General features: G+C 36.7%; 13 protein-coding genes and 2 pseudogenes across 18 annotated transcripts; 11 read left to right on the top strand and 4 right to left on the bottom strand.

Annotated features, from left to right (window-relative positions):
• Positions 1–1515: 1515 nt before the first annotated feature.
• Positions 1516–4537, top strand: LOC143612298 (TOM1-like protein 1; annotated as a pseudogene). Its single transcript, XR_013149919.1, has 3 exons — positions 1516–2029; positions 2983–3234; positions 3970–4537. The product of XR_013149919.1 is annotated as a TOM1-like protein 1 (transcript).
• Positions 4538–13837: 9300 nt separating this feature from the next.
• Positions 13838–18725, top strand: LOC143612283 (uncharacterized). The gene is made up of 8 exons (XM_077086308.1): positions 13838–14196; positions 14297–14392; positions 14969–15096; positions 15551–15843; positions 16559–16649; positions 16734–17067; positions 17143–17291; positions 17894–18725. Exons 1-8 carry the CDS (start codon positions 13954–13956, stop codon positions 18417–18419), a joined length of 1860 nt encoding a protein of 619 aa, XP_076942423.1. The 5' UTR covers positions 13838–13953; the 3' UTR covers positions 18420–18725.
• Positions 18726–20982: 2257 nt separating this feature from the next.
• On the bottom strand, positions 20983–31214 carry LOC143612294 (protein PARALOG OF AIPP2-like). The gene is made up of 10 exons (XM_077086319.1): positions 31058–31214; positions 30181–30637; positions 26416–26501; positions 26039–26313; positions 25013–25453; positions 23030–23780; positions 22717–22947; positions 22295–22419; positions 22052–22215; positions 20983–21324 (listed from the first exon to the last, which is right to left on the bottom strand). The coding sequence occupies exons 2-10, from the start codon at positions 30238–30240 to the stop codon at positions 20983–20985; spliced, it is 2475 nt and encodes an 824-aa protein (XP_076942434.1). The 5' UTR covers positions 30241–30637; positions 31058–31214.
• Positions 31215–40145: 8931 nt separating this feature from the next.
• Positions 40146–42942, top strand: LOC143612303 (putative calcium-binding protein At1g02270). The gene is made up of 9 exons (XM_077086326.1): positions 40146–40269; positions 40347–40495; positions 40577–40681; positions 40785–41114; positions 41197–41273; positions 41351–41459; positions 41533–41658; positions 41999–42109; positions 42269–42942. Exons 1-9 carry the CDS (start codon positions 40197–40199, stop codon positions 42605–42607), a joined length of 1419 nt encoding a protein of 472 aa, XP_076942441.1. The 5' UTR covers positions 40146–40196; the 3' UTR covers positions 42608–42942.
• Positions 42943–43410: 468 nt separating this feature from the next.
• Positions 43411–47077, bottom strand: LOC143612293 (protein HIGH CHLOROPHYLL FLUORESCENCE PHENOTYPE 173, chloroplastic-like). The gene is made up of 13 exons (XM_077086318.1): positions 46574–47077; positions 46268–46480; positions 45885–46089; positions 45727–45802; positions 45519–45654; positions 45326–45430; positions 44977–45057; positions 44424–44513; positions 44293–44358; positions 44122–44178; positions 43957–44034; positions 43833–43880; positions 43411–43759 (listed from the first exon to the last, which is right to left on the bottom strand). The coding sequence occupies exons 1-13, from the start codon at positions 47075–47077 to the stop codon at positions 43688–43690; spliced, it is 1731 nt and encodes a 576-aa protein (XP_076942433.1). The 3' UTR covers positions 43411–43687.
• Positions 47078–49167: 2090 nt separating this feature from the next.
• Positions 49168–50741, top strand: LOC143612299 (uncharacterized). Its single transcript, XM_077086323.1, has 4 exons — positions 49168–49245; positions 49342–49515; positions 49839–49995; positions 50085–50741. Exons 1-4 carry the CDS (start codon positions 49204–49206, stop codon positions 50567–50569), a joined length of 858 nt encoding a protein of 285 aa, XP_076942438.1. The 5' UTR covers positions 49168–49203; the 3' UTR covers positions 50570–50741.
• Positions 50742–56660: 5919 nt separating this feature from the next.
• LOC143612296 (uncharacterized) lies at positions 56661–60457 on the top strand. The gene is made up of 7 exons (XM_077086320.1): positions 56661–57193; positions 57721–57858; positions 57927–58172; positions 58463–58576; positions 59353–59535; positions 59613–59830; positions 59900–60457. Exons 1-7 carry the CDS (start codon positions 56684–56686, stop codon positions 60198–60200), a joined length of 1710 nt encoding a protein of 569 aa, XP_076942435.1. The 5' UTR covers positions 56661–56683; the 3' UTR covers positions 60201–60457.
• Positions 60458–61434: 977 nt separating this feature from the next.
• On the bottom strand, positions 61435–61842 carry LOC143612292 (uncharacterized). The gene has a single exon (XM_077086317.1). It carries the CDS (start codon positions 61840–61842, stop codon positions 61435–61437), a length of 408 nt encoding a protein of 135 aa, XP_076942432.1.
• A 5935-nt stretch (positions 61843–67777) lies between these two features.
• On the bottom strand, positions 67778–68395 carry LOC143612291 (uncharacterized). The gene has a single exon (XM_077086316.1). The coding sequence runs from the start codon at positions 68393–68395 to the stop codon at positions 67778–67780; it is 618 nt and encodes a 205-aa protein (XP_076942431.1).
• A 2658-nt stretch (positions 68396–71053) lies between these two features.
• LOC143612284 (uncharacterized) lies at positions 71054–77635 on the top strand. 2 transcript variants are annotated; one of them, XM_077086310.1, is made up of 2 exons: positions 71054–71406; positions 77510–77635. In XM_077086310.1, exon 1 carries the CDS (start codon positions 71116–71118, stop codon positions 71386–71388), a length of 273 nt encoding a protein of 90 aa, XP_076942425.1. In that variant the 5' UTR covers positions 71054–71115; the 3' UTR covers positions 71389–71406; positions 77510–77635. The 2 variants fall into 2 exon arrangements, with proteins under 2 accessions (XP_076942425.1, XP_076942424.1); XM_077086309.1 differs by lacking the exon at positions 77510–77635 and adding an exon at positions 73368–73509 and having other exon boundaries at positions 71055–71406.
• LOC143612286 (uncharacterized) lies at positions 75527–77590 on the top strand. Its single transcript, XM_077086311.1, has 2 exons — positions 75527–75876; positions 77510–77590. The coding sequence occupies exon 1, from the start codon at positions 75587–75589 to the stop codon at positions 75857–75859; it is 273 nt and encodes a 90-aa protein (XP_076942426.1). The 5' UTR covers positions 75527–75586; the 3' UTR covers positions 75860–75876; positions 77510–77590.
• An 11800-nt stretch (positions 77636–89435) lies between the features above and the next one.
• Positions 89436–91265, top strand: LOC143612287 (putative membrane protein At1g16860). The gene is made up of 4 exons (XM_077086312.1): positions 89436–90286; positions 90376–90522; positions 90593–90804; positions 90876–91265. Exons 1-4 carry the CDS (start codon positions 89477–89479, stop codon positions 91066–91068), a joined length of 1362 nt encoding a protein of 453 aa, XP_076942427.1. The 5' UTR covers positions 89436–89476; the 3' UTR covers positions 91069–91265.
• A 4483-nt stretch (positions 91266–95748) lies between these two features.
• On the top strand, positions 95749–98324 carry LOC143612280 (GATA transcription factor 28-like). 3 transcript variants are annotated; one of them, XM_077086303.1, is made up of 7 exons: positions 95749–96250; positions 96330–96425; positions 96495–96610; positions 96742–96864; positions 97296–97401; positions 97608–97659; positions 97736–98324. In XM_077086303.1, exons 1-6 carry the CDS (start codon positions 96005–96007, stop codon positions 97653–97655), a joined length of 735 nt encoding a protein of 244 aa, XP_076942418.1. In that variant the 5' UTR covers positions 95749–96004; the 3' UTR covers positions 97656–97659; positions 97736–98324. The 3 variants fall into 3 exon arrangements, with proteins under 3 accessions (XP_076942418.1, XP_076942419.1, XP_076942416.1); XM_077086304.1 differs by having other exon boundaries at positions 97603–97735; positions 97777–98324; XM_077086301.1 differs by having other exon boundaries at positions 96330–96610; positions 97603–97659.
• Positions 98325–101608: 3284 nt separating this feature from the next.
• On the top strand, positions 101609–105023 carry LOC143612290 (calcium-transporting ATPase 9, plasma membrane-type-like; annotated as a pseudogene). Its single transcript, XR_013149918.1, has 12 exons — positions 101609–101688; positions 101765–101873; positions 101946–102001; positions 102076–102118; positions 102190–102273; positions 102360–102497; positions 102586–102651; positions 103010–103120; positions 103359–103541; positions 103820–103879; positions 104152–104316; positions 104376–105023. The product of XR_013149918.1 is annotated as a calcium-transporting ATPase 9, plasma membrane-type-like (transcript).
• LOC143612289 (calcium-transporting ATPase 9, plasma membrane-type-like) lies at positions 104610–106176 on the top strand. The gene is made up of 8 exons (XM_077086315.1): positions 104610–104690; positions 104880–105017; positions 105172–105272; positions 105345–105390; positions 105465–105593; positions 105700–105807; positions 105871–105962; positions 106071–106176. The coding sequence occupies exons 1-8, from the start codon at positions 104610–104612 to the stop codon at positions 106174–106176; spliced, it is 801 nt and encodes a 266-aa protein (XP_076942430.1).
• Positions 106177–118640: the final 12464 nt, after the last annotated feature.

Genomic DNA, 118640 nt, shown 5'->3' with positions numbered 1-118640 from the left:
TGGTTTGCCCAATCTTGAGGCATTTTTTTCTTTTTTTTTAAATAGTGTTTCAAACTCCCACTAGTTTGCTAATGGGAGTAGTCAAGGGTTAAGAAAAGATGCTTTACTATTCAAGGCCCCCCCCCCCAACAACAACAACACACACACACTCTTTATTTGCCTTCTCACACTGTCTGACCATTCATAGCGAACTTGTTCGCCGTCCACAATCGATGTATGATCTAAAACGTGTATTGACCTACTGGATTATGTCAATCTTTCACATCGTCTTCCATCTAAGGTATTTAACCAGGGATAACCTCTTGCACATTAATCATCATAAGCACGCTTCGTATTCCTTTGGTGGTTATATCAAACTTATCACACCCTTAAGATAATTGAAAAAAAAAGTGGCTGGTAAACTAATTATATTATCATACATATCCACTCATAGCAAAATAAACATGAATCATATATTACAAAAATGTTGAAGTGTACAAACAAAATTCTACTTTCGTAAGGAATGGTATGTAACGAAGATCACTACCCATTTTATGAGAAGTTTAAAGAGCTGATTATTACTCGATTAGTGAAACGAGTGTGTATTTAGAAATAAGTAAGAAGTTATGGTGGTCCCGTAAATGTGGCCCTATTGAGAAGTTTAGTATCGAAGTAACCTCTTAACGGATGCCGATAAGTGAAGGTATAAAGAAAAGATTTTCCGGAGGACCATTGTTGTAAGTATTGAAGAGTATAAAATGACTTTGCTTGCTGCAACTTCAAGTTATCATGATAATCTGCAAGCAAGTCTTCGGTGCGACTGAGTCTTCAACGCGCTTCATCATCATCATCGTTCCATATTCTAACTCAAAAGGTGCAATCTAACCTAATTGATGCTTATTCTATACATTATTTACGTATCTTGTGTGATCATCCGTAGCTACCTCAAATTTGAGTTTCTAATTAGCTTCGCGATCCTAAATCACTCGATCGCCTGATCAAAATATGTTAATCGGAGAAATATGATCCTGTGTTACGCATGTTACTCTAATTTCAGTACTATTCTAGAGCTAATTTGTTATTAGGTTATGATATTTAATAGTTCCCAAATTTGATAGTTGAAAACTAGGGTTTGAAATAATTGGTTAAATCAGAAACGTGACTGATAATCTGATCCTTTATTTTAGTGTTATTTTAGAGCTACTTTGTTATTAAGTTATTATGGTATTTAATTGTTCAGGAATTTGACAGCTGAAAACTAGGACTTGAATAGTTTGAATAAATCAGAAACATGAGTGATAATCTGACCCTTTAGTTTAGTATTATTTTAGAGCTACTAGACTATTATATTTAATCGTTTCCAAATTTAACCGTTGAAAACTAGGGTTTGAGTGTTTTGATTAGATTAGAAACATGAGTGATAACTGACCCTTCATTTTACTATTTTTTTAAAGCTACTATACTAAAAAGTTTTTAATCATTCTCAAATTTGACAGTTGAAAACTAGTGTTTTGAAGATCTGATTAAACCAGAAACATGAGCGATAATCTGATGGACAAGTTAACGCTCTTGGTGAGCGCCTCAAGATTGGTGGATCTGAGGTGGGCCAGAAGATTTCTGCAGGGATGAGCTCGATGAGTTTCAAGATGAAAGAGTTCTTTCAGGGTCCAATCAAGCTGATAATCTTGTGGAGAAGCAACTGCAGAAACCCTAGATGAGCCTGACTGGGCCACAAACCTTGAACTGTGTGACATGATTAACAATGAAAGGGTGAGTAGCATTGACATGATTCGTGCCATCAAGAACGAATAATGCTGAAGAACGCAAGGGTTCAGTACTTGACTCTTGTGTTGCTTGAGACTGTAGTCAAGAACTGTGAGAAGGCTTTTTCTGAAGTGGCTGCAGAGAGAGTGCTTGATGAGATGGTTAAAATTATTGATGATCCACAAACCGTTGTTAATAACTGTAATAAGGCCTAATTTTGATTGAAGCTTGGGGTGAGTCTACTGAGGAGCTTCGATATTTGCCTGTTTATGAGGAGACATACAAGGTATTCATAGGACCTATGTTTGTATCTTGTTTTGGTCATTATATTCATTGAAAATTAATGATGAAACAACAACTGACAGTTATTAAGTGATTATAGTTATAATTCCAAGGGCAAATTTCATAAAAAATCAACATACTTTCTGTTTATTTCTCACAAAAGTCGCTCAACTAGTTTTTTTTTTGCACATTAAATTACCCTTACAATGTTAACTTTGAACAAAATCGTGAATTCCTTTTTAGAACAATTTTAAACCGGTACATCCAAATGTTTTTAATAAACAGCTAGGAATAAAAATATAAGTCGCGTAAGAAAAAAACGCTAAACACGTAAGGAAGACAGCCGGATGTATCGGTTTCAAGGAGAAAGTTTACCATTTTGGTCATGTTTAATTGCATTGGACTTTAATGTGCAAAAGGTTGTTAAGGGACTTTTGTGAGAAAAAAAACAGAAAATATGTTGGGTTTTTATGATATTTACCCTAATTTTAGAAACGAAATAATCAATTAGTTTAATATAAATGCTCCTTTGTTATTTGTATATGTTATATAAATACACGTTAACAATTATGAAATGATAAATGTAATAAAGTGGAAATTTACCTCTTAAAGTTGAAAATATTGTATTAATTATACTTGTTTTGTGATTGGGTGATTATGGAAGTGAGAAATACAAAATAGATTGTATAACAGTTTTATACGGTTTCTTAATATACTTCGTTACTTAAAAAAACTTATGATAAGATATCAAAAAGTTCAGTCTTTGTTTCATGTTGAACACCTTGAATATATCTTTTTAATGATGCAATTGTTTAAATGAAACACTATATTTTGTTGTTTATTTAAAAAACCATAAAACATAAAAAAAACATTATTTTAGGATATGTTGTTGTCATAATTATTTATATGTAAAGATTTGATAAGATTTAAGTTTTCTAATATAATCGTGTAATACAGAGTTTGAAATCAAGAGGTGTACGATTTCCGGGTCGTGATTCTGAAAGTCTGGCTCCTATATTCACCCCGCCTCGTTCAATTCCAGCTCCAGAAGTATATCCTGTTCCTCCACAGAATGTTCATCAAGAGATTCCGGTTCCTGTGCAACAATTGTCAGCTGAACAAACAAAAGAAGCCTTTGATGTTGCAAGGAACAGTCTTGAGCTTTTGTCAACTGTTTTATCATCTTCACCTCAACAGGATGCTTTACAGGTATTATGCTAGTTTGTTATATTCAAAGATTCATCATAAATTAATTACTTATAACGTGCTAGTTTTTTAACTTTAAGCAAACAAACGATCAAATACGAACAATTAAACAAATGGGGTTTTCTTATTCATGTTTGTTCGTTAGAAATGAACATCTCCGTGTACGTTTATGTTTGTGACTTTGTTCCTTAACAATAAAAAAGAATGGTTCACGTAAGTAAAGGAACGTCCATGATTAAACATAGATGAGCGATTTGTAGCTAAGTAATGTGAAGAACAATGTGTTGTGCATGACAAGTTATTAAAACTGTAATGCGCCAAAAAAAAATTAAATGAATATATTAAGGAACGTAAACAAATGTAAATAAATGAACATAAAATATTTTAAAGGAACAAACATAAAAAATTTAATGAACATAAAGAACGAAAGAGACGCGTATCGTTTAACTAAATGAACAAAGTTTTTTGTTCATAAACGAACTTCCCGCTCACGAGCTGTCTAGTGTTATTAATGCATTTCTACATTATTGAACTATCTTAGATTATGATTTTAATAAGATTGTTTCTCACAATTAGTGCATTATATCGCTGCAACATACTTATCAGCATATTTGGTGAACATGGCATCATTGTTGCCATGTCAGCTGATCTGGTCTGTCACTTGCTGATGTTGAAATTAAGTAAAAATTATTTTTTACTAAGTTTTGATCTAACTTTTTATATGTCTTAAATTTACAGGATGACTTGACCTCGACACTCGTGCAGCAATGTCGGCAGTCCCAGCTAACGGTTCAGAGAATAGTGGAGACAAGCGGAGATGATGAAGCCCTGCTGTTTGAGGCGTTGAGTGTTAATGATGAGCTCCAGAAGGTTCTATCCAAGTATGAAGAAATGAATAAACCGAGTCAGGTGCACCGTGAGCCAGAACCAGCTATGATAGCTGTGGCTGCTGAGCCAGATGAAACCGCCACACGTCGGAAAGAAGAGTCGTTGATCAGAAAGCCGGCTGGGTCACGAGGCAACAGCCAAAATGATGATATGATGGATGATCTTGATGAGATGATATTTGGGAAGAAAAGTGGGAGCCCATCTGAATCCAAAAAGGATAAGTCTTCCAAAGATGATCTTATTAGTTTTTAGGGTTTCATAGTTTATCAAGTTGCTACTCAGATTGTGATAAACATGAATTTATACTCTTTGTGGTCTTGCTTTATTTTTATTTTTAACTTTTGTGGTGTGGGGAGATTATATTTGGAGCTTTACCATTGTTTTCTACATGCATCTGTGACTCTGTGTTAACGGTTAATTTGGTTATGGGTCTGTTAATTTGATTTTCTGACACGTTATGACATTGACAATGAGATGCATTTAAAAAGGGCAATAATTAGAAAAATAACTCCAACGAAATCTGTTGAGCCTTTTTAACAAAGTCGGATTTTTTTGTGTGAACTTGTGGTGTGCAAATTCCATTAGGAATTCGGTAAATGATCATCTTGTATTCTTGATTAACTTGTTTAGTGAAATTGTTCGTTATTCTATTTCTATATTGTAATCAAAAATACATGTGTGAATGATATACAATATCTTGATGTTGATTAACTTCAGTTCTTAAATATTTATTGTTCAAATACGATGTCTTGATGATGAAGCAGTATATATATCCAATCAATTTAATAGATAATTATGCTGCATAACAAGTACACTGCCTACATTCAATTCGCTTAATTAAGAGAAATGCAGAAGATTTTAGGCTCTTTTTGTTTTTTATTACATGTGGGTCCCACATGTAATCAAGTTTTTAAGTTTTTTTTAATGTTATTTAAACTTTAAATACAACGATACACTAGGTATTTTAAAATGATCAAATCATTTTAGTTGAGTTTGTACATTTTAGAAGTAATGTAGTGAGTTCATTCTCATCAACATATTTTTGTTATTTCCACTTTGATGGATGGTAAGATGGCGAGAGTATTAAATAAGATGTCAGTGCCCCCCCCCCCCCCCCCAAAAAAAAAAAACAATGTGTAAATATTTAATCATTCAATAAAAATGTATTTTAAAATGAGAAAATTACATACCAATTTTTTTTAAAATAAACACTTAAATTTAGCCTCCAACCCCAATAGGCATTCCTTAGCCGCCACTCTTTGGACTCTGAAGATCATGAAAAGTGACTTCAGACCAATCAGAAACAGCCATATGTCTAAAGCCGGTTAAAGTTAGCCTGCAAGTCTTAGCCGCCTCGATGTAGCCATTTTCAGAGTCCAAAGAGTGGCAGCTAAGACTTCCATATTTTAGCCGTCTTGAGGTACGTAGCAAAACCCGATTGGCTAAATTTGAATGTATACTGAGGTTACATACTAAATTTTGGTGTCTGTGTTAGTCAAACTTGATTATTTATGTAAATTTTCCTTTTAAAATACTGTAAAATCCATTCCAAGAACCGTTGATGATGCTATTGACGAGTAAACAATAAGGAGAATTCGTGTAATTTGTGATAGCTATGGATTAAAAATGCAATACTATAACTTTTACACTATGGAGACCACTTGTGTTAAACCGCCGTCAACAAATTCCGAAACCCTACTGAAGAAACACTAACCGAACCCCGGGCAGGTTACTGGTAACCTGGGGGTTGGAGAGATGTTTCCCACGAGGGGTTAGACCCTTGGAAGATGGTTCTTCTGATAACCTGCAAAACAGACACCGTGAGCTCGTCACTGAAAAGGGGGGGTTCCTCCTTGTGACCACCCTCCGGCGTGAGAATCAGACTAGATTGCTCTTTAAATATAAAAGTATATTAAGAGATTGCTAGAGCAGATATCAGGTATAATATGATGATAATGTAGTAAGATATGATAAGATAAGATGATCATACCATTTGTGGTATTTATAGCCGAAGGTAGGTTTCCAAGGGGTTTAGCCGGCCCAACACGCTACCAACTGTAACCTATGCACGTGCCCTGCCTGTGAGTGGTGGATAGGTAGCGGCTGACACAGAGCAGGCGTGTCGTGCACTCTTCCTCTTCCACCAACTACAGGCTAGGCACGTGGTATGGCAGGAGTTGGTGGGTAGGCGGCGGCTATTGGTCACAGTGCTGTGGCGTGCTGTCTGCCATGCTGCTGTCAGTGAGCTGTCGCATCTCTGATCAGATCTTTTGTCCATACCTCGTCAGGTACAGTAAAAGATCCTTCAGTATACGGACTGGCTTATTTGGGCGGGAGTATTCCCCCTCCCGCCTCTGTGCGGGATTGCTCCCGGCTTGGCTCATTCCTTCAGGTGACACTGAACGATTGAGAGCTAAGTGCCTTGTGCGTGTAGCCATGCTGCGCGGGTGGCCTTCCCTCATGGCTTGTATCCGAGGCTGCGGGAACAGGCGGAGTCCTTCACCATGGGAGGCATTTCCTGCGGGACCAGCTTGCATACTGCGCGTAAGGACGTCACTTCTCTGAGCATGGTTGGTCCTGCGGATCCAGTTGGTCTCTGCGCAGACGTCCCTGTTTAAGGTGAGTCCTGCGGGTCCAACTGGGCTCTGCTGGGACCTACCTCTTCAAGTCCCCCCAGTCCAATGTTCTTCTCATGAGTGTTTAATGAAGTGAGGTGAACTTTTGGACTTGAGCAAAGGGTTTTGAAAAGGGGTTTTGTAAGGTTTTCCATGGGGATTCTTTCCGCGGAAGTCCTTGTCACTTGCAGAAATGCCCGAGTTTCCTGCTTGGTCTTTGGGTATGATGCGGGTAGGTCTGTAACCTCCTCGTAAGTCAGGAGCATTGAGTCCCAGTTGTATGTATTTTCCATGAGGTTTTGGTAGTTTTGAACATAGTGATCAATTATGTTAAGACCACCAATTCCATCCTGGAGCTTCAAACAACGTAGTTCTCGATGTTCCCGCTATGCGGGGATGCTATTTCCGTTTCCGCAAGCATTGCCCAGAAGATCTTTCTTGGTTTCAATTCCCAGCGGAGCGCTAGGTATGTGAAGGGTTTCGCCTTAACACTGTACCTGCGCTCGTCTTACGGTTACTTTACTTTCAAGGTATTCCTGGCGTCAATTCCCTGCGGGTGCTAGGTATGTGAAGGGTTTTGCCTTAACACTGTACCCGCATCCGTCTTACGGTTACTTGTTCACCAAGGTTCTTGGCTTCAATTCCCTGCAGGTGCTAGGTATGTGAAGGGTTTTGCCTTAACACTGTACCCGCAGCCGGCTTACGGTTACTTGTTTGCCAAGGTTTATTTGGCTTCAATTCCCTGCGGGTGCTAGGTATGTGAAGGGTTTTGCCTTTACACTGTACCCGCATCCGTCTTACGGTTACTTGCTTGCCAAGGTTTATTTGGCTTCAATTCCCTGCGGGTGCTAGGTATGTGAAGGGTTTTGCCTTTACACTGTACCCGCATCCGTCTTACGGTTACTTGCTTGCCAAGGGGTAAGGGGTATTTTCCCGCTTACTTTTTAATACTTTCGAAGTTTGAATTTTGAAATTCGAAGAGTTGGTGAAAAGATAAACCTCTGAAACGTCGTGCGACGGTTTCTTCTGACTGTGTCAGGACGTGCAGGAAGTTATGGTGACGTGACAGAACATGGTCATTCCAGTCGCTTTTTCAGGCGCGTGGGAGCGATTTTTCGGGCGCGTGGCCGCGAAATTACTGGCACACGTCCTTTCAACAGCTGTTGCCAGCTTGCTTTTTGCCACGTGTCATAGTTTCATTGCACATTTGATTTCTCTCTCCTCCGCATTAAATTCACCGCATTAATTGCGATTACTATATAAAGGGGGAGAGGGTTATTTGCAATTCACACTTTCCACTTTCATCTCTTCTTCTCAAGTAATTTCCGGCGAATTTTTCTGTTCAGTAAAGCTTTACCCTGAAATCTCTTTTCATCTTTCTTTCACCATGTCTTCTCATGATGCTGATGACCAGAAGACTGCTGGCGAATGCCAGTGCTCTCTTCCTGTCGATCTGTACCAGTATATCGTCAGGAAGTTCATGCTCGAGTCTCTCGAGCCTGAGTTTCCTGAACCCCACCATACTGTGTACGATGCCCCTAGTGGCAAGATCGGGGTTTATGCTGCATTCTTTGTCTACGGGAACCTTAGGTTTCCGTTGACAAAGTTTGTGTACCGTGTCCTAGAGAGGCACGGTGTGCACCTGACAGAGGTGCACCCCATGGCCATTGCCAAGGTCCGGCACTTTGAGTGGGTGTGCCGGATACTGGGCCTTGAGCCCCTCGTTGATCGCCTGATGACCTTCTATACATGGAGGTGCATCCAAGGGTGGTACACTCTTACAACCCGTATCAAGGGTTTAAAGATTTGTACCACCGAGCGGAGTCTTCGCTCATGGAGAAGAGAGTTCTTCTTCATATCCGCTCGCGCCATCCCCATCGCCATGAAGTTCAAGAATGGCCAGGCGCTTCCGAACCTTCCCGCCCTCAACTACGAGGAGGCGGAATGGTTCTCGAAGATTTCCCGGGTCCAGTCCCCGGTTTTCCGTTTTCCGGAGTCGGCGATGGTGATGTTGGGGATGAGCCGGGTGTGGAAGGCGGCGAATGCGGATAAGGTTCCGATCGTCCTTGAATATGGTTCGAACTCTGTCCCTTATGGTACGTCTTGTTTCATTTTGCTGACTTCGATTTTTACTAACTTTCTTGTTGATTTCAGAGGGGAACGATCTTCAGTCGCTCCTGAACCCGCGGGAGGAAGATGGTCCCGCGCGGATGGGTACTCGTGCTCTGGACGAGAACGAGTTGCCCATCTTAGAGCAGACCGCGGGTCGGTTCGTGGAGGTTTACCCGCCAGGCCAAGAGATCCTGAGCCACCGACGGCCAGGTAAGCCTATCTTCTACCCTGAACCTCTCAATGCTGTGCCTGCTGCTGGAGTTCATGACATTTCTTCTTCTGAGGAATCCGCAGAAGGTCCTCCACTGGTGCGGAAGAAAAAGGCTGCCGTCGGGAAGGGCAAGGAGAAGGTGGCCTCTACGGCCGACCCGGTAATCCTATCTGACTCGGAGTCAGATAATGCAGAGGTGGCGGGGAAGCCCGGTGGTGAGGAGACCACCGCTCCGGAGGCTGCAGGTGTTACCTCCGGGGAGGCAGCGACGACGACGGTTACCGGTGTCAAGAGGCCGGCTCCATCGGGTTCGCCCCCGCTCGTCCGTGCGTTCAAGCTCAAGAAACCCCGTGAGTACCCCCATAATTCTTGTCTAGATTTGTTGTTTCAAATAAATTTTTCTAACACTTTTGCTTGTGCAGGTGTGGATGTTGACGCATTCCAGGGTGGAGTTGGAGCAAGTATTCCCCCGCCAATGACGGTAGGCTCGGTCAGCCTTCCCGAGGCGTCGACCCAGGCGTCTACGCCTGCTTCCGCTGGTTCCAGCCTTCCTAAGGCTGTTCCAGCTGAGAAGGTGTCTCCGCCGGCCGTGAGTGCAATTTTTACAGCATCTTTCACGGAGCCGGCGGTTACTGTTGCTGAGAAGGTGGCGCCAAACATGGCTACCACAGCGGCTGCCACTATACCTGCGCCACCGCCACCGACGGCCGGACCATCAGGTATGCGCCAGGCTTCCCGCCGATCTATGCCACCTTCCCGTCTGCTTGACCTGTTGGATGGATTTCCTTTAGGTTCAGGTGATGGGTTTGGCGGCTATCGGCCTGTTATTGACCCTACAGGTACGTAGGGTTATTTTTTTCCCTTATATATTTTTATCATCTTTTCCTAACTGCCTTTGTTTCTTTTGCAGTGTCGGATTCCAATGAAGTGTATGTTCCAAGATGGAACATACGCCGAGGAACAACCCTTCGCACCCCTGTGGAGTGCGTGGACTGGGCTCGCCACGCTGCTCCTCCTGGTGCGTTGGGGGAAGCCATGGCTAGCTACCAAGAGGGTAGGCTAACCAATGAGCTTCGGGTTCTCCAGGCCCGGACGCAGCCCCGCGTCGAGCTGCTTTGTCGTGAAAACGACAAGTTAAAAGCAGCTCGCGCCAAAGATGTATCTGAAGCGCGGGCTCTTCGGGAGGAGAACCGGCAGTTGGCCGCTGCCGCAGCCGAGAAGGAGAAGGCATTCAAGGCCCTCGAGGTTGAAGTCCAGGCGCGACTCGAGGCCCGCTCCAAGGCTGCCCAAGCTGTGAATGAACAGCTTCGGCTGGCCAAGGAGACTGCGCGAAACTCAACTGAGAGGGCTGCCAAGGCTGAAGCTGTTGCTGAGCCACTTCGCGAAGAGAATGAGCAGCTTAAATGCAAATTAAAGGCTCTTCAGCATGCTCATGATGCCTTGGCAATGGAAGACGCCAAGAAGCTGCAAGAGATTCTTGACCAGAGGGGGGTGCTTGACCAAACCGAGCGGAAGCTTAAGGGCGTCGAAGAGGCTGCCGCAAAGGAAGTATTACTTGCCAATCTGAACCAAAGCGAAGCCGAACGCGCCCGTGACGAAGTGCAAGCTACCCTCCAATGGCTACTTCGAGAAGCGTTGCCTCAGGTATCCTCTTTTTTTTCTCTCTTTTCTACTTGTAATTAGAAAATGTTCTAACTTGTAATTTTCTTTTGTAGGTTGTGCGTCGGGTCCTTTCAGAGACCTCTTACGACGATGCAATGAGCGCGGCCCTCAACGCTTCTCATGAGGATGGGGAGAAGACTGGTTTCCTGCTTGGTCTAGGGTTTGCTGAGAGAGGCTTTCCGCCCTCCAACTTCCCTTTATTCAATGTTAATACTGAAGTTGCTTATGACCAAGCTGTGAACCAGTATGCTGCCTTCCCGCATCCAGTGGTGGAGAAGGTGAATGAAGCTGCTGCTGCTGATGATGGGCTAAACATCCTTAAGGCTTTCCTTGGGCAGCCACGCTCAGACGGTGCTGGTCCAAGCGGAGGTGGCCCTGAAGCCTGATCCTGAAGATCTCTTCCCACCGTTAGGATAGACAGCTTTGTATAGATTTCTTTTAGGCGGGTAGTTACCCGGCTACTGTTGTAATACATCATTGAAATATTAATCTTTTTGCGTATAAGACTGTTATTTCCTTCTTTGGGTTCCTTGCTTTATAAACTTTATGACTTGCATACTTAGTTTAAATTAGCAATTTTCCAAGTGTTCAGAATAAGAACCTTTGAACGTGGTTGATAGTGGGTTAAAGTTTCGCTTCCTCCTTCGTGATTGTGCGGGTAGAACCGTCACTTGCACTTAGTAGGATGGCAGAACTTTACCCTTATCTGACCTGCGTGTAGGTTTCTCATCTTTTGAGGATAAGTTAACCTTTGAACGTGGTTGATAATAGGTGTGAAGTTTTGCTTCCTCTTTCGTGATTGTGCGGGTAGAACCGTCACTTGCACTTAGTAGGATGGCAGAACTTTACCCTTATCTGACCTGCGTGTAGGTTTTTCTCATCTTTTGAGGATAAGTTAACCTTTGAACGTGGTTGATAATAGGTGAAGTTTTGCTTCCTCTTTCGTGATTGTGCGGGTAGAACCGTCACTTGCACTTAGTAGGATGGCAGAACTTTACCCTTATCTGACCTGCGTGTAGGTTTTTCTCATCTTTTTAAGAATTTTGTTTTGAACCGTTCGTCGCGCGGTTGTCGATAGGTTAGTGTTCATTTTCGTTTCATGATTCATGCGGATAGACCGGCACTTTCATTTAATGGGATGAACTCTTTCAACTGACCTGCGTGAAGGTTTGCCACGTTATTGGGTTCGTGCGGGTAAGACCGCCTTCCCACGCGACGACTTCACGTAATGTGAATGTCGTCACCAGTGTTGGATAGTTTTAACCGTTCGACGCGCGGTTGTTGACAGGTTATTATTCAGTTTCCTTAATGATTCATGCGGATAGACCGGCACTTTCATTTTTGGGTGCTGAACTTTTTCCCCTTCAACTGAGCTGCGTGAAGGTTTGTCACGTTATTGGGTTCGTGCGGGTAGGACCGCCTTCCCATGCAATGACTTCACGTAATTATGCGGTGAAAACCGGCATATTAGTGTTCAGAAAAGTATAAATGTAAAATCATCAGCTTCGATATTCTTAAAGAGAATCATTTCCATTAGAAGTGGCTCTTGGCCTTCTCTTTACAAATTGGAATTGATTACATGCAAACTGTGTAATTGAACTCCCTTCCATGTTGGGATGGGAGTGCCATCGAGCCGATACGCACCTGGTTCGGGATCTCGTTCTTTACGCAGCATCGAGCCGATACGCACCTGCTAGGGCTTGGTTCTATACGCACTCGCCTGCCTAGCTTTTATTTCGCCACGAGGTGCGCGAGCGTCCCATCTCTGACGAATGTTTCGACCATGTCTTTTACGTCTATGCATTCTTCGGTGTTGTGGCCTTTTGTTCTGTGATAGTCACAGTACTTGCTCCGATCAGCATCGTGACGATGCCGGATTACTGGAGGCTTTGGCCATGGGAGCTCCTCAGTAGCAAATATGTCAGTGACGCTTTTGGTAAGTGGCGTCCACCTGGAGTTCCGGTGCGGCTTTACATTATCCCTTTCACCCAATCGGTGCTGTAAGCCGGATGAGGTGTCAAAGTTTACCCTTGACTGCCAAATGCCTTGCTTCCGTTTTTTGTTCAATCGGGCGGTGAGGACGTTGTCCTCTCTCGTCCTCTGGGTGTAAAGGTTTGTGTTCTGCGGAAGGTCTCTACCCAGTTGCTTCTCCGTTTCCGCATAGCGTTTGGCTGCTGTCATGATGCCATCCCATGTGGATGGCATTCCATCTTTACCCGTTAGGGTGCGGATAAGCTCTGGGTCTTGCGCGCCCTGGATGAAGGCTGCGCGAACAAGATCCTCGCTGATATTGCCCAAACTTAACTTCTTTGAGTTGAAGCGAGTGATGAAGTTTAGCAGAGATTCATCTTCTTCCCGTGTGCATTTGAGGATTGTCCATTGCTCCTCGGTATACTTTCGCTGCTGGCTGAAGTGTTGGCTAAACTTCTGCTGGAAGTCTGCCCAGTCGTAAATGTGGTTAACCGGTAAACGATCGAACCAAGCCCTAGCAGCCCCCACCAGCGTCATTTGGAACATGTAACACCACGTGGGTTCCGTCCAATTGCTAACGGTTGCCCCCGCTATGAACCTGTTCAAATGATCGTCTGGATCAGATATGCCGTCATATGTGCCTATGTTAGGCATTTGTTTAGCACTTTTCGGGGCGATTGCTTCAGCAATGTCCCTTGCAAATTTGGACGTTCCTGCATTTGTAACGTTTGGTCTGAACGTTTTAGAGAAGTCTCGTGGACCTCCATCTATGCTTTTTGGTTTGAAGGCTTGTCCAAAATGCCTTTTCGGTTGGGTTTCCGTTTCTTTACGCTTCCCTTTTGCCTTATGACGAGGGTTCGCGTCGGAGTCGGATTCCTCCGAGTCATCCTCCCAGTATTCGAATTCGTCGGCCTGTTGCACGGAACGCAAGCGTTCGTTCAACTCAGCCTGGAATTCCTTTTGTCGTGCCTCCGCCCATGCCTTGACTTCGTCGAGAGTCTGGCGGGGGAGTCTTCGTTTTTCAAACTGGGTATCGGTGGATCCCAGTAGGCGGTCATTTACTGCACTTGCCCCTGCTTTAGTAAGTGGGGTAGTGTTCGTAAAATTTACTTCACTTGCTCCGGCTTCGGTAGCCGAAACCCTACATAAACCCTGAAACCACCATTGGTGCCTTCTAGAAACACTACACAACCAACCGAAATGAACTCAATTCACCTATAGATTCATTTTAGGGTTTCAATTGAAGTCAATTAACACTCAGCAATGGCAAATACTTCCGGTTCCGGCTTCTTTAACTTTCCTCCATTCTCTTCTTCACCTTCACCCTCACCCTCACCGTCTCCGGCTGCTGATCCTAAATCATCTCCGGCGCAAAATGATACGAAGGCGTCTCCACGTGTCCGTAACGATAATCCGAGAACGACGTCAGCTGGATTCGATCCCGAGGCGTTGGAAAGAGGCGCTGAAGCTGTTAAGAAGATTGCCGCGTCTAAGGAACCTAAAAAGGTTTCTTACTTACTTGACTTAATATTTAAAACTAATATTTGAAATGATGATTTAATTTTAGGTTTATATGTTTTGAGTTTCATAATTTGTGTTTTTTTAGGTGTTTGAGTTGATGAAGAAGCAGGAAGAAACTCGGCAGGCGGATTTAGCTGCGAAAACGGCCGAGTTTAAGGCCATGCAGGCTCAGGCTGAAACTGTAAGCTTTGCCTCTGGTTTCAACTTGATTTATCATGCATGTTTTCAACAATTGTGTTTTACCTGTCACTTTAAGTGTATATGTTTTTAATTCGAAGTGTTTTATTTGCGAAACATAAGAATATCCTTTTGATATTAGTGTTTGGTGCTTCTTCTACAATGTGAAAATAGTCAAATGCAAGATAATAGTGTAGTTTTGTGAAATTACAGCTTCACTTATAAACGAAGATTGGCATTTTATCATTATTAATAATCATCAAACTAGGTCTTCAGTCTGTGCTATACACAGGTTAAATAAAGAACACGTTAAATAGTTAGTACTTAGTAATGAAGATTTAGGAATTATAAACCGGTGTTTTGTGATAACATATGATTGAAATAACGTATAAGTACTTAAAAGTATTAACACTTTTTTCTTATAATTAGTGTTAAACTACAGTTGTTTATAGTTATAATTAGTGTTACGAGTTATAATTGGATAATAGAAATGTGCCATGTAAACGGGCGAGCGGAAAAACACGCGTGTTCATGTAAACACTTTGTTTTGCATTATTTGAATGTTTTTGTTCATTTATAGGAGAGGCAAAGAGTGATATACGAGGAACAGAAAAAGCTAGCTCAACAACAAGCACAAAATAAATCTCAAATGGCTCGTTATGAGGATGAGTTAGCAAGGAAAAGAATGCAGGCAGAAAACGAGTATCAATCAATCAATCAATCATGCCCAGTGAAATCCCACCGACAGCAAAGCTATAAGTAGGGTCTGGGGAGGGTGGGATGTAGGCACACTGTACCTCTATCCAAAGGAATAAAGAGGTGGCTTCCAGAGAGACCCTCGGCTCTAAGTACATGTGTATGAAGCAAAATAAAGGAAATCAAAGTTTAACAGTTATATAAAAACTACTACTAATTATAATAATATTAATAATAAGTTCACAGTTTAACAGCTATATAAAAGCTAATAATAATTATAATAATAATAATAATATATGTAAGGGAAATACCATTATGGTATGTGACCTAAATAAGTAAAGTCTAAGCCCTAAGGTATTCAATTCTCTCTAAAAATCCTTAACTTTAATTCTACTTCTCCACGAATTCCTATCCTCAACCATGTCCTCGGAGAGGTTTAGGTCTATCAAATCATGCCTAATCCTCTCATCCCAAGAAATCAAGAGCTTGTAAAAATGCAAGAGGAGTCATCAATTAGGCAAGAGCAAGCCAGAAGAGCGACAGAAGAGCAAATTCAGGCACAAAAGAGACAAACAGATAGAGAGAGAGCTGATATTGACAGAGAAACATATAGGATTAAAGCCATGGCTAAAGCAGAAGCAAAAGCCCATGAAGCTAAATTGGCAGAAGATGTCAATAAACGTATGCTCATTGAACGTGCAAATGCAGAAAGAGAGAAATGGGTGTCTGCAATTAACACTACTTTTGAACACATCGGAGGTATGCACTTGTTTTATATTAAAGCATATGTATAGATGTGTGATATGAACCTAGAACTACTCAACGAATCGGGTCAGCCCATCTGACTCAGTTAGGGCAGTTCCAGATACCCATTTACCTTAATCAGTTACCTAAACTTGGAGCGGTTTTACTTTCTTTATTTTTATAGTACCTTGGATGTAGATTAGGGTGCAGGTTTGAAATATTTTAGTTTATCTTTGTAATCTGAAATCTTTCCTTCTCAATTTGGGACTTTTATTCCGGTTCTAATCAATCATTTGAGTCTAATCGCTTTTGTAGTTATATTTGACTCATGCAAGTTCTTATAAAAACCAGTTATTTTTCTCAACTCGAAACTTTGCATTAATTTTTTAGATGATAAAGATATTCCATGAGAACTATACATATGCATATTATTCCAAAAATGAGAGAGAATGTTATAACGGTAATTGGCGGGTTCGTTTTACACGAGCGGCTCCAGCTTCCAAGTTCCAGACCGTCGGCTGGACCATCATACTCGTATTTCAAACCGCAAACCGCGAATCGAAACATACAAATCTCAAACCGGCTGAACTAACTGTCTTCGTGCGGGTGGCTTGGTTGGTTTTGACGGTTTATGGACACTGTACCAACCTGCTAATTTTGCCACCACTAGTTAGAATGTTATGTTTATTGATTATGAATAAAGAGGCAAGTACTGAATTTGTTCTTTTAGGGGGATTGCGGGCAATATTAACTGATCAAAACAAGTTGGTAGTAGCTGTTGGTGGTGTCACAGCTCTTGCTGCAGGGATCTACACAACAAGGTATTTTTTGGTGCTTTCATTAATACTTATTTATGTTATATAATTTAATTACAAACTATTTATTGCCTGTTACAACACACACAGAGAAGGTGCTAGGGTGGTGTGGAGCTATGTGGACAGAATATTAGGACAGCCATCACTAATCAGAGAATCTTCTAGAGGAAAATATCCATGGTCAGGCTTTTTTTCACGCGGTCTAAGTACCCTATCACGTGGCAATCAAAACGGGTCAACTTCTCAGAACGGGAACGCGTTTGGTGAAGTTATTCTTAATCCATCTCTTCAAAAGAGAATTCAGCAGTTAGCCAATGCAACTGCTAATACAAAATCTCATCAAGCACCGTTTAGGAATATGCTCTTTTATGGCCCACCAGGAACCGGGAAAACAATGGCAGCTCGAGAGTTAGCAAAAAAATCGGTATCGATTTTAACTTTTTTATTTACAATATTTCTGTATATTAACTCATCTTATATGTGGTTTAAAATGTTTCAGGGACTTGATTATGCATTAATGACTGGTGGAGATGTTGCACCGTTAGGATCCCAAGCTGTTACAAAAATACATCAGTTATTTGATTGGGCCAAAAAATCCAAGAGAGGCCTTTTGCTTTTTATTGATGAAGCAGATGCGTTTTTATGCGAGTAAGTAATTCTTTTAATTGTCGTTCGGAAAAAAAAAGTCATTCTTTTTATTAATTTGTTGGCATAAGCTAATAAGTTAAAGAACCTCAATGTATGCACCAACGATTATGGTATAAGAACACTTTTTTGGAATATGCTTACACCAAAGTCTTTTGTACTTGATAGCTTGATTTACATTAAATATGTGAAGGGTATAAAACAAATCGACATTATTCGAAAGGGTTAAAATGAAAAATATGGATCTTGGTGTTTTGGTGCGTACATTGGAAATGAGCTAATTGATACAACTAACACAGATTTATGTGTTTTATTTATTTAAATTGAACACAAATAAGTTAATGTAAATGATTTTATATTAATTATAAAGTTCATCGATGATGATAAAACTTAATTCTATGTGTGTGTGTCATGTATTTGTAATTATTCTTATTTGAATTAATTAAAATAAGTGAAAGGTATAGAATAAATTGACATTATTCAAAAAGGTTTGAAATGAAAACATGGATACTTTGTATGTTGTTTTGGTGCATACATTGGAAATGAGTCATATTACTTGATGGATATAACTAACACAAATTGTTGTGTTTTTATTTGTTTAAAAGGCGGAACAAAACTTATATGAGTGAAGCTCAAAGAAGTGCCCTAAACGCACTCCTGTTTCGAACTGGTGACCAGTCGAAGGACATAGTCCTGGCACTAGCTACAAACCGTCCCGGTGATCTTGACTCAGCCGTTGCAGACCACATTGATGAAGTTCTAGAATTCCCATTGCCTGGTGAAGAAGAAAGATTCAAACTATTAAAACTTTATTTAGACAAATACATCGCTAAAGCTGGTGCAAGAAAACCGGGGTTGTTTTCAAAGTTTTTTCAAAAGCAACAACAGCAGATTGAGATCAAGGGTTTAACTGATGACATAATTAAAGAAGCTGCTGCAAAAACTGATGGGTTTTCAGGAAGAGAGATTGCTAAACTTATGGCAAGTGTACAAGCTGCTGTTTATGGAAGCGAAAATTGTGTTCTTGATCCGGCTTTGTTTCATGAAGTGGTTGATTATAAGGTTGCAGAACATCAGCAGAGGCAAAAGCTGGCGGCTACCGACAGTGCTGGTGGCGGCGGCGGTAATTAGTTGTTTTGAGTTATCTGCTTTTGTGTCAACATTTTGGGTGCTTCTGATGAAGAGTTTTATTGATATACAAACATGAATCGGTTTTTCAATTTAGGAAGATGTATGTTTTGTTGTTAGGCAAGGTTCATTGCGCAATAATATGAGGCAAATTGTTTTGGTTAAGGTCAGACAGTCTTATGATTGTCTGATAGACTGACAAACACTCCTGACATATTATGTTTTTGACCCTTTTTGGTAAATTTTGAACCGGATCTGGTTATTAATGTTTGTTCTGTAGTTACCAAAATGGGTCGAACAGTGTTATAAACAGATGCCACCTGGTACTAATTGATGTATCCATGGCACCTAAACGTAACAAACTGTCACTATATGATTCAATGATTCATGTAACAAAGTTTAGTTTTGTTGTCGTTTAATATGACTGGTGATGGGTTAGCGAAAGCTGTCAACATAGACCCTTGTTTTGCTCCATTCATGGCTACTGAGAAATGAAGATTGGCCTACATGATGTAGGCGGGTTACTTACTTATCCGCATTGTTGATTATACTTAAAAGTAAAAGATACAGGTGTTCGTGGTTATCGAGGTTCTCTATTAAAACTGAAGCTGGTTATTAACTTAAGTGTATTTGAGATTTTTAAGGTTCCAATTCATACATGTTTTTCATAGAGGAGCGAATTTTTTGTTCTTGGTTCACTTTCATCTAAATTTCTGTTGACCATCCTTATGAATTAAAGAACTTATGTGGTGTTTGGTATAAAGGAACGTGAGGCCGGAATAAAATGGATCATTCCAAAGAAACGAAGAAAATCATGTTTGGTTGTCATGTGGTTATGGAATGAACCATTCAATAATAAATAAAGTTCCTTTTAAATATAGGATTTTCATTTTTTAAGGAATAGATGTTTTTTTTATTCATTCAAGTAATTGAATTAACAATTATAATAATATTAGTAATAAAATATATTATGATTATTATTATATTATTATTATTAATTTTATTTTATTATCATTATTTTTGTATATTGTAATAAATCAATTACTATGAGTTATCAATTATTATCAGTAGTATTATTATTATTTGACGAGTCAACGCTTCACAACACGCATGCGTGATTCAAGATTTTTTCGATGATTTTTATTTGGTTTAATGATATCGTTAAAGCGTGCAAGTTTTAAAAAATGAGTTAATATGAATATTCATATTATTAATATTTATTATTATTATTGTTGTTGCTAATAATAATAATAATAATAATAAGGGATGATCATTCTATTTCTACGTGGTAACTAAAGTACCAAACACAACAATGAAATAGTAATGATCTATTTCATTCCTTTGTCCATTCTATTTCCACGTCCATTTCTATGCCACCTTAGCCAAAATCCATGCTCCAAACCATAACACACCCCCAGTCACCACTCTCCTACCCACCTTCTCGCTAAGCGGGTAATGCCCAAGAGAGCTCAAAAAGTGGGATCCACCTTTATTTCAGCCAATCATTTATTTTTTTTTATTAATATCTTGGTTAACTAAACTCCCTCCATTACACTTGTTTATTGAGTTTCGTTAGTTAAAGTTCACTGCCTACATGACCATGACGTGGGATTTTAACTAACCAAACCATAACACATAGTCTTATGATTTTTCCACCGTTCAAAAAATCTAATACTTAAGAAAAATGTAAGAAAAGTTATATTATATGATTTAAATAAGTTATTAGCTTCAAACATAAGATTATTACTTTGTTGAAAGGTTGTGTTGGGTTGATGTAGAGCTAAATTTGCAAAAGCAGTATGATTTCTCTCAAAATTTGGGGATGGGGACATGTTTGAGCTAAATTATGCCACTGTTATTGATTACTGTCTAGACCATTCAGATCTCATTTTTCATATTTAAAGTTAAAGAGATAAAATTTAGAGTCTTCACTAAATTGAACTTCACATCCCTTATATTTAAAAACTAACTATACATTTCCTATATTTTGTCCATGTTTGTGAAGCAAGAGAGAGATGGCATGAGTTTCTATTTTTAATAGATGGAGAAGAGAAATAAATTTATGAGCTTTATTATAACAAAAAACCAGCCTTCTTATGTAGGATATGACCATATGTACATATTTTAGACGTTATTATCGGCTAAATTATAGGGGTGGCATTAAAAACGCGACCTGACTTGCTAATCATCACTTAAGGGGCATTCGGAATTACTAAGTAAACTGTTAAAGAGTGTTTCGTGTTGCTTGTTTATCTATTCAAATAAGTAACCCGAAACACCCTATGGAAAAAAGAAACACCCCTACCCAACAAGTTCCAACCTTTTTTTTCATGAGTAACAGAAATCACAAAAACTTCCAAAGGGGCTGGCATGAAACCATTATTCACAAACCCATGTATTATGTATCATCATCTATATGTCCTCACTGCTTGTCTATCATGTCTCTAAAACATGCATCTCACCCTTCCGCCTATGATCCTCGTCATTGTCCCTGTCTGTAGGTGAAAACGCAAGAGTAAGCGATAAAGTAGATGCCACGTCATCATCCTGTCCTTTTTTGTCATTACTAACTATCCATTTCTCCAACCGCACACGAGATATCCTCGTTTAAGTCCAAAGGAAACACCAGTTTTTTGTTAGGTCTTTCACCATTATCACTCTTTTTCTTGCTAAAATTACCCTCTTGTTGACCACTCGCATCATGCCAAGTGTCGGTTTGACTTGTAGCATTAACGTCAAGGTCAATAAATGGACGCTTTATGGGCTCGCTTTCTGAGATTCTCTCGTCGCTGTTAACTGGAACTACATTAACATTATCCACTGGTCTTGATACGCTATCGACTCCCTTTTCATGTGAAGAGTTTTGCAAATTTGGGTTGACCTTTGATTCCAAGTCAACATGTTTATCCTGTAGCGAAAGAAAAAACAATTTCCTTTAATGACTTAAATCTTAAAATAGAAGCCACCTTAAAAAACATGTTTTCCAGTTATAAGTGAACCTTATGATGTCAAAACAAGGGTGATTAATCAATAATCATTAACCCATATTTTAACATATAAAAACAGCAATATCAATAACATAACATTAGATTCTAGGTATCACTCCCTAAATGTTGCAACCATGTATAACTTTTTAAAAAAAACTAACTTGAAATAGGAGGTAAATCAGTAATAGTGAATGAAAAAAAAATCACTAAATAATAACCAATTTACATAATTGTTCAATCGAAGTCAAATTATATAAAAAAAATAAAATAAAAATCATCAAATAGCAATCAAGATTCATACATTGATCACTTGCCTCAATTTTAAACAGTTTTAAATTTATAAAATATATATATATATATACAAGATTGGATCATCTAACGAAAGTTAAATGACTTTCAAAAAATAGGCGAGTCTAACGGGTCAGTGTCTTGTAGGGTCAGGTCGGGTGGCCTGAATCACCCTCCAAAAAGTGTAAAATACAATTTTAAAGGTATTACGCACGCATTAAAAATGGTATGCTTGTGTTCGCGTTTATTTTAGCATGAATTAAAAATACACTTTACTCTTTAGTTAACTTGACCTCAATTCTAGTTTTGTTGTGTTCAAATTAAATACTTTATCCACATGTTCACAAAAAGAATAATTACCTTTTCAACAGCTCCAAAAGAACCCCCATTCTCCGCCAATGATATTTTATCAGTTGAGACGGAGGAAACGAAACACTTTTTTTCCTGATAATTAGGAATTTGGTGTGAAGAATTCATTTTCTTTCCTCTAAGCACACCCCATAGAAAGAACAACATATTCCAACCTATAAATAAAGAATAAGAGATGTGAGACACATGTATATGTATGTGTGTTAATCATAAAGGGGTGTAGTTTCTTCTTACGGTTGGCTTTTTCAGGAAGCCGATTAGACGGAAATATCAAAAGTTCAACCCCATTAATACTTCCAATAAGAGCCAAATCACCCCTCATCATATCTTCCAATAAAACTTGGTAGCTTTTCTCATAGCTGTGTAAAAAGTATAAACATTTAAAAAATGATGAGTCAAAAATCAAAATGGACTTCGAAACAATTTTTGTATAAAAAATTCCTTTTATAAATAATCTTTGTTTAACCCAAAATTAGTGTCCACTGTTTACAATGAATATCTTACGGCTAATGGAATTCAGTGATATCATAAATGCATTATGGGTAAAATTGGCGTTCTATTTTTAAAATAATCTATAATTTGCAGCCCGTTTACATTTAAGCTATTTTTTGATAGATTATAATATGATAATATAAGAGAATAAAGAAGTTTGTTACCTATCGATGTCTCTAGCAAAAAAATAGATTCCAATATTGTTCTCTTTTACACCATTATTCTCGAATTGTGTGGGCCAGGCACTCACGCGTGACACCCCGTTTAACAGAATTTTATGAGGAAGTTTGTTCACAGTCTCATAGACTCTAGACGATGCACAACTTGACAAATGGGCTTGTAACCCGTCCCAAAATTCAGCTGTCTTACCGCTTCTGTTAATCTCAAAACTTCCTCTACATTATACAACAAATTGAAATCATAAGCACAAAAAAATCAAAAAAGAAAAACTTTAAAAGAATTGAGAAGAAACCATACTGCCAGATACACTCATGATCGGGAATAGGCGCATGCTTTAAATAAGAAGATAACGCCACATCATCATGTCCAGCTGTCAAAGGCTTCACTTCAGAAGGGAGGATTATGGATTGCTCAGAACTGTTACCGTTTGACTGTTTAGGATGCCAACCACTTGATGAAGCGTCAGCAGAAGTCAAAGTCCCTGTGTTTCTTAGATTTGGTTCATTATTATTATTATTATTATTGATGGTCGATTCATCAGCAACAGGTTGGTCAGGAACTTTATTTTTCCTACAAATTCCGGGTTTTTTGAGTAAAGCAGCTTCAATTGCATCTTTTAACTTGTTATCTCCGTTTTTCAGATCTTTTGAAGTTTTCAAACCCGATACATTATTACCCGTTGTGATTCCATCAGCAAGATTTGTTGATTCTTTATATATTGACACTCGAGATGAAATATCAACTGGCTTTTGGTCAACAAAATTGACACTAGAAGAAACCCTAGTTGGGGAAGATGGTAGCTGCTCATTATTCATGGTTAATTCATCAGCAGCAGGTTGGTCAGGAACTTTATTTTTCCTAAAAACTCCAGGCTTTTTGAGTAAAGCTGCTTCAATTACATCTTTTAACTTGTTATCTCTCTTTTTCACATCTTTTGAAGTTTTCAAACCCGATACATTATTACCCGTTGTGATTCCATCATCAAGATTTGTTGATTCTTTAGATATTGGCACTTTTGGGAATGATGGCAGCTGCTCGTTAGATTGACCTGAAACAGAAGATCAACAAAACTTTTGTGAGAGGGTTGCACGTTTAGTCCCAACCATTCCTAGCGTTATTGAAAAAGTGATGTCATGTCACATGTGTCAGTCATGCGAGGGTAATTGTGTCTTTCCAAATTTGGAACTCTGATAAAATACTCTTTCAATCTACAGTATTTCGCTTGTTTAGGCCTGAAACTTAGAACTGGTTGAAGCTCAGCTCTTTAGTGTCATGTCCAGATACGGTTACATAAGATTATTAATTTAAAGGGGTGTGCATGAAGTCATGAACCCAAAAAAAACGATCCGAAACTGAAAAAAAAACAAACAGAAATACCGAATTTTTGGCTCGATTTCGTATTTTTTATGTAATTAAAAGTTTAAAACCAAAAAAACCGAACTGAACATGTAAATTTTAATATTTTATTTTAAAATTGAAGTAGTTTTAAAAAACTTAATAAATAGCGTAACCCAATTATTTAGCCTCAATGCAATAGTTACTTAATTACTAATTAACAATATCGGCCCAAATTCATTATTTTGGGCTAACGTTTTTATCGGCACAACAATTACAAGCCCAAGTGGCAAAACTGAACCAAAACCGAACCGAACCCAAGCCAAAAACCAAAGCTAAAAAGTTTAAAAAACTCAAAAACCAAAATTTCAGTTTTTGGTTCGAATTGAGCCCCAAACCAACCGATGCACACCCATATTAATTTTTATGGTTTTAAGTTATCGATTGCTAATAAACAGTTGTGTTTGTAAAGTGCATGTTCCATTAGTCCCTGCACATTTATATTTGAATTTTGAACAGTAACATTTACAAAGTAAGTTTGAAATAAACTGATAATTTCTTTCAAACTTTGATTAAATTTGTTATTAATTGTGCTATTTAACTAACTAACTAACTAACGATTAAAATATGTGATTGAACCAGTAAGGGCGTGCAAAAAAATAGAAAACCGAAAAAACCCCAAACCGTATCCAAAACCAGAAATGACCGAACCAAATTGTGAATTCAGATTTTGGTTCGATTTCTAACCATATCCGACTGTAAATTCGGTTATCGGCTCCACGATTCTTGCTTATTCTGATTAGCGATTAAGCGAACCGAACCAAATAAATCAGTTTAATCGGTTGAATTTGGTTCGATTAGACACCTTTCTAATTCAGATTGGTTCAGTTCAGTTAAGGCCAAAAAATATTCAAATCCCAGTAAACAGATATCTGAAGTACATACCTAAAGATACAGCGGCTTCTGCACTTAGACTAACCAAACGTTTGGTTGACTTTATTCCTGAAATAATTTTACCGTCACCCTTTACCGGTTTTACTTCAGCATTAGAACCAGAAGAAACTGAATTAGTTTCACCACGAGACGATAATAAATTAACTGAATTATTCTTATCAAAGGTCCTTTCTGTATTGCTTTTGGGACTTTTAAGATCCTGAAGATGAGGCGACTTTGGAGATACCATTTTAACTTTAGAACCGCTTGGCCCAAATGACCCCGAGTTTGTAGATCTAAATGACATAGGTTTTGAAATCTCTTTGACTGTTGTAGTATCATGAGAAGTGTGTTCTTTTGTTGATTTCTGCCTTTGAAGTACAATTTCATCTATTAATTTAGTTTTGGACCGAGCATTGGAGAAACTGAATGAACTAAACTTTGAAAACGCACCTGAAATCAATAAAAGAAAATCATATACAATTTAGATCTTGGTTTATTCACATAATTTTCAAAACATAACTTTTCTGAAATAATTGAAACTTTGATTCAAGTTACTTATTTGTTTTAGAAACAAAGTAAAAACAATGTATTTGTATTAAAGATTTATGAGCTTTATTATGTTTAGCTTGTATAATAACTAAAAAGAGCATAAAATTCAATAAACCAAATTAAAGCATGTATACAAAACAAACCCTAAAATCAGTCTCACTTATTCCAACCTTGGTTTAAAAACGTACGATGCGTTTTTAACACTAACATATAAGAGATTAAAATGAATAAATTAAAAAACTATAGTATCACCAAAGAAGTTTTATGTATAACCAAAATAGGATTGTATGTGTACAAGTAGTCTATGCATAAGATACAAGTAACATATGCAAAAGCTCACTTTAACTCAAAAATGCATGCATCATACCGCATCGTACACATCATGGAATCGCAGTGCATCGCTCCACCTGATGTGATTTCATCAGTGCATAGCGTTTTATACTAAGGTTCCAACCACCCAAAAACATCCTAAAATCGGTTACATACCTCGCAAAGAATGCAAGTGTGGGCGTGTAGCAGGAGAACGTGACCTTTCGGCAGACTCGTTACCAAAACGAGAATCAGTAGAAACCTGATTGATGGGTTTGACTTTTCCACGGTCAACATCAAGAGCCTGTTTTTTGAAAGATGAAGAAGATACTAATTCATCAGCGGGTCTTTTTCCAGATACTAGGTTTGCGTTTTTAATATCTTCTAACTTGCATTCTTCACATAACCAATCGCCTTTAGGAACTTGATCTACCGGTTTTTCCATGCAATAACTGGCAGCATTTATTTAAAGTAAACAGAAATTCAGTTGGTTACGAAAAAATAGCATCTTTATTATTAGTACACCGGCAAGTGATATGATAATGTATCCTTACGTGTGTTCTGCACCATCAATACACCTAGAACATGTAGCAAGTAAATACTCCCGCCCTGCATCTCCGCACGTATCACACACTTTAACCTGTCAGCATTAAATAATTTAGCAAAAGTTTAAACATTTTATACAAACTTTGAATTTAATAAATGACCATTTTACCCTTATTTTTCAAAAACTTTAAAATTTCTTATTGTTCGCCTCAAAACTTTTTTTTATTTTCTCGTTTTTAACTTAAAACTTTTTTAACCCGTAAACAATAGTTTCTCAAAATATTAGATTGCTTATCATGCGACTCTACTTGGTTCAATTATCTGATTTAAACATACAGATTCGATTGTTCGATTATCTGCCGTCAAGAGAACAAAAGAGGAGAGCAACACTTCAGTTTGCTTGCCCATCGTATATGTGTTGGGTTTCGTAGGCCTTTCAGTGTAGGCCCGGTTTATTATTTGAAGTCCAAAGGGCAGGCCCGGCCCGGTTTGGATTTCTTGTTTAATAAGATACTAACCATAGTCACATCTCTATACATTTGATGTCATGTACTTGTAATTGTTGTCGCTCAATAAAGATATACCTAGTTGCCACCCATGGACGTAGGTCAGTTTAGACCGAACCACGTTAAATCCTCGTGTCGTTTATTGCTTTCGTGCCGTGTTCAGTTTCGTGTGTGTGTTTAATCCTAACAAGTGGTATCTAGAGCTTAGGTTCGGATCACACGAAGAATACATTGAGCCACCTCTTACTTCGTCGCGTTACCACTATCGCTAGGGTTCCGCCGTCATCGTTTTTCGCCGCGAGAAAAGCTTGCTGTTGCTGTCGCAACACCGCTAGAGTCTTACCGACTCAGCCGCAGGGAAGAAAGGGGTGATCTCCGGTAGGGTTCCGCCATACCGAGTCGCTGGAGTTGTTCAGGTTCGGTTTTATTTTCGAAAGCATTTTACCACCGCATAACCACCGTGTACCGTTGTTTAGTTGTGGGTCAGACGCCGGAGTTTTTGTAAGATATTGATTTTGAGGCAGAAGCTTAATCGATATTTTCTCACTAAGAGCGTGTGCTTGGTAGAGAGAGACGTGACCATGGTTAATTATATTTGTTCAAGTTGCAGCATACCTTTTGACCAATAGCCAGATTTGACCAAAATTCTTGATTCTTTTTTTGTTTTTTTTACCACGTAATACAAAGGGCAGAGGCCCATTTGGTTAGATTTGTGGGCTTAAAGAAAAAAATAAAAGATCAATTTTTGTGTGGGCCAAGTTTTCTCTATTTAGGTTCGAAAGTTTTATCGGGCAGTTTAGCCGAGGCACAAGGACAAGATATTTTTTAACAGTTTCAATTAGGCAAAACACATCTGAATCAAGATCCTATTTTCGTTGAAGAATCGTTGTCAATTAGAAGAATCATTTAAAGAAACAGAAAACCAGTGCCAACTGCGTTTGTTAGGTTTTATCGTTTCAGTTAAAGTTTCAGTTTTCTGATTTACAGTTCGTTATTCCGCTGCACGTATAAATAGGTTGATTGTTTAACAGAGTTCAGTTGTTTAACAGAGTTCAGTAGAACGGTCGTTAAGTTCAGGCCCGTTCGTTGTCGTGTCTATCTCTGTTTTTATCCAGTTTTTCGTTTTAGCCATTGTCATGGCAGAAGACGGAAAAGTTTCGATACAGAAGTTTGATGGACAGAAATTTGGTTGGTGGAAGATGCAGATTGAAGCGCTACTTTGTCAAAAAGACTTGGATGTAGTGCTTGAGGATGAAAAACCAGAAAAGTTGTCAGAAGCAGATTGGAAGAAGTTAGACAAGAAAGCTAGGGCTTGTATTACTTTGTCGTTGTCGGAAGATGTGGCGTTTAACATCATGAAAGAAACCACAGCCCGTGGTATGATGGAGGCACTATCCAACATGTATGAGAAGCCTTCGGCAGCTAATAAAGTCTATCTTATCAGAGAGCTAGTGACAACAAGAATGAAAGAGGGTGGGTCACTTACAACGCATATCAATAATCTTAATTCGAATCTCTCCCGCTTAGTGTCAGTCGGCATTAAGTTTGATGATGAAGTTCAAGGTCATTTGTTATTATCCTCTTTGCCCGACAGTTGGTCGCAAACAGTGACTGCGGTTTGTAGTTCGTCTACAAAAATTACTTTTGATGGGATTCGGGATTTGATTCTTGGAGAAGATTCAAGACGCAGAAGTTCAGGTGAATCAGCAGGTAATATATTAGTCACCGAAGGCAGAGGTAAGGGAAAACAACGAGGCAGTGGGAGCAGGAAGAGGAGTCAGTCTATGACTCGTAAAGATATTGAATGTTGGGGTTGTAAAGAGAAGGGACACTTCAGGAATCAGTGTCCGAATGGTAAGAAAGAGGTGAACGTTACAGAAGACGACACAGATGACAGAGTCGGTAGTGACGAGTTTTTAGTTCTTGGTGTTGAGAGTAACGTTGATTCTTGGGTGATGGATTCTGGTGCATCGTTTCATGCCACTCACTGTAGTGAAACGATGAAGAATCTTAAGATTGGGGATTTTGGAAAGGTTCGACTAGCGAACGATGATATTCTAGATGTTACGGGTATGGGAGATGTTGATTTGATAACTTCAGTAGGTACTTCTTGGACTTTGAAAGACGTGAGGGTTATTCCAAGTTTGAAGAAACGTTTGATTTCGGTTGGGCAGTTGGATGACCAAGGACACAAAGTTAAGTTCGGGAATGGGCAGTGGAAAGTAGTCAAAGGGAATCTCGCGGTTGCTCGTGGCAAGAAAGTGGGTTCGTTGTATATGGTCGATATGCCACCGAAAGGAGTGGATCCAGTTTTGGTGAAAGACAAAGTCCGGTTCACAGAATCTCGTGGGCAGAAGAAGGTTCCTTTTGCAAGTAACAAACCCAGAGCCAAAGTGAAGATTCAGGATGAACGAGCTAGGAAGGTTAAGTCAGTCAGAGGACATCATGACAGTGGGAGCACAGGTTGTGTTTCAGTTACAGTTCCAGGTCGACAGTGGATGAAGAAAACCAGTATTCCAGCTGTAAAAGTCTCTCCAGTGAATTACTTGCTGAATATGGAGAGTGTTTGTTCTCAGGGTATCTCAGGATCCGGTAGTTTGTTTCAGTGGGAGCCGGTAGGGACAGAGAACAGGTCAGGGGCAGTTTTAGCCGTGACTGATGTGTTGGAGCTCCGGGGAGCTTCAACAGGCCTTCAGGTTAATTGATGAGAAGGCGGTGGCAACTAGAAGTTAAATGTTTAGATTACAGAAGTACAATCAGGAGTGTAGGAGTGCAGACGAGAGTACTCAAGGCCTCCTAGTGGGAGTTTGTTGGGTTTCGTAGGCCTTTCGGTGTAGGCCCGGTTTATTATTTGAAGTCCAAAGGGCAGGGCAGGCCCGGTTTGGATTTCTTGTTTAATAAGATACTAACCCTAGTCGCATCTCTATATATTTGATGTCATGTACTTGTAATCGTTGTCACTCAATAAATATATACCTAGTTGCCACCCGTGGACGTAGGTCAGTTTAGACCGAACCACGTTAAATCCTCGTGTCGTTTATTGCTTTCGTGTCGTGTTCAGTTTCGTGTGTGTGTTTAATCCTAACAATATGTTGAACAAAATCCAAATAAAAAATAAGGTTTGAACAAATATAATGAAAAGGGGTAGAATGGTCACTAAGTAAAAATTCACTAAAGTCGGGTACATATGATATTTTTAGTTTGTAAAGATATAAATGAAATTAATTCTTTATAAGAAAATGAAAAAAAAAAAGAATTGATACTCACATCATGTTCCACATCATCTGATTCATCACTGCCGTCTGTATGCTGACTCTGCGTTGACATTTCCGGTTCCTTACTATTTTCATATTCATCAGAACTACGTGAGGATTTTTCTGCATGTACAAGAATCTATTAAGTTCAATGTTCAACTATAACTAAGTTATTATAGAAAAAACAAACACATGGTGTGACAATGAATGTACCTTCAATGTTTCTTAACCGGCAATCATCCGCAGACACATTTTGTCCATCATTGGACTTATTTATACGACCACCCTTCATATTAGCTTTTCTTTCAGAGAAAGCATTATTATTATAACTTGAACTTGCACTCTCTAGGTTGCTTGTTTCACTAGTTTGCTGTTTTTGTTCACGTGTTTTCTTCTTATCGACAACCTTTACCATTGGATCTTGCTTAACATCCTAAATACAGAGCAGCCTCTTATCAACTTGAAAATACCTAAATAAACATGCATCAACAATCAATTTGCGCGATCATGTTCTAGAGTTTCGGAGCCTAACGAAAAATAGGTAATGCATCGAAATTGAAAAGCATATTGCAATAATGCAGTTGGTGAACCAAAATAATTGTATGTATAACTTTAATACAAGAGTAGTATAAAGTTGATGCAAAACAAACAATAATTCAAAGGCAAAGCATCATTTCATGCAACAACCTAGAATTGGTTTGTCTGTTTATAACTAACTAACTAACTAACTAACTTGCAACCAATTGAATTTGTGAGTGAATAACAGGATTAAGCAAAAAGGTCAAAGGAAGTCAACAAATGAAAAAGAAACGAATAATAATAATAATAATAATAATAATATAATAAACCCTAAAAAGTAATAAGAAGTAGATGTATATAAAATGAGACACCTTGGGAAATCAATGGACATTATACGTAATCGATGATTCAGTTAAGCGATTGCTCCGCATACATGATGGATGAGCAGGTGCAGAATGATAATCTGGGTATTATTATGGTATTAATTATATCAATGAGTTTGAATTGAAGCTTGAAAGGCAAAGGAACAAGAGATGTGTGAAAGGGATAAATCTAATTCTAGGGCACCAAATCAAGTACACTAATAGGAACAAATTTATTTTAATTAAATTCAGAATTTTGGGAGAAGGAAAAAGATAATCATAACGGTGTCTGCGAGTCCGTCCGAGTCTGTCTTATAGTAAAGCTATTTATATAAAATGTAACGGGAGTAACATTTTGCGTTCAAAAAGAAATTACTTTATCGATCTAAAATTTATAGAATATAAGAAAATTACTGAAATTTAGTTTTAGTTATCTACCATATTTTTTTTTAAATTATGTTTAATCGAATTAGCTGGACTAGAATCTTGATCATTTGTTTTATAGTAGTTTAAGCATTCAATCGACTAACATGTTTATACTATGTGTTTACGTTTAAGTATATCAATTGCTTAGATTAAGTTACGTACGAATACAATTTAGTACGTGTTTGGCCATATAGAATGTTTATGTGTATAGGCCCATATTGTTATGTGTGTAGCTTGAATATTTACAACTTAGATAAATCAAGAGTTTTATAGCTTTATAAAAGCATTTAAGTGCATGTATCTTAGTTTTGAAAATAGTTAATATATACAATTTAAATGCTAAAGTAGAAAAGTTTATAGCCTTGCATCAAGATGTTTCGTTTATCCATTTAGCATGTGTTTGCTTTCAAAATGTTTACTTATGTGTATTCTCTAACCTAAAAGTTAAATAAAAGGGCAAAGTCATAAAACGCATTAAAACACATTGGCACACATAAACGAGTTTCAAGTAATAAATTGAATAGAGTTTAAAGTAATAAATTGCATGTATTTTATCATAAACATTCGATTTGACATAAAGCATTTGAAAGCACAAAAGTGTAAAAGCATGCATATAGAACTCACAATTAGCCTTTGCTAAGTTCTTGTCTACTCCACTTTAGCATCCAGGCTAGTATGTTGGCGTATAACCAAGATTGTCTAACATGGCCACTAAACAGTCTAACAATGATATGTAAACGGTTGATTACTATGTATTCTACTTTACACTACACACAAATGCACAATATGTAAACGGTTGCTAGTGTAGTTGTGCCTTTCTGTATGTTTGTGCATATATAGTCTGCACTAGCACAAGGCTTGCATAGTCGTACTTTGTGCACCCTATATGCAACCTAATTGCTGCTGGCACCACTTGGTGTCACAGCCCCCGACCCTATATATCGGGAGGGGAGCCGTGAACATGAGCAGTGGTATTGGTGTTTATTATTAAAGTATTTAGCAACATAAAATTAATCACGACCGTAGTTAGGAAAAATTTATCAGGGTATAAAAAACATCATGAATCTTATTTTATAATCTGGGAATAAAACTCATAATACAAACATAAATTTTATAGGGATAAATCTAATTTACAAACATATTTATTTATTCTTGTGACAAGCCACTTATTTAAGTTGGAGACTCGCAGTTATCGTTCATGTGTCTCTAACAAGTCACCTGAAACATGTTTAAAAATATTTGACCAGCAGGAAATACTGGTGAGTACATTCATTTGTAAACGACACATATTTACAGTCACAACATTAATTTGTTTTTACACTTGCCTGCTTACAAATTACCAAAAGGTACTCGATCGTATATGTGATTGTGGTCATATTACTTGTAACATCCCCAAAATTTTGGTCCAAATTTGGCAACTTAGTAAAGATAAATGGTCAAAATTTTTCTCTAAAATAAGTAATGAGAAATTTTAAATGAAAAAAATAAAACCATTCTATAAGGAAATAAAAATATCTCATAAATAAAGTTACCTTATGTTAAGGCTATGAAATAAGGAAATTTCATCCCATACTGAAAGATGTAAGAAAGTTGAAACATTTCACTTGGGTATAAATAAAGAAAATTGAGTCCATCCCACATGAAAAGTGGTAAAAATTTGTAAGCTCTTTATAAAGAGATAAAATTCCATATTAATATTCTTTTATGCCTAGCATACACCCAGTGGTCCGAGCGGAGGGTGCGAAGTACCCGACGCGCACGGGCTCAGGCCAAGGGCGATAGGCGCAATGTGGCGCTTTGATGGCACACTCACATCGCCGAGAGCCGCCTTATTATATTTGGACAATGGGAGTTAAACCCAAAAGTAACAAGCTACCAAAAGACAAGGGACTAAAAGTGAAAATTTGAGTTCGGGGACCGATCGCGCTACACGATGAGCCCAGAACATAGGTCATCGCGTATCGCGATGGACCTTGATGAGTCAGCGGACACATGTCAGCACCAGGAATGGCGGCGTATAATATACAACGCCGCGATACGCGACGGGATCACCAAGACCCATCGCGTATCGCGATGGGTTGCAAGTTCAGCCTATAAATGGAGGTGTCACGACTCCTTCACTTCTCACACCAAAATTCTTTCTCTCTCTAGAATTAATCTCTCTCTACCTCGGTTTCCGTGCCCCGACCCGACAATCGCCACCTCGTAATCCGCTCCATTTATCGGCGATACCTCGAAGTGTGTGCCACCCAAAATTAACTCGACATTCTATCTCGAAGTACGTGCATGACATGACGACCACCATATGCCACCTCGTTTTGCTTGCCAATCTCGAAGTCCGTGCCAAGCTCTGAGGTTCCAACAGTCTAAGCTCCAGTATGCGATAAGGAGTAGAAGTACTGCTCAATCAATCTTAGTAATCAAACTTCGAATACCCGTGTAAGGTAGGGTTTCTGCCTAAGTCATTGTTTTATTATTATAATACATAGCTTAGACCATAGTTAAGGGTATATCCCAAACCTTTATTATAATTATGTTTACATAAGCTTTAAACATACAAAGGATTATAATAGTGTTTCCTTACAATTAAGAAACATCAATTTTACATTCATAAGGATATATAGTTTCTTCATGATTAAGAAACATAAGATTTTACATTCAAAGCAAGCAGTCAATGAATGTTTCTTCTTGAAGAAGAAACAGATTATAGATGTTTCTTCATGAAGAAGAAACTCAACATATGATTTGTAAATAAACAAAAAGACTATTGGTCTAAATATTTCATTCAAACAAATGATTAATCAAGGTTTAAAGCTATCAAAACTAGACTAAAGGTCTATAGCCGGATCAAGAGACGATCCGGGTATTTATATAAACCTATTTTATAGGTCAATCATCAATCAATCAATCATTCACAGTTAAGGTTTCAAACGAGATCACCATATCATTCAGAACAGACAATCATAGGTGAATACGTTAACCTTTTCAATTAATCAAAACATATTTATACTCGATAAGATGAATGGGTGTTTGTCTTAATGAGTCAATCAATGTCTACACGAGATCATATAAAAACGTTATAATACAAAGTAGAAAATAAAATCAACTCCGACCGAATACGCATGTGTCTGGATCCATAGATAACTGTTAAGCCTAATCAATCAATCAAAGGCGAGGTAGCCAAGAGCTAAACAGTCATGACTAGTTCTCTGTTCAGGGCTTTGTGGCTCGAAGAATACCGTTGTGTGTGTAGGTGTGACAATCGTCAATTTCAGGAAAACTCCGTTAACTCCGTCAATTCAAACTTTAGATCACTGAATCTATAACGCACACCTCATTACATTTAAACTAGGGTTTAAATGACGCTTGACAATTACTATATGTGTAGTCTTTCGGGAATTGCACCGAAACGCAAACGAGTTGACGCAAACGATTAGTGAATAAACAAAAAACGTCAAAACAATAATTATGTGATAATTATGTGTTAGACATATGTGTTACTTGATTATGTTATGTGGAATGCTAAACAAGAAACAAGAACCCAATTAATTAAGCTAGAGATGTAACATTTGGAAGTTTACGGACTAAAGTGTAACATGTTATTATTATTAATATTATAAAACCCTAACCTCTCCTCCCTCTCCCTCTTCCCAAAACCGACGGCCAAACCCCCCCCCCCCTCTCCTCACAATCGGTTCACACACACACATACCTCTTGGATTTTGATCTTGTCTTTCACAATTGAAGCATCCTATATCCGTTTCTAGCCATCTCCTACCTTCCTATTGCTTGTATTGGTGCTTTTGAAGGTATAAATTACAAACCCTAGGTCCGATTTTTCCTATGTATGGTGTTCATATGATTGTTGTTGATTTGATGGTGTATTGATGATGATTTGATAACTAGTTTTGATATTATTGCATGTTAATTGTTGTGTCTTTGAGTTTGAGATCAAATAAAACCCTAACTATGTATGTATGGTGTAATTGATATGCATGGATAGTAGTTATGGTGTCTAGAATGTTATATGAATGATTTGTGGTCCATAGATAGTTAAATTGTTGAGTTTGGATGCAAACAGTTTCTGGACAGATTGTGTTGTTGATGTTTGATTGACTGTAACGGGGTGTAAAAGTGAAAATTGATTGAGATAATTGATACTACAGTAAACTAGGTTGAGTCTAGTTTCTAAAGAATATAAATTTGCAATTTTTGGACGTGTAAAAGTTAACTTTTATGATTTTACAAAAACGTTGTGCAAAGCTGCGTTGTTAGACCTGCTGTTAGGTTGTTTTGTAAATGTTATATCTCATGAACTACGAGACCAATTGGGTTGGTTCCACTTCTGAAAGTTGACTTGTTGAGTTAGGAACCTAAACCAAGTGGTCTTGCATTTATTGGATTTTTCGATTAACGGGAATTTCAAATAACATTCTGTTGCGCATGAATTTGACTGTTATGAGTTTGCTGTAATGATTTGATTATTGTGAGAAACCTATGTGGAATAAAAATATAATAAAATATGTTCTGGAAACCTAGGACATATATGCTTTTGTGATGATTTTTGGTAAATTAATTGTGATGCTATGATCGGTGGGATAGACTAGTTTTTCAAGTAGAAATTTTGTCGTTAAGAAACTAGTTACTGAATTTTGTGAAAGTTGCATGAAACAACGTGATTGCTAATTTATTATCGTGTTTTGACCAAATTGCCCTTGATGGGAATGATTGCTAATTAATTGTCGTGTTTTGACCAAAATGCCCTTGCGGGGAATAATTGCTAATTGATTGTCATGATTTGACCAAATTGCCCTCGTGGGGAATAATTGCTAGTTAATTGTTATGTGTTGACCAAATTGCCCTTACGGGGAGTAATTGCTAGTGATGTACATTATGAATACATGACACGTAAATAATTGCTAACACATGTAACGTATCACAAATACACTTGTTAAAGTCACGCACGATTCACAAACGAAACACGAAACATGTTGTGTGCATAGGTATTATGTGCCGGGTTTAGAGACTCGATAATATTCCAACACTTAGAAAAATCTCTTTGTTGTTTTAGAACGCTAGAGAGAGTTTTTCTGTGACGCGCATCTTGGTGAATTATTTTGGGAATACTTCGCAAACAGTGAGTTTCACTTACCCCTTTAAACTGTTTTAAACGTTTTTCACTTGGGGGAGATAACATACTCCGATAAACGCATTTAAGATTTTGTTAGTAAATTATATATCACTTGTAAAGGCTAAGTGGCAAACGAAACATTTGAAGTCCTACACATCGAACCGGTTAATATTTGGAATAGCGAGTCACTGTTGAGTAGTACTACTGGGTTTGACAAACCCCACCCAACGCTAAACTCGACTGGAGGTCGAGCGGGTGTAATTTTGGCTAACACGTACCATGGTCTGGATGACCTGGTGACAAGGCACTTGATAAACAGTCAGCTTCGGTGTCGAACACTTAGTAATACTTGTTGTATAGGCTAGCTACCTATCGTTATATAATTGATTTAACACTATCTGGTAACGCTTAACGCAAAACGCTTAACGCAAAACGCTAAACGCTTTATTTTATACAAACTTGTGAACTCACCAACCCCGTGTTGACACTTTTAGTATGTTATTCTCAGGTAGCCGAGGCGGGCGCGCGGTATAGGATCATGCATGGTTTTTGAACATTCTGATATGCAAACATGTTTTAACTATTATTACTTGGGTTTTTAAGTCGTCCTGCGTGACGCAACATTGGTTTCTATGGTTTTACACTTCCGCATTTAATTACTCGTAAACGTTTTCATGGTTTTAAAACTTTGTTTTTATGGTTTGATTATAACCGATGATTCCGATCCTGTTAGTTCACACCCTCTGACGGTAAAACTCCGTTAGTGGAATTTGAGGGTGTGACAGTAAGGCAGTGGTACATATACCGGAAGTAGACATACTTCCGCTAAGCTTGTCAAGAAAACTACATTTGTATTGTAAAACGTCATTCAAAATGTTTTATAGAGTCATATGTGTTCAACAGCATATAGCTGACGTATTTTCCCCACATTTTAGGGAAACAGATTAGCACGGGTAGCAAGGAATATAATCATTCATGAAGATAGACGCTCGCAAGGTAGAGATGACTCAATTTTAAATTATTATAAATATTATGAACAAAGATTTAAACATGGTTTATAAATCAAACACTCGGGTAATTATTATCCGAGGAGTTTTCAAATAAATTAATATTTTATTATAACCAAAGTCTTTCGCTAAAATAAACCGCAACTCTGATGTATTTACAAAACAGGTACCAACTATTGGTCATACGCCTAGGCCCTAAGCCGGGGTGTGACATTACTTATTGGCTAACACTTGTCCAATAAGTAACATGTAATAACCCATTAGACAAGCCTTGCATACAAAACCCCACGGTACCAGTAGTAACTATCACGTAAGTCTACAGAGACTTAATCACCGTAGTGTGGTTAAAACATTTTGAAAACATTTGGACTATTTATCATGAATTTAATAAGTTTAGAAATCATCATGACAGTATTGGAAAACTAGTTTTCTCACACAAATGTGAGTTGTACAAAAACTCGACTTTCTCACCTTGAAAGTCTATAAGCAAAGAACCTCTTGGTATTAAGAACCTAATTAAACAAAATGTAGTATATTTAGATTAGTATAAACTGTGTAATTGCCGTTCATCACGTAGCGTGACCACCAAAAATACTAAGATGGCTCCCAAACGTGAGCTCTTAGTGCTCACCCAAGTTCACATATAACCTTTGATTCTAAGTACTCATAACCTATAAGGCTTAGGTTACAAGTTTTACCTTCTCAGTCACCATTCTTCACATTTACGATTTTGCCACTCCCCAACGTTTCATCACCGCACATATACTCACACTCAAAGATTGTCGATACATCGAGAATATTTATTAGGCAGGAGCAGTCTACATGGAAAATAAGTGATTTACAGGATACTCACAAGTTCCGAAATAATAGTGTAGTGCTACAGTTTTTGTTAGTTATCCCTTGTGTTGTATTAGGTTATATTATTAGTTTCATTTTATTTCCTTCTTGGTTTAAATATAATGTGATAATCTAACAAAATTATTCTTTAGGTTTGGTTATTGTACGCGTAAAATGAACCTAATGGATACCAATCGAATTTATAATTTGTGTTTAATATATGTACAGGTACAAACTTAACTTATAACAATCAAATTCATGTCCGTTGCCGCGATGCGATGGGTTGCCACTTAGTTTGTATTCATATTGGAACCAAATTATTAAGAATAAGTAAACTACTAATGTCTTAAAAAGCATTTTTTCTTTCTTTATGGAATCAAACAAAGGTAAACAGGGCATGTTGACTAACACTCTAACAGAAACATCTTAATTTGTTAGTTTCAAAGGTCAATATGGTCTCTAATGCCAAAACCATGGGATAAAACAAGAGGTTGGGTTGCTGATTTATATAAAGTGTTAAAACAATTTGCAATAAGGATCATATTCCAAACAATATGGTCCATATGTGATATGGCTATCTTTTCATAAATGTCTTAAAAAGCATTTTTTTCTTTCTTTATGGAATCAAACAAAGGTAAACAGGGCATGTTGACTAACACTCTAACAGAAACATCTTAATTTGTTAGTTTCAAAGGTCAATATGGTCTCTAATGCCAAAACCATGGGATAAAACAAGAGGTTGGGTTGCTGATTTATATAAAGTGTTAAAACAATTTGCGATAAGGATCATATTCCAAACAATATGGTCCATATGTGATATGGCTATCTTTTCATAAATGGCAAACATAACCCTTGTACTATACACTTTTTGTACTATACACTTTTACACTCTTGGTAGATTTGACATGTCAACTTTACATAACCCTTTTGAGCCTTTTAATTCACATTACGTATAACCATAACATCCTTTAACATAATTTAGAAATATAACTAACTTCAAACAAATTTGCTTATTTCTTGAAGCTAATTTGCAATACCGGCACGTTTGACCTCATGACTTTCAACGATCATTATGAGGTGTCTTATGTCATAGCTCCACTCTCATAAACATTCATGTTCATCCATCTTAATAATTAAACACCGTGCATTACATCCAAAAAGTAGGGTGTTACTGTTACATTTCATGTAGCACACACTATCTCCCCCATCAAACGTTTCATGAATGGTTCACTAACGTTCATTTCGTTTACATGCCTAGCTACTTAGGTGTAAATGGATCAAAATGTTGAAAAACATTAAACTAGAAAAATCTAACGGAGTTAACGTCATGGACGAAAACACTTCAAGAAATTATAAAAACTAAACCAAAGTGACTTATATTGCAAAAAATTTTATTCTAAACTAAACTAGTTAAAACAGTCAAATCAAATAAACGGAAAACCATAATAATAAATATAGTTAAAAGAAAAAGATGGGAATTTATATGGCCTCAATAATTATCAAGAAACTGTAGTCATGGGTGTGTTATTCCTTCCTTTAATCATTCAATTCAGAAAAAGAATAACATTAGCTTAGAGAATGAACCACTCATTTTATTTGTATTTGTATCTGTATTGAATTAATGATAGCGATGTATACGGCATAAGCACCGCACATCCCGTAAAAAGAATGGATTATATAGTCACCAGATGTTGATCTTCTTCTTTTGGCTTCGATGATGGTTTAATAATAATAATAAACCCAGGACATGCCCCCACATTATAATTTGATTCTGTTTCTGCATTCTTTACTCATCTCTATCATGTATCTATATATACAAGGTAAGCATAATATCATCAATATCAATTTATTTGTCATTCCCATAATATCATCAATGAGTTATTTAATATTGTATTAGGAATCATGGGCAGGAACAATAGAGGAATGACCAAAAGAGTTGGTAGTAGTAATGATAATATTAATCATTCCTCCATTGCAAACATAACTTCTTTCTCTTGTACAACTTTCAATATCCTTGCTCCGATTTACAAGCGCATTACATACGAGGTAAAACTAAAACCATGTTCATGTTTCGGTGTTGTTTGTGTTGTCGAGTTTTGTTTTGAGACGTGCTTTGAAAGAATATAGGGTCGGGCTTGTAGAGAAAGCGCTGTTCGGGCGCATTGGCTCAACAGAAACGAAAAGATCTTGTACTTGTTGTTGCGTGAACGGTCTTCGATTATCTGTCTTCAGGTTATAATTATAAATTCATAATCATATATCTTCCACAAACTTTGTGTCTTAAGTTAAATTAAAAGTTTGAAACTTGGTTTGGATTTTTGTTAATTTGTTTTAGGAATTTTGGGTTGATAATGAAGAGCTTGTGGATATGTATGCCACGAAGCTTGGGGAAGCCGGTTATGTTAGTTTCAAGCTTCCACGAACCAATAACCGTGGGGAAGGCTTGTTAACTGCCGTCCATAAAGACTACTTTCGTGTTATCAACCATAGAGAGTTCCTGTTTAATGATTTTGCAGACCGGGTTGCTCAGCTTTTGCATGTTGAAGTAATTGCGCCCTTTGCACAATGCCGATCCAAGAATAATGTTTGTCGCGAGATGCTTATTGTTAACACTCATTTGTTATTTCCACATGATTCGAGCCTATCTTTGGAAAGACTAAGACAGGTAATTAAGCTCATCAAAATATTAATTTAAATGACTTTTTACGCGAAAATACAAGCTACTAAAAGTTCATTCTTTTATGTAGGTGTACAAAATCTTGCAGTCTGTTGATGCCTATCAAAAGGAGAACAATCTTGACCCGTTACCAATTATTCTTTGCGGGTAAACATGAATATTATTTGTTTTGTTAATATTCCAAGTTGAAGCATATTTTGTTGATAATGTTGGGAAATGTTCAGTGACTGGAACGGGAGCAAGCGAGGTCACGTTTACAAGTTCTTGAGATCTCAGGGATTTGAATCATCATATGATACGGCTCATCAATATACGGATGCAGATGCACATAAGGTCAATTTGTTTTATACAACACGTGTTTTTTTTAATTTTAATGGATCTAATTTGTTTGTCTGTATGTATGCAGTGGGTTAGCCATAGAAATCATCGTGGAAACATATGTGGTGTGGATTTTATTTGGTTTCTTAATCCAAATAAATATCGAAAACTACTAAAATCAAGTTGGAGTGATGCAGTCTTTGGGTTGTTCAGGGTATGAACCTGAACCTTAATATGTAATCGTTTATTTATGCTAGCAAGAGACAATCGTGTTGGGTTGAACTTGAACACGACTTGTATATTTATTCGTGTCAAATACATCTATCCTGGCCTGCACACACTTAACCCAAAACATGACCTGTTTACAACTCATTTATCTAAACAAATTATACAGGACGTAATCAAGTTGTAAACGTGTGTACATATTGTAATAAATTGGTTAAACAGGTCGCAACCATGTGTTTAGTTATACGTGTAAAATATGTACTCATTTAGAATTAAAGGTCCCAATTGATTTGAAATAATGAAATTGCGAAACATTTTTGTATTTTCAGTATCAACTAAGTCGGGCCTCAGTAACCGAAGAAGATGCATATGCATTTTTCAAGGCGGTGAGCAATGGTGATCATATTATTTACAATGGATTTTGTGAAGCATTACGCCAGGTATCATATCAAAATGCTTTGTAATTTTGTATCATGTCAAAATCTAAAAGACGATATAATATGTTTCAAAAGAACAATGGGAGCGAGCATAGTAGAATACACAATCTTGATTTTGGAATAAATTTGCATGAATTTGATTTTGTTTTGGTTCAAATGCAGCTTAATCTTATAGGTCAAGCCTATGGGCTTAGTGAGGATGAGACAGATGACCTGTGGTTCCAAGCAGACATTGATGGAAATGGCGTTCTTGACTACAAAGAATTTCAGCAACGGTTGTGGAACCCAATGTGGAGTTACCAAATTGAAGACCCGAGCCACGATCAAGAAGACGAAAATAAGCGTGTCACGATGGGATTGGATGTGAAAAATGCAGTATTATTCCCAACAGAAACCGAAACCGGATGTTGGCCAGAAGATTATTCTTTATCGGATCATGCTAGTCTTACGGCCGTGTTTACACCTACTAGAATGACAAGCTCTTGGTTGAATTCTTTGTAGTTTTGGCGTATTTTTTAAGAAACAGACTCAAATGACGCGTTGACCGCTCTCGGCATGAGAATGCTTAAGTGAGATCATCTTTGATGATGTGGGTATACTGGGAAACTTGAAGAAAACGGGATCTACGGGATTCTGATGTATTTCATGTATAGAAATATGTATAACAAACGTTTGAAAAGATGAATGATACGACCATGCATGCAGCTATAAAATACATTAGTTATCCATGACCAATATAAGAACAAGTAGTGTAATTTGTTTCATTCAGTTTAGAACATTGAAATAAAACATTGTCTTGTTCACGAGTTGATGTTGAACCGCTTGAAATGTTTTCTTGCTTGGTATCTTCTTTCCTAGCCATGATTCTTGCTCATTTCAGACTTGTTCTTGCTGTTGCGAAATTGATCAAAATTTATCCAACCAACTTGCTAATTGGATTTTAATTTATACAAACCCGTTGTACTTGCTAGTTCGTGCTTTTGACCAAAGATTGGTCGTTGAATCACAATGATTCTACTTGCTCTTGATGTATCTGAACCAAAGATGGTTCTACTTTCTACAAAACCAAGATGTTTGCTTTGACTTGCTACAAACCAAGATATTTGTTTTAACTTATAATGAACCACAAAGGTCGGTTCGACTTGCTAAGAACTACAAGGGTTTGGTTTAACTTGCTATGAACCATGAAGGTTCGATATCACTTGCTATTACAAAGAAATTGACCAAAACACGCACTGCGCTTCTGAAGACACGCCACATGCTTTGACCCTGAGGAAAAGACAACGAAGACTGCAAAAGCATGGGCCGTGCCAGACAAAGATCACCAATTCATGTGATAAACGAGAACATATCATCCGGGGTGTTGTAACGTCTATGTGTTTCTTTCATGTTCAAAGTTCATTCTTTACAATTGTGAAAGAGCTATACAATTTACATCATCCCAGGTGAAAAAATATATAACACTGGCATCAAAGATCACTCTATATGAGTTCTACAAATAGTCAAAGAGGTATGTAATTCCATGTACATCATCCTTTGTCGAGCAAGATATAGCAGCAAAGAACACGTTTATGAGATGATTCACGTGTTCTTTTCCAAAGCTGATAATGCTGGCGTAAGGTAGTTATTTGCTTTGTCGGGTAGATGTGCCACCTACGAGGGGAAACACATGAAACAATGTGAACAGTTGAATATTATCAAATGGAATGACATGAGAGAACATTACCAGTTCATACAACTCCTTCCCGGGCTCAGCGACATATTCATAGCACACCTGTTCATAACATGATCATTGCTCGATTACAACAAAGCCAATCATGATTAAAGTAAGTAATAAGCATGTTACTCACATCGAAGCTCTTGTTCCTTGCAGTTGGGTCATGCAATGCCTTTACACAGATATCGGCCACGTCAGCACAACTTATCCCCTACAAGTAACCTTGATGCTAAGCTTGGGCAGCATGTCAATAATAATAATGAACTAACTAACCAACTGTTTGTTAATAAACAATCACCTGAGTTATCCTGTTTCCTTGATCAAATATAAGAGCTCGTTGTCCCCCTGGTTCTTCCTATGTGACAAGAAAACCAGGCGATTAAACAGGATCAATGCCTTTTTGTTAATGGCAAAACATACACTATATGAAGTGACAAGCGACGACATAAACCCGATGTGATGAGCTCACCATTAATGGACCAGGGCGAATTACTGTGTACCCAAGGCCCGATCTTCTTAGGGAATCCTCTCCGGCCTATACAACAGATATATTAGTTGTACCACAATATAACATTAAATAGATGACAATAAACAACAGACCTTTTTGGCTTTCAAAACCTGCTCCCTTCTGCCGGTTTCAATTCCCGAACCTGTACACGAGACCAAGATGAAGTCTGTTTCTTGCCCAGTCTGCAAAACCAGTTGTAACTCAGATTCAAGACTATGAAACCGATGCTAAACTATCCGTGTTTTGTAATTATAAAGGAAAACCTTTAGGAGTAATGTGCAAGATAGCAGATTAACCAAGAAAAAATAAATTTTGAAGTACAAATGCAAGATAAAACTAAATTTTATATGAAGCTGCAGTACCGATTTTTTAATGTGTGCAACTAGTAGCGAGATGTTTTATGATTTAATGGCATAAAGCAACTCAAATGACACTTAAGAGAATTTTATTGTTTTCTCCTAAGGTATCAAATGAGTGGAACTCAAATATTTATGCATTTTAGGTTATAATGTAAGACATTCATAAATTTGAAAACCACTGCACCAATAACCAAAAGATAAAATAATATACGTAACGGATATATAAGAACAGGAAAGTCTGAATTCTCGTAGAGAAGTAACATGCAACAACTTCAGAAATACTTACCGGCAATGCTTTTATATATTCCAGTATCATTTTGAAGCTTCTCAAGTCTTGATTCACCCCAGCAGGTCCTTCAGCAGGTCTCTGTCGAAGTGAATATAACTCAACCATCACAAGTCATAACTTGGCATAATGCAGGTTTAACTATACAATGCATATGATTGAGTGAATAATTACAAGGACGATACATACATATGGTAGAGATGAACTAAACTCAAAATATTTGGGGACATATTTAGTACTTTTTTTTCAGGCAATATACATTAATTTTGGCGAGTGCAGAGTTGAAAAAATCAAGTTTGAAGACACAAAAGAAAACCATTCGTTTTATGAGTACGAAAAGCAAACCTACCTGTCTTCTAGGTTCAAAGCGTATGGTCAAGGTATGCACAAGGAATGGATCCAATGGTGGATCAGCAGGATTCACAGGCCGAAACGACGAAAATGGTATTCTTACCTAGCAAGACAAATATGAGAAAACGTAAAGGAAGATAATTAAATGGAACACAAAACATCAACCGGGCATCTAGGGCAAGACCTCTCACCCTGCAAAACCCAACTTTTGTGCTAAATCTAGCAAAGTAGAGATTACTCTGGCCTGTGTCTTCTGAAGAACCGGATTCAAGAATTAAAACATATGACCTTCCATTTCCACCTACAGAAAGTACGAGACCTTCATACCTGAAGTTTGGAGACAAGTAAGACTTAACAACAGATACAAAAAGGTCAATATTTCTGCTATCAGACAAGTACCTGTCCAACGTGCTACCAAGAGGTAATGATAGCTTAGTCGACAATTCAACATATCCTCCTCGTGTAAAAACGTAACCTATTTACATAGCAAAGTGTTACTAGGCTTAACATTTGTTATGTTCATTCGTGTTCATTCTAGAAAAGATGATCGATCTAACCTGAAAAAACTGCTTCTCCGGTCTCGGTAAACTCAAACTTAGCATCCATTCCTCCATCGTATTTAGCAGCAACCGTATCCTGGAAATAAGTTCCCTTGCGGATGTTCCACCCATTCAAGGACTCTTCAGACTTAAACTTTGCAAGTAGAAGCTTGCTTTTGCTGCTTTTACCAGCTCGCAACTGCGCCAGCTTATTGTTGTAGTCCTGAACCAAACAACAAAACAGTGAGTGATCTGTTTAATGCTGAGCAAATAAATACAGTTCAACTATGACACACATTAAGAATTCTATTTACCTGGATGAATGTATTATTATCCATTTATCCGACTTACATTTGGCAATCAAAGGTGATAATAACAATAATAATAAATGAAGGAATTACCTGAAAGGCTTTGCTGAGGTTATACACACCCTGAAAATCAACTCTGTTAAGATCCACAGTTATAGAGGACCGAGCCGTCGCACAATAGATAATCTTGTTACAACCTTCAACTGCAGCTCTAAGAGTCGCAGGATCTCCAACATCCCCAATCACAATCTTAACCGAAGTCGGCAACATATCCAAAACTTCCTGATCAGCATTCCTCACTAAAGCCTAATTCACAACCAAAACATAACATAACATATCCACAAACTGGATTATAAATATTACAAAACACATCCAAATGGGAATGAATAACAAACATACTTTAACCGAATATCCCCTAAGCATAAGCTTACGAACAACAATTCGACCGACACGGCTGGTAGCACCAACCACAAGGACAGTGGTGTTCTGAGCCCCGGGAATGGCGAATTCGCACATAGGACCACCTTCCTGAATGAGAAGACTAGTCTCGTCATCGGAGCGGGTGGTCCTAGAGATCTGTCCCAATTCGGAGAATTTGCGCCACGCCTCGTCGAATATCTGCCTCGATCGTCTTCCTAATCCGACCGGGTTGGCGTCCACTAGCCTCTTCATCACGGACACTGAAGAATCATCAGCTACCTCCTTGTTATCATCCTCTGGAGCAGGTGGTGGAGAAGAAGAAGATGAAGCCAATACTAAGCGTCTACGTGGATGCTGATGATTGGTGGTGACATTAGTACTCCAGCAGCGATTGAAACCACTGGTGAAATCTGTGGTGAATTTAGTTGGGGACTGGGGGCAAAGGTTACCGGCGGTGGTTGTGGAGGTTAAGGCGGATGTCATTGAGTATCAGCAGTGAACTGTACGACGGGATTATTAGCCACAGAATAATAATGAAGAAGATGAAGGTTTGAAAAGCCGTTGGCAGAGTGTGGTGCATCGGTTTGCCACGTAGAGATGCTGATGTTCACTTGTCAACTCTTTGGTGGTGTTTCATTGTCTTGTCAAACAATAACAAATGGATAATTCGTATGGATAATTATAAATAAATATTGTCTTATAAGTAGGGTACACAGAATTACTAATCCCTTTTTTTTTAACTTTGATATTTCAACAAACTTGGATTACTTTTTTCGTTAGTTTCCTACAATATGATAATTTTATTCTTATCCTTAAAGGACGAAATGTATAACTTATAGGATTTTGTGTAAGTCTTTTTTTGTAAATTATAGGATATTGTTAAGAGTGGTTGCGAGTGAAAGAAATAAAAATATTATTGATTTTTTGTTAATTTGAAGAAAATTTGTTTGTCATTGTTTATTTTTTAATATATGTTGAAATTGGTTGTGATCAATAGATGAAAGAAATTACAATGATAAATATACTATAAAGTATTATTTAGTTAAATTGAAAAAGAAATGTTATGATTTTAGTGTAATTCTAGAAATGAGGATGTGAAGCGGATAATGATCTTAGAAACTTAACGGAAATATGAATTTTTAATTAATTTAATTTTTTTTAATAATTTATAAATGTGTTTATAGATTTTTAATTCATTTTAAATTTGTTTTAGTTGTTTAATGTTAAAAACATTAAAAATTCATAACAAACAATCAATTTAGATATTTATTTTTATGTAATCTTATTTGATGCCACTGCCAGTTTTATTATTAACTCAATAATTTTATGGTTACATACATGCAACCACAAATTTGTATGTAATTTACTAACTGATGAGGTAAAAAAAAGGGTGAATATTAGAACGAAAGAAAAGTACTACAATCCAAAAGAACTTTAGGTGTGAGTTAAAACAAAAGATGCAAAACAATAAATAAAGCAACATGGACCTGAGTCAAATATTCGAACTTAGGTCTCACAAGTGAAGGAGAGAGATGAAAACCAATAAGCAACGAGCCCCTTGTGTTTTCTTTTGGTTTGACAATATACAAACTTATACAACAAAGACCTAAAGAGAATAAGGGGTGCTTGGGCGAGCTTATAAATTTGTTTATCTATCTTTAAAAACCAAATGTCACTTTTGAAAAGCTTAAATTTGAAGCTTTTGAATGAGTTTTGTCAAACACATCTTCCTTTTTAACAAACAAACAAACAAATATAAAAGTTTTAGAAGCTCACCCACACACCCCCTTAAATAGAAATAAAAGAACCCAACCGGTGACGCGTTACTCAGAGAGCCGGCTCATGGAGTGAAGTCAAGCCTTTACTTTAGGCCTCCATTCCTGAAGGGCCTCTCAATTTTAACTTTCTTTTTCATAGATATGTTAATTTGGGCTTTACATTTAACTTCTCTAGATTAGTTGTTGTTACAGGAGATATCGCTTTCATCTTGATTGTAACAAGTTTTCAATAGATTTTCTCATGAAATAGTTAATCTAATAACAACAGCTGTTGATTTAGTTTAGGCTATTAACGCTAAATGCTCATTAGGAATCTTGGAAAAATGAATATGCATCATCATATTCCCATGTGTTAAAATCATAAGCATTTTTATGAATTTTTTTAGAATGGCCTAGATTTTTTAATTCGTTCTAGACCTCTCGATTATAAATAGAAAATATAATGACAAAATGTATAAAAAATATTATTTAACTAAACATAAATAAATATTTTTAGTAGGAATGCTCTAAAATAAAAAAGGTAAAATGAAAACTGCATAGCTAGAACACTCATGACTCTTGAGACGATGTTCCACGACTTTTCAGGAAGATCGAAGGTGCTAAAGTTTATATATACGGAGAGAGTATAATAATAATTTTATTTACCTAAAAAGGTTTAACATTTGATTAATTGGCTTAAAGTAAAGCAAAAAGACACGTGGTGGTAGGAAAAGATACGTGTCGATAGAAGAAGAAAGAAGCACTCCAGGCCTTTGATATAACTAATTAATAGATTGCTGTGTCTGTTCGGATAGTCACTAGTCACCGCTGAAGAGAAAGAAGTAGATCGAAATGGGACAAGGTGAAGGAGATACACCGGATGTCGAGATTCAGGTATATATCATATATATTGCATGCTCTATATCTGTCTTATCTTTGTGTCTATATTGGTTATATATATCTTTTATCAACTCAGATGCATATATGCAGGAAAGAGGGGACATATACTTCTTTTACAGGCCTAAAGTGGGCAAGGACGAAGCACATAGCTCCGATGATGTCCAGAGAATGTACATCATTTTAAAGCCCCACACTAATTCCACTTCCACTCAACCCGAGCAACAGGAGAAGGAGAAGGAGAAGGAGGAGGAGGAGGATATACAGGTGCATATGCGTGTGCTGTTGTTAACGTTTTAAATATATTATGAAACCACAAATTATACAATCTCAATAGTTATAATGAGAGAGATAAATACAATACAGCGACATGAATCTTCTTAACAGCATACTATTAAACGCAAATTATATACAAGCTGGTTGTGTGGAGAGAGTCACTCTTTAACATATTGACCAACATAATTTGCTCTTTCATAACCAATTGATTTGATCAACATTCCTTGATTGTTGTCACTTATATATATCACTAGCTAGCTAGTTGAAATTAATAATATTATATATTTGTTGGTTTCTTGGTAATCCGTAATTAGGAAGAAGAAAAAAAAGATGATAAAAAGGTGGTGGTAAGGTTGATTGTCATGGGAAAGAAAAGCCTCCCTGATCCAGCCAAGAGAAGCAAACCACATTGGGGGTTGGTTGAGTTAGTAACCACCAACATTCAAGATGTTAAAGATGCTCTTAAAGGAGGTAATTCATCATTTAATTAATTAAAATAATGGATTAGCTTAATAAACTATCTATATATGGTCAGTATTCAATATTATTTCCATGTGTAGGGGAATATGATACAAAGACAAGGGGTCACAGAGTGAACCCACCAGCAAGGGCATTAGGAGAAGGCGTGTACCGAATACTTAAACACCACACCGGCAACAAGATGCACACCCATCTCATTTACAAGCTCGAACTCCCATCCGAAGGAGCGGATAACCAACCGCAGGAAGAATTAAACATAGAAAGGGAGGGTTCATTCCTCATCCAAATCAAGAATCCTAACCATAACCAAGGATGGTCGAAAAAGAAGAAGGCGGTATTTCCTGCGCACCTCCAAGGACAGTTTGGGAAGCTGCGATACCATGCTGCGGATCCACCCGACTTTTTAAACTATGAAGGGTGCGAGTTCTTGCTAATATCGGCATCTGATGATATACATCAGGAGCTTGGGTTGGAGATTGAAGAAGACGCTTCTTGCTCCGACCTTGTTAACACTTTCGGGGAGATGGCTTCCACGGATGCTCTTTTCAGAGGCGTTTGGGTTTGAAGTTTGAACTATGAATGCTGTGTTGTTTGATTTCCTGTGTTACTACATGTACTGTGTACATATATGTTGTATGACTATTAGTTAGTATATGTAGCTTTATAGTCACTATGCAGCTCAGCCTGAACTAATCTATACTATTTGTGCATCTTTGTGATCATAGCTTGTTAGTTTATATGCACATGTACACTTACAGTTCTGTACTATTTGCACATAGGTAACACACTAATTTGACTTTGTAGAACAATAATATCAGTTTAACATTACTAACAAAACATTTGCAATTCTGCACTATTTGAACATTGGTAACACACTAATTTGACTATATTTGTAGAACAAATGCTGATGATTATATTTGATATGGTATATAATGTTATCATGAACTAATTATTAATGATTATGATTGTATATTATTTTTGAAGATTAATTTTTTCACGTTTCAATGTGAATTTTTCTCGCTATGTTATTGACATGTTAATGTATCCATGTTTTTACCCCACTGTGAATCATGTATTTTACTAGTAATTTTTAAAGTTGATTTAGAGGCATTGAGTATTAAGAGATGTGTGTGTTTTTTTAATTTATAATGATGATGTTTGTATTATAGTGTTAGTTAGAGGTGGTCAAAAAAACCGGTCCTCGAACCGGTTTGCCGGTTTAAACCGGAAACCGGTTTTTAAGAAAACCGGTTTTTTGTAAACCGGATTGACCGGTTTACAAACCGGCGGTTTGTATATCGGTTACACAATTTGGAGCCAAAACCGGTTTTATAACCGGTTATAAAAAAAACCGGTTTTTTTTAATAACCGGTTATAAAAAAACCGGTTAACCGGTTTTTTTATAAACCGGTTTTTGACCGTTATAAAAAAACCGGTTAACCGGTTAAAAACCGGTTTTTTCCCGTTGAGTAACGGCTATATAGCCGTTTTTTTTTATTTTTTGACCGTTTTTTTTTCCCCATTTTACCCCCACAAACATCTATATATAGCTTAGGTTGGGTATTGGTTAGATCACACTCGATTATACAACTCCAAACGCTCTAAACGTTTATTTCATACGCGATTATTTTGTTATCTCACGCTCAATTATACCACATTACCACTCCATACGCTCTTATTTCGTAGTCGATTATCATGGCCTCCCAAAGTGCTGCTTCATCCGTCAACATGGGTGCCTCGAACACGGGAGAAACGGTCGTTCGGGTCATCCCCACGAAACGAAACCATGATGTTTGGCAACATTTCGACCTATGCGAAATGTCTAATGGTAGCCAAAAAGCTCGATGCAAACATTGTTTGAAGTTTTATGGCAAAGATGCAAACTCCACTTTAAAAGCGCATGTACAAAGGCCCTTTTGCAAGGCCTTGAAAGACGAATCGGGAAGTAGTTCGCAGCCGGAGATGACGAATCAAGGAACGGTGTTTACGTACGACCTTGAAGCGGTACGTCAACAGTTTTCAAACTTTGTGATTCAACAAACACTTCCTTTCAACCACTTCGACAACCCTCAATTCACGGAGATGATGCAAAAGTATGTTCAACCACGCTACCAACACGTAAGTCGTTCGACCCTTAGAAGAGATTGTCTTAAATCATGGAAAAACGCTAAATCCGAACTAATTTCATACTTTTCAAACTTACAAACTGGTGTAAACTTAACAACGGATGTGTGGTCGGTACCTAATGGTTCGCCCGACTCATACATTTGTGTGACGGCTCATTGGGTTGACCCCGAGTCGTGGCAAATGATAAAACGAACCGTTGCGTTTCAATTGTTTGATTACCCGCACACGGGTAGAAATATTTTTAAACTCTTGGATAAAGTCATTCGACAATACAATATTGAACATAAAATCTTTTCAATTTCGTTTGATAACGCGTCCAACAATACGGCCGCGGTTGGCCATTTAGAATTAAAGTATAAACCTATTTGTGATGGAGCGTTTTTTCATAGCCGATGCATTGCACATATTATCAACTTGGCCGTGCAAGATAGGTTAAACGTGATCGAAACGCAAAGAAACAATTTTAAAAGAATGTTACGAGATATTTTTAGCAACAATACAACATTTTCAAGATACAAAAAATTTTGTGTAGAAGCTAATTGTCAATGGTTGGGGCCAAATTGGGATTGTCCAACAAGATGGAACTCGACTTGTGATATGTTTGAGAAAGCCATCCAACAAAAAGAATCATTAATTGTGTTTCATCAAATTTTGTCAAATAGGGGTAAATGTGCACCGTACGATCCTAGAAACTGGTTATTGATTGAGATCGTTACGGAGGTCCTTCAAATTTTTAAATCTTGCACAACTAGTTTATCCGGGGTTTACTATCCAACAAGCCCCATTGCTTTACCAAAAATTGCTGTCATGTGCACAAAGTTGAGTGAACTTCATTGTAGGGGTGCACCTTATTTTGATATGGGTGTAAAAATGAAAGAAAAATTTAGAAAATATTTTCAACAACTACCCGCTGTTTTGACATGTGCACTGCGTTAAACCCTTGCATCAATGTTGGTGGTGTTGAAGCTTTAATAGAAAAAATTTGTGATGAGCTAGAGTTAAACGACGATCAAAACCCCTATTATAACCAAACTTTAAAGAATGCTTTCAACACCACCTTGTCAAACATGTATGATGTTTACCTTACAAAATACGGGTCGTCTTCCCAAATTCATGACTCGTTAAGAGCTGTTGCACAATCCCAATCCCAAACCGACCTTGAAATGGGGATGTACTACATGATTTGGGAAGACGCCGGTAAACGTCAAAAGGTAAACACCCCAAGCAGTGAACTTGGAAGGTATGGTGGTACCAACTTTGTGAAACACATGACTCCGGATGAATTTAGAAGTCTTGATTTGCTGGCTTGGTGGAGAGGTAAGGAGGATGAGTTTCCGATCCTCGCCGCCATGGCCAAAGATTTACTAACGGTCCAAGCTTCCACGGTAGCTTCGGAGTCTGCTTTTTCTGTTTCTGGCAGGGTTATATCGATTAGGAGGACTCGACTCACTCCACCAGCTGTAGAGATGTCGATTTGCTACAAGGATTACTTGGACTCTTTAGATATGGCACAACATCAACGCTCACTCGAGGGGGAAATGGACTATGAGGCGGCCTTGTATGAAGACGAGGTCAATCAAGGACACACTCAACCAATGACCGATGAAGAAGCCGCGTACGACGATTACCTAAGGAATAGCTCGGGATCGGGTAGCGAAGAAAATTAGTTAAAGAAACAACAAACATGGAGGCAAATAATGAGTAAGAAACAGCAAGTTGTTAATGTAATCGTGTCTAAGCATTATTTAATGTTTGTATTTTTGAGTTACGAATATGCGATAACGATTTAATGTTTGTAGTTTTTATGTAAAAGCTATAAATGAAAGTTATGTGTTTTTAATCTTCCAAGCAAAGAACCCTAACAACGAAAGCAAAGAATGGCTTCGGTCTTCCAAACTAAACCCTAAACCCTAAACCCTAAACCCAAAAAAAAAAAAAAAAAAAAAAAAAACCGGTTAACCGGTTATTAGAAAATCGGTTAATAAAAAAACCGGTTTATTAACCGGTTCTAACCGGTTTCTAAACCGGTCCTAACCGGTTAGGGTTTTCAGATACAAAAACCGGTTAATAACCGGTCCGGTTATTAACCGAACCGGTTTTTTTCCGGGCCAAAAAAACCGGTCCGGTTAATAACCGAACCGGTTTTTTTAAAAAAACCGATTTGTGCACCTCTAGTGTTAGTGACGTATTTTTATTGTGGGATAAATCAAAATGACCCGGACCATCGAGCAAACCCGAATCATCAACCTACCTGGAACCATCGAACAAACCCGAATCATCAACCTACCTGGAACAATGAACCTATCGGAAAAAAATATTATGCATCCGTCATTGTAGCCAAACATGATAATCCACACATCATACACATGAATGTATTTCTAGTATCGTCATATCTCATCCTAAGTTACCAATTTTATTTTACTTGTCATAATCATATTCACAATTGACTGTCATATTAACAACGTTTAAATCAATTAACATGGTCTCAACAACAAAATCATTTAACATGTTTTTAAAATTTTACATTAACCACTAACTATAAGACGTTGTTAATATTCATTATCAATTAACATGTTATCAACACTTAGACCGAGCCTCGTGGAGTAAATTGGCACGACGTTTTGGGGGTGCGTTTTGTGGATAAATGTTGTGTACACAACGTTGGGGAAGCGTGCATTTTGCCTTTCGGGAACACCGCCCTCACCCCGTCATGCTCTCCCTCTCCTCTTTATCTCACTTCTCCTTTTTATGCGTCTCAAGAACAAGAAACTAAAACCAGATAAAATAAGATGTTAAAATGTGATGAACGAGGAGATATGTGATGAACAAGTCCAAGTCCAAAGACAATGTCCGGGGGTAGATATAAAGAAGTTAACAGCAACAATAGCAACGGATCAAGGAAATGAAGATGGAGATGAGATAGGACTAGAATATTATAACATGATATGTATAGTTAGGGTTACAAGGGTAAATAAGTGGGTATAACTAGGGGCGGACCCATGGCTTAGCCATAGGGGTCGGCCGACCCCTGTAAGATTTTTATTTTTAGTGTTATATATATATGATAATATCCTTACCAACCCTTGTAAAATTTCAACACCGACTCCTGTGCAATATAGAGAAAAGAAGAAGGGAAAGAAATGTTGAACTAAAAGGAAAAAATTTTCACCGGAATTTGTTTTCAGGCAAGAGTTGTTGCAGGTAGAAATTGAAGAAATGATATATAGAAAAAAGATATGTACTGTTTTTCAATGTTTTGTTGTTTTGTAATGTATCTAGGGCCATTTAAGTCTTTTTACTACAAAAGTTGTTTGTTTCTTTTTTCCTTTTCATTTCAAACGTAAACTTTTTTTTTAAATGTAAAGTATTTGATAATAATAATATAAGAAAAACATAGATTAGTCATTTCTTTTACTTATATTAACTAAAAGAGCTCTATTTATATTAGCTGATTTTAATTACATTTGTTCTTCTTTACTTTATTATCAAACTATTTATTTTTAATTAGTATAAAAATTGTTATACATGTAAAATATATATCATGTAGAATATATATATCCTGTGAAATAAAAACAATTACGATTTTATCACCTTATGTTTTAACAGCGTTAGTCGTCCTCAACTGCTTAATCTTTTGGGTAGATTTGAATTTTATATAAGCTGAATTTCATTTTAATTCAAACCGTAGGTACATTTTCTTTCATGATCATTTATCATGCTATTCAAATTTATTATTACTGATTTATTCATATAATATGTAGTTTATTTGTCTCTTTTTATATTTATATATATATATTGGTATATTTTATTTTGTGCATAAAAATGTTGTACAAATATTTTTGGGTTAATACATATAGGCTATTTATATATTAAACTATATATAAAGCTTATTAATATATTATTGCATATGTAAACCGGTACACTTTTGCTCATTGGTTCAGGGTCGTCGCCTCAATACAAATTGAGATTGACGTAATTTTTTTTGTATTTATAATTTAATTGTTTTCTTATGCTATGTGACCCACCTAACTGGAACAAACAAAAAAAATTAGTATAATGTGATATACAATCAGCCTTAAAATTTCGACCCCTGTGAAATTAATTCCTGGATACGTCACCGGGTATAACGTAGACAAACCCGTTTAAACGTTTAACTTCTCTCTCGAGTTAATATTTAGAATAAGTTAGTTTAATGTAACTTTTTTATTTAATAAAATATTATCTATTTAAAATTTATTAAAAGATTATAAATGCAAAAAAGAAAAAAAAATAATTGAGTAATGATTGTTGTAAAGTTACAAGAAGAGTGTCGACTACACTCGTGTTTTATAAAACTTTGAAGTATTGATGCTAAAGGTGCGTAGTTTTCTAAAACTTTAAAGTGTTGGCTGGACGTCACATGTGTTTTATAAAACTCTGAAGTGTTAATTGGACGTTCCGTGACACAAAACATAGATAGTTCGACTATTTTATCTCCGTACTCATATAAGAGGGTTTTAGGTGAGGTTGGGGTTTTAAGCCGATGTCATTCGCAGTGGCAGCAGCAGCAGATATGCGGGTTTCATCACTCGTTCAGCCTCCATCAAATTATTATTGGTCTAATAACAATCACTCACATACTCTCCGTCTATGCTTCCCGGTTCAATTACCCTCCGTTTACCCCAGAGCCGTTGTTCATTATCGCAAATTCAAGAAACAATTGAAACTGTACTGTTCTTCTACCGCTAACAACGATTATTCAGACGAAACCCTAAACCAAGCAGCAGCAATAGAAGCAGTATCCGATATACTAGTGGAAAATGGTGTTTCGGTGGACGAATCAATGGAAATTGCTGTGAATTCACCAAAGTATGTGGAAATGTTGATGGATGGTGTTCGGGAGCTCGATGAACTGTTTCGGTCGACCGGGAGTTATAAGAAGAAGGTGTTTGAGATGGGGAAACAGAAGGGGGACAAGGGTTTGGTTCCTGTGTTGGAGAGTTTGGTGGGTCTGCCTTTGCCTTCTGCTATGCATATTGCTCGTTATCTTTCGGCTCATTCGCCGACTAACCTCATCCGCAAGGTGTCTTTTTTAATATTAAAGTTTGGCTTATTTTTTTGTTTCTTGAAGATTTACTTAACAAACACTTTAATGCTGTTATTTGATAAAAAAAGTGTTAATTTTGTCTATCGGTGTTGTAGAACTCGCTAGGCGTTGGTTGGGAGTGGGATACTGACTAGCGATTAATCGGGATTAATCAGATTGGAATTTTTATGTGCAATTTTTCAAAATTATATGTACACATTTTTATATGTAATATTTTGAATTAGACGGATTTTAACCGCACCTCGACCCGCTCAGGATTGAAATCACCAGAATTAGGGCCGATTAGACCAATTAGCAATTAATATCGCTTATTACCGAAAAATTAACCAGCCAACACTGTTATCGATCAGCTTGTATTATGGATAACTAAGTATTGGCTTAAATGGTTAAAATTACCATAAGATGTTTGTTAACGGACACTTTATAGTTATTTTTCTTTAAAATTTGCCTTGAGCTAATTTGATACATGGCAAAGTTAGTTATTGTTTGGGATTTGCTTGTAGATCAAGTATGTGAAAGGAATATTGTTTTCGGATGTGGATGGGAAAGTGCCAATTGAAAAGACTGGTCGCCGAATGATGATGCATTTATCAGTATCGGTTGATGATGATTTGCAGCACACCTTTTCATTTCTTGAGAAGGTAAATCCTGCATTCTTGCTGGTTTGGTTTATCACCTCATTGGTTTGTTAATTGTATCGTTTATGTAGATTCAAGCGAGGCGTGGAGGTCTGGCTTTGTTGGGTTCTGGAGACGGGTCTTTCCGCTACCTAATAGAATCATTTCCTAGGCTGCTTTTGCTGTCTGTAGAGTCCAATATGAAGCCAGTGGTAGATTTCCTTGAATTAATTGGAGTCCCTAAGGGTTGCATCAGAAGTGTTCTTTTGTTGTACCCTCCAGTACTTTTCTGTGACGTTGAGAAAGATATTAAACCAAGAATGCAAGTTTTTGCAAAGGTATGCATATATACAATCAGCTTCTTTATTGTCATATATTATCTTTCCATGCAACTCCTAGTCTCTTCTAAGCTCGTTTGTATTCCTTATACTCGCATTTAATCATACGACTTAGCAGAACTTTTCAAAATGTGATTCTTCATCTATCCTATCCTTGTAAATGTAGTTGCCTTTTGTGTAGCCCTAGAACACAGTATATGATCATAAAACCGAGTAAAATTTGTTGTTACAATGTAATTTTTTAAAATATTTTGTTGCCGATCAAGTCACTTATCAGTACCGGTATTTAGGTGTATGGAGAGGATACAGAGTTCGGTAAGATGTTGCTGAAATACCCTTGGATTCTTTCTACAAGCATTGGACAAAATTATGAGGAAATCTTTGCTTTTTTATACGCAGATAAGGTATGTAATCTCATACTCCATTGCATGGTCAGCTAAAAGTACTATTATTATTATAATGCAGTTCATTAGATTTGTTGAATAAAGTTATATCCTTTTGTTTTATGTGGATCTCAAACTTCTACCCTGCTATATAAATTACTAATATGGATCTTTGATCAGTCATACACTTTAGCAGCTGGGGTTTGCTCCTGGTAGACATTCTTCACAGTCCTTTTTTTTTTTTACCAAAACTCATAACATTTAGTGTTTTTCAGTGTTTATACCTTTGATGATTTATGTATGAATACACATACATGTTCTCATATCATCATATGCATAACTTTGTTTACATATACACGCATCTTACTTCTTATATACTGTTCTTGCCTCTCACCATTTTGTGTTATTAGTACTTTACTAGTTTACTACTATTATTTTGGTACGCTTTGTATAGTTGTTTTGAGCCATGTTCCACATGGTTATATACTATAGATGTCAAGAAGAGGTTATTTACAAACCATTTGTTTCTGATACAGTTTGTTTATACAGTTAATGCGAATCTTTAGTGCTGCTTTGTCTTTTACTTGATTCAGTTATCTTTTCACATGCACATGCTTGAATCTTTAAGCTCCTCTTCTTGCATTCCCCTTATATTTAGTTTCTTGGAAATTTGGTTTTTCTCCCTTTAACACCAGGGGTAGTAATAGTGATTCCATTATTTGATGCTTTTGTGCTTAAATTTATTAATCAATAATCATGTTTCCTAGCCAGTAAATTGTGATAACATTTCATGATAGGTGGCAGAAGTCAGCATTCGTCATGCAGTCAGGAGCTGGCCACTTATTTTAGGCTGTTCAGTTGCAAAACTGAAGCTGATGATTGATGAATTGCGTGAAATAGGCGTTACAGAAAAGCAGCTAAACAAAGTTATCGCCACTAGTCCTCAACTACTTATGCAGAAACCACAAGAAATTTTCCAGGTTGGTTACTCATTTCTCCTTTTGACAGTTGTGTAGAATAGCTTTTAATCTATAACGCATACTCATTAATTGAACAGGTGGTTTCATATTTAAAAGATTTAGGAGTCGAAGAAGAAAGTGTTGGAAGGGTGCTTGGGCGATGTCCTGAAATTTTCATGGCCAACATTGATAAGACACTGAAGAAGAAGGTTGAGTTCCTTTGTGACCTTGGTGTTTCGAAGAAGCATCTTCCTCGTGTAATAAAAAAATACCCAGAGTTTTTGGTCTGTGACGTTAATAATTCTCTACTTCCACGGTAAGCCTTGCTGCGTTTCTTATATAAATAATAATATTAAAAGGATGGTGATGATGATAGTTGTTGCAGAATGAGGTACTTGTTACGGATTGGGTTGTCGAAGAGGGAAATTGCATTCATGGTGGGGAGGTTTTCTCCATTGCTCGGGTACAGCATCGAAGAGGTTTTGAGGCCGAAATACGAGTTTCTAGTAAACACAATGCAGAAGCCACTGGAAGAGGTGGTGGAGTATCCGAGATATTTTAGTTACTCCCTGGAGAAGAAGATAAAGCCGCGGTTTTGGGTGATCAAGGGTAGGAATTGTGAGTGTAGCTTAAAAGACATGCTGGGAAAGAACGATGAAGAATTTGCAGCCGACTACATGACATGACTACTGTCGGATGGATGCTACTTTTTGCAAATGTGGCAGCTCACTACTGCTGATGCAACACCTGGTCTCTTCCTCCTCCCAAGCAGCGCTGTAGTTGTTGTCCACCTTAGAATATGTGTTTTTGTTAGTCTTAATATTCAGCATAATCTGTTTTGAGGTTTCATATAGTTACTGGACTTCTCTTTGGTTAATACAAAGCTGTAAACTTTTTAAGTTAGGAAACAAACAGATGTATATAATCATCAACTTTGTGAGTTATGAAGCTAACAGATGTGTATGCTTTCTTTTTGGAATTTGTTACCAGTTACCATCACTAGACCTGTAATCAAACCAAACATTCAGTGTCACTGGGCGGAAAGTTGGTTTATACATGTTTAGGGATGGATGGGGAATTATGGAGAGTGATCAACCAATGAGAGAGTGTCATGTTAAAAGTAGAGAGTCAAGACCGTATGATTTAAGATTTATGAGGGGTGTAAAAAAACTGGAGGAACTTTTTTATTTTCATTTTATATAATTTAAAATCATAAAAATACCAGATAAAAATTACTAAATGTAAAATTATTAACTCGAATAAAAACAATAAAAAAACATAAATTTCATTAATTGAAATTTCAGTTGAGACGGTTAGAACCAGAACGCTTGAAACTTTTTTGCTCGAACCCCCTCTTGATTGTCAAGTGTTCTTGCTTCAATCTGTTTTGTGGTATACGTAAGGATCTTGCAAAATATAGTGAAGAACTAAACTTAAAAATTGTAGAAGAGGGCATTAATTTATAGAATTTCAAGTAAACTATTTGTTTATATATGTTCCGATTGTCGTTTGACGTTCAACGTTAATATTCTTGGCTTCCCCAACCCAAAATTCCAACTCGAACACCCTAACCAACTTAATTATGGCGGTGTTGCTAATGAAACCGACCCAATCCGCACCCTACCGAAATTGATACCCTTATATAGTCAACAAACCAACCATTTAGGGAACCAAACTTTTTCGTTCTTTTAAGTTAAACAAACAATCACAAACATGTCTCGTTCATTCATATATGTTGGTGAACATTTACTTTAGTTAAATCCGTTTACGCTTATTCATTTACATTTGTCTAAAGTTCTATAAAATTAGGCCCATCAGAAACATGAACATGGTCATGTTCTTAACGAAATGAAACTGTCTTGACCAACCAAATATTAAACAAAATTAACAACCAAACCATGTACAATAAAAAACACAAAATCATTTAGAATTAGTAACCGAGCGGACAGAATTCCAAACACTGGCAACAGAAGCAGCGACACGTGGCAAGACATGAAACACGGCTCCAGAGACAACACCAATGGCTAGTGTTTGCGGGTAGCCAGGCTTAGAGTCGAGCTTGGATTCAATCCTGAGCAAGTGGGAGTTGATGTCGTTGGTTTTCTTGGCGGAAACAACCCTAAGCAGAAGGTTCTGGAGGTCATCGATGACTTTAAGAGAAGCTTCTTGTGGCTGCATACCTTTGGACTCGTAGTGTGCCACCATCTCCTTTGGACTCGGTAGCTTCGCCCTTGCCTTCTGGTTTTGTTTCTCTCCTGTCATTGTCTTTGGTCTTAATCCGGTGACAGGCGGAGCACCGGCAGCAGCACCACCGTTGCCTTGCATCATAATTGTAATTGATATCCAAATGAATGATAAACCTTGGAATGGAAAGAGGATAACAAGGAAGAGGTTTGGTTTGTAATTGTCATAAACCCTACTGGGCCTGCCTAGTTTTCTGTTATGTTGGGCTATTACTTTTTTAACAAATATAGAGTCTTAGGGCCTATGGATCTTACTTGGTATTTCTTTTTTTTTCTTTTTTTGAGTAAATTACTATTTTAGCCCTATGAATTAGTTCATTTAACCCTTACACCATGCATAGTAGGATGAGGTGTTTTTTATACCAATTTCAATACCGAATTCGGTACCTAAATCTATTATGTTTGGTATTGTACTAAAACCCGGCTCTACGACCCTAAATCTATTATGTTTGGCTTATTTTATTACATAGACTAATACAATGTTATTGGGCTGAGGGGGTTTTGTGGAGGTAACCCTAACTGGGCTAGGCCCATTAGGGTATCATGATGGTGGCCATGAGGCTCTCTATACAAGGAGGTCTCCACCTCCTTATTAGAGGGTCATGCTCAATAAGAGCCACCACCACTTTTTTGTGTCTGTAAACAAGAGATCCTCAGGATTTCTTAGCAGTCACCTCCACACCCCCGAAAAAACCATTGCAGGTCTTAAGCAGCTGAAGAAGAAGATTAAGACGTGGTTCGTTCATCTCAAAAATCCGTGGAAACATCGTCATGGATCAGGTCAGATTCATTTCATGCTTCGACATTGGCGCCATCCGTGGGACGGCAACGATCTACCTTTCGATCTTCATCTCGGCTGTCGGATCTCTGCCAGGAAAAACCCAGATATGGAAGTTTACAGAAAAAAGGCTTCAAGGCTTGTTCTATTAAAGCTCAAAAAGATCCATAGATCTAAAAAGAGGCTTCCAGATCTGTGCAAAAAGAAACGGCCTGATTCGAATGATCAGGTCTCCGGATCTGTGATTGTTTTAAATCTGCTCCGAGCTTCAGATCTATCTAGGTCTGATTCACAGATCTAGGTCTAGATTACAGACCTGGATTTTAGGTCTAAAGTTGCAGATCTGACTCTAAAATTGCAGATCCAGAAATTACCAGACTTCCGCCGCCATGTACGCGCGCCCGCGGATTCTCACTCCGCAGCCGTGCATGTGCCGCCGCGGAAACCACCATCTGGGTTTTGCGCAAGAGACCTCCGCCATGCACGCGCACTCACGAGTCACCACTCCATCGCCTTGCATGCGCGCATCAGGCCTCGCGCCAAACTTAAAGGTTGGGAATCCTCATAATATCCCATGTGGCTACGCGCCAAACTTCAAAGGTTGGGAATCCTCATAATATCCCATATGGCTACGCGCCAAACTTCAATGGTTGGGAATCCTCATAATATCCCATATGGCTACGCGCCAAACTTCAAGGTTGGGAATCCTCATAATATCCCATATGGCTACGCGCCAAACTTAAAGGTTGGGAATCCTCATAATATCCCATATGGCCACGCGCCAAACTTCAAGGTTGGGAATCCTCATAATATCCCATATGGCGACGCGCCAAACTTCAAGGTTGGGAATCCTCATAATATCCCATATGGCCACGCGCCAAACTTCAAGGTTGGGAATCCTCATAATATCCCATATGGCCACGCGCCAAACTTCAAGGTTGGGAATCCTCATAATATGCCATATGGCCACGCGCCAAACTTCAAGGTTAGGAATCCTCATAATATCCCATATGGCCACGCGCCAAACTTCAAGGTTGGGAATCCTCATAATATCCCATATGGCCACGCCCCAAACTTCAAGGTTGGGAATCCTCATAATATCCCATATGGCCACGCGCCAAACTTCAAGGTTGGGAATCCTCATAATATCCCATATGGCCACGCGCCAAACTTAAAGGTTGGGAATCCTCATAATATCCCATATGGCTACGCGCCAAACTTCAAGGTTGGGAATCCTCATAATATCCCTTATGGCTACGCGCCAAACTTCAAGGTTGGGAATCCTCATAATATCCCATATGGCTACGCGCCAAACTTCAAGGTTGGGAATACTCATAATATCCCATATGGCTACGCGCCAAACTCAAGGGTTGAGAATCCTCATAATATCCCATATGGACACGCGCCATACTTAAAAGTTGGGAATCCTCATACCACATGCTCATGCACCACATATGCTCACGCATCACATATGCTCACGCATATTACACATGCTTACGCATCACATGCTCACACATATCACAGTCTACGCGCACGCGCATACAACATCTGCGCGTGGCGCGGGACATAAAGCCTACACGCACGCGCATGCAACATCTGCGCGTGGCGCATAACACAAAACCAAAGTCTATGCGCACGCGCATGCAACATCTGCGCGTGGCGCGGGACATAAAGTAGCTCGTAAGTCGCCTCACGCGCAAGCTCCATTATTATTATAGCTCGTAAGTCGCCTCACGCGCAAGCTTCATTATTATTAAAGCTCGTAAGTCGCCTCGCGCGCAGGCTTTTATTATTCATGCAGCTCATAAGACGCCTCGCGCGTAAGCTGTTATTATTCTCACAGCTCATAAGACGCCTCGCGCGCAAGCTGTTATTATTCATACAGCCCATAAGACGCCTCGCGCGCAAGCTGTTATTATTCTTATAGCTCGTAAGTCGCCTCACGCGCAAGCTCCATTATTATTATAGCTCGTAAGTCGCCTCACGCGCAAGCTTCATTATTATTATAGCTCGTAAGTCGCCTCGCGCGCAGGCTTTTATTATTCATGCAGCTCATAAGACGCCTCGCGCGTAAGCTGTTATTATTCTTATAGCTCGTAAGACGCCTCGCGCGCAAGCTTTTATTATTCATACAGCTCATAAGACGCCTCGCGCGCAGGCTGTTATTATTCATACAGCCCATAAGACGCCTCGCGCGCAAGCTGTTATTATTCTTATAGCTCGTAAGTCGCCTCACGCGCAAGCTCCATTATTATTATAGCTCGTAAGACGCCTCACGCGCAAGCTTCATTATTATTATAGCTCGTAAGTCGCCTCGCGCGCAGGCTTTTATTATTCATGCAGCCCATAAGACGCCTCGCGCGTAAGCTGTTATTATTCTTATAGCTCGTAAGACGCCTCGCGCGCAAGCTTTTATTATTCATACAGCTCATAAGACGCCTCGCGCGCAGGCTGTTATTATTCATACAGCTCATAAGACGCCTCGCGCGCAGGCTGTTATTATTCATGCAGCTCATAAGACGCCTCGCGCGTAAGCTTTTATTATTCATATAGCTCGTAAGACGCCTCGCGCGCAAGCTCCATTATTATTATAGCTCGTAAGTCGCCTCGCGCGCAAGCTTTATTATTCTCATAGCTTGTAAGTCGCCTCGCGCGCAGGCTTTTATTACAACATGTCACCATCATAAAGAAAACCTCCCAAAACTCAAAAGACAATAAAGACAAGGCCAAATAAAAGGGAAAAAACCGCCTCACACCTTATAAAGTCCAGCGCTCCACCTAGACGCTTGCGCGCCCAGGAGCAACGCTGGACTTGGGGGGCTTGTAGGGGTATGGTACTAAAACCCGGTTCTACGATCCTAAATCTATTATGTTTGGCTTATTTTATCACATGGACTAATACAATGTTATTGGGCTGAGGGGGTTTTGTGGAGGTAACCCTAACTGGGCTAGGCCCATTAGGGTATCATGATGGTGGCCATGAGGCTCTCTATATAAGGAGGTCTCCACCTCCTTATTAGAGGGTCATGCTCAATAAGAGCCACCACCACTTTTTTGTGTCTGTAAACAAGAGATCCTCAGGATTTCTTAGCAGTCACCTCCACACCCCCGAAAAACCATTGCAGGTCTCAAGCAGCTGAAGAAGAAGATCAAGACGTGGTTCGTTCATCTCAAAAATCCGTGGAAACATCGTCATGGATCAGGTCAGATTCATTTCATGCTTCGACAAATTTCAATACCGAATTCAGTACCAAGTTTTGAGTTTTTGATACTAGTAACAGTACCAAATATATCAAAATTTTGAAATCGGGATTTTTGAGATCGGTGTTGGTATTATCTTATCCCGAGCTCTTCCATTATGTGTTGTGTGTGGGTGGGTGGGGGGAGGGGAGTTTTTGAAGCCTAAACATTCCCCAAAATGTCTTGGGAGCGGTGTTAGAATATTTTAGAGCCCAAAACTCTTCCCACTACACATGATCTTATGACCTTAAAAAGAGTTTTTGACATTTCAATCCAATCCCCACATTTGAATTTGGCAACCATTTCACCCTCAGACAATAACTATGTTGAATTGTTAGTCTTTTTTAAGTTAAGTCTTGGAGTATTTAAGTCATTTTACATATAAAGACTATTTATTTAAATTAATAACACTATCTAATAGTTTTGGGGCCTTGTGTGTCACTTAAATAATATATATGAAAACAATAATAACATAAATAATCTTATTTTTTAAAATGTATTTTAGTATTATTTTATATATTATTATTTTAAGTAAACGCCACACATGACCCCCAAAACTATTAAACAGTACAATGTTATCATTTCGACATAAATAGTCGTTATGTGTGAAATGACTTCAAAAAAAAAGTTAACAACATTATTTGAGAGATCAAAAATTTCTTTTTGTGTGACAGAAATGGTTAAACGGACCAAACTACATATACCCAAATAGTAATTTACTTTTTTTAAAAAAAGAAATTACTGCAAAACAACCTTGAAAGTGGCAAAAGTCAATGTGTAGTATCCAAGATTCGTAAGTTTGAAGAGCTAGTTTACTTTCTAAAAAACAATAACTATTTAAACTAGTTAATAAAAATGTTGTTTAAAGTACATTGCTTTTCTGAAATATTTCTAGCTAGCTAATACATTATTCATCCTTGTTTAGTCAATTAGATTTGATATAGAAAAATGAAATTAGACAGAATGAAGTATGGAAGTTGCAGTTAAATGAAAGCACATGTGAATCCACATGGGTATTGTATCGCCATGTGAATTGCACCGGAGAACTTGGGTACGTATGTATGTATAATCATCCACTTGGTTACCTAGCTAGTTCGTACATGTATCCTGTCCTTTCCTCTCTAGATCTATACTTATTAATTAATTATATTTTTAGTAGTAAGGACCACGAAATTAATAATCACAACTATATATATACTTAATTATAATCGAAACAGTATCAGTTACGTACCATTACCATCTCACAATAATCACACAATATAATACAATACAATACTTAATTGATAAACATAAGAGGGTAAATAATTGTAACTCAATAACAAATAAAAACTCAAATGACAAAAGAACTTTAGGCTATAACAACATTGGTACAAATAATGGCGTGAAAGTTAGCATCATGGTGGCAAGGTGACGCAAGTGGGGTGCGGTGATAGGATCTTCGATTATGGTGATACGACGACGATAGGAAATAAAAAAAAAACAAATAAACCGAAACATATAAGATATATGCATATATAAATAAGATATATGTAATGTGTTCATGGCCCATCATACCATATAGATATTCTAGTGATTTTGTACAAATACAATACAAACAAAATCAACCAAATCTCCTAATAATAATAAGACAATGCTAGCTTTGTCCAGCAATCTTTTTTTTATATATCTTTTATTTAAAACTACGTATAGGCACATATGCTTTCTCCGTCCAAAGGGAAGGCAGTTGAATAATACCTACCTTTGTATTTTTTTTAACACTTAAATGATATGTTAATGTTATAAGATGAAAAAGAACATATTCATTTACTTGTCAAATGCACATACAATGTAGCAATATTATTATCATTGATCAAGGCCATGTATTCTTAATCAGTAATTAAGTAGCTATAGCAGCAACAACTAAGAAACAAAGTGTTGATGATATTGATCAAAAGGAGTAAACATACATGTAACTAATTAAATGACCAAAAAAAGAGATCATGAGACGAATGAAGTCATCGATCTATCGACAGTACAATGGAGTAGTAGGAGGGGTCTTTAAAGTAGAGCTTGGTTGTTGATCTTGGTCGTATAAGAAGAATGACGATGTCGAAGATGAAGACTTGAGAGTAGGATGATGTTTCTTGTTGTCTGACAACATGCTTAAGATTCTCTCAAAAAGAGGGACGTCGCATGGAATCTTGAGGATTCCCTCTTGTTGGAATCCAAACTCTTCTTCTGCGTCTCGTAGAAGAACACTAAAAGCTTGATGTGCTAAGTAATCCATAGGGATTACGAACTTCTTCATCGCATCCTCATCTCTCCCTACCCAAACCGCCAGATACCCTTTCTTCACCACAATATCTTCCTGCGCACCCTGAGAATTGCTGATATCGGAAAAGGATAGAGTCTTCTTCAGGAACTTGTTGAGTCCCTTAGTGGCAGGCTTGTTGTTGTTCACAGGAGCAGCTACATTGTTGTCGTTGTTGCCATTGTTGTTGTCGTCGTTGTTGTTGTTCTTGGTGGTAGTAGCAGCCTTCTTCCACTTCTTGAGCATTTGTTGAAGCCTGACAATGTCTCTGATTTTGTTAGACTTCTTTGTTGGTGCTGGTGATGGTGGTGGTCCATTAACATCACCCATGTCGGCTATATATTTCTTCTGGTACGGTTGAGAGAGATCTAAGAGATGGCGTGTTTGTGTTTGTGAAAAGGCAGGATATGAGTATGTAGGTACCAAAGGGCAGGGAGAGGTGGTTGTCATGTATAACCTGTAAGTCTATTTATATTAGTAGGTAGCTAGCTAGGCATATGTTTAAGAAGTATTAATTATTCTATTAGTTAGTTTGTAGATAAAATAAGCAATATATATATTTCTGTTGATTAATATAATATTGTGCATTGTTAGTTGAGGAATGATTAGAGTTGAAGATGGAGGGATCAATCATGGGTGCATTGATTGGGTAATCATTGGTGGAATTCAACTTGCCCTGTGCTCTCATGTTTATTCTAATATTTGACATTTTTATTATACATATACATATTGGAATACAATAAAATACAATTGGCATATGATTTGTGGGTAAGTTTTCTTTAATAACAAGCAATGCAACTAGGTCTGCACACAAACACATGCATGCTAGCTTGGTCAAATGACAATGGGTAGCCCGTATTTGACGTACGATTAATAATCAATGCGCGCCTTAAGAAATTATATATGTTTTCTTAAATCCAAGTGAAGTTTTAATCAAGTTTAATTTGCTTAGAATATGAAGAAAGTGGTGGTGAAGACAAGTTGCTGGTAAATAATATTGAGGAGCATATGATATAATAATGAAATGGGTTTAAGTTTCAAGAAATGCATGTGAGCGTGACCTTCAATATTAATTATGGGATGCAGCAGCTGCAGCTGCAGATAATTAACTCTAACTCAGTTCCATTAATCTCTTTCAGTTTTTAAGGACCACACTCACACAGGTGTCGGTGGGTCGTACAACTATAAGATCTTACAAAAGTTTATTTTAAACAGTATTCCTGTTGCTGCTAGAGTTAATGATTCAGGCATTAAGTGCTTCAATACTTGGCTCAATAAGAAGTAAGAACCATTGTCACGCCAAACTTGGGACGTGAAAGAAAAATACTAAAACCGAAATGGTCAAACTGCACTTGTAACCGAAGAAATCGATCCGAATTGTGAATTCGGTTTTCGAATCTGATATACAAAAGTTAGAATTTGGTTTATTTGGTTAAACCGAATAACTATGTTTTTTTGTTATTTTGTTTTATATTTTTTATGTAACTATGATTTTGGAGATAAAATGAAGCGAAACTAGGAAAAAGTTCTATTCGGTTGAGTTTGGTTTTTGACCAAAACCGAACTAAATTAAATTCGGTAGAAACCCAGTTTTAGATAATTGTGAATTCAGATCGGTTCGAATATTGGTTATGGTCAACAAAATTTAAAATCTGAATAAACCAAACTAAGCGAATAACGTATATCCGAACTGATGAACACCTCAATTGTACATGACCTGAACTATAAAAGGATTTGAACCACCCTCCATTGGTAGACAAGATATTTATGTTTTGCTTAACTACAAAGAAAAAAACCTTACTGATTGTTTGTATTTAAGGACTATCCAAATAACGGATAGCCTTTATACATAGAGAATAATATTATACTTGATACCATAAAAAATACTACAATTACATAAGTAGTCTATTATTGTACTTCAGTCTATGGTTGGAGAGAGATGTAGTTTGCAACGTAAAAAAGAGAAATTCTATGAGTTGGCAACTGTTGGTAAATTTAGTGTCGTCAAACTATTTTGGGTGACTGGGATTAGTTAAAGCTTAAATGAGAATTCGTCACTATATGTATATTGGTACAAGTAAGGATGCGTAAATTCGAGAGCCAGAGAACCCATGGATTCAAACTTTCAAAGGAACAACGCCCTAGGCGATGTCCATGAGTAGCTTCCCTGTCAGTGAGCGGTGCTTGCGTCACAAAAAAAACTTTACATGAATAATGTTGCATTGAAAACACATTGGATCCCCATGACTTAAAAAGAATGCATCTAAATAGCAAAATGTTAATCAAAAGCCACTTAAAATCAGTAACAAGTTGGCGCGTGTTGGTAGTTTCATAGTTACTAAAGATTGGTAGTAAGATAGTTCTTGGTAATGAAACTCGGTAGCAAAAAGTTACTAAACATGAGTAGCAACAAAGTTTCCACCAATAGTGTTTCTATCGAACGATAATTGTAAAGCAACTATATCCACTTGTTGCGTGCTAGACTAGTTTAGTCCAAACCGAAATGTCACATGTGGAGGTGTATAAAACCGGTTTTTTTACAACTCGAACAAGTTTGGTTTTTGCATATTCCAAACTAGTTCAGAAACAAGTATAAGCATAGAAGTAGCCAAAATGATCCAGACCAGTTCAGATAAGTTTTAAACCAGGTCTAACTTGTTTAAGACAAAAAAAAAAACCGGTTTGATTGAAAAATACCACACCGCTATATGAACTGACGGTTTAGTTTGGTTTGGGAGCGGGTTTGGTAGAAACCGGTTTGACGGTCCGGTTTCCAGTTAATCGGTTCTGAACCGGGTTTTTTTTCACCTCTAGACCCTAGTCACATGTACCACAATTATTTGAGGCCTAACATAGTATGTTAATTCGGCCCAAATACAATTAGATATCGACAGCCCAGTTTGATAATAGCTAAACCATGGCCCAATTATATTTAAGGTATACCCGACCCGTTACCGGCACTGGCAAGTGGTAACTTAATAAAAGGCCACTTCCTTCCCCATTTCCGCTTAAAATCAACAAAATTAGGGTTTCTGCGATTCGATCTGAAAATGGCGATGAGAAAGTTTTTCAACGAGATCAGGGGATTGAAGGTGAAGGACGTACCGGCACACGTGAAGCCATTGGTGACAACAAGCAACGCCAAGAATTTCATCCAGAGATCATTGGACAATTACCATGCCAAATACATTCAGACCGATTCGATTGTACCGCTATATCATGTCTGCTTTGGTGGCATGATCTTCTCTTACCTTGTCGCCCTGCCTGAGGAACGCCGTCACCTCGAGCACCAGCAGCATGCCAAGGAGCACGGCGGCCATTGAGTTGCTCATCCGATTCAGGTATTTTAGCTCACCTTTTTTAGATTTTTGATTATCTGATTTAATTATGTATGGAATTGGTAGTTGCAAATGCATAAAATTGATTTGAGTGAGGAGGACTTGACATATAGTCAGATCTGATTCGAATTGACTGATAAGGTGAATTGGATCATTAGCAATATACTACTAATATATTCATAAGGTGAATTGGATGCTTAGTGGTTATAGAAGGGTCTAACATGTATATATGCTCAATGTAATAATAATAAGTTGAAAGTGTATGCTTGTGGTAATAACACAAGATAGTAGAGTTATTAAGATTATATTCTTATGTATATACAGTTGATTTTCAAGGATTGAAGCTAAGTTATATACTAGGAAGTAGGGGCTGTCTATATCTCTGATTTGGGGTTGTAGTGACGCGCAGTTGTGCGCAACATATTTGGTGTTGATAATCTTGTATATTTGCTAAGTTATAGAGGTTGGATAGTTTGGATCTTTATTAAGAACGGAGGTTTAAATGTTTCAGGTTATAGAAGTAAAATAACATAAAAGTCTTATGCTTTAATATACATGTTATGCTTGCGTGAGAGGAGACAGGATTACAAGGATAGGCGGCAAATAAAAACAAAAGCATGATAAGATTTTTAAAGTTGGGCACGTGTGATTGTGTGTGATGCTCAAGCTCTGTGTTTAATAGTTCTTTTGCTGTTTTTGATTTTGCATCTGTTTGTATGCTCAACACACGTATATAATCACACATCAGTATTCCCAAACTTTTGGATTAGCAAACCTTTAGAGTGTGTTCGTTTCACATAATTCGTGAGAATTCAAAGGAACTGGAATTAAAATCCCATGACATGGCGTGTTCGTTTCGTTGGAATTGGAATCTTAATTCCATTTTGGTGTGTTCGGTTCAAAGAATTGGAATTTGAATTCAATTCCTTCAAATTCCTTTAAATAGAGGGATTTCAAATTCTTCCAAAATGTGAAGGAATTCTAGGAAATTCATTGGAATCTTATCTCGCGTTTTTTTTGTTTTAACGGGGACAACGAATAAAACATTTTAGTTCTTTTAGATTTTTTGTTTTTAATTTATATTTTGAGTTATGATTTTTTTAGTATTATTTTTGAATATTTTTTGAGGGGTTTTTATCTTAATAGAAAACCCATAAGAAAATTCAAAAAAAATAATAAAAAGATCATAACGCAAAATATAAATAAAAAACAAAAAATCTAGAAAAACTAAAATGTTTTCACCGTTATCATTGTTAAAAAAAAAGACCCTCTTTGATTCCTATTCATTTGTCAAACGAACACATTAAGGATGTATTTGGATTTCAATTCCCCCCAATTCCAATTCCTATTGGAATGTTCAAATTCCAAATCCAATTCATTCAAATTCCAATTCAAATTCCATTCCATTCCGTGAAACGAGCGCGCCCTTAATTCATTTGTCACATACATGTGTATCTTCACCCATGAACTCATCTGTATTTGTTTTGCTTGTAAAGGAATAAACATAAAATTTAGCAGGCTTTATCATTCTTTTTATTTAGATAGTGTAGATTTTGTATCTGAGTAGAATTTTTTGGTTGTTTTTGTTCTTTCCTTTCTTTGATACACTTCAACTCTTCAAGCAACATAAATAAAGAAACTAAGAATGGCCCATGTTACATGTTAAAAGGTAACAGTTTATTCATCCAAATTGCACAAGTCCTGAATCAATACTTGTTAAGTGGTTATATATATATGGATGTTTTGGTGAAAAGTTTTGGGGGTAGTATATACAGAGCTGTATTGGAGAGTAACTTGGAACGAATGTGGATGTTTTGCAATGAGAATTTTGTGGATATAATATAGGAAAAGGATATGCTAACAAATTGTTTTATTATATTTTGGTATACTTTGTCTTTCAGGGTATAGTTTCTTTTGTCATTTGATGAAAAAACATGTAATTATATATTTGTTGTGATTTGTAGGTTTTTGAAGGAGCATCAGAGATTTGAATTTGGTCTGGAGCACCAAAATAAATGAATTTTCTTTTATTTTGTATGAAGAAAAAACAAAACACATGTTTGGATGTCATTTCTAACCATTAAACCTTCCCGTTGATTTGTTTTACTTTCTTTGTATGTGTTCAAATCCATGGTGTGATAAAAAAAAGGAAAAACTAAGTTGGTTTGTGAAAAACAAAAAAATAAATATGTGCAGTGGCGGACCCAGGATTTTTTTGACAACGGGGTCCTATTTTTTTCGGTGTTCAAACTTTTCAGGTCGGGTCGGGTCAGGTCAGGTTGGGTCGAGATGAGAAACATAATAAAAAACAATATCATAATAAAACACACATAATATACGACATCATTCAAAATGATAAAGAAACATTACAAATTCTTAAAGTTCTTTCAAAACAAGGTCTCAAACTTTCTTTTTAATGATTCTTGCATAATTAGCCCTAAATTTCAAGTTTTTAAGAAAACTAAGTCACAATCTAACAACAATATACAACATACAATAACCAATATGAGTATAATTATATAAAAACTCAATCAACTAATTAGCCCTAAAATTACCTTTATTATGAGACAAAATCGGTGGAAACAAAGACATATAAGACCAGAGAGGGGTGAACTGTGGCTGGAGAGAGGCGAAGGCTGGAAAATCTGAGAGGGTCGTGAGTTAGGGTTGAGCAGTGGGTTTTGAGGTGTGTGGTGGAATATGCTAATTCTTAATTTAGTTATGTCAGATGTATGTTTTTGAATGTCTAATAAAGTTGGGATAAGTTAACACCCAAATGCCAAAAGTCCAAAACTAATATTGAGTTTATCAAAAAAAAAAAAAGCGAAAAACATAAAAAACGAAGCAGCCAAGTCTCGAACTCGCGTTTTCCGCATGGAAAAGCAAGAGAGTTTCCATCAGGCTAGAAGAGTAATGTGGACATGGGGTCCAACTACTAATTCTTATGGGGTCCTTAAAAAATTTATGATATCGCTTATAAGAAATTTTTAAAAAACATTGGTGTCCCGAGACACCGATGGTTACTACGTGGGTCCGCCCCTGAATATGTGAGTGACGAATGTTATATTAGGTCATCCAGTATACACCATGGAGGCTCATGCGAGGTGCCTATGTGGCTCAAATGACAACACCGCGCCTCCCATCTTCCCCCATGTGTGATGGGGTGAGGCCGTGAGCATGAGGGCCATCATGCTGCTCATTCTCATTTCCCATTTTGTGACCTAACCGGGCACCACTTACAACATCATTGAATCATGTTTTCTTTTTTTTTTTTTTCCTTTTCTTTTTTCATTTCCTTTTTTCTTTTTGGTCTTCATTTCATTTTTGTATTTAAATAATATAAATAAATTAAATGGTGGAGAAAGATTGAGAATAGACTATAGAGTATAATATGTGTTGAGTTGTGAGGTTGAATAATGGAGGAAAAACTTAGATGGCGTTGATGTGACAAGTTATCGAGATTGAGGAATGATGCATAGCCTTATCACTACTCCTTGCTACACTTTGGATCACACATCAACTCCTCAGATCATGCATGCGCACGATATGCAATATAGTGGGTCATTTTTCTTCCATCTATGTAGTGGGATTTAGTGATTTTTTCGTGTTTTCCATTTTCCATTCAAATTTACTTTATGTTATATGTATACCTATAAAAGGACTTGGATGCTTAATGAATGATATGTTGAAATGTTAGTTAAATATACAAGATTCGTGATATGTTGAAATGGTAGTTAAATAACCACCACCATACACAATAAGGCCTTGCCCATATCAAAACTATTAGTAGGTTTGAGGATAATGTGATGTGAATAAACCATATCTTTATTTAAAAGGCTAATGAAGTTTTTCAATAAGACACCGACTCTAAAATCATCCATAATCAACAATCTATATGACTATATCAAAACCATAGACAATAAAACACAAAAAGTAACTAAAAGTGTAGCATTATAATAATAATAATAATAATAATAATAATAATAATAATAATAATAATAATAATAATAATAAAATAGAAAGATAATTACAGTGGTAACACAAAAAACTCAAGTTAAAATTGTTATTTACAAATGGAATATCAGCCGACCCGTTACCGGCACCGGTAAATTGATAAAAGGCAGCCTCCTTCCCCGTTTACGCCTAAAATCAAAGTTAGGGTTTCTGCAATTCGGATCTGAAAATGGCGATGAGGAAGTTTTTCAACGAGATCAGAGGATTGAAGGTGAAAGACGTACCGGCACACGTGAAGCCACTGGTGACAACAAGCAACGCCAAGAATTTCATCCAGAGGTCTTTGGACAATTACCATGCCAAATACATCCAGACCGATTCAATCGTACCGCTATATCACGTCTGCTTTGGTGGCATGATCTTCTCTTACCTTGTTGCCCTTCCTGAGGAACGCCGTCACCTCGAACACCAGCAACACGCCAAAGAGCACGGCGGCCATTGAATTGCTCATCCGATCCAGTTATATTAGCTCACCATTGAATTGGATGTGACTGTATTGATTGGTGTTATATATTTATGTTTACTTGTTGCCTTTTTATTGGAGTTTGGCATTAGCTCTAAATTGTTGTTGAAGCATCTCGTGGAATACCGCAAGATCATTAGCACTATTTGGTGTTGTTTACTATTGACATATTATTATGCTAAAGTTTAGAACGATAGTGCGAAATAGATAAATAAAAATTACAAGTTTCTTTACTCCTTTGGTGATGTTTACTAATGACTATAGAAGACGTTTAACTAGTACCAACTGACATGTGCTATTTGTGTGTTAAGATTTAAGATGGAATTTTCAAAAAGGATTGATCTTGTGATATGACTTCACCTTTGAGGCCGTTAGCTTGAGACTATTAGGGGCTGATAGGAGGTAGTAACTGCCAAAAATATGTTTTAAGTATTGCATTTCCTGTTGTAGTTGTCTTAGTCCTGTTTATTTGATTATTAAGTATTTTTGTAGTGGAGATCAGACTATCAGTCCCTCTTGAATTGGGCCAACTGTCTTACTTATATTCAATAAAATTAAGCTTTTATTTCTGGTATCTATTATCTTGCATGGTTTAATCGATACTGAGTCTTTTGATTTTATATACTAATTTGGTGGAAGATCGAATATGATAACAAGTTGAAAGCGTATACTTGTGGTAATAACACAAGATACTGGAAATGGGGCCAAAGTGAACCTGAAGAGCAACCATTGCTATAGGTTTTAAGGTTATACATAGTTGATTCTCAAGGGTCGCAGCTAACTTGCTAGGAGGTACGGGTGCCTTCACCCCTGGTTTGGGCTTTTAGTGATGTGCAGACTGCAGTGTGCACGCCGTATGTGGTTTTGACAATCTTTTATTATTGCTGATTACAAAATACCAATACATGTATAAAAGTTTTATACGTACGTTAGTGTGCTTGCATGAGAGGAGGCATGATTAGCATGATAAGACTCAAACACAACCATGTGTTCAATGCTCAATCTAAGTGTTAAAATTTCTTTTGCTGGTTTTAATTTTGCATTTGTCTGTATGTTCATGCATATATGAACAAATCCCAGTATCCCCAAACTTTGGGTTAAGACTTAAGCACATCTCTATTCCGCGTATCACATATATGTATATCTTCACCCATGAACTCATCTATATATATTTCCATGGTAAAGGAATAAAGATTAGCAGGCTTTATCATTCTGTATTTTTGGATACTGTAGATTTTATTTTTGATAAGCTTTAACTCTACAATGCACAAGTACTCACGTGTTATATCACACTGACACACGAGGGACTAGACCCTACCTTTGTGAAGGCTAAATCAAATGATGCTATTTGCGTAGACTAATAGGAAAAAACAAGTTCACAAAAATGCTAATCAATAGCCTATCAGTTGAATCTTTGAGGAATTAGTAGATGGTATTATTTCAAAGATTTAGGTGCATAAAGCTGTATTGGAGAGTGGTTGTTTTGCAATGAGAAATATGTTGTGGATCTATCCTGTGGCTTTAAAAATCAGTGATATATAGGGATAGGATATGCTAACAATCTGTGATATATAGGTTCTTGTTATTGGACAAAAAAACATTTAATTATAGGTTTGTTGTGATTTGCAGGTTTTGGGAAGGAGCATCAGAGATTTGAATTTGGTTTGGAGCACCTAAATAAATGAATTTTCTTTTATTGTTGTATGCGTGGAGGCAAAACAAAGCACATGTTTTGGACATCATTTCTAATCATTAGACCTTCAAGATGATTTCTTTTGTTTGTATGGATTTTAAGTCCATGGTATGATGAAAAGGAAAAAAGTTGGTTGGTGAAATAAACTAATGTGTGAGTGAGGAATGTTTTCTTATTTCTACTTTCTGTTAAATTACTAAATCCTTATTAATTTTAAGGAACACGAAAAAAAAAACCTGTGGTACATGTTCTTCTGTAGTTGCTTTAAGAAAGCTCCCCAAGGATAAAAAAATACTGCACGCTATCACTTTTGAGATACAACTTTTAAGCTTTACTATAATGTTTAAAAAATATGCATTTGTTTTCATGCTATAAGAGTAGCCAATGGTAGAAACAGATGGAAAAGGCGGGCGGCATGTTGAAGGCTTAAATGTTAAAACAACACGGCTGTACGTACCATATCACATGTTACGCTTGCGTGCGTAAACAAATGCAAATATAAGTGGCCTATAGAACCAAAATCGACCTTCTTTTAAGTCTTTATCGTTGACCGAGTAGTATAATTTTGATTTCTAATGTTGTTTTGTAGTTTGGGCCTCTAACGTCTTGCTAGTTGTGATGTATTAATGAAAGTAGAGGTGCAAAAAAACCCGAACCCGGAACCAGACCCGAAATAAAAACCCGGAATTTTTTTTTTTAATACCCGGGTTTTTAATACACGAACCCGTACCCGACCTTACCCATAGGGTGTAACATCGAAGAAATTTCGAGTTCAAAATGCCAATTTTTCAAAGTTAAAGGATTGAAAATGCCAAGTTCCAAACCTTAGGGTTTAAAATGAAAATTCTGATTTCTTGTCCTATCGCGATACATGATGGACAAAAGGATAAGCCCATCGCGTATCGCGATGAGGCTTCTGACACAGTGTGCCACGTGGCACACGGTGGCACCACCTGCTGCCACGTGGCACCGCTACTGCCACGTGTCGCCACGTGTCGCAACGGCTGCCGCGTGTCGCCACGTGGCAGACCTACCCTGTGGCTAGACAGACCTATATCGCGATACGCGATAGGTCAGCCCAGGAACCCATTGCGTACCGCGATGGGACCCAAATTTTCGTCTATAAATAGCAGGTTCGGGGTCTCATTCTTGGCACACCAAAATCAGCTCTCAAGTCTCTCTCTAACATCTCTCTAGAATATCCCAATCATATAAACGATTTGCCTCGATAGCGTGCCCCGATTCCTCGTTTGTGTACCAACGTTCCCTCGAAGTTCGTGCCACCCTCCACCCGCATACGACCAGGATGGTATTTGTTCTCGAAAGGCGAGTCATCAATTTTTGAAGATTGGTGTTCATCGTTTGGAGTGTCGAGAAAGTGAAGCGGCGTTGGAGTGCTGCTCAAGTTCTTAGGGTTTCCAAAACGCCAACAAGGTTAGGCGTAACGACAAATGAATATAATATCATATTAAACTATAAGGCTGGCTTAAGTCGAGGTTATACTTGATATCTCGATAAAAGAAAAGAAAAGAAAAGAAAACACAACAAAGAAATGAATGAAAGAATGAGTATTGAATATTGTTAAATACGTATATATGTGTGTAAGTATATATGTATACTCTTTGTTATGAAAATATTATTTAATGAATAAATGAGTATTCTTAAATAATAAAAGAAAAAGAATACGTTTCTTAGAGAAGAAGAAACGTCGGGTTTTTATATAAACTAAAGGTTTATAATTACTTTTAAACTAAATGTTTTTAAGTAAAAGAAAATGAACTAAAGGTTCATCGAGGTTGAGATATAAAATAAGACTAAAGGTCTTAAGCCGGATTGTATATCCGACTAACAAATGTTTATACTCGTACTATAGGTGCGAGATAAATAAGGGAAAGACCCTCGGACGGTGAGTGAAGCCGATCCCAAAGCGACAAGGTGAATACGCCCCCAAAATTCTATAACTTATTTTAAAATGAGTCAAACATGTTATATGAAAATTTTTTACAAGGACGCTCTCCTGCAGGGAGTACGACCTTATGTGTATATTTACGGGTACTTAACTAAGTCGAACGCTGCGGTGTTTGCTGAGGTGACCTAGAGTAGAGGCTCGAATTTATAATTGTGTTGTTTGACTTTATTATTCCTAAGCCACGTTGGGCTGAGACAGGCGTAGTCTCGAGGGGTAATAAACTAAAAGAAATTATTTTGCGTCAGCGTGTTCACCAGCATTCGTTGCTGACGTATTTTATTTACATTTTGCAGGTGAACAAAGTTAGCACTTTGAGTGGCGAAGTGCTTTGAATATCCGATGGCTCGGATTTATTTTGTATAAACTTAACATATGAAAATGGTGGTTTGTAATTATAAAACAAGTAATGTGTTGTTAACAACTTAAACGGGTATTTTATAATCTCGTCTTTTGAATATATGTAAATATTTTGATCCTTGAAGTTTATAAAGTCTTCCCCAAATTAACGCAACTCTGATTTATTTACAATTGTGGTACCAACAGTTGGTCGCACTCCTAGGCCTAAGATGGGGGTGTGACAGATTGGTATCAGAGTCATCGATCTTAGCAAATTGGGTATCATTAAACATTACCCAAGCTTCGATCCAAGTATAGGAAATAAACGTTTATTTGTTTTAGGGATAAGATAGGCCGGTAACCTTTCTTTCCCTCTCTACATTCTAAACCACCCATAATATTAGATGTCATTCAAAGCTCATATAGAAGACTTTGTGCGCAAGGCAAAAAAGGCTGGAATTGCCGAACCTTATCCCGAGGACAACAATAGCGATGGGTATTATGAAGCATACTTTGACCAAGATGTGGAACATGACTTGACCAAACCCGTGTACTACCCTAGAAGCAAACACTACCCAATAAACGTTCCCGATAGTCCACCAAAGCAACGGATTGAACCACCAAGGCACTCAAGTTACCATCCACCAACAATACCAATGTATCACCCCTCCGAAATACCAACGTACCATCCAACGGAGATCCCCACTTACCAACCCTCGGAGATACCGTAATACTATCCGACCGGGTACCTACCTAACTCTCACCCATCCTCCGACTGGATGAAATACCTCTCTGATCAACAAAAATGGCATACCGGGAGCTCCACTTTTAATGAAGTCAATTCCCAACCAAAAAACGGTGAAGGACCGTCCCGCAAACCTAGAATGAGGGTAATGATGCCCTGTGAAATTTTCCAGATGATCCCAATAAACAATGAAACCATACAACCCATGGAGGAAGATGGACCTGAAGAAGAAGAAGAACCTGAAGAAGAGGAAGAACCTGAAGAAGAAGAAGATGAGGACCCCGAAGAAGAGGAGAATCCTGGGGAAGAGTTGGAACCGGAAGAAGAGCATCCCGATAATCCTAATGTGTAACAACCCCAAAAATGGGGCTAATTTTTTTTATAAAAAAAAAAAGAGAAAACTTATTATTAGATACCGAGTGAAATGTTAGTCGAATAATGGAACCGATTGTACGTCAATGGGCTTGGCCTGAACAGTTGAAATAATAACTAATGGTATCGGCCGATGATTACGTATAACCTGATAGAGATATGGATAAGCTTAATAATAATAATACCGTAATTTAAAACATGGGCTCGACCCGAATTTAGAAAACGAAACCGAGACTTGTTTAACCCAAACAAACTTGAAACTGAAAATTTCATAAATCATATAAACCAGTTAATAATGATTTAAAGCATATCAGGTATCAAAAATATTTAACCCAAACATCAACGATTTCGTATATTACCGTCCGGTCACCGAATCAAATGAAGCAAAAACCGACAAACGAGATTCGTGACGCGCTAGATATTATCTAAATTACATAACTCTGTGTTTTATTTTTTTTATATTAAATTTGGTTCCTTATTATTTATTTTAAACTTATTGTTTGAATTTTATAACAAATATATGATAAGAGATATTATGAAAAATTACAAAATACTCTAAATCAAATCTCAAAATCCCTGCTCTCCAATCACTAGCATCTGACAGTCCCTGCCCCTCTCATCTTCGACCTCAGCCTGCTTCCAATCAAGCTTCATGCAGTTTTCTTCACCCAATGTTCTGCAACTTGATCTCACTTCTAATAAACTCTTTCAATTTCAATCATCATGCTCAAAACTCCCATCTGCAAATTTGCTTTCTGTTGCAGCACTTGAAGAACCGAAGTTTCCATCTACAATCAAGATTTCTGGTAACCTGTTATGCTCTAATGAATATCCATTCAATTTTCTTATAATCCCTATTCTGATTCTAATATAGTACTAAAATCCCAGCCCAAACCTATTCTCTTCCTGCTCTTGGAGTGATCACAGATACAGAACTAGCAAGCCCGAACCCATGGAACCTGATCGAGGTATATGTCTGTGACTGTGTATTAATCCTTCTTTCTCCTTAATTCTAAGTGTTTCATGATCCATATGTTTTTCTATTAAACGACCTGCCCTATACATGGAAAATCATGATCATAAACAAGTCACAAACTCTTTCCTGAACCCTAACTTCTTACAAGAGATAACCTGATTTTTTTTACAAACATAAAACCTGAATCGAAAACTGGGTAATTAAACAAAACAAATGACATGTGAAACTAACTCATTTAACTTCGTTAAAGTAACCAAAACTTGCAGAAAATAATACTGGTTTGAAACTCTAAAAACTACATTATATGCAGCCCCAAAACCGGGGCCACATTAATGGGCATTCGGTAACTCGTTTAAGGACAAACTAGTTTGAAAACCGAACAATAAGTGAGCATATTAAATTCTGGGCTGTTAGCATGATTTCCAGAAGTTAAACATGTTTATTTAATTCCTTAACTTGGTATAAATCAGCCTCAAAAGATAAGATGTAACCGCGTGGTAAAAACCGTTTAAACCGACACTTTGGTAACCCATTTTAATAAGAAACAAGCCGTGCAACTTAAGTAATAATATGGTATCTTTTTGCAGCCTTAAGTATAATATTTTCATAATATATTCAGTTTCAAAACTATTCTAAGTGAAACATTGTTTTTATTTTTACCGAACAAAAGGCGCTAACGGGCCCAAACGAACCAAAGCCACTATTAAGGTTTCGAACACCCTAATATCAATATGAAACTATAGAGAAGTCATTTACAATGCATTTGAATAGATTCAAACTTGTTTTGTGGTGAAGAATGAATTTTTGCTCAATAAACTTTGTTAAGGGCATTTTTAGATTGAAAATAAGACAAATATAAAACTGATATTGTGAAACATGGAATATTGGTTTTACAACAGAATTGTGATTTAAAATAGCCATATATGCCTCCTAAACTATTTTGGGGTTTGTGGGGTTAAATAGGAAAAATCGTTTTAAGCAAAAGCGATAGTTTTGCCAAGAATCGAATTGTTTAATGTTTAAGAAAACGAACTAACCTAAGCCCGGACCTGTTTATAAAAAGAATATATATTTTTGAAACTATAAAATCATATTGAGAGCAACCCCAAAACCGTGGCTGGATTTATGACCAATCGGTAACTCGTTTAAGGGTAAACTAGCTTGAAAAAGAACCTGACAAGTGACCTATTAACTTCTAGATGTTTAACCTAATTTCCAGAAGTTAAAACACATGTATTTAACTCATTAAACATGGTATAAACCAGCCCCAAGAGATAATGCTAAAACCGGATATTAAAAACCTTTTAAATCGTCACTCTTGTAACTCGCTTAACTAAGAAATAAGCCCTGCAACCTAATTGATACTTTAACATCTTTTTTTTACAGCCTTAAACATAATACTCTGATGAGTTATAACCTGACCCGGAACTGTTTTACATGAATCATTGTTTTTATAACCGAACAAAGACTCGAAAGAGCCAAAACCGGGCCCGTTAGCGAAAACGCAGCCATGAACATATTTTCAAAACCCAAGAAATACCAAAACAACCTATTTTTATGTATTATAGAAGGTATTAACAAGTTGGATAACCAAAAGTGTGTTTTTGTTAAAATTATAACGAAAGGGCATTTTTGGAAATCAGTTACTTCTTAAAAACTGAAATTATGAAAATATGATATTAGAACAGAAACTTCTGAGTAAAAATGGGCATAAGTTAGCTACAAAATTTTAAGGATAAGTGTATTTAGAACCAAGGCCCGTTTACAAGTTTAAAGTTATTGTTTCGTCAAAACCGACAAACGGGCCGGTTGTTAAAGACTAAAAGACTTCAAAATATAAAATGGATATTTTTCCGGAAGTTATAAATAAAATTATTTATTATGATGTTGTAAACCATTTTTTTATATATTTACAACACACTTTTTTGTCAAGAATTGGCGTTTAAACGTGACTTACGGTAAAACGACATAAACCGAAATAGCATATTGAAAAATACAAAATTATGAAGTTTTTGATTTCTAACAGTAAGTATAAGTTTATAAAACCATATTTGAGTCTTTACTTATTTTACCAAAATTACTAAGTCTTTAACCCGATTTTTGCCGAAACGAAAGTGCGGGTACTAAACCCGTACAACACAAAACTTTCATATTTTGTATAATATATGTTTCTGGAAAATTAGAAGTTTTAGTTACAAGAGCATTCGTTTATTTAAACTATTCTTTCAAGACATCATTAAAAACCGACAACACCGGTTAACCGATATTGTCAACTTTTGAAAACACAAGCCATGGTTGTTTAAATAAGAATCATTAAACTTTTGACGTCGATGAAATGTATATTCTATGGTCGTATGGTAACCCAAAACCTAACCGAAAACCAGAACTTTCCAAAAATGGAAACTTTATGGAAACCTGACAAATGAACCAATGTAACTAAAACTCCGGGAAATTGATTTATATACCAAAACACAAAACATCAATCTTATTAAGTTATTTAAGTACAAACGCCCCATAAAAGGAAACTTTACTCATCGAGAATCAAATACGTTGAACAAAATACGTTGGAAAACACCTAACTAGTACACAATACTAATAGCGAATTTTACATTGTTCTTCTCGATAACTTATTGTTGATTAATATATACACTAGGCGTACTTGGTGATTTCTAGCATAGTGCAAGCTCATTGATTATTTTTCATATACACATTGCATACGGACTAAGGTGAGTTTCGTGCTGTCCTTTTTACTTAAACTTTTTGGGCTGGATACATGCTGGTTTTACTTATGGTGTGATATTTATCAAGAGGTGTTTTACTGCTAAATTTTGTCCCAACTTTTACACAATCATTAGCCCGAGGGAATGGGCCGGAGGCTTGTATGGGTAGTACTATTTGGGAGACCCCCACGCATAGTGACCCTATGTTGGGTAAACCACACTGAGATCTGCGGATCGTTGCGGCATATAACCTACGTGTTTGATTATTGCTTTTAGCAGGGTGATAATCCGGGACGGTTTAACTTCTAGTATGAGTTGGGGATACTTATGCTAGTTGCAGGTTTGATTGTGGACTTGATTGATGTGCACCATGCTTTATACTTACATACACGCAAACTTGCGCGATTTTATAAATGAACTGTTTTATGTGTATGTGAGCTAAACTCACGAACTCACCAACTTTTTAGTTGACACTTTTTAGCATGTATTCAGGTACCTTATGGATAGTGATTGGATTAGCATTGTAATGAGTATGACTAAAGATAGAGGCGTAAGTCGAACAAGAACAAAGAAGATTAGATTCCAAGAAGATTAGTAGAACCAACCACGGGATTGTAGCAGTGTCAGAGAAGAGATAGTTGTGTAGTTACGCCTTGTCATAAATACTTAGTGCAAACGTTGTAACTTATTTTTATCAATAATATTCTGCTGCTTACACTTGGTACCGATTTGTCCTTGAAACTCCCAGGCCCCCTACTGGTAGGGTGTGACATAATGAGATATCAATGGATGGATCACTCACTTCCCAAAATCCAAGCTACGGTTCTGTTGATCCATATGTTCAATACCTTGAGAAACTCAATAATCAAGTTTCGTCAAGCTTCCCACCATTCCAAGGTGTGATTCTAACAGAAGAGGAACAAGCTGATGAGATCCGAGAACAAAAACGTGCTGCCAAAACCTATCTCTACCTTGCATCCGACATGACTTACGTTCCGTATCCAGAACCGAGGAATCACTACGAGATGGTGACATTGGGTTACCGTGACCCACCTCCACAATATGGATACCCCAACGTAGTCCCGCAGTCGTATGAAGAACATTTGGATCTTGCTCTACGTGAAACCGACGATTGGAGAAAGAAGGTAGCTGAGGAAGGAAAGAAAAAGAAGAACATGGGAGAAACACTCCTTCGCAAATGTGGCAAGATAACGAAGGTTGTGAAGAAGTTTTTGAAAGATTAAAGATAGTATGAGAAGGATGAAGTTGTGTGTATAATGTAATATTATGTGTTATGTGGAAAATAAAAGAACGTTTGAAACATTCTTATGTAATGTAGGATGATCAATATATATATATATATATATATATATCCGTCAAAACGATATATATATATATATATATATGTGTGTGTGTGTGTGTTGTAAAATAAAAATATATATATATATATAATTTGTGATATATATATATATATGTATGTATAATAAAAAATGTGCTTAATAAAAAAGTTGTTAAAAATTTCAGATATAAATTGAAAAGAAAAAGAAATATGTCTGAACAAAGTAACAACAATGAGAATGCTCGAAAAGATGATGAGAAAAGAAAGGGGAAAGACCCCGTAAATCAAAAAGAGGAACCAATTCCCGATAAATACATGAACCAAATTTGAAGAATGATAAAGAAAGCGGTTAGGGAAGAGTCTGATTTTAGATCTCAATCTAGACAATCTAGAAATTCTCGATCTGTTAATCCTTCCAAATCCGTTAAATCCCGTCCGAAACCGTCTCGTGTCGAGGAGAGTGTTCATGAGTCTAACGCCGATGGTGGAGTTAGGCGAGAGTTCAGAAAACTCAAGATTAGTGGGTGTTCATTCAAAGACTTCAAATACTATGGACCAAAAGAGTTCCATTGTGATAAGGGAGCCATCACGACTGTGAGGTGGCTTGAGGATATGGAGACAATTGTAATCACAAGTAAGTGTTTGATTAAGAGAAGATTCAATATTCCGCCCTTATGTTCAAGGGTGAAGCACTTGAGTGGTGGAATGCTCTGTTGATGAGCAAAGGGAGAGATATGATGTATGGCTTGAGTTGGGATGAGTTTAAAGCAATGTTGATGACAAAATTTTGTCCCATGTACGAAACCGACCAAATTCAAACAAAATTTCTTAATCTCAAGGTCATAGGGACAAATCTCCGAGAGTACAATACCAAGTTCCATGAGTATTGTCGCCTTGTTCTCCAGCTGGTTAACCCTGAATCCAACAAAGTCACAAGATATATTTGGGGACTGCCGCGGGAAATCCGCGACATGGTAAGGTCACACTTACCTCAAACTGCTGACTCTGCTATGGAGTTGGCCGGTTATTTGATGGGCGGCATGGTCCGCAACAAGGAAGAGGACAAGAAGGTTACAACAACAACAACTCAAGGGAAAACAAGTGGAGGAAACAATCGATTCAAAGGCAAGGGCACAAATCAAAACCGATTCAATTCAAACGCCACACAATGCAAGACTTGTAGGAGGTATCACAAAGGACGATGTAATTTAGCCCCTCCTCCTTAAGTTTGTGAATCTTGCAATCGTACGGGTCATGATGCTGCTGATTGATGGAAGAAAAAGATGACTTGCTACAATTGCAAGGAAATGGGCCATCTGAGTTTCGAGTGCCCAAAGAACAAACCCGCTGCTGGTGGTGCGGGTGGAAGTGGCAAGGACAAGAAAGGAAATGCTCGAGTCTTCATACTCGATACAAAGAAAGTCTCTGACATGCCGGAAACCATTACCGGTACGTTCTTAGTCAACGACACCTATGCTAGAGTTTTATTTGATTCGGGTGCGAATTTGAGTTTTATAGATTATAGCTTTTGTAGTCTATTAAACGAACCATTAACAAAATTAGATAAAACTCTAAGCGTCGAGACTGTTAGTGGCAAAATCGTAAAGATCTCCGAAGCTCTTGAAAACGGAAAAATACTTCTAGCTGGTTATATTCTGCCTATTTGTTTGTTACCCATGAGTCTGGCTGGTTTTGATATTGTACTTGGTATGGATTGGTTATCCGATAACCATGCTCGTATCATCTGCAATAGCAAAACCGTTGAACTTCAAGCCCCCGATAAACGAATGATACGAATTGAAGGGGACAAAGACGCTGGCCAAGTTAGCATAATCTCCATGATTAACAAATGTTTGAATCAAGGATGCCTCACATTCATGGCCTATGTCACTGAAGAGTCAAAGCCAAAAGAAATCAAAGACGTTCCTATCGTTTCCAATTTTTCTGACGTCTTTCCTGATGAACTTCCCGGAATTCCTCCCGATCGTGAAGTAGAATTTAGGATCGATCTTATTCCCAGTACTGCTCCGATCGCCAAAGCTCCAAATCCTTAGCGCCAACCGAAATGAAGGAATTGAAGAAATAACTTGATGAGCTTCTTGAGAAAGGCTTTATTCGACCGAGTTTGTCACCTTGGGGAGCACCAATTCTATTCGTTAAGAAGAAGGACGGATCAATGCGTATGTGTATCGATTATCGTGCGTTAAATAAAGTCAGAATAAAAAATCGTTATCCACTCCCTCGAATCGATGATCTTTTTGACCAACTTCAAGGTGCTAGCTTCTTTTCAAAAATCGATCTTCGTTCCGGCTATCACCAACTCAAAGTCCAATCCGAAGATATCCCAAAGACTGCTTTTCGAACAAGGTATGGACATTATGAGTTCACGGTGCCGTTTGGACTTATTAATGCCCCAGTTGCGTTCATGGACATGATGAATCGTATTTGCAAACCTTACTTGGATAAATTTGTTATCGTATTCATCGACGACATACTTATTTATTCTAAGTCGACGACATACTTATATTTTAGAGGCAATACCCGACCCGATAATTTCCAATATCCGGTCATACCCATACACGGTTCTATACCCGAACCCGGGTATTTAAAAAACCCGATTTGTGCACCTCTAAATGAAAGTTTCCGTTAGTAAATAATAAAAACACCCTCCCAAAATAATAATAATAATAATAATAATAATAAATACTAGGCATTAATAAGTACCCCCACTAACCACCTTCCCTCTCTCTCTCCCCCTACCGGCCGCACTTCCAGCCCCCACTTGAGTTCTCTTTTTGTTTTCCAAAGTGACTGTTTTTTGGAGAGCCACACAACACAACAGTGCAACACAACCCCCAAACAAAACCACTTGAGTTGAGTTGAAGAGACGAAAAGAAAAGAAAAGAAAAGAAAAGATTATTATGTTCTTCTGTACATACATTCACATCAACACCACCTACCTCTACCTCTGATTTCTCTTCTGATTTCCCCCTTCAAGGTACCTCTTCTCTTCTTCACTTATACTTTTATTATTATTATTATTATTATTATTATTATTATTTCATCAACAATGGAGTCTCTTTCTTTAGGCTAACACACACACACACACATATATATATCTGCTTCTGGATCTGCTCTTATACTCCGAGATCTACCTTTTCTTTTTTGCTTTTACATACAACAATGCTTGCCTGCTTACTTGCTCTTTATCCCCTATGCTTATTCAATATCATAATACCCCATTTTATTTTTGCTTCATATTTTTACTAAAATACTCTTGCTTCTATTAATTAATGTTTTTTTACTAAATTTCTGCTTTCTGTTTGTATTCATATTTTTACTAAAGGGTATTTGACAATTAATAGACAGGCATACAAACACTTAAGTCCTTAATTATACAACCTGTTAATCATTCATTATTAATCTTGCTTGTTCATCTTAACCAGATGGGTTCCAGGTTCCCGTCTCATCAACTGAGTAACGGCCTTTATGTATCCGGCCGCCCCGAGCAACCGAAAGAAAGACCTCCAACAATGACTTCTTCAGCCATGGTTTACACCGGCGGTGACATCAACAAATCCGGAGAGCTGGGAAAGATGTTTGATATCAACACCGACGGCTCCAAGCCACGAAAGTCTGGCCCCTTAACCGCAACCGCTCCTTCAAGAACCGCTTCACATTCCGGGCCAATACCTAACACTGCCAGGTCCAGTGTCAAGAAGTCTAACTCTGGCCCGCTAAACAAGCACGGCGAGCCCATAAAGAAGTCATCCGGTTCTGGTCCTCAATCCGGTGGAGTCACACCTATGAGAAATTCAGGCCCTCTGCCTCCTGTTCTGCCTACGACGGGCCTGATTACGTCTGGCCCGATCTCTTCGGGGCCCCTCAATTCATCCGGGGCTCCACGGAAGTTTTCAGGTCCTCTGGACTCCAAGGGGTCAATCAAAGTCCACGGTCATGCGGTCACTACGCTTACCAAAGAGGATGACTATTCGTTCAACAAGGGTTTCCCTAAGATAATTATGTGGTCCATGATTCTACTGTTTATGATGGGATTTATTGCAGGTGCCTTTATTCTTGGCGCGGTTCACAATGGCATCCTCCTGGTCGTGGTGGTGGTTCTTTTCATCGTTGTTGCTGCATTGTTCACTTGGAATACTTGTTATGGTAGACAGTCTATAGTTGGTTTTATAGCTCGTTATCCCGATGCAGAACTCAGAACTGCAAAAGATGGCCAATATGTCAAGGTTTCCGGGGTACTCTCGTTTTTCTTCGCTTCTTTGTTATTGATTATATTTTACTTGCAATGCAAATATGCGATGATAGTTTGAATTGATTTGTGAAGGTGGTGACATGTGGAAACGTACCTCTGGAGTCAACCTTTCAAAAGATTCCAAGATGCGTGTATACTTGTACGAGCTTATACGAGTATCGAGGATGGGACTCTAACCCCACGCATCGTAGGTTCAGCTGGGGGCTGCGGTCAACAGAAGTGAGTAGCTAGCTAGCTGGTTTCTTTGGTTTTGTGATTAACGATTAACATGGTGTTTGGTTGCTGGCAGAGGCTTGTGGTGGATTTCTACATATCAGATTTCCAATCTGGATTACGAGCATTGGTGAAGACCGGGTATGGAGCAAGGGTGACCCCTTATGTGGACGAGTGTGTGGTTGTTGAAATCGACCCTTTGAATAAAGACTTGTCCCCGGACTTCATAAGGTGGATGGGCGAGAGAAACCTGGCAAGCAATGGTCGTGTCATGAGATTGAAAGAAGGGTAAGTTCCCGATGATGCTTTCTTTCTTTGTTGTAATAAATAAATAAATAATAATGATGATAAATGAATAGGTACATAAAGGAAGGGAGCACGGTAAGCGTGATGGGAGTGGTGCAGAGGAACGAGAACGTGTTAATGATAGTGCCTCCTGCAGAAGGATTCACAACGGGGTGCCAATGGACAAGTTGTACGCTGCCAGGAAGTCTCGAGGGGGTAGTCTTGAGATGTGAAGATGCATCTAAAGTGGATGTCATACCCGTTTAGGTAGGAAGGAATCGTCTATTTTTATGATATACATCTATATATAGGCAGGTAGTAGATAGTGGTTTGGGGTGTGCTGCAGTTGTTGTATGTTAGTTAGTGTGAATAGGTTTTTGATGGAAGAAGATAGTGGTGTTTGATTCTGTGAGGGGAGGTTATTGGCTGGTGTTCAATTGCTGCTTTCAACATGTGATCTCTTTCTTTCTTCTTGCACCTCCCTGTCTTGTTATTTCCATTTTTTTTGTAATCATATCAGTTGATTCAAAGTGGTGCTTGAAACAAATGATTAGTTGTCAAATCTTAAGACATGAAACATGAACAGGGGATCAATCGCAGGCAGCACACTAATAGTCAACAACCAAACAAGAATTTTAAGATGTCACTGTTTACGGTGGCGAAGCTTGAACAAAAATGCAGGAAAGCCGGACTCAATACTTTTAAAAAAAATAGGGGGGGGGGGGTGCTCAAAGTGGGCGACCTTCCAGTTTTACAAGCTGATTGATTGTTGACCAACATTGTTAAAACCTAGAGGGTGTGAATGGTTTTTTTTTCAACAGGCAAGTCAAACCAAGGATAGGAAATTGAAAAATATCACAATACAAACAACTTGATGTACAGTGGTTATGATGAAGGTTAAACTGCTTGACCGTATGTAATGTTGTAAAAATTGGGCCTAGGCGGTCATTAATCGCTAGGTGCCCTTAGGCCGATGCATCTTTAGCTAATCGGTCCCATTAATCAGCTGTCGAACCTAGTCGGTCCAAACCAGGTCAAATCAGACATTTTTATTAAAAAACTTTTTATTTTTAACCTTTTTAATTATTGTTATTTTTCTTTTAATTTTTGCTTGGCAATTGGACCTGTTAACCCCAATTTTTGGTTTTTCTCATTGAGGTGTTAATGTTATGTTTATGCTTAAAATATACTATGTGAACTTTGAAGTGTTTATGTTAACTTTTATATCTAGTTTTTTCAAAATTACATATAAAACTTAAAATTTAATTAATCCCTATTAATCGCTAGCCCTTAGCTCATTGCTTAACTAGCGCCTAGAAAGTTGTATGACCGTATGCCAACTCCTTAATGAACAATCAAAGTTATCTTCAATATTAAACTTTTCTCTAAACTCGGTAGAGAAAACTGTTACAAAAGTGTTACTAACAACATAAGTCCCTCTTTCAATATAGAATGAACTCAAGTCCCGTGACTTAGGGGTGTTCATCGGATCGGATAACGGATTATTCGGGTTATTCGGATTTGAAATTTTTTGGACCCTATCCGAAATCCGATCCGATCCGAATTAGGAATATTCCTATCCGATCTGAATCTATCCGAATTCAATTCGGATAGGATTCGAATATATCCGAATAATCCAAAATTATCCGTATAATCCGAAATAAACTTAAAAATTTTTCCTATTTTCTTGTTCCCAACATTTAATAGTTTAGAATCACAATTGTCACACCTCGGCTTAGGGCCTAGACGTATGACCAATAGCTGGTACCTATTTTGTAAATACATTAGAGTTGCGGTTTATTTTAGCGGAAGACTTTGGTTATAATTAAATATGAATTTATTTGAAACTTCTCGGATAATAAATATCCGAGTGTTTGATTTATAAAATATGTTTTAAATCTTGTTTATGATAATTCAATAGTTTAAAACTGAGCCATCTCTACCTTGCGAGCATCTATCTTCATGAATGACTATATTCCTTGAACCTATGCTAATATGTTTCCCTGAAATGTGGGAAAAAATACGTCAGCGATATGCTGGTGAACACGTATGACTCAATAAAACATTTTGAACGACAATTATAATACAATCATAGTTTTCTCTAACACTCAGCAGATGCACAACCACATCTGGGCTTTGTACCACTCCCATACACACACACAATTGTTCCCCCGAGCTATATGAGTATAGCCCCTACAAGGAGAACTAGTTATGACCGTTAGCCCGCGGCCTCCCTGACCATTGATTGATGGACTGAACAGTTATGTTTGGATCCAGACATATGTGTACTCGGTCTGAGTTGCCTTATTTTCTATATTGTATTATAAAGTTTTAGAGATTTCATAATCTCAGGTAAACATTGATTGACTCGTTAAGATAAACACCCGTTCATCTTTATCGAGTATAAATATGTTTTGACTGATTGAAAAGGTTAACGTATTCACGTTATAAAAGGTTTGAACGTATTCACCTGTGATTGTCTGATCTGAATGATATGGTGATCTCGTTTGAAACCTTGACTATGAATGATTGATTGATTGATGGTTGACCTATTATAAAATAGGTTTATATAAATACCCAGATCATCTCTTGATCCGGCTGTAGACATTTAGTCTAGTTTTGATAGCTTTAAACCTTGATTGATCATTTGCTTGAATAAATATTTAGACCTGTAGTCTTTCGGTTTATTTACTAATCATATGTTGAGTTTCTTCTTCATGAAGAAACATCTATATCCTGGTTCTTCTTCAAGAAGAAACATTCATTGATTGCTAGTATTGAATGTAAAATCTTATGTTTCTTAATCATATAGAAACAATATTTTTACTATATTCCTTGTATATGAAATGCTATGTTTCTTAATTGTTAAGAAATTATATCTCGACTATATCCTTATGAATGAGAGGATTAGGCATGATTTGATAGAGCTAAACCTCTCCGAGGACATGGTTGAGGATAGGAATTCGTAGAGAAGTAGAATTAAAGTTAAGGATTTTTAGAAAGAATTGAATACCTTAGGGCTTCGACTTAACTTATTTAGGTCACATACCATAATGGTATTTCCCTTACATATATTATTATAATTATTATTAGCTTTTATATAGCTGTTAAACTGTGATCTTATTATTAATATTATTATAATTAGTAGTAGTTTTTATATAACTGTTAAACTTTTATTTCCTTTATTGTGCTTCATACACATGTACTTAGAGCCGAGGGTCTCTCTGGAAGCCACCTCTTTATTCCTTTGGATAGAGGTACGGTGTGCCTACATCCCACCCTCCCCAGACCCTACTTATAGCTTTGCTGTCGGTGGGATTTTACTGGGCATGATTGATTGAATAATTGATATATCCTTATGAATGAAAATATGCATTTCTTAATTGTAAAGAAACATTACTAAAATCCTTGTATGTTTAAAGCTTATGTAAACATATTTTATGATCAAGGTTTAGGCTATACCCCTGACTGTGATCTAAGCCATATAATATAATAATAAAATAATGACTTAAGCAGAACCCCTACCTCACACGGCTATTCGGAGTTTTGCTAACTAAGATTGATTGAGCAGCACTTCCACTCTCTATCGCATTCTAGGGCTTAAACTGTCAGAACTTCAGAGCTTGCACGCACTACGATGCTTGGCACGCAAAACGAGGCGACATATGGTGGCTGTCGTGTTGTGAACGTACTTCGAGGTATCGTCGGTATGTGTCACGGATTACGAGGGGACGATTGTCGGGTCGGGGCACGGAAACCGAGGTAGCGAGAGAGTAAATCTAGAGAGAGAAAGTTATTTGGTGTGAGAATGAAGGAGCGGGGAGCCCCCCTTTTATAGGCTGATTTTGGGTCCCATCGCGGTACGCGATGGGTCTTGGTGATCCCGTCGCGTATCGCGGCGCCGCAATTCCTCCGCCGCTTGACCACAAGCTGCCACGTGTCCTCTAACTCATCAAGGTCCATCGCGATATGCGATGACCTGTGTTCTGGACTCATCGCGTAGCGCGATGGGTCCCTGAACTTAATTTTTCACTTTTAGTCCCTTGTCTTTTGTTAGCTTGTCACTTCCGGGTTTAACTCACATTGTTCAAAAATACTAAGGCGGCTCTCAAGCGGTGCGAAGTGCAAAGTGCGTCATCAAAGCGCCACATTGCGCCCATCCCCCTTCGCCCGAGCCTGTGCCCGCACTGGGTGCATGCTAGACATAAAAGAATATTACTATGAGATTTGATCTCTTTATAAAGAGCTTCCAAATCTTTGCAACTTTTCATGTGGGATGAGTTTTCCATATTCCATATCTTTAACATAAGATAACTTTGTTAAGGAATATTTTTATTTCCTTATAGAATGATCTTGTTTTCTTTATTTAAATTTTCCCAACACTTATTTTAGAGAATTTTGATCCTCCAACTTTACTTATTTGTCAAATTTGGATCGAAATTTTGGAGATGTTACAACAATAAACATATAAATTGGAAAATACGAATTACTCTTAACACACATTTTAAGTTTAAACTTCAAATAATAGTCTAATAAATATACCAAACCGGAAAATAGCACTAAAAACATGTTTTTTATTCGGATTAAACGGATATTCGAATAATCCGAACAATCCGAATTTTTTAAATTTCCATATCCAAATCCGATACGAATCCGAATTAGTTATTCAGATATTCGGATTGATCCGATCCGAATAATAATTCGGATCGGTTTATTTGTGTTTCGATTTCGGTTCGAATTTCGGTTTTTTTCGGATTTCTTGAACACCCCTACCGTGACTTTCTCTAGAGAATGTCACCAGTTCGGGTCTTAGTGTCTCATCCGAGACAAAATGATATGCATAAGTCAATGATTTTATCACAGTGAGCCTTCTGGCGGGCCGGCCTTTGCCAATGCATGTACCCGGTGACCGGGCTTTGATTGTCTTTAAACAAAACATACAATTAAAGCTTTAAAATAGCAATTTGGGAACAATTCGCAGAAACCCTAGAGAGATTGTTGCCTCCAATCGGTGAAGTAAGTACTGCGTGTTTCCTTCGATCAAGTATGTATACTTAATCGAACCAATTAACTAGATACAAACCCTGTTAATCTTCCGTCAATTCCAATTGTTAATTTTCTGGATTTCATACAACATCAATAGCTAGGGTTTCAATTAATCATGATATGTGTAGACTGATACGGTAATCAATTGAGGTGAGGAATGGATGAGCTTCATGTGAATGAAGCATCAATGCAGATGCCAGATACCTACTATCACCCCCAAATGCAACAGCAGCAGCAAGAACATGATGATGACTTACACCAGTTAACTAATGACAACATGATTCACCATGATCCTGATAACCATAATGCCTTGTTGCCTGCTGCCACCACTGATGATACAAACCAGCTCACTCTCTCTTTCCAGGGTCAGGTTTACGTATTCGATTCCGTATCTACCGACAAGGTACCGTTTATTTAATCACTTCTAACTATTTTATGCTCTAGTTGTCTTCAACCTCATTAGTTATTTTATGTTTTATCAGGTTCAAGCTGTACTTCTGTTACTAGGCGGCTGTGAAGATCCCGCTACCGCAAGCATGCCTCCTTATATCCCTTTAACCCATAACCAGAATAACAGGGTATGCGTAGGAATTAAGTTCATCACTGTATTCTTGTTTAGCATTTTTTTTATAATTTTCGTTTACCAGGATCTGTCCAGTAATTCGCGGAGGCTGGCCTCACTGATGAGATTTCGTGAAAAGAGGAAATCGAGGAATTTTGACAAGAAAATTCTTTATACCGTTCGCAAGGAAGTGGCCCTCGGGTAAGGAGTAGATTCCAACTTCTAATTATAACATGTATTCTACCAATGCTGTTCGTATGCCTATGCCTTATATTGGAAGTGTGTTTACTCTGTCTGCGCGCGCTTGATATGTTTCCTTACTTTTGTTGTAGAATGAAACGGCATAAAGGCCAGTTTACTTCTTCAAAGGCCACTCATGAGGATGCATCCACAAGCTGGGACTCAAATCAAAGTTGGCACTCGGACGGTAGTGGTAACCAGCATCAAGAAACTGTGTAAGCCTCTATCTTATTCAAATCGAAAATGATGTTGTTTAAATATGCAGAAAGTCAGGCCATTTGTTTGTGCTACTTATTACTTGAGATTATAATTCATTTATCAGTTTTTTTATTTTGCTTGGAAGATTATATTTATTGGTATTTGTATTAAGTTCTTAGGTTTCTGCAAATTACACTATGTTGGGAAATGTTAAAAATCTGAATAGGCGTTTTCTGCTTTTAATATAATTTAGGAGTTATTTATTTATTTAGTTTTTGACTGTGATCAGTATATTAGAGGAGATATCTGTTATTGTTTGTTGTTGATCACTGATCATCTAGTTTCCTATTTAAATAACATTGTCTTATCTTCAAACTATTATATAGGTGATTTTAATAATCACTTATGTTATTCAATTAATTATATATTATTTGGTCATGTGATGCAGCTGTAGGCATTGTGGTGTGAATGAGAAATCTACTCCAATGATGCGCAAAGGACCTGATGGACCTAAAACTCTTTGTAATGCATGCGGCTTGATGTGGGCGAATAAGGTATGTCATTTCTCTTTGATGCTAGTAATTCCAATCACTCTCTGGAGACTGTTTTTGTGAGGAAACTTGAAGTGACTTCAATATATTTTTCTTTTTGGTACTTAAGATGCAGCTGAGGTGTTTTATTTTTTGTCCTCTATGAGCTTATCAGGTGATTAAAAATGGAATTTTCGTTGTTTAAATTTGAGTATAAATGTGTAGGGAAGTTTAAGGGATTTGACCAAGGCAGCTGTGGGAAAGTAGCAACGACATAATGAGGTAAGGGTTTCAACATTTAAATATATTTATATTTGTGTTGTAATTGGGCCAAGTGCTGCCTGCTGTACTGCAACAGGTATTCGTCATCATAGTGGTGGCAACTGCAACGGTAGAAAGTAGAAAGTGGAGAGAATGGAGGCGGGTGACCAAAGTGAAAAGTGTAAAGTAAACCAAAATATGCTGCTGCTTCTATTATATTTGTCATAGTTTGATATAACCACCTTTTGAGATTAACTTCAAATTAACAGCCAGACTTTATAAAATTTTTATCTTAGAATATTATTATTTATTTTTTTTTATTTCGGTTTTTGTCAAAAGTACATATTGTTCTACATTATTTCTGTAGTGGGTACAATAGCCGAGTAGTAATGCAGTGAAGGAGGGGAGACCATTGTAGTTTGAAATTGTCTCACCTGTACTATTGAAATGATTCGTTAGCAGGGATGTTCCTTTCTTCTAATGGTCACTGATCAAACAAGCGGAAAATGATTTTCAAGTCATGGTTCCCCCTGTTTTAAGTCTATCATATGCAAGTCCCTCCCTCGGTTTTTGATGTAATATCATGTGGGTTATGTTACATTCATTATTTGTTACTTTCACCGGGTAACTATGTATAAATTGAAATGTTAGACGACAACAACAAACGTACATAGTAAATCCCATCAATAGCAAAAGCTACTGGTAGGCTCTGGAGAATGTGTGATGTAGGCATACCTTACCTCTATCCATGAGGATAGATAGGCTGCTTCCAAAGAGACTCCCGGCTCCAAAGCATGCAACATACAATTACACATGTACCGATAACAAAACATATAGTGCTAAAGTGGCGTAGTCAAATACCATCACCTATGAAATCATAGAATCCAAATGGATATACCAACAAAAGAACAGGCACATACAAAATCCCCTAAAATGTAGAAGAGTTTATGTCCATTATCTAAAAGTCCTTAACCTTAATCCTACGTCTTCATGAAAGTCGTGGACCATGTCCTCATAGAGGTGTAACTTTAGCAAATCCTGTCTAACCCGCTCCTCCCAAGTCGATTGAAATATTAGAATGGAATTTAATTCCCTCAATTTTAATGAAAATGAATTGGAATAAAAATTATTTAATTTCCATCAAGTTTCTTCATCCGAAGGATTTCACACAAAGCAATTGAAATATCCGACGCCTCACCGATACGTTGTATGGTAGAATACACTCTGGCGTTGTCGTAGTCAAATACCATCGATATGTCATCGTGCATAAACTTTGAATTCTTGATTAACCAACGAATGTCATTGGAGTGGGGCGCCACTCTTTTTTGACTCTTGTTGGCCAACCGGGGTAACTCTCAAGGGTCTCAAAAGGTAGTAAGTAATACTTTAATATATTTTGGTATAATTTTAACACCATTTTAGCCAAACATCTTTTTTTTTTTCCTTCTAGTCTTAGCCTTTCACAAAAGTATGTATAATTTGCCATTTTGACTAGTAATACTTTAATATATTTTGGTATGTCCTTTAATTTTCGTCATTGCTAATTACTAAAATAAAATAAAAAAGAAAAATATGTAGAATATAATAAAACATTCAAAGAAGGAAGCAATTAGCAAAGCATGTGTTGTAGTGGATCTGTCCGTACACCAAAATTAGTAATAAATTAATTATTCAAGTAAATAAAAACATAAGAAAAAGAAAAAAAATGACTAATTCCTTCCATACTATCAGTCACATGAGATGAGTTGAGATCAGATCAGTCTCAGCAACAACATCACTCTCTTGTCTTGTCTTGTCTTGTCTTGTGTTTTGAATTATCACAATTCATTAATTATCAATGGCTAGAAGCGGAAGCAGTTCCTCCTCCTCTTCTCCTCCTAGTCCTAGGGCCGACATCGAAACCGGTGTCACTGAAGACACTTTTAATGACGATCCGTTTGACATTGTCACTACTAAAAATGCATCCACTGATACACTTAGGCGCTGGAGGGTACGTAATTAATTTCACTTCTTTCTTTATTCATTCACATGCATGCAGTGTTAAAATGAGAATATATATATGATCATCACAAAGAAATAATATTTCACTTATTGATTGTATATATGTATGTCTATCTCAGCAAGCCGCCCTTGTCCTTAATGCTTCACGCCGCTTTCGATACACGTTGGACTTGAGAAAGAATGAAGATCAAGAAAAAAGGAGAGGGATGATCAGAGCACATGCTCAAGCCATAAGGGTAATATACATACATATACATATGCTTCTCTTATATATATACATTTAACATCTATCTCATCACCTTATCTGTCAGGCTGCATTGCTATTTAAATTGGCCGGCCAACGAGCACTTGGTAATTAACTTTGTTTCCTTAATTTCCCTTTGTCACATGCATATATGTGTAATAATTATTTCTTCCATATATAATATATATTATATATATATATAGTGTTAGACACTACGGTCCCTACTCCATCTGCAAGTGGTGGCTATGGGATTGCACTCGAGGAACTTGTTTCAATGACTAGGGATCATAATATAACGGCTCTTCTTCAATGTGGCGGGGCAAGTTATTTACTAACCATGTTTATTTTGAACTCGATCGATTTTCTTATATATATAGCTCGATCATGCATGCATTTTCAGGTGAAGGGGTTATCTGAGATGTTGAGAACCGATCTCGACAGGGGAGTACCAGGAAACGACAGTGAATTGTCAGACCGCAGAATTGCCTTTGGCCCCAATACCTATCCTGTCAAAGAAGGACGAAGCTTTTTGGTACATTATTTATCTTCATTTCAGCCTATTTGTTAACAGCTGCAGTTGATGATGTAATCTTACTTGCAGAGGTTCATCTGGGAAGCTTTGAAAGATTTAACCCTTATTATATTAATAGTAGCTGCTGCAGTTTCACTTGTGCTAGGAATAAAGACAGAGGCGAGTTTGAACTTTTAGACTGTTCTGATTTACAAGGACTTTTTGTTTGAAGGCTTGTGTTAGTTTCCTTAATTCATTGTGTAGGGTTTTGAAGAAGGATGGTATGACGGAGGAAGCATTACGTTTGCTGTTCTTCTGGTTATTTTTGTGACTGGTAAGGTGGTTGGTATATGATATATAGATTTGATGTACTTGTTAGCATGCCAACTCTATTGTTTTTGCAAATGGTGTTGTGTATAGCAACCAGTGATTATAGACAGTCCCTGCAGTTTCAGAACCTAAACTCAGAAAAGCGGAATATACAGATAGAGGTTTGCTTGCATGTGTGCTAAGATATTCTACAATTAGCTATATTGTTTCTGCTAAGCTTTCTTTCATGCAAATTCAATCAGATAACTCGAGGTGGGAGAAGAGAGAAGGTTTCGATATATGACGTTGTTGTTGGTGATGTAATACCTCTTAATATAGGCGATCAGGTAAAGGTTAAACTCACAAATACTTTAAAGTTATATGACTCTAATATATTGGTGAGTTACAATCTTTCTTTTGTCGGTATGCTGCAGGTCCCTGCTGATGGTCTCCTTATAAAGGGCCACTCTCTCGCCATCGATGAATCTAGCATGACCGGGGAAAGCAAGATTGTAAGCTGGTCAGACTTCAATTCTAAATGAAAATTAGTTTATTGAGCTTTTTTCTTTAATACCATAAGACTTTTAGGTGCACAAGGATCAAAAAGCACCTTTTCTGATGTCTGGCTGCAAGGTAGCAGATGGTGCTGGAACTATGCTGGTAAATATCTGTTATCTTTTATAAAAGTAAATGTTTATGCGCTTCCTGTATTAGCTTTTTTGTTCCGTCATTAGGTGACTAGTGTGGGAATAAATACCGAATGGGGATTGTTGATGGCAAGCATATCAGAAGACACTGGTGAAGAAACCCCCTTGCAGGTTTACTTACAAATATTTGTTCTCTCTTCGTGCGGTCGCTATTCTGTATTCGTATTATATTATATCACTCGTGATGGTTGATAGGTGCGCTTGAATGGTGTTGCAACATTTATAGGCATAGTTGGGCTCTCAGTTGCCTTACTAGTGCTGGCTGTCCTTTTGGCTAGGTAAAAGCTGTTCTGTTACACCTGTGGTTGCGATTTTTACCATTCACTTATCTTCTATCTACCGCAACGCGTTTAGGTTCTTCACTGGTAGTTCAAAAAACCCTGATGGAACTGTCCAATTTGTCCGTGGTAAAACAAGCGCTAGTGAAGCAATTAATGATATCATAAAGATTTTCACTGCTGCAGTAAGTTTGTGATGAATCCATCTCTGTTGCCTTCATCTTTTTCTTTCATTGACTAATGCATAAAATTTTCAGGTCACGATTGTTGTCGTTGCAGTTCCTGAAGGGCTTCCGTTGGCTGTAACACTGACGTGAGTATACTAATGCTGCAACGCACTTATGTTCGTTTTGCCTTGTGATTCAAAATTATTTTTTTAATCTGTAGGTTGGCATACTCGATGAAGAAGATGATGGCAGACAAGGCCCTGGTACATATTGTTCTTGGACTTCCAATTTTTAACTAGAGAAGCGGTTTAAAGATAATATTGTCAACCTGTAGGTCCGTAGACTCTCAGCTTGTGAAACTATGGGCTCTGCAACTACTATCTGCAGTGATAAAACTGGAACATTAACCCTGAATCAGGTTGGTTTTATGTTACTTAGTTTAGCAGTTTCAATGTATATGTGGCACGAACACCAACTCGTTCGGGTGAAATATTTCAAATATAGATGACGGTTGTGGAGGCCTACGTTGGGCAAAAGAAAATTGACCCCCCTGAAGATGGATTGCAATATCATGCAAATGTTGTCTCTTTGTTAAATGAAGGGATTGCACAGAATACAGCAGGAAGTGTTTTCTCCTCTAAGGTGATGTTACTATTTATCATAATCTAATGGAGGGTAGGGTGGGCCCATGGCCAACTAAAAACTTGGCTGTGCTTTTTTTTGTTGATAGGACGGCGCTTATATAGAGGTTTCTGGATCTCCAACAGAAAAAGCTATTCTCCAATGGGGCGTCAAGGTATCAATTTATTATGTTTGAACATTTTTTCATGAGTGTTGTAAATTTATATTGATGGAAGTCAATGAAATTAATTGCAGATTGGGATGAACTTTGATACTGTTAGATCAGAGTCTGTTATCCTGTATGTCTCTACTTTTAACTCTGCAAAGAAGCGAGGCGGAGTTGCAGTACAAGGGGTAATTGTCTATTTACTAACTTACATTTGTAGTTTATAACGTGTATCCCGTAATAAGAGAATGTATTTCATTGTGACATCAAGTTGACACTATATGATGTTATCATACAAGAAATATTTCATGTTTGCTTAGCTTCTATATATATGCAGAAAAGAAATTTAACTTGTAATGAATATCAGGCTGGTACTCAAGTTCGCATACATTGGAAGGGAGCAGCTGAAATCGTATTGGCTTCGTGTAAAGAATATCTTGATGCAGATGGTTCCTTGCATCCCACTGATAATGATATGGTCAGTAAGTTGTTGTGGTTGACCAGCTGCACAATATTCTCTAAAGTGAATAAAGATAATAGTTCATAACTATATCCATGTATTTATGTTATGTATATTAGGTTCACATATATGAATATAGACACGCATACATACGTGTGTATAGGATTCTTTTGGTGCTTTATAAATAAAAGGGCTGTTCTTATGACAGAGAGTCGCTTTAGTGTGACAGATGGAGTATGTATTATATTATTAATAGATTTAAATTAAACAGGAATATTTTAAGAGAGCTATTGAAGAAATGGCTGCAAGGAGCTTGCGGTGTGTTGCTATTGCATATAGAAACTATAATATAGTTGATGTTCCTGTGGACGAACAGCAGCTGGCAAACTGGAATTTACCTGAAGATGATCTTGTTCTGCTTGCGTTTGTGGGCATAAAGGTACTCAACTATACTGTACAATATTTAACAAGAGAAAGCATACACTAACGGATATCTTGTATACTTATTACTGATACTTTTTGTGTGTATTCTTAAAACAGAACTTACTGTCATGTATGTATTAGTGCATTACTGTGAACTTTTAACGTCTTCAGTTTCATCCAATTCCTCTTCCTTATATTTATTATCCGAAAATAAATATATGTTCTACTACTTAATATCACTTGGTTGTAACATAAGTAGAGTTGATTAATGTTACTGGATTTTACCTTGTGCAGGATCCTTGTCGTCCAGGTGTAAAAAATGCAGTAAAAATCTGTACGGATGCCGGTGTGAAGGTTCTAATTTCCCCCTCCTGTTTTAGCATATATGACTTGAAATGTTATTGACAAATCTGTTTTTATTCTTACTATGTGAATTTGAACACTCAAATGATGATGAAAATACATTTACATTCTTGTAAGTTAAGAGTAGTCAAAAAGAAGCATAAAATTTTAGGTAACAGTTGTGAATCCTCAAATAGTAAGCAGCTTATCAAAAAGTTCAATCATGTTTTACTGTATGCTAAATAATTATTTTTTTTAATTTCAACACAAATGTTAATGAATAGGTTCGGATGGTGACTGGGGATAATATTCAAACAGCAAAAGCAATTGCCATGGAGTGTGGAATACTTAGTCCAGGTGAAGATGCGACCGAGCCAATTATTATAGAGGGAAAGACATTTCATGAGTATTCAGAGAAAGAAAGAGAGCATGCTTCCAAACAGATATTGGTACGGTTTAATATGTTGAAAAGCTTGAGTACCTATAAATTAAATATGTGGATGTATAGGTGATGGGAAGGTCTTCCCCTAGTCATAAGCTATTGCTTGTGCAAACGCTTCGTAAACTTGGGGACGTTGTTGCTGTTACCGGAGATGGAACAAATGATGCGCCTGCACTTCACGAGGTTTCAGTTCATCTTAAATTTTACTAACATAATGAAACTTAAGCTTAAACTCTTTGCCTATTGAGCGTGCTTATATGTATATCTCTCTCTGTATTGTAGGCTGATATCGGTCTTGCAATGGGCATTCAAGGAACTGAAGTTGCAAAAGAAAGCTCTGATATCATCATATTGGATGATAATTTTGCTTCAGTCGTAAAGGTATGCGCATGCCTCCATAAAAACAGCACTATATTTCGCATGCTATCATTAAGGAAACATTTCAATTTGATTATAGTCATAGTATTGAGGAAAAATGTAATTATTTTTTAATTAAGAACAGTTATTTCAGATAGTGGACAAATGTAATTATTTTTTATATCTGGAACCTTAATGATCATAACATTATAGGTTGTCCGTTGGGGTCGGTCTGTGTACGCAAACATTCAGAAGTTTATCCAGTTCCAGCTTACCGTTAATGTTGCGGCACTTGTAATAAATGTTGTAGCAGCAATCTCCTCTGGAGAAGTACCTCTAAACACTGTGCAGGTTTCGTATCCTTGCACTTCTCTCCTCTCTCTCTCAACACACACACACGCATAGAGTAGCTTATTAACAAATACCGGTAGAATGCTTGCTGAGGGTTTCTGTGACATTCATGTTGGGTTATTTTTCTCAAATGCGGTGTTTATGCATGGTGCAGCTTCTTTGGGTTAATCTCATCATGGACACCCTTGGAGCACTAGCATTGGCAACTGAACCTCCAACGGATCATCTTATGCACAGATCTCCTGTTGGCCGAAGGTCAAGTTTAATCTGTGCATTGCATATATTTGTTTTTAATCCTAGCTCTTAAATGCTATCTTTTATCTTCAGGGAACCTCTTGTGACGAATATCATGTGGCGGAACTTAATTATACAGGTAGGTACATTGTTACGTACGTTGAATCATTGATCATATGATTTAGAGTAATGAAAATGGTATGGATTTGGCAGGCTTTATATCAAGTTGTGGTCCTCCTCGTCCTTAACTTCCATGGAACGAATATTCTCAAATTAAAGAATGACGAAAGGGGAAATGCTGTGAAGCACACTTTGATATTCAATGCATTTGTCATGTGTCAAGTAAGATTCAACTTCAACAACATGAATGAATCAATGAAAATCCAACCTTGTTCAATTAGTTATGCAGTTAGTTCAAAATATGTTTTTTTTCTTCTTTTGATTACAGATATTCAATGAGTTCAATGCTCGGAAACCAGAAGAAATATACGTATTTTCTGGAGTGACTAAAAATCCTATTTTTATGGGAGTAATAGGAACCACATTATTGCTTCAGGTAATTAGACAGCTTGTTTTGTGAACTGCAAAGTTCAAAACCGTAACTCGTTTAATGAAACAGGTGATGATCATTCAATTCCTTGGGAAGTTTACATCAACAGTTAGACTTGGTTGGAACTTATGGGTGGTGTCTATTAGTATCGCGGTTTTCAGGTTGGTTCTGTTTCATATTCATAAAACATGATATGATGATAATTCAAGAATATAGTCATCCTATTTGTTGTATGTCATTTAGTAGTAATAGTTATAATGATTTTACAGTTGGCCTCTTGCAATGGTGGGAAAGCTCATCCCGGTTCCACGGACTCCCTTGGCCAGGGTCTTCAGCAAACCGTATCAGCGTTGCATTGCTTCTCGAAATCGATGATTGTATTCGTTTATTTGCGAGGTGTTATATGTTTCGGTTTAGTGACGCAAGTCGTGGTGTAGTGTTGGATATCAAGTAGTTTGGAAAAATCACTTAAAATAGGCATTTTGACCCAAAAAATTGTAAAAACAGACGTTTGACTTTTATCCAAAGAAGCTAGGCCGGCTAAGACGACTAGGTTTCAGCCAGCCTAAAAACAATAAAAAGTACAACCACCTAAGCAATAACACGTGAAAAGACCCGACTTCATCTGAGCCGGCACGCTGGCTATTGTACCAATTGTAAAGTTAATATTTCAATCACTAAGAAAGTACACAAGTTGTCTTCTAAAAGGTAACGTACATACATACATGAAAAATAATTTTGTAAGTATTGGTTACATTGTCATGATGCTGACATGGTACAATAAACCAATCAATTTACTTGAGAGTGATGATGTGGATCATTTACTAAAAGACTAGTCAAAATCAGCATACCAAACTTGAAGAATAACTCCACCACGAAGAACCACAAAGTACTTTTAATTTTGAATGGTATTTTTGTTGATGTGTGAAATTTTATAAACAAAGGCATTTATGTAATTTTAGGTTATATGTAATTAATGAAATTTATAAAGGGTCATATGCAATTACCATTTTTTTTAACTGGGTTCATATATTTAAGTAACAATACAACTACTTTGATTTGTGTGTTTTGGTGGGGTAGGTGTAATATCTATAAATTTATCTTGCTCGAAAACGCTAGTCATTGTACTCGTATTTAATAAAATTCTCATATTAATTTCATCGTATACATTAATTAATATTGAATTATATGTTATTTATCGAAGGGATATTGGTTTGGGATTACTCCATAGAATAGTAACCAACTTTGCAAGTTGTTCTAATCAGGTCACTGATACAAACTTTTGTTCCAATCAGGTCACTGAACTTTCATTTTTGTTCCAATCCTATATATTTTACCTGAATAGCATGTAATCTAGTTTTTTTTTTAATTTTCAATGTTTTTACTTTGTATAATAACTTTTAAAGGTTGCGAAAATTAGTAAAAATGCGAAATATAATTTTAAAATTCTGAAAATTTGCAAAAAAAAGTTCGGAAAAATGAGGTTCGGGTTAGAACGGGTCAAGGTCGGAACAGGTAAAAACGGGTTTCGGGTTAGTTTTTTTTTTTGAACCAACGAATCAGCGCGTTTTCAACACGCTACAACTCGTTTTAACAGAAAAAGCTCGTTTAAGCGATTTTTCAGTTCGTTTCAGCACTTAACAGCTCGTTTAAGCGATTTTTAAGTTCGTTTCAGCACTTACAGCTCGTTTAAGTGATTTTTCAGTTCGTTTCAGCACTTAACAGCTCGTTTAAGCAATTTTTCAGTTCGTTTCAGCACTTAACAGCTCGTTTAAGCGATTTTTAAGTTCGTTTCAGCACTTAACAGCTCGTTTAAGCGCTTTTTAAGTTCGTTTCAGCACTTAACAGCTCGTTTAAGCGATTTTTAAGATCGTTTTAGCACCTAACAGCTCGTTTAAGTGATTTTCAGTTCGTTTCATCACTTAACAGCTCATTTAAGCGATTTTTAAGTTCGTTTCAGCACCTAACAGCTCGTTTAAGCGATTTTTAAGTTTGTTTCAGCACTTAACGAGCTGAAAAATCACTTAAATGAGCTGTTAAGTGCAGAAACAAACTGAAAAATCACTTAAACGAGCTGTTAAGTGCTGAAACGAACCTAAAAATCGCTTAAACGAGCTGTTAAGTGCTGAAACGAACTGAAAAATCGCTTAAACGAGCTGTTAGGTGCTGAAACGAACTGAAAAATCACTTAAACGAGCTGTTATGTGCTGAAACGAACTGAAAATTCACTTAAACAAGCTGTTAAGTGCTGAAACAAACTTAAAAATCGCTTAAACGAGCTGTTAAGTGCTGAAACGAACCTAAGAATCGCTTAAATGAGCTGTTAAGTGCTGAAACGACCTTAAAAATCGCTTAAACAAGCTGTTAAGTGCTGAAACAAACTGAAAAATCACTTAAGAGAGCTGTTACGTGCTGAAACGAACTTAAAAATCGCTTAAACGAGCTGTTAAGTGCTGAAACGAACTGAAAAAATCGCTTAAGCGAGCTTTTTCTGTTAAAACGAGTTGTAACGTGTTGAAAACGCGCTGATTCTTTGGTTCAAAAAAAAAAACCAACCCGAAACCCGTTTTGACCTGTTCCGACATTGACCCGTTCTAACCCGAACCTCAATTTTCCGAACTTTTTTTGCAAATTTTCGGAATTTTAAAATTATATTTCGTATTTTTACTAATTTTCGCAACCTTTAAAAGTTATTATGCAAAGTAAAAACATTGAAAATTAAAAAAAAAACTAGATTACCAGCTATTAAGGTAAAATATCTAGGATTGGAACAAAAATGAAAGTTCAGTGACCTGATTGGAACAAAAGTTTGTATCAGTGACCTGATTAGAACAACTTGCAAAGTTGGTTACTATTCTATGAACTTCTTTTCTTTTGTCACTCCCGAACTTAACGGACCCTAACCCCGTTAGTTTTTTTTGCTGACGTGGCATTGTTTTGCTTATGTGGCATGCCATGTGGAAAATAACTTATTAAAATAAAGAAAAACCTAACAAAACAATAAATAATATATATATATATACAAACACAAACACATACATACACGACACCACCACCATCACCACCTTCTACACCACTGCCACTTCCGGCCTCTATCACCACCTTCACCATCACCTCTAGATTCACTGCCTTCACCACCACTAGTAGACTCCACCGCCTCCTTCACTGCCACCACCGCGTTTTTCCGGCGAGCCCGCCGTTAATGATAAAACAACGATTCGAGGTAATAAACATTACATTCTACTCGATTCTTTATTCAGATCAAAAGCCCTATGCTAATGTATTCAGATTGTAAACAAGAAAATTGAAATTTAGCAAAGTAAATTAGGTTGGTCTAAGGTTTGGTTGTTGATGTGGCTTCTTACGATAGTGGTGGTGGTGAAGGCTGATGGTGAGGGTGAAGGCACTAGAGGCTAGTAGTTGTGATGAAGGTGGTGGCAGAACCCGACGGTTGTGGAGGCAGATGGTGTGTGTATTATTTGTTGTTTTGTTAGTTTTTTTAATAAGTTATTTTCAACATGGCATGCCACATAAGCAAAAAAATGCCACATCTGCAAAAAAACTAACAGGGTTAGGGTCCGTTGAGTTCAGGAGTGACAAAAGAAAAGAAGTTACAAGTTGGGAGAGGTGGGAGACAAATCGTTAGTTGGGAGTGTTATCTACTAACGATTGAAATTTATGAGTATTAAAAACCAATATCCCTTTATTGAATAACATTATCTTTATATGCACAATTACATGATTTCATATTCATTTCATCATATACATGCTTAATCGATAATATGACATGTTAAACATGGTATGTCTAGATTAATATTAATTAACATGAAACATTAATATTTGTTATAATTAATGTCCTAAAGTATTTAATTAATCTTGTAATTTAAACGAATATTTTAGAACCTTTTAACTTTGTTTCACAAGTTTAATTTATTTAGTTTTTCAAATTACAAAAAATTAAAAGAAAGAGGTGTTTGAAAAAAAGGTTTGTTAGCCGTGTGCCACTTTTCCCTATAAATTTTAATTTTTTATTATTATTACTGTTATTAATATTATTATTGTTATTATTAATAATAAGAAGGTTATCTCTTAATCTTTAACAACATTTATCTTTATCTCAATCATATTCAAACCTCAACTCTAGGCCTATAAATAGATTCTATCATTCTTATTATTTTTCACACCAAATCTTCTCATTTTCTCTATTCTCTCTCGCATAAATGCATAATCAAGTGAATTTTTATACTTGTTTTTCCCACATTTTTTTAGCTTGTTCTTATGAATTTTTTTTAGTTGTTCTTATGTTCTTGAATATTCATAGTTGTTTACATATTCTCATCATAAATTATTAATAAAAACCTTAGTTTTTGCTTTAAAAGATTGTGATGATCATGTTATTTCATGAAACAACGATTACTTATCAAGATCTTATATCAAAAGTAAAGTTTTTCATGATCATCAAAAACTCATAATGTTATCATAACTAAAAATTATAACATTTTCATAATTAGTCCCTATACTTTCACAAATGTCAATAAACATCTAAACTATAATATTTACACTATGAACCCTGTAATTTTGTAAATGTCAAATCACACCCTTAACTATGTGATATTACACTTTTAACCTGGTACTTTCTTATTTATTAAAACCATTTGAAAACATTTTGAGTGAGTATACAAATAGAGTATAAACCGGTATGTAGCAAATGGTTCCGTCTAAGGCAAGAGTGACGTAAATAACCTCATCGGTCCCGTGACTCTTATATGGGAATCAACTTGCCGGAGGTCATGCTCTTGGTTTAAAACATTCTAGTATGCGACACTCTAACCAATTTAAAAATCAAAATTAATCTAGGGCATCTCGTGACCGGTTCAACAAGTTATTAGGTGTGCTCGTGTTCATTCAACAAGTAAGGTGAGTTCATAGTCTCTTTTACATGTTTTTAAACATTTAATTCATTGGGTGAAAAACATGCAAACCTATACAAACTTATTTATTCTATGTTTTATTAATGCTACATTTTATCACGCTTGTATATGATTTCTATCTACGAAAACTCCCACATCCCCATGCCACCGTTGGACGAAGACTACATCGCTATAGAAGACTTTGACGTGCCCTTGAACCCCTCATCGCCAACTATTACCACCTACAACCCAATTAGTTGGTCTCGTTTAACGAGTACTCCTCCCCCACCCATGAATAACTAATTATAGGCCCATTAGGATTTGAAAAAAAATATGGCCCATATTAGTTCTCCATGGGTGGGGGAAGGAGTACTCATTAAACGGGACCAACTAATTGGGTTGTAGGTGGAGATAGTTGGTGATAAGGGGTTCAAGGGCATGTTCAAGTCTTCTAGAGCAATGTAGTCTTCGTCCAACGGTGGCATGGGGATGTGGGAGTTTTCGTAAATTCAAATCATGCACAAGTGTGATAAAATATAACATGAATAAAACATAGAATAAATAAGTTTGCTTGTTTTCCACCCAACGAATAAAACATTTAAAAACATGTAAAAGAGGTTATGAACTCACCTTGCTTGTTGGATGAACACGATCACATGCAAGAACTTGTTAAACCGGTCACGGGATGCCCAGATTAAGGTTTAATTTTTAAATTATTTACCGTGTCGCATACTATAATGTTTTAAATCAAGAGCTTGACCTCCAGTAAGTTGATTCCCAGGTAAGAGTCACGGGTCCAATGAGATTATTTACGTCACTATTGTCTTAGACAACTGTTTGCTTATCGGATACATACACAGGGGCGGATTTATATAGCAATTGGGTGGTTCCCCGGAACCATCCGAGTTTCGAAATAATAGTGTATTGATATATAGAAAATGCTAAAGGAACCACCTTATAAATTAGAAAGGAACCATCTTATTGACAATTCAAGCGTTGGAGTAGTTGGTAATTTGCTAGTTTTGTAAAAAGAAGGTCGCGGGTTCGATTCCCTGTAGAAACAAATTTTAGAACATTTTTTGTTTATTATTCAACCTTATATATCACTTTAGGGTTTTATAAAACACATACTTATACAGCATTAGCTACTCTTCCTAGAATTATTTCACTTTAAAGGTAAGTTTATATTCATTTATTAAATGTTTAATTGTTCCTCAAGTAGTAAATCGTCAAAAATAAATTTGTTAGTTTTTATGTTTTTATAAAAAAAAATTATCATATTTTTATTATATAATGAACTTTGCCCGAATCATCGAACCGAACCGAAATTTTTTATACCCGACTCTATGAAATTGAAACATCAAATAGTAGTGCACCACCTAAAAAAAATTCCTGGATCCGCCACTGTACATACATACCCGGTTTATACTCTATTTGTATGTTAACTCAAAATGTTTTAACATGATTTTGATAAATAAGAAAGTACCAGGTTAAAAGTGTAATATCACATAGTTAAGGGTGTGATTTGATATTTACAAAAATATAGGGTTCAGAGTGTAAATACTATAGTTTATGATGTTTATTGACATTTGTGAAAGTATAAGGACCAATTATGAAAATATTATATCTTTTTAGTTATGATAACATTATGAGTTTTTGGAAGATCATAAGAATAAATATAGTTGTTCAAGGGAAAACTTTACTTTTGATCCAAGATTTTAAAGAAAATAATTGTTGTTTTATGGGAAAACATGATCATCGTAATCTTTTAAAGCAAAAAAATAAGGTTTTTATTAACAATTTATGATGATCATGATCAGAGTATATAAACAACTATGAAGATTCAAGAACATATGAACAACTAAAAATCATAAAAGCAAGATAAAAATCAATGCGAGAAACAATAAATATAAAAACTTACTTGATTATGCTAGAGAGAATGAGAAGATTTTGTGTGAAAGTTAATAAAAATGATAGAATCTATTTATAGTTGGGGTTTGAATACGATTGAGATAAATATAAATATTGTTTAAAGATTAAGAAATAACCTCAATAATAATAAAAATAATAATAATTTATATACATGGAAAAGTGGCACACGGCCAACAAACCTTTTTTTCAAACTATTGTTTTTTTCTTTCCTTTTTTTTTAAATATTCAAATAAATAGATAAACTAAACTTGTAGACCAAGAATAAGTTAGAAGGTTCTATAATGTTCCTTTCGAATTACAAGATTAATAAAAGGGAAAATTCCCAAATTAGCCCTTTTTTAGAGAGAGAAAGTGCAAAATAACCCTAAATTTCAAGATATTCCCAAAATAGCTCATCTAATTTGGACTGAGCAGACGAGATCTGAAAAAATCCTCCGGCCAATAAAATTTAGACAAGTGTCCAAATCCGACGAGATTTTTAAAAATATTGGGGGACCAGTCCATATTTCCTAATAAAAGTTCTTGAAATTAAACAGTCTTGTCAGACGGTCTTTTAATGTTTCCTAACGTGTCCTCACAACTTCCACAAACATAGAAAAATGTGCCTTTAAATTTAGTCTTTCAAGACGCATTTGAAGTGAATTTGTACCAAGAAGATGAGTTTGTAGTTTATTTCTTATGTGTTTAAATTTAGTCTAGACCTTCAAAATTTATTTATATTCCGTCTATACCGACAATATAGTATGAGATTCCGTCTTTTCCGACATGATCAGCCAAAATATATACATGAGTTATCTTCATCATCTTCCACTTCATACCACCCTAAACCATCCTCTCATACCACTCTAAACCTTATCACCCAAACGGAAACTACTCACCTCCACAGATGCAGGTTTTGGTCGAATTTTTTCGGCCTTAACAAACTCTCGAAGAGGACCGGACTCATCATTTTCCAGCAGCGTGCGGAACTGAACAATGTACTCGTTTCCGAACGTCGAGATTATGTTGCCGTCATAATAGGATCCAACGAACCCGGGACCCATATCCATAACCTCCACTTGATCACCCCTCTTAAACTTCATGATTTGAAGAGTTAGAATTTTATTAAAATATTGAATGAATGAGGATTGATGAAGATAGATATAATGTAAATATGGATGGACAAGTAATAATATACTAAATACCCGTCTCCTTCGTACAAATTTCAAAGATTCGTGTCTTAAAAGACAAATTTTTTGATGCACATTTTTCCATGTTTCAAAATATACAGGGTCGAGATAAGAAACTTAAAAATCTCGTCTGGCAAGACAACTTTTTAATATAAAGATTTGTGAAGAAATGGACGGGTACCACAATATTTTCAAAAATATGATCCCCTAAGTTCAAATTTTTCAAGTAAGTGTATTGAAAGACAAAGTTGAATGACACATTTTTCTATGAGTTTAAAATATATAGGGTCGAGATAAGAAACTTATATAACCCGTCTGGCAAGACAACTTTTTAATATAAAGATTTTGTGAAGAATATGAACGGGTACCACAAAATTTTTTAAAAATATGATTCCTTTCGTTCAAATATTTTAGGTAAGTGTCTTGAAAGACAAAGTTGAATTGCACATTTTTCTATGAGTTTAAAATATATAGGGTCGAGATAAGAAACTTATATAACCCGTCTGACAAGACAACTTTTTGATATAAAGATTTTGTGAAGAATATGAACGGGTACCATAATATTTTTAAAAACATGATCCCTTTCGTTCAAATTTTTCAAGTAGGTGTCTTGAAAGATAAAGTCGAATGGCACATTTTTCTATGAGTTTAAAATATATAGGGTTGAGATAAGAAACTTATATAACCCGTCTGGCCAGAACGCTTTGGAATATAAATTTTAGTTCAAAAATATGGAGGGATCCCTCAATATTTATAAATTTATGATCTTCTTGGTACAAATTCACCCCAAATGCGTCTTGAAAGACTAAATTTAAAGGCACATTTTCCTATGTTTGTGGAAGTTGTGGGGACACGTTATGAAACATTAAAAGACCGTCAGGCAAGAATGTTTAATTTCAAGAACTTTTATTAGAAAATATGGACTGGTCCCCCCAATATTTTTAAAAATCTCGTCGGATTTGGACACTTGTCTAAATTTTATTGGCTGGAGGATTTTTTTCAGATCTCGTCTGCTCAGTCCAAATTAGATGGGCTATTTTAAGAATATCTTGAAATTTAGGTCTATTTTACACTTTCTCTCTCTAGAAAAGGGTTATTAATAAAATATTTTAGGATATCATTAATTATAAATTTATAACATATATTAATATTACATGTTAATAAATATCCATCTATCCTCCCACTTGTAAACTAGTGGTAGGAGACTTGAGTTTTTCAGTAAAGACTCAAGTTTGAATCCTACTTATGACATTTTTGGGTGGATACCGGCAAAGAAGAATTTGTACTAGACCTTGTACAAGAGTTGTTAGTTCGAACTCTAAGCCCACCGTGTGTTACGCCAGAGAGTTCTGCTCTTGTGGTGGCACAACTATTGTCAAGTGACAGTCGACGGTATGGTTTCTCGGGGTGAACGCCCAAGCCAAACTCTGAAGCCAACGTGAGCCTGGTTAAGACAACTAGTATAACCAGTGGGGTATCGGGGCTCTCCAAATTTACAGAGTGTTGTAGCCTAAATACAAGAAAATTCGTTGTTTTAAAAAAAATAATATCAATCTACGCAAGCCCATCGTTTCCGCCACTAGCCGGGGGGTGTGACAGCAGATTAAATGCATTACATGTTTAAAATATATCACACGTTGATGGGTACGTGGTAAGGAGTCGGTCGGTATCGATTTGATTTGATTTGATAAGGAAAAAGTTTTATAGCCGAAGTTTCATTATAAAAGTTGACGGACTAAAAATTAAATATGTGAGTTGAAAGAGTAAATGGTTAATTACCAAAATTGAAGGAACAAAAATTATATATGTGATATTAAAGTTAAGACCAAATAGTAAATATGTTAAACTCTTGCTATAAAAGTCTAATAAATCAAAGTTATAAATAATGTTTGGGGACCAAAATATATATACTAGCTTTTGGCCCGCATGTTACGCGGGTTTATTTAGAAAATTTTTTTATATTATTATGATTATATAATTTTATATTAAAATATGTATGGTTTTCGATTATAATGCCTTTAGGTTTCTACTTAAAAATAAACTTTGAGATGTAGATTTTGTATTAAAATTAAAGGTACGTTATATGAATCAATTTATTTAGAAATTTTTTTTATATTATTATGATTATATAATTTTATATTAAAATATGTATGGTTTTCGGTTATAATGTCTTTAGGTTTCTACTTAAAAATAAACTTTGAGATGTAGATTTTGTATTAAAATTAAAGGTACGTTATATGAATCAATAACTTATGTACACTATATTTTTTAAATTTTGGGCTATTTCAATTAAGATGGTTAGGTTTATAGTTCATAATTGTGTTGGAGTTTTGAGTTTATAGTTAGGTTTTTTGTCTTGATATGGGAATGCTCGTAGCTAAAGTTTAAGTTTAGTTTATGGGTTTTTAATATGCTCATATTTTATAGTAAACAAAACCTTTATCTAAACGTACATAAATATAATTAAGTTGCACATGTATATTAAAAGTTATTAGAGGAAAGAAAATACACTTTGAATTAATTACAAAAAGAAAAAATATGCATGAGAAAAAACAATTGCAAACAACGTTCAAAAACCACATAAAAAATTTATATATGTTGTAAGGCTTTTAATATACTTTAGATCCGGACGCTATACATTCATTATGGTCAAGTTATTCTATAAAAAAAAACACTAATGAGAATTATTTGTAGCCATACAAAAAACCCTCAATAAAAATTAGAAAAAATAAATCAAAAAACCATAAATCAAAATATAATAAAAAACAAAAAAAATAAAAACACAAAAATGTTTCCACCGTCTTTCTCGTTCTCATAAAAAACACAATGGTAAGCGAAAAACGTCGTTGTGTCTTTTTGTTTATCATTGTGTTTTGTGTTTATTTTCGTCATTGATTGTGTTTTCTTCCTTAACATTGTGTCTTTTTTTCTTTATATTGTGTTATATCACTCAGCATTGTGTTATATTTTGTTCGGTATTGTGTTATATTTTGAGATCTATTGTGTCTTTTCTTAGTTATAATTGTGTCTTTTGTTTATTTTCGTCATTGTGTCTTTGATCACACAATTGTGTCTTTTCGTCATTTTTTTTATTTTTTGTATTTTGTATTTTTATTTTTTTGAATGGAAATGATGACGAAAACATTTTAGTTTTTTAATTTTGTTTGTTTTTTATTTATATTTTGAGCTATGATTTTTTTTGAATTAATTTTTAAGGGGTTTTTTGTGTGGTCAAAGATCTCTCACGCTTCTCATTTTTATCTCCATTTGTATTTTAACTTTACCCACATTCATTGTTCATAGTTTAATCGATTTCGTAATTATATGTTATTCATTGTTCATAGTGTTTTTGTTATGACCAGATGATAATTACACTTTTTATAATAAGACAAAAAAATGAATCATATCTGAAGGGTCTAAACTTGCAAAATTTAACACTCCACTGTAGCAAATGATTGTCTAATTCAAATTATGAGTAAAACAAATGACCGACTTCATTAAAATGACAAATTCACCAATGCCTTGGATATTTAAGAGGGAATTCCTTTTATAAGAGAACCCATCAATTTCCCTTTCCAACTTTAATGTGGGTTCAAGGAAATGCTACATCCTCTTTTTATAGATACATCAGTCTGGGTAATTTTTTCATTTTTGATATGAGATAAAAGAAAGTAGATAAGGAACAACATAAACACTGATTTCAACATAGCCAATATGTCATTTTAAGATAATAACAGTAGCAACAGATTTCTGAGCTATTGTTCACAATGCCTACGGTACTTGATGGTCGTATTAGCTCACAAAAATCATATATTAAACATAAATTAGCCAGGAAAGTAATATTGCAGAAGTTACATAGCCAGTATATATGGAGATGGATCTTAAACAAAACTCTTGCTCAGATTGATGAACTGCGTTCAACTCTTGCACAGATTGATGAACTGCAAACACATAAATGTGGATTGATGTTAGAAAAAAAAACCAAATAGCACTCACAAATGAAAGCTCCAAACACCACATACCCGTTGATTAACTTTGTGTATTTTGTGTGGCTATAGAGCATAACATTGGGATGAAATCTGCCCAAAATGTAGACCAGAAAGCTCGGCTGTAATGGATTATTCCGATCTGTAACGTAGATTTTTAATCTAGCGGTTAAGAAACCGTTAACCGCTCCTGCAAGAACTTCTTGCTCACACTACCCAATCACAAGAAGTTCAACCCGTTTCCTGCTCATATACAATCACTATCAAAAGCAAAAAAATGATATGTTCTACCCTTATCAGATTAAACTTCATCAAAAGATTATGATTAAAACTGAAATTGACGCTACTGCTGTCAATTCGTAGGGAATTATTTTGACTGAAAACCGTAGAGACTGAAAGAATCATTCATATTTACCTAAAATCGCATTCTGAAAATGTGGGAGGCGACAATATCTTGTAATCTCCTCCTCCGTAGGCAATGAATTATGGTTAGGCGACTGTCGTATTCTTCGAGCATGTATCTTGCATGACAAGGAAAATGAGGGGAACAATGAAGATGCGGGAATACAATGAGATGCCATACATATGAATACAAAAACTTAACTGATAATGTTTTTGCGCAAAATCAACAATCAAATAAGCACGAATATATAATGGCAAAACTAACTCCGCATTGTAAACCAAAATAATATATGTTTAACACACTTAACAATCTATAAAAACTAAAATTTGCATATTTAACACACTTAACTATCTATAAGAAGTTAAAACTTTTTAATCAAATATGTTTCAAGTCAATCAAAGCAAAAGAACAAATGTTACCTGTTTTCACTGCACTGATA

The sequence above is a fragment of the Bidens hawaiensis genome, unplaced genomic scaffold, assembly GCF_021521415.1.
Source record: "Bidens hawaiensis isolate Kalapana, Puna unplaced genomic scaffold, B.hawaiensis_p1.1 tig00034202_1, whole genome shotgun sequence".
Lineage (NCBI taxonomy): Eukaryota > Viridiplantae > Streptophyta > Magnoliopsida > Asterales > Asteraceae > Bidens > Bidens hawaiensis.
Note: the sequence above shows the minus strand (reverse complement) of the source record. Positions and strands in the feature narration are given on the sequence as shown.

Coding starts and splice junctions, on each gene's coding strand:
- LOC143612283 (XM_077086308.1), top strand. CDS start 13,954: ATGGCAAATACTTCCGGTTCCGGCTTCTTTAACTTTCCTCCATTCTCT. Junction 14,197..14,296: donor CGTCTAAGGAACCTAAAAAG/GTTTCTTACTTA, acceptor GTGTTTTTTTAG/GTGTTTGAGTTGATGAAGAA. Junction 14,393..14,968: donor TGCAGGCTCAGGCTGAAACT/GTAAGCTTTGCC, acceptor GTTCATTTATAG/GAGAGGCAAAGAGTGATATA.
- LOC143612294 (XM_077086319.1), bottom strand. CDS start 30,240: ATGTCAACGCAGAGTCAGCATACAGACGGCAGTGATGAATCAGATGAT. Junction 26,502..30,180: donor CAGATGATGTGGAACATGAT/GTGAGTATCAAT, acceptor TAATGCTGACAG/GTTAAAGTGTGTGATACGTG. Junction 26,314..26,415: donor ATTGATGGTGCAGAACACAC/GTAAGGATACAT, acceptor AAATGCTGCCAG/TTATTGCATGGAAAAACCGG.
- LOC143612303 (XM_077086326.1), top strand. CDS start 40,197: ATGCCCCCACATTATAATTTGATTCTGTTTCTGCATTCTTTACTCATC. Junction 40,496..40,576: donor ACAAGCGCATTACATACGAG/GTAAAACTAAAA, acceptor GAAAGAATATAG/GGTCGGGCTTGTAGAGAAAG. Junction 41,115..41,196: donor CTTTGGAAAGACTAAGACAG/GTAATTAAGCTC, acceptor TCTTTTATGTAG/GTGTACAAAATCTTGCAGTC.
- LOC143612293 (XM_077086318.1), bottom strand. CDS start 47,077: ATGACATCCGCCTTAACCTCCACAACCACCGCCGGTAACCTTTGCCCC. Junction 44,035..44,121: donor AAGGAAACAGGATAACTCAG/GTGATTGTTTAT, acceptor GGTTACTTGTAG/GGGATAAGTTGTGCTGACGT. Junction 43,760..43,832: donor GGAAGGAGTTGTATGAACTG/GTAATGTTCTCT, acceptor TTCCCCTCGTAG/GTGGCACATCTACCCGACAA.
- LOC143612299 (XM_077086323.1), top strand. CDS start 49,204: ATGGGACAAGGTGAAGGAGATACACCGGATGTCGAGATTCAG. Junction 49,516..49,838: donor AGGAGGAGGAGGATATACAG/GTGCATATGCGT, acceptor ATCCGTAATTAG/GAAGAAGAAAAAAAAGATGA. Junction 49,996..50,084: donor TAAAGATGCTCTTAAAGGAG/GTAATTCATCAT, acceptor TTCCATGTGTAG/GGGAATATGATACAAAGACA.
- LOC143612296 (XM_077086320.1), top strand. CDS start 56,684: ATGCGGGTTTCATCACTCGTTCAGCCTCCATCAAATTATTATTGGTCT. Junction 57,194..57,720: donor CGACTAACCTCATCCGCAAG/GTGTCTTTTTTA, acceptor ATTTGCTTGTAG/ATCAAGTATGTGAAAGGAAT. Junction 58,577..59,352: donor CTTTTTTATACGCAGATAAG/GTATGTAATCTC, acceptor ATTTCATGATAG/GTGGCAGAAGTCAGCATTCG.
- LOC143612292 (XM_077086317.1), bottom strand. CDS start 61,842: ATGATGCAAGGCAACGGTGGTGCTGCTGCCGGTGCTCCGCCTGTCACC.
- LOC143612291 (XM_077086316.1), bottom strand. CDS start 68,395: ATGGGTGATGTTAATGGACCACCACCATCACCAGCACCAACAAAGAAG.
- LOC143612284 (XM_077086310.1), top strand. CDS start 71,116: ATGGCGATGAGAAAGTTTTTCAACGAGATCAGGGGATTGAAGGTGAAG.
- LOC143612286 (XM_077086311.1), top strand. CDS start 75,587: ATGGCGATGAGGAAGTTTTTCAACGAGATCAGAGGATTGAAGGTGAAA.
- LOC143612287 (XM_077086312.1), top strand. CDS start 89,477: ATGGGTTCCAGGTTCCCGTCTCATCAACTGAGTAACGGCCTTTATGTA. Junction 90,523..90,592: donor GGGGGCTGCGGTCAACAGAA/GTGAGTAGCTAG, acceptor GGTTGCTGGCAG/AGGCTTGTGGTGGATTTCTA. Junction 90,805..90,875: donor GTCATGAGATTGAAAGAAGG/GTAAGTTCCCGA, acceptor ATAAATGAATAG/GTACATAAAGGAAGGGAGCA.
- LOC143612280 (XM_077086301.1), top strand. CDS start 96,005: ATGGATGAGCTTCATGTGAATGAAGCATCAATGCAGATGCCAGATACC. Junction 96,865..97,295: donor AACCAGCATCAAGAAACTGT/GTAAGCCTCTAT, acceptor CATGTGATGCAG/CTGTAGGCATTGTGGTGTGA. Junction 97,402..97,602: donor GCTTGATGTGGGCGAATAAG/GTATGTCATTTC, acceptor ATAAATGTGTAG/GGAAGTTTAAGGGATTTGAC.
- LOC143612289 (XM_077086315.1), top strand. CDS start 104,610: ATGGGCATTCAAGGAACTGAAGTTGCAAAAGAAAGCTCTGATATCATC. Junction 104,691..104,879: donor ATTTTGCTTCAGTCGTAAAG/GTATGCGCATGC, acceptor ATAACATTATAG/GTTGTCCGTTGGGGTCGGTC. Junction 105,391..105,464: donor GGCGGAACTTAATTATACAG/GTAGGTACATTG, acceptor TGGATTTGGCAG/GCTTTATATCAAGTTGTGGT.